Source organism: Salmo salar, chromosome ssa22, assembly GCF_905237065.1.
Source record: "Salmo salar chromosome ssa22, Ssal_v3.1, whole genome shotgun sequence".
In the NCBI taxonomy this organism is placed as follows: Eukaryota; Metazoa; Chordata; class Actinopteri; order Salmoniformes; family Salmonidae; genus Salmo; species Salmo salar.
In genome coordinates this window covers 42247896-42392074 of record NC_059463.1, presented here as the reverse complement: position 1 = coordinate 42392074, position 144179 = coordinate 42247896, and the positions used below count along the sequence as shown (strand labels likewise).

The following is a 144179-nucleotide window of genomic DNA, read 5'->3' as shown; positions in this document are numbered from 1 at the left end:
TGTCTAACTTAATCTCCTATCACATTTATAGGCTTATTATCATCCTTGACATTTTTTGCTTCCTATATCTGATCTTGTTTTCAATACAAACATAGTGTTTAATTGACTGGTTTGCTGACGTCACGAAAACGATGCGCACATTTCAAAGGGGCATAAGGCCATGTCTTGTTATGGTTCTGAATGGCCAGATAGCTTGCAACAAAGAAACTGCCATGGTGTGAATCGTAAGTGGCACGTTTCAGTTGGTTTGAGCTTGTTCTTGATACCATGTCTTGTTTTGAGGTGTTTTGACTGATGTCACGTCTATGCTAATATGGAAAAATGTGTGTTGGTTTTGTTGCTAAACAACCAACCCATCTATACACATGTGTAGATGAATAGAAGATGTACTGTATGTACAGTAGCAATCAAAAGTTTGGACACACCTACTCATTCAAGTGTTTTTCTTTATTTGTACTATTTTATACATTTTAGAATAATAGTGAAGACATCAAATCTATGAAGTAACACATAGAATCATGTAGTAACCAGTGTTAAACCACTGTTAAACAAATCCAAATATATTTGAGATTTGAGATTCTTTAAAGTAGCCACCCTTTGCCTTGATGACTGCTTTGTACACTCTTGGCATTCTGTCAACCAGCTTCATGTCATAGTCACCTGGAATGCATTTCCATTAACAGGTGTGCCTTGTTAAAAATTGCAGGCCAAGTAAATGCTTCACAGACACATCTCAACATCAACTGTTCAGAGAAGACTGCATGAATTAGGCTTTCATGGTCGAATTGCTGCAAAGTAACCACTACTATAGGACACCAATAAATAGAAGAGACTTGCTTGGGCCAAGAAACTTGAGCAATGGACATTAGACCGGTGGAAATCTGTCTTTGGTCTGATGAGTCCAAATTTGAGATTTTTGGTTCCAACCGCCATGTCTTTGTGAGACACAGAGTAGATGATCTCAGATGATCTCCGCATGTGTGGTTCCGACCATGAAGCATGGAGGAGGAGGTGCTATGGTGTGGGGGTGCTTTGCTGGTGACACTGTCTGTGATTTATTTAGAATTCAAGGCACACTTAACCAGCATGGATACCACAGCATTCTGCAGTGATGTTCCATCCCATCTTGTTTGCGCTTAGTGGGACTATCATTTGTTTTTCAACAGGACAATGACCCAACACACCTCCAGGCTGTGTAAGGGCTATTTGACCAAGAAGGAGAGTGATGGAATTATGCATCAGATGACCAGGCCACAATTACCTGACCTCAACCCAATTGAGATGGTTTGGGATGAGTTGGACCGCAGAGTGAAAGAAAAGGAGCCAACAAGGGCTCAGCATATGTGGAAACTCCTTCAAGACTGTTGGGAAAGCATTCCAGGTGAAGCTGGTTGAGAGAATGCCAAGAGTGTGCAAAGCTGTCATCAAGGCAAAGGGTGACTACTTTGAAGAATATAAAATCCCAATTATATTTAGATTTGTTAAACATTTTTTGGTTACTACATGATTCCATATGGGTTCCGGGATTCTTCCGATGGCATTGCAGAGTACACCACATCAGTCACTGGCTGGCTTTATCAATGAGTGCATCTATGATGTTGTCCCCACAGTGACTGTACGTACATACCCCAACCAGAAGCCATGGATTACAGGCAACATCCGCACTGAGCTAGAGGGTAGAGCTGCCGCTTTCAAGGAGTGGGACTTTAACCCGGAAGCTTATAAGAAATCCCACTATGCCCTCCAACGAACCATCAAACAGGCAAAGCATCAATACAGGACTAAGATTGAATCGTACTACACCAGCTCCGGTGCTCGTCGGATGTGGCAGGGCTTGCAAACCATTACAGACTACAAAGGGAAGCACAGCCACGAGCTGCCCAGTGACACGAGCCTACCAGATGAGCTAAATGACTTCTATGCTCCCTTCGAGCCAAGTAATACTGAAACATGCATGAGAGCATCAGCTGTTCCGGACGACTGTGTGATCACGCTCTCCGTACCCGATGTAAGTATGGCCTTTAAACAGGTTAACATTCACAAGGCCGCAGGTCCAGACGGATTACAATGACGTGTGCTCCGAGCATGCGCTGACCAACTGGCAAGTGTCTTCACTGACCCCCCCCCCCCCCCCGAGCTAACGTAGGCTAATGTGATTAGCATGAGGATGTAAGTAACAAAACAAATTCCCAGGACATAGACATATCTGATATGGGCAGAAAGCTTACATTATTTTTAATATATCTGCACTGTCCAATTTACATGAACTATTACAGTGAAATAATACCATGCTATTGTTTGAGGAGAGTGCACAATTATGAACTTGAAAATGTATTAATAAACCAATTAGGCACCTTTGGCCAGTCTTGATACAACATTTTGAACATATATGCAATGGTTCATTGGATCAGTCTAAAACCTTATACATACACTGCTGCCATCTAGTGGCCAAAATCCAAACTGCGCCTGGGCTGGAATAATACATTATGGCCTTTCTCTTGCATTTCAAAGATTATGCACATATTTTTTTCTTTGTATTATTTGTTTTTACCAGATCTAATGTGTTATATTCTCCTACATTAATTTCATTTCCACAAACTTCAAAGTGTTTTCTTTCAAATGGTATCAAGAATATGCATATCCTTGCTTCAGGTCTTGAGCTACAGGCAGTTAGATTTGGGCGGAAATTCATAAAAGATCCATATTTTTTAACACGTATTTTTCTTAAAACTGCATTGTTGGTTAAGGGTTTGTAAGTAAGCATTTCACTGTGAGGTCTACAGTTGTTGTATTCAGTTTGTATGTGACAAAATACAATTTTATTTTATATTGGTATTTCATAGTTTATGTCTTCACTATTATTCTACAATGTATAAAATAGTCTAAATAAATAAAAACCCTTGAATGAGTAGGTGTCCAAACTTTTGATTTCTACTGTATGTGTACCTGTTTCTTCATTTAGAGGTAGATTTATATGTGTACATGTTTCTTCATGTAGAGGTAGATTTATATGTGTACATGTTTCTTCATGTAGAGGTAGATTTATAGAGTATGTATACCTGTTTCTTCATTTAGAGGTAGATTTATATGTGTAATGTTTCTTCATGTAGAGGTAGATTTATATGTGTACATGTTTCTTCATGTAGAGGTAGATTTATAGAGTATGTATACATGTTTCTTCATGTAGAGGTAGATTTATAAGTATTCCTTTTTGTTCATGTAGAGGTAGTTTTATAAGTGTACCTGTTTGTTCATGTAGAGGTAGATTTACAAGTATACCTGTTTGTTCATGTAGAGGTAGATTTATAAGTATACCTGTTTGTTCATGTAGAGGTATATTTATACAGTATGTGTACCTGTTTGTTCATGTAGAGGTAGGTTTATAAGTATACCTGTTTATTTATAAGTATACCTGTTTCTTCATGTAGAGGTAGATTTATACAGTATGTGTACCTGTTTGTTCATGTAGAGGTAGATTTATACAGTATGTGTACCTGTTTGTTCATGTAGAGGTAGATTTATACAGTATGTGTACTTGTTTGTTCATGTAGAGGTAGATTTATACAGTATGTGTACCTGTTTGTTCATGTAGAGGTAGATTTATAAATAAAACTGTTTGTTCATGTAGAGGTAGATTTATACAGTATGAGTACCTGTTTGTTCATGTAGAGGTAAATTTATAAATAAACCTGTTTGTTCATGTAGAGATAGATTTATACAGTATGTGTACCTGTTTGTTCATGTAGAGGTAGATTTATAAGTAGTGTACCTGTTTGTTCATGTAGAGGTAGATTTATAAGAATACATGTTTGTTCATGTAGAGGTAGATTTATAAGTGTACCTGTTTGTTCATGTAGAGGTACATTTATACAGTATGTGTACCTGTTTGTTCATGTAGAGGTAGATTTATAAGTATACATGTTTGTTCATGTAGAGGTAGATTTATAAGTATACCTGTTTATTTATAAGCAGTACCTGTTTGTTCATGTAGAGGTAGATTTATAAGTATACCTGTTTGTTCATATAGAGGTAGATATATCCAGTATGTGTACCTGTTTGTTCATGTAGAGGTAGATTTGTAAGTGTACCTGTTTGTTCATGTAGAGGTAGATTTATAAGTATACCTGTTTGTTCATATAGAGGTAGATTTATAAGTATACCTGTTTGTTCATGTAGAGGTAGATTTATACAGTATGTGTAACTGTTTGTTAATGTAGAGGTAGATTTATAAGTGTACCTGTTTGTTCATGTAGAGGTAGATTTATACAGTATTTGTACCTGTTTGTTCATGTAGAGGTAGATTTATAAGTGTACCTATTTGTTCATGTAGAGGTAGATTTATACAGTATGTGTACCTGTTTGTTCATATAGAGGTAGATTTATAAATAAACCTGTTTGTTCATGTAGAGGTAGATTTATAGGTGTACCTGTTTGTTCATGTAGAGGTAGATTTATAAGTATACCTGTTTGTTAATGTAGAGGTAGATTTATAAGTGTACCTGTTTGTTCATGTAGAGGTAGATTTATACAGTGTGTGTACCTGTTTGTTAATGTAGAGGTAGATTTATAAGTATACCTGTTTGTTCATGTAGAGGTAGATTTGTAAGTATACATGTTTGTTAATGTAGAGGTAGATTTATAAGTATACCTGTTTGTTAATGTAGAGGTAGATTTATAGGTGTACCTGTTTGTTAATGTAGAGGTAGATTTATAGGTGTACCTGTTTGTTCATGTAGAGGTAGATATATCCAGTATGTGTACCTGTTTGTTCATGTAGAGGTAGATTTATAAGTGTACCTGTTTGTTCATGTAGAGGTAGATTTATAAGTGTACATGTTTCTTCATGTAGAGGTAGATTTATAGAGTATGTGTACCTGTTTCTTCATTTAGAGGTAGATTTATATGTGTAATGTTTCTTCATGTAGAGGTAGATTTATATGTGTACATGTTTCTTCATGTAGAGGTAGATTTATAGAGTATGTATACATGTTTCTTCATGTAGAGGTAGATTTATAAGTATTCCTTTTTGTTCATGTAGAGGTAGTTTTATAAGTGTACCTGTTTGTTCATGTAGAGGTAGATTTACAAGTATACCTGTTTGTTCATGTAGAGGTAGATTTATAAGTATACCTGTTTGTTCATGTAGAGGTATATTTATACAGTATGTGTACCTGTTTGTTCATGTAGAGGTAGGTTTATAAGTATACCTGTTTATTTATAAGTATACCTGTTTCTTCATGTAGAGGTAGATTTATACAGTATGTGTACCTGTTTGTTCATGTAGAGGTAGATTTATACAGTATGTGTACCTGTTTGTTCATGTAGAGGTAGATTTATACAGTATGTGTACTTGTTTGTTCATGTAGAGGTAGATTTATACAGTATGTGTACCTGTTTGTTCATGTAGAGGTAGATTTATAAATAAAACTGTTTGTTCATGTAGAGGTAGATTTATACAGTATGAGTACCTGTTTGTTCATGTAGAGGTAGATGTATACAGTGTGTGTACCTGTTTGTTCATGTAGAAGTAGATGTATACAGTATACCTGTTTATTTATAAGTATACCTGTTTTTTCATGTAGAGGTAGATTTATACAGTATGTGTACCTGTTTGTTCATGTAGAGGTAGATTTATAAGAATACATGTTTGTTCATGTAGAGGTAGATTTATAAGTGTACCTGTTTGTTCATGTAGAGGTACATTTATACAGTATGTGTACCTGTTTGTTCATGTAGAGGTAGATTTATAAGTATACATGTTTGTTCATGTAGAGGTAGATTTATAAGTATACCTGTTTATTTATAAGCATACCTGTTTGTTCATGTAGAGGTAGATTTATAAGTATACCTGTTTGTTCATGTAGAGGTAGATTTATAAGTATACCTGTTTGTTCATGTAGAGGTTGATTTATACAGTATGTGTACCTGTTTGTTCATGTAGAGGTAGGTTTATACACTATGTGTACCTGTTTGTTCATGTAGAGGTAGATTTATAAATAAACCTGTTTGTTCATGTAGAGATAGATTTATACAGTATGTGTACCTGTTTGTTCATGTAGAGGTAGATTTATAAGTATACCTGTTTGTTCATATAGAGGTAGATATATCCAGTATGTGTACCTGTTTGTTCATGTAGAGGTAGATTTGTAAGTGTACCTGTTTGTTCATGTAGAGGTAGATTTATAAGTATACCTGTTTGTTCATATAGAGGTAGATTTATAAGTATACCTGTTTATATATAAGTATACCTGTTTGTTCATGTAGAGGTAGATTTATACAGTATGTGTAACTGTTTGTTAATGTAGAGGTAGATTTATAAGTGTACCTGTTTGTTCATGTAGAGGTAGATTTATACAGTATTTGTACCTGTTTGTTCATGTAGAGGTAGATTTATAAGTGTACCTGTTTGTTCATGTAGAGGTAGATTTATACAGTATGTGTACCTGTTTGTTCATGTAGAGGTAGATTTATAAGTATACCTGTTTGTTCATGTAGAGGTAGATTTATAGGTGTACCTGTTTGTTCATGTAGAGGTAGATTTATAAGTATACCTGTTTGTTAATGTAGAGGTAGATTTATAAGTGTACCTGTTTGTTCATGTAGAGGTAGATTTATACAGTATGTGTACCTGTTTGTTAATGTAGAGGTAGATTTATAAGTATACCTGTTTGTTCATGTAGAGGTAGATTTGTAAGTATACATGTTTGTTAATGTAGAGGTAGATTTATAAGTATACCTGTTTGTTAATGTAGAGGTAGATTTATAGGTGTACCTGTTTGTTAATGTAGAGGTAGATTTATAGGTGTACCTGTTTGTTCATGTAGAGGTAGATATATCCAGTATGTGTACCTGTTTGTTCATGTAGAGGTAGATTTATAAGTGTACCTGTTTGTTCATGTAGAGGTAGATTTATAAATAAACCTGTTTGTTCATGTAGAGGTAGATTTATAAGTGTACCTGATTGTTCATATAGAGGTAGATTTATAAGTATACATGTTTGTTAATGTAGAGGTAGATTTATAAGTATACTTGTTTGTTAATGTAGAGGTAGTTTTATAAGTATACCTGTTTGTTAATGTAGAGGTAGTTTTATAAGTGTACCTGTTTGTTCATGTAGAGGTAGATATATCCAGTATGTGTACCTGTTTGTTAATGTAGAGGTAGATTTATAAGTATACCTGTTTGTTCATGTAGAGGTAGATTTATAAGTGTACCTGTTTGTTCATGTAGAGGTAGATTTGTAAGTGTACCTGTTTGTTCATATAGAGGTAGATTTATAAGTATACCTGTTTGTTCATGTAGAGGTTGATTTATAAGTGTACCTGTTTGTTCATGTAGAGGTAGATTTATAAATAAACCTGTTTGTTCATGTAGAGGTAGATTTATACAGTATGTGTAACTGTTTGTTAATGTAGAGGTAGATTTATAAGTATGTGTACCTGATTGTTCATGTAGCGGTAGATTTATAAGTGTACCTGTTTGTTAATGTAGAGGTAGATTTATAAGTATACCTGTTTGTTCATGTAGAGGTAGATATATACAGTATGTGTACCTGTTTGTTCATGTAGAGGTAGATTTATAAGTATACCTGTTTGTTCATGTAGAGGTAGATTTATAAGTAAACCTGTTTGTTCATGTAGAGGTAGATTTATAAGTGTACCTGTTTGTTCATGTAGAGGTAGATTTATAAGTGTACCTGTTTGTTCATGTAGAGGTAGATGAGAGGGTTGTACACGGTGCTGCTCTTGGCCAGGTAGACTGGCACGGTGCCCAGCAGAGGGCTAATGTGGGCATCAGGGTGGGAGACCACCACAAGGGCCAGGGTAGCGTAGGGCAGCCAGCTGATCAGGAAAGTAACCACCATCAGAACCACCATGCGGGCCACCTTAGCTTCCGCCTTGGCTGCTGCACCCCCTTCTATACAGCCCATTGCAGAGACCTGCAACAACAACAACACAGCCAGGTTGTGGAATATTGATAGTACAGTATGTAAGGCTTGCCGAATGCATGGCACAGACAATATGTAGTCATACAGAGAGTATGTCTTGGGCTAGGAGTTTTTCCTGACCATATAACCTGACCAAGAACAACTCCAACCTACAGGCTGAGTTTTTCCGGTTCAGGTCTTGAGATCAGGAAAAACTCCTGATTGGCCCTAATTATGACGCACACTACCGGACTGGCACAGACACTGTCTGAGCAGACACCTTTAGGGCTGTGCATGTAAACTACACATTGAGTGGACCTACCTGTCTTAAAGTGTAAATGAGTTTAGAGTAAGAGGCCACGATGATGAGGAAGGGTACGGCGAAACACAGCAGGAAGTAGCACAGGATATATGACACATTACTGGGGTCCCGGTTGTGCCAGTCCGGGGCGCACGACGTCCCCACGCCCTCCAGCTCGTACCTGTAAGGGAAGTGAAGTTTAGTCATGGTTTACTATTATAATCTGCGTGGTCTCATTACATGATACGTCATCAGTACATGCCAGTGTGGCGGATTAATCTGATGTCATTACAGTACCTTCCCCAGCCGAATAGGGGCGGGGTGTTCCAGATGAGAGACCAAACCCAAGACAAGGTCACACCCACAACCGCATGCTTGGTCTGGAACGAGATTGGTCCTAGCGGCTTGCTCACCACAAACATCCTCTCTATGGCAATCAGAGCTACCGTGCACAGTGACGTGATACCTGCAGTACAGTACAGTACAGTACAGTACAGTACAGTACAGCAGTCATACAGTGCTCCACAGGGCCTCATCGTAAAGGTATTTTGCAAATGATATTGTTGTTGTAATTAAAGGTACAGTAATTACAGATATGTTGCCTGAAGATTGCAACGACTGATTAGTGTGACAGAATCATTACGAGAACTCATTTTAAATTGATTCAGAATTTGTTTAATTACGAGTTTGATTCAAAATAATGATTCAGCTAGATGGCCATAAGAAAATAATCAGCATGGTTCCATATGGTTCCATATTAGAAAATATGTTTTAAAAAAGTTTACAATACAATCGGACTTTTTGAAGCAAATATAGACTTTTAATACAGTACATGTTTTTTCAAATGTATACTTTACAGTAAGGCCATATTTGTAGAGAAGGAATAAATGTCATCAATGTCTATGTGTATGTGAAACAACTTAATAAGTATATCGCAGAGACGGTTCTGGGAGCCACTCACCAAACAGAGCCACAGAGAATCCCTCTATGATACAGCCGGTCCGTCCCAGGGAGAAGTACCCCAGAGCGTTGTTGACCACAGACAGAACCCCACCAGTCAGCGCTGTCCCCAGGTCAGCTACGGCCATGTTGACCAGGGCGTAGTTCAGAGGTTGCCTCAGCTGCTTGTTCATCAGTGACACCACGATCACCGTGGAGTTCAACACGATGGCCGGTACGGTGAACATCGCCATGACGATGGAGAGGGTGATGAAGCCGGCTCGGGGCAGGAGCTCCTCGCCCTCGGGGGACGTTCCCAGGTAGGACGTAGCGTTGGGGAGAGAGGCTAGCAGCTGCATCATGGATATAGAACCACAACAAGCACACACCAAACAGGCTCCCACTCTCTTGGAGGTGGTAAGAACCTCCACACCACACTCCCAACACAAGATCTCTCACACTCCCTTAAGTCTCTCAGAGCCCACACCACTCTGACGGCAGCGAAAGGGTGCACAGACTGAGACACAGAGAGTGGAATATCTGAGATTAGGTGTTCTAAGTCGTGTGATGTAAAGTCCCACAAATCCAGACTTAACAAAGAGTAATTCCCTCAGGTGGTGATCCTTGATCACAATTTACACCTGATTGTAGAGGTGCCAGAACAAGATGTCTCTCACCAATTGCAAGTGCCCTCACAGGAATATGTGTGTTAAATTACTCTAGTCAAGGTGATTGGAATTTTAAACTTCCCAGGATCCCTTTTCATTCCCTGACATCCCTGGCAACAATGAGTGTCACTCAACAGAGGGGCTTTCTAGGAAATGTCTGACTACTTAAGCTTTTTTGCTGTCACACACATGGACATACACAAACTCTCTCACACACACACACACTAACACATGCACACACACAACCTCGCTCTCTCACACACACACACACACACACACACGGTCACACACAGGGTCAGTGAAAGTTGAAAGTGTCAGCCTCTGACTAATAGGTGTGTGAGAGAGGGGCACTCCAGGTCACTATCCTCTCCTGATTGATCTGACCTGTCCAGCCTTCCTTATTTTAACTTACCATGGGCCTACAACAAAGCTGTGTGTGTGTGTGTGTGTGTGTGTGTGTGTGTGTGTGTGTGTGTGTGTGTGTGTGTGTGTGTGTGCGCGCACGAGTCAAGTATCATTAAATACAATTACTATTCAGTGTATTTACTTACTGCAATAATTTTCATAAGATAATGCAATTTTTTTCAATTACTGTTTTGATTCTGTTGTTTTATGATAATCTTGGACGCTCATTTGAATACAGATGAAGAAAATGTTCTTTCCCATTTCAGCCTCCTCCCATCTATTATGTGTTGTTGTGGCTCAGTTTTGCTTATCCAGGTTATTTCTTAACTACAGTAATACCGCCACGTAATGGATTAAATAAACCATTATAAAAATAAACACTGTGTTGTGTTGGTCCTGGCTGGTACACTGTGTTAGCAGCTGCTATATTTAGTCTCTGGCCTCCTCTTGTTCTAAAGAACTTATTATCAAGTCGAAGGAATCCCCACAGAGATCCTTTGAATTACAATTTAAATAGTTACAGTATATATGTAATTCTATGGGAATACCCGTCCTTTCTCCTGACTACTGTATATACAGCCGTGGCCAAATGTTTGGAGAATGACACACATATTAATTTCCACAAAGTCTGCTGCTTCAATGTATTCAGATATTTTTGTCAGATGTTGCTATGGAATACTGAAGTATAATTACAAGCATTTCATAAGTGTCAAAGGCTTTTATTGACAATTACATTAAGTTGATGCAAAGAGTCAATATTTGCAGTGTTGACCCTTCTTTTTCAAGACCTCTGCAATCTGCCATGGCATGCTGTCAATTAACTTCTGGACCACATCCTGACTGATGGCAGCCCATTCTTGCATAATCAATGTTTGGAGTTTGTCAGAATAAGTGGGGTTTTGTTTGTCCACCCGCCTCTTGACGATTGACCACAAGTTCTCAATGGGATTAAGGTCTGGGGAGTTTCCTGGCCATGGATCCAAAATATCGATGTTTTGTTACCCGAGCCACTTAGTTATCACTTTTGCCTCATGGCAAGGTGCTCCATCATGCTGGAAAAGGCATTGTTCGTCACCAAACTGTTCCTGGATGGTTGGGAGAAGTTTCTCTCTGAGGATGTGTTGGTACCATTCTTTATTCATGGCTGTGTTCTTAGGCAAATTGTGAGTGAGCCCACTCCCTTGGCTGAGAAGCAACCCCACAAATGAATGGTGTCAGGATGCTTTACTGTTGGCATGACACAGGACTGATGGTAGGGCTCACCTTGTCTTCTCCGGACAAGCTTTTTTCTGGATGCCCCAAACAATCGGAAAGGGGATTCATCAGAAAAAATTACTTTACCCCAGTCCTCAGCAGTCCAATCCCTGTACCTTTTTGCAGAATATCAGTCTGTCCCTGATGTTTTTCCTGGAGAGAAGGGGCTTCATTGCTGCCCTTCTTGACACCAGGCCATCCTCCAAAAGTCTTCTCCTCACTGTACGTGCTGATGCACTCACACCTGCCTGCTGCCATTCCTGAGCAAGCTCTGTACTGCTGGTGCCCCGAACCCCGAACTTTCTTGGGCACCCTGAAGCCTTCTTCACAACAATTGAACCGCTCTCTTTGAAGTCCTTGAAGTTCGCTCTCCTGTGAAGCCCTTTTTGTGCAAAGCAATGATGACAGCACGTGTTTCCTTGCAGGTAACCATGGTTGACAGAGGAAGAACAATGATTCCAAGCACCACCCTCCTTTTGAAGCTTCCAGTCTGTTATTTGAACTCAATCAGCATGACAGAGTTATCTCCAGCCTTGTCCTCGTCAACACTCACACCTGTGTTAACCAGAGAATCACTGACATGATGTCAGCTGGCCCTTTTGTGGCAGGGCTGAAATGCAATGGAAATGTTTTTTGGGGATAGAGTTCATTTGCATGGCAAAGAGGGACTTGCAATTAATTGCAATTCATCTCATCACAATTCATAACATTCTGGAGTACATGCAAATTGCCATCATACAAACTGAGGCAGCAGACTTTGTGAAAATGTATATTTGTGTCATTCTCAAAACTTTTGGCCACGACTGTACACTACCGGTCAAAAGTTTTAGAACACCTACTTATTCAAAGCTATGAAATAACACATATTTTATATTTGAGATTCTTCAAATAGCCACCCTTTGCCTTGATGACAGCTTTGCACACTCTTGGCATTCTCTCAACCAGCTTCACCTGGAATGCTTTTCCAACAGTCTTGAAGGAGTTCCCACATATGCTGAACACTTGTTGGCTGCTTTTCCTTCACTCTGCGGTCTGACTCATCCCAAACCATCTCAAATTGGTTGAGGCCAGGTTATCTGATGCAGCACTCCATCACTCTCCTTCTTGGTCAAATAGCTCTTACACAGCTTGGAGGTCATTGTCCTGTTGAAAAACAAATGATAGTCCCACTAAGGGCAAACCAGATGGGCTGGCAATTCACTGCAGAATGCTGTGGTAGACATGCTGGTTAAGTGTGCCTTGAATTCTAAATAAATCACAGACAGTGTCACCAGCAAAGCACACCCACACCATAACACCTCCTTCTCCATGCTTCACGGTGGGAAATACACATGCGGAGATCATATGTTCACCCACACTGCGTCTCACAAAGACACGGCAGTTGGAAACAAAAATCTCCAATTTGGACTCCAGACCAAAGGACAAATTTCCACCGGTCTAATGTCCATTGCTCATGTTTCTTGGCCCAAGCAAGTCTCTTCTTCTTATTGGTGTCCTTTAGTTGTGTTTTCTTTGCAGCAATTCGACCATGAAGTCCTGATTCACGCAGTCTCCTCTGAAGAGTTGATGTTGAGATGTGTCTTTTACTTGAACTCTGTGAAGCATTTATTTTTGCCTGCAATTTCTGAGGCTGGTAACTCTAATGAACTTATCCTCTGCAGCAGAGGTAACTCTGGGGCTTCCATTCCTGTGCCGGTCCTCATGAGAGCCAGTTTCATCATAGCAATTGATGGTTTTTGTGACTGCACTTGAAGAAATGTTCAACGTTTTTGAAATGTTCCGTATTAAGTACAGTTGACGTCGTCACAAATTCTTGTTCACAAACTATAGTTTTGGCAAGTCGGTTAGGACATCTACTTTGTGCATGACACAAGTAATTTTTCCAACAATTGTTTACAGACAGATTATTTCACTTATAATTCACTGTATCACAATTCCAGCGGGTCAGAAGTTTACATACACTAAGTTGACTGTGTCTTTAAACAGCTTGGAAAATTCCAGAAAATTATGTCATGGCTTTAGATGCTTCTGTTAGGCTAATTGACATCATTTGAATCAATTGGAGGTGTACCTGTGGATGTATTTCAAGGCATACCTTCAAACTCAGTGCCTCTTTGCTTGACATCATTGGAAAATCAAAAGAAATCAGCCAAGACCCCAAAAGAAAAATTGTAGACTTACACAAGTCTGATTCATCCTTGGGAGCAATTTCCAAACGCCTGAAGGTACCACGTTCATCTGTACAAACAATAGTACGCAAGTATAAACACCATGGGACCACGCAGCCGTCATACCACTCAGGAAGAAGATGTGTTCTGTCTCCTAGAGATGAATGTACTTTGGCGCGAAAAGTGCAAATCAATCCCAGAACAACAGCAAAGGACCTTGTGAAGATGCTGGAGGAAACAGGTACAAAAGTATCTATATCCACAGTAAAACGAGTCCTATATCGACATAACCTGAAAGGCCGCTCAGCAAGGAAGAAACCACTGCTCCAAAACCGCCATAAAAAAGCCAGACTACTGTTTGCAACTGCACATGGGGACAAAGATCGTACTTTTTGGAGAAATGTCCTCTGGTCTGATGAAACAAAAATATTACTGTTTTGCCATAATGACCATCGTTATGTTTGGAGGGAAAAGGGGGAGGCTTGCAAGCCAAAGAACACCATCCCAACCGTGAAGCATGGGGGTGGCAGCATCATGTTGTGGGGGTGCTTTGCTGCAGGAGAGACTGGTGCACTTCACAAAATAGATGGCATGATGAGGCAGGAAAATTATGTGGATATATTGAAGCAACATCTCAAGACATCAGTAAGGAAGTTAAAGCTTGGTCGCAAGTGGGTCTTCCAAATGGACAATGACCCCAAGCATACTTCCAAAGTTGTGGGAAAATGGCTTAAGGACAACAAAGTCAAGGTATTGGAGTGGCCATCACAAAGACCTGACCTCAATCCTATAGACATTTTGTGGGCAGAACTGAAAAAGCACGTGCGAGCAAGGAGGCTTACAAACCTGACTCAGTTACACCAGCTCTGTTAGGAGGAATGGGACAAAATTCACCCAACTTATTGTAGGAAGCTTGTGGAAGGCTCCCCAAAACGTTTGACCCAAGTTAAACAATTTAAAGGCAATGCTACCAAATATTAATTGAGTGTATGTAAAATTCTGACCCACTGGGAATGTGAATAAAGAAATAAAAGCTGAAATAAATGATTCTTTCTACTATTATTCTGACATTTCACATTCTTAAAATAAAGTGGTGATCCTAACTGACCTAAGACAGGGAAGTATTACTAGGATTAAATCTCAGGAATTGTGAAAAACTGAGTTTAAATGTATTTGGCTAAGGTGTATGTAAACTTCTGACCTCAACTGTAGGTGTTCTAAAACTTTTGACCGGTAGTGTATAGTCTATAATACAGTACATATAGAGTCACTTTGATAATGAAGTCAGGGGTAATCCTGTTTATTTAAACCGTAGAGAATATAGAGGTTGAATGGGTACATGCCACTAATCGGGATGATGGAATTCCCACTGAAATGATTGGCCCTGCCTCATGTCATACTCTACATATTTGTCCTAAACAAATGTTTATCATCAAACAATGGGAATTGTTCTAACAATTACAGTAGCTTTAGCATACAGGGATTCAGATGTTGACCTGAAATACAGGAGTTATTCCATTATAAAATGACATGAGAAAGCACCAATCACATAAGACTATTCACAATTGGACACAACTGACTGTGGGGCAGTTTGCACAGTGATACAACATTCTTACTAGAGAGCCGGAGAAAGTTATACTGTGCCAGGTGAGAGGGTGACTGACAGGTGGCTAGATTGGAGTTAAGCTCCATGGAGTTAACAGGCCAGACAGCACAGTAAGTTGTCAGTCCAGTACATAACCTTCTAAGAGGTTTAACTTTAATTAAGTCAAGACAGAGATTACGAGTGTTTGGGGGTCCTGAATTCAAATCTAGCAATGAGGATTAAAAACCGCTTTCATCGCAGTACTTGGTAAACCTGTTTAATCTCGGCCAATCATTCTAAATCTGAGTGGGTGAAAAGATATTGTTTGTGAAATGTAGTTGGCATGATGAGTTGATTGTTACTTGACACACACTGGGAATTCAGTAGGCTGGTATAAGTTTAGTACATTTATTTCGATGTTGGGTGCATAAACTTCCCCGCTTCGTACAGACAGGCGCGAAAATCAGCACCGTGGACAGTGCCTCGTGCAACTACAGTGAAATCAGAACCGCGGACAGTTCTTCATTTCTACATGGGTTTACTCTAAATTCTTGAAATATAAAATGGGGAGAATTAATCAAGAGAACTTCAATACTCTGTTCTTATTTAAGTTTAACGGGCTATATCTACCCTGTCTGTTGCCAATAGTGGAGATCATTGGAATGAAATCCCTCTCACTGCAATATACCTATCTCATATCAAATCAAATTGTATTTGTCACATGCGCTGAATACAACTGGTGTAGAACTTACAGTGAAATCCTTACTTACAAGCACTTATCTGGCGCCGGTCTTGAGTGCTACTCAGAGAAAGTGTAGCGGATTCGGAATGCGAAGCTAAGCTTTTATTTGGAGTCAGTTAATTTAAAGCAGTGACCCTCCTTGCGATAGATGTGATTGGGACCTGGACAGACAAAAGGCTGTGATATTGTCCATGATCATGCGCCTTATTGGCACGTTTCCCAGCCTGGCAGAGGCTCCATGCGCCTTTGATGTACGATGTAATTATCCAGCTAATAATGGCCTCGCGCCGAAACGCGGCGTGCATGGCGGGAAATCCATCAGCCCATACACCGCCTTGACATTATTATCACACGCTAATCAGCGTTTCGAAAGAGGACCTCTGAAAGGAGAAGGGTCTGTTTGTAACAAAAAGTGGCCAATGACATACAGTGGCTTGCGAAAGTTTTCACCCCCCTTGGCATTTTTCCTATGTTGTTGCCTTACAACCTGGAAGTAAAATTTATTTTGGGTTGGTTTGTATAATTTGATTTACACAACACTTTGAAGTTGCAAAATATTTTTGCTTGTGAAACAAACAAAAAAACAGAAAACTCGAGTGTGCATAACTATTCACCCCCCCCAAAGTCAATACTTTGTAGAGCCACCTTTTGCAGCAATTACAGCTGCAAGTCTCTTGGGGTATGTCTCTATAAGCTTGGCACATCTCGCCACTGGGATTTCTGTCCATTCTTCAAGGCAAAACTGCTCCAGCTCCTTCAAGTTGGATGGGTTCCGCTGATATACAGCAATCTTTAAGTCATACCAAAGATTCTCAATTCGATTGAGGTCTGGGCTTGGACTAGGCCATTCCAAGACATTTAAATGTTTCCCCTTAAACCACTCAAGTGTTGCTTTAGCAGTATACTTAGGGTCATTGTCCTGCTGGAAGGTGAACCTCTGTCCCAGTTTCAAATCTCTAGAAGATTGAAACAGGTTTCCCTCAAGAATTTCCCTGAATTTAGCGCCATCCATCATTGCTTCAATTCTGACCAGTTTCCCAGTCCCTGTCGATGAAAAACATCCCCACAGCATGATGCTGCCACCACCATGCTTCACTGTGGGGATGGGGTTCTTGGGGTGATGAGAGGTGTTGGGTTTGCGCCAGAAATAGCGTTTTTCTTGATGGACAAAAAGCTACATTTTAGTCTCATCTGAGCAGAGTACCTTCTTCTTCAACCCTGATCTGTACTTCTCCACAACTTTGTCCCTGACCTGTTTGGAGAGCTCATTGGTCTTCATAGTGCTGCTTGCTTGGTGGTGCCCCTTGCGTAGTGGTGTTGCAGACTCTGTGGCCTTTCAGAACAGGTGTATATATACTGAGATCATGTGACAGATCATGTGACACTTAGATTGCACAAAAGATTAACTTTATTTAACTAATTATGTGACTTCTGAAGGTAATTGGTTGCACCAGATCTTATTTAGGGGCTTCATAGCAAAAGTGTTGAATACATATGCAATCACCACTTGTCTTATTTTTTTAAAATATTTTTTTTAAACAAGTTTTTTTTTTCATTTCACTTCACCAATTTGGACTATTTTGTGTATGTCCATTATATGAAATCCAAATAAAAATAAATTTAAATTCCAGGTTGTAATGCAACAAAATAGGAAAAACGCCAAGGGGGATGAATACTTTTGCAAGGCACTGTAACTGTCACACCAGACAGCGCAAACTGAGTTTTTATAACACTTTTGGACATTGTGGCGATGGGGGGTAGGGCATCCTCACAGAGGAGAGTTTGGGTACTGACCAGCTCAAGAATAGGCTATAATATATTCTTCCATATTATCGGCTTGCCTACTCCCAACATTAACTCTAACATACATTTAGTCTTAATGACTCAAATGATTTGTAATGGCAATTAATGTATGCAGTGCAGTAGCCTAGTTCATGGCACTGTGGCTATAGCCTACCCATCAAATAAAACATGCACTTAATGCTGAGTCTCTTTGGTAATCTGTAAGTATTCAGAATGTATGAAAATGTCATGAAGTCTAATATAAAAAATACAATGTAAAATGTAGAGCCTGTGCACTAGGCCTAATCTCTGTCGGTTCCGCTGTGGATCCGTTGTGTAGATGGCAACACACTTGGGATCTTTAAGTAAAGTCAAGTTAAGTGCTGGAATTTAAACTGTCTTAAAGAGCGGACTGCATCAAGGCTAGCTTATACCACATGTCCAGCATGTGCACATGCGTTTTGCCGTATGTTGTTTGCCAGATGTCTAGCCCGCATTTTCTGAACAATGATGCACATGTGTTTCGCAAGGCTACAGAATGGAATGCAGCCTGGAGAAGATCATGTTCACCCTGTTCGACCAAAGCTAATAATTAGAACAGGTGAAAGTTATTCTCCTATCGACCTACTAGTATCATAGGCTGGCAGAGCTACCAACAGACTGGCGTGCACAAGGGCGCTTTATAACAATTATGTCACTTATCTCTAGCAACATCAATAAATTGAACTGTTTGTTCACATATAGAGTACTGATTTCAAATCACTAACTTGTACTGCATGATGGCATGCTAAATTACACACAGAACCGTTCTGTGCATATTCATTTTGAATGACATTCTGTTGGCTGGTTTCCTGAAAACTACCCAAGTCTAGTAATGATGAATTGTCCCAGAGTCATTCTTACCAAAGACACATTTCCAGTCATTCAGCCGATTATATTCTTGTCTCTAACTACACAATAGTCCTCATCATTTGGCCTATGTATGGTGCCACCCCCGCCATGGAACTTTTATGAACTTCTGTTTGTACCACCGCACGGTAATGCAACGCACGAGTTGAAAATATTGAACGCATGCAATATACAGAACGCAGCGCAGCCTAGTGCGGCATCCCAAACATAGCGTTGCGGACTGCTCCATTGACAATGAATTACTTCTGCCGGAATGCTGAGTTTGACACATCTTGTGGACATGAAGCTTTACGCCTTGATAAAGCCGATAATGTTTTTGCGCAAAATAGTATGCCGCATCATCTGGATATGTATGCAACAAGAGTTCAACATTCCCCTTCTGCTATAATTTCTGTCAAGCCGTCTACGCATACAGTTTGACGCATACTTTCATAAATCCAAAGTATGCACCACAACAAACGCACCGCAACTGCCTCTGAAACGCAATGCTGCAAGGCAAACGCAGCGTTTCATTGGAAATGAATATAATTCTGGTGTCCCAAAATGTGAAGACGCTGTGTGATCGAGGTGTTAGAATGACAAAACTTGATATCCGTGTGATCGAGGCGTTAGACTACCAAAGGCTTAGAATGACAAACGTTGATCTTTGATTAGCATAATAAACACTTAATCAGTGTTAATGTTGCGACAGTTCTTTTCTGGTAACAGAACAAAATAGTCAGCTCATGGTAACTTCTGATTTAGCGGTACTTTAATCAATGCAAACACGTGCGTGGTATATGTGTGGTTCGTATATATACGGTCTCGCTGTTTTGCCTCGCAGGGTAAAACAGAGAAGAGAGCGACACATCCTATTGTTCTCGCTTTTATACTCTGACAGAGATAGTTCCTGCTCAATGCTGGCCTGTCAGAGGGAGGAGGAGCGTGGTTTAAACTTGCTCCTCCTATCGTTGGCGTGCAGGCTGGTCTCAGCCTATTGACGCACTTCCTGTCGCCGGTTGTAGTTCTTCTTGTCTTCAACAGTTGATTTATCCGTAGTTCATATACTTAATATTGTAGCATAGCGTCCCCAGTATATTATATAAGTTATGCATACAAATAGCCAGTTCAACCCTAACATCAGTCATCTCGATTTGATGTCAGGTGTGCATATTGCATTGGTCTACCGTTTCATCCACCACCGACTTGAAAGACAACGAGCAGGTCAGACGGTGCAATCTGCCTCAAATAACAATGAATTGTCTAAAACACTGCAAAAAGCAAGTCAACGCTATTTTGAGTCAGTCATGTGTGGATGTCTGTAGGAAGAAAAGGCAATATAGGAATAGCAGAAACTCATGCTGACTTTGGAATGTCCGCGCCATAGGAATGGAGTGAAAGTCTCCAGCGAAAGTTTCGCATTTTACATTTCCACCTTTTCACGCTCTTTCTGGGGTTCTCACAAAGTGATGCAGGATACCCCACACAAACGTTGGTGCTCTTTGCTCCCTCTCTCTCGCACCCTGCATCAGGCTCTTTGCTCTACTGGCAACTCCTTATCTCTCCTCATTGTTCCTTCCCTGTGAAAGCAGCTGGGGTGTTTTTTTTATTTGGGGCAAAAGGCTGAGATCCACAAATCTCAAGAAAATCCCCAGGAGAGAAAATAACAATTTGCTTCTCAGACGATAACAGCAATTGCAATGTTATCATACATGGATGCCTGAATTTAGTGTCTCTCTCTAGCTCTCTCTCAATTCACTTTCAATTTAAGGGACTTTATTGGCATGGGAAACATATATTAACATTGCCAAAGCAAGTGAAGTAGATAATAAACAAAAGTGAAATAAACAATAAATAAAAAAACATTACACTCGCTAAAGTTCCAAAAGAATAAAGACATTTCAAATGTCATATTATGTCTATTTACAGTGTTGTAATGATGTGCAAATAGTTAAAGTACAAAAGGGAAAATAAATAAATATAGGTTGTATTAACAATGGTGTTTGTTCTTCACTGGTTGCCCTTTTCTTGTGGCAACAGGTCACAAATCTTGCTGCTGTGATGGAACACTAGTATTTCACCTAATAGATATGGGAGTTTATAATACATTTATTCGTAATTTCTTTGTGGATCTGTGTAATCCGAGGGAAATATGTGTCTATAATATGGTCATACATTTGGCAGGAGGTTATGAAGTGCAGCTCAGTTTCCACCTTATTTTGTGGGCAGTGCACATAGCCTTTCTTCTCTTGAGAGTCAGGTCTCTTTCTCAACAGCAAGGCTATGCTCACTGAGTTTGTACATAATCAAAGATTTCCTTTATTTTGGGTCAGTCACAGCGGTCAGGTATTCTGCCACTATGTACTCTCTGTTTTAGGGCCAAATTGCATTCTAGTTTGCTCTGTTTTTTTTGTAAATTTTTTCCAATGTGTCAAGTAATTACCTTTTTGTTTTCACATGATTTGGTTGGCGTTAAGATAATGGGTATAATGCCAACCCATAGATGGTGCTAGTGGGGCACCTTTCTAGGATATACAGTTGAAGTCGGAAGTTTACATACACTTAGGTTGGAGTCATTAAAACTCGTTTTTCAACCACTCCACAAATTTCTTGTTCACAAACTCTAGTTTTGGCAAGTCAGTTAGGACATCTACTTTGTGCATGACAAAAGTAATTTTTCCAACAATTGTTTACAGACAGAATATTTCACTTATAATTCACTGTATCACAATTCCAGTGGGTCAGAAGTTTGCATACACTGAATTGACTGTGCCTTTAAACAGCTTAGAAAATTCCAGAAAATGATGTCATGGCGTTTGAAGCTTCTGATAGGCTAATTGACATAATTTGAGTCAATTGGAGATGTACCTGTGGATGTATTTCAAGGCCTACCTTCAAACTCAGTGCCTCTTTGCTTGACATCATGTTAAAATAAAAATAAATCAGCCAGACCTCAGAAGAAAAATGTATGACCTTCACAAGTCTGGTTCATCCTTGGGAGCAATTTCCAAACGCCTGAAGGTACCACGTTCATCTGTACAAACAATAGCACGCAAGTATAAACACCATGGGACCACGCAGCCGTCATACCGCTCAATAAGGTGATGCGTTCTGTCTCCTAGAGATGAACGTACTTTGGTGCGAAAAGTGCAAATCAATCCCAGAACAACAGCAAAGGACCTTGTGAAGATGCTGGAGGAAACAAGTACAAAAGTATCTATATCCACAGTAAAACGAGTCCTATGTCAACATAACCTGAAAGGCCGCTCAGCAAGGAAGAAACCACTGCTCCAAAACCGCCATAAAAAAGCCAGACTATGGTTTGCAACTGCACATGGGGACAAAGATTTTACTTTTTGGTGAAATGTCCTCTGGTCTGATGAAACAAAAATAGAACTGTTTGGCCATAATGACCATCGTTATGTTTGGAGGAAAAAGGGGGAGGCTTGCAAGCCGAAGAACACCATCCCAACCGTGAAGCACGGGGGTGGCAGAATCATGTTGTGGGGGTGCTTTGCTGCAGGAGAGACTGGTGCACTTCACAAAATATATGGCATCATGAGGTAGGAAAATTATGTGGATATATTGAAGCAACATCTCAAGACATCAGTCAGGAAGTTAAAGCTTGGTCGCAAGTGGGTCTTCCAAATGGACAATGACCCCAAGCATACTTCCAAAGTTGTGGGAAAATGGCATAAGGACAACAAAGTCAAGGTATTGGAGTGGCCATCACAAAGCCCTGACCTCAATCCTATAGACATTTTGTGGGCAGAACTGAAAAAGAGTGTGCGAGCAAGGATGCCTACAAACCTGACTCAGTTACTTGTGGAAGGCTACCTGAAACGTTTGACCCAAGTTAAACAATTTAAAGGCAATGCTACCAAATACGAATTGATTATATGTAAACTTCTACCCACTGGGAATGTGATATAAAATAAATAAAAGCTGAAATAAATCATTCTCTCTAATATTATTCTGACATTTCACATTCTTAAAATAAAGTGGTGATCCGTACTGACCTAAGACAGGGAATTTTTACTAGAATTAAATGTCAGAAATTGTGAAAAACTGACTTCAAATGTATTTGGCTAAGGTGTATGTAAACTTCCGACTTCAACAGTATGAACAGGTGCATTATGAGTGTCTGATTAGAATGTCGTGACCTGTAACATGTATCACCTGAGTAAAGGATTATGCTTGAACTTTACCAAACTCTCCAATGTGAGTTATTCACATACACATAATTACATGGTGTCAGAGAAATGAACCCAAAGCCAAGCGCTACAGAAAAGAGGACAAGGCATGTGGACAATATAATCGCTGTCGGATAAATGCAAACAAGTGGAACAAATGAGCAAGTACGATGAGCCTTCAATGTCTCTCAGGCAAATTCCGCAGCATAGCGCCATGGACATGAAAGGCGATTTGTATCATAACTGATTGTTTTTTAGTGATCAGTGGGAGAGTTATGAAATCGCTACGGTCTTAGATAAAAATGACCTGCACGTGCGAGTGGCAACACTGCTTAGTTTTATTGAGAGTGCCATATGCTTCCTATATCTGGGTAGTGTTGCCAACTCCTCAGTAAGGAAAGTAGCTATTGGCTGTCCTAAAAGTTGCTAAATGACGTCATCGCCTAATTTGCATAATTGGCCATGTGCATGTAATTGTGATGGACGCTGTAGGAGAGAGGAATAACATCGTGGGAGAGACAAAAAGTGAGTAAAAAACACCCTAAATATGTTTAGAACTACAAATGAACTTTTTTCTGTCGATTCTTGTTTTTTTTTATGTCACAATTCCAACCCTCCTCCTTTATCCGGGCTTGGGACCGGCAAAAGTGACCCAAAAGAGACACTCTGGCGGAGTTACTCAATTTTTTATGAATTTTTTTGTTTTGTTTTTTAGTTAAGTTTTCTTAATTTGGTTTGGTTTTTACCTTATGGTCCACTTAGGAGCCTACAACAAGTCACTGTAAAACATGAACATTTTTAACCATAACATTTTTTATTTTTTTTTGTATACAATCTACATTAACAATCTAAATGGACCAAAAAGAGACAATAGAAAAAACTGTCAATGGCAATGTGAGAAAATTATGGTAACTAGTCTGGCCCTAATTCAGGTTAATCAGGGGGGGGGTTTCCAGACCCCCCCTCCACACACACACATAGGCTGTGCTGGCTCACAGAAAGAGTGGGTCATCGTCATTTTGGTCAAGGCTCTCTATGTCAGGTTCAGCAACTGAGGGAGCTGACTTAAATGAGTAAGCAGCTGATGTGCCAAAAAGCTGCAAAACATTATCAGGCAGCTGGTGCTCATAGCAAGCCTCACCAGACAGCTTCAGTCCATATCCAATGTACAGGATGGAGTTAAGGGTCTGCAAGGACATCTGATTTCTAAGTTTGCTTTTTACCACACTCATCTGGCTGAATACTCTCTCGACTTCAGCATTCGAATGTGGCAAGGACAACACAGACACAGCAGCCATGGCAAGTTCTTGAAACGGGTTGATATCAGCTGCATCCCTGAATTTCCAAATCTCACTCCAGAAGCCCAGTGTGTTTTTTGTCTCATTCCATTTACTAAGATGGATGGCACGCCATTGCTGGACAATCTTGTCTATCTCTGCAGGGGAGTGGCCAAGGAGCTTGGCTATTTTTTCTATTTCTCCAGAGCTCTTATTGTGCTTTAGAGTTTCCTCCACATTGAAAACTGACATGTACTGCAATGCTTCGATGTTGTCCGGCAGTCTCACCCTCAACTCATTAGTGAGGGAGATGGTGAAGGCTACACACCGCTTTCAGACATTGTTTTCATCCTCAGGTGCAAGGTGGAGTTCAGCTGCCTTTGACTCAAAAAGGTAACCAAGGTACAGTTTGGGACTGATGTATCCCTCTATTGGCCCTTTGAGTACATCAATATTTGCCAGTGGATTCAGCACCCTGCTGCTCACAGACTTGATCAGGCTAACCAAGCTGTCAACTTGCTCTCCCTCAAAAGCCTTGATGGCCAACTGTACCTCACCCAGCACTGACTTCAAAAAAGTCAGATACAATATGTTTTGAGGATCACTGTACATGGAGTATAAAACCTCAGCCATGTAGCAGTGTTCACTGGATTTGGTGACTGCGAAATGCAGCCTAAGCTCCTCCCACTGGTCCAAAATGCGTGAAACCGCGGGTTCAATGGAGAGCCAACGAGTGGCACACACCCTGGTTATCTGTAAAGGTTTCTCCCCACAGTTGATGGTCTCATATATGGCCTTTTAGGCCTCCCTGCGCTTTGGAGACACTGAAAACCAGTTATAAGTCTCTCATACCAAGTACTCCACGCTACGGGGATGGTGTCATTGGAAGCATGACTTACAGCAAGCTGCAGAGAGTGGCACACACAGCGAATAGGAACCAGATATTTGAGGCCATACTCCTCCGTCAGCACTTTATGGACCCCATTGTTAATCCCCGTCATAACAGAGGCATTGTCAGTCCCTATCCCCAGGAGTTTCTCTTTTTTAAAACAACACTTCTTGAGGAAAGTCACAACAGCTCGGGCTATAGATTTGGCATCTCCTCCCTCCAACTCAACAAGCCCCAGAAATGTTGATACAATTGTCTGCTTGGTGTCACTAAAGTACCTTATCACAACCCCCAGGTACTTAGAAACACTTACATCCGTGGACTCATTGAGGAGGAGGCTGAAACGCTGGTCACCCACATCTGCGACCAACTTTTTCAGAAAGTATGGTGCTAGAACACCATTAATCATTTCTGTGCACTTTGTCCTGTGCATTTTGAAGTGGGTAGCAGCAGTGGAGTCTTGAGAAAGCAGCTCTACATGCTTCTCCAATGTGATCACATGCCAGCATGGAACAGTGTTCAGTGATAGCTAATGCCATGGTGGCCTCAGCCTTTTTGAACCATAAATGGCAGCTTGTTTTGGGTGGAACTGTAATAAGGCTTTGCCTTTTGAGTATGGTTTTGAGTTGGCATGTGTTTTTTTACATCACTAAGTTTGGCGTAGAAATCAGCCTTACAATACAGGCAGTATGCCTGTGTATCATCTCCAATAAACGGCTTCAACCAGCCTTTGAATTCAGGGTTTGATTCCCACTCCTTTCTGTATTTTTGAGTGTACAGTTTAGACTGAGACATGATGAGCTAGACAGCTAGATGTTTAGCTTATGTCACAGAGAGGCACACACACAGTGGACAAGGTGAGTAAGTGACTGAGGCTGTGTGAGTCAAATGCAGTGATTTATTTTAAATAAAGAACATTTTACATTTACATCCCGCCCTGAATGTAAGCCAGGGTGGGATCAGCCAGCTGTGGCTTCCCGCATGCGCGATTCATTTGCAGTCTGGACGTGGAGGGGTGAACATTTCCTGCTCTGACTGCAGCTGGGAGGGACTGCTGTGCGAGGACTGGGCCGCCTGTGAGTGCTTTGGGACGGGGGTGGGGCCCACGGCAGCACCCGCTGCTCATTGAGAAGAGTAAGAACCATACGTGCTTTCACGTCAGTCTCCAAAAGTCTCCAATAACACCAGAAAAAGTCGCTAGATTTGTCGCTAGATTTGTCGCTAGCCGATTTTTTTTTTAAATGTGTCGCTAGAGGGGTCTGAATACTCGCTAAATATAACGACAAAGTCGCTAAGTTGGCAACACTGTATCTGGGTGAAGAGGATAGGAACAATTCAAAGAAAATCCTTGACGTTTTACAAAGACACTTGCTCATTTGTCCTTGCACTATCAAATGCCAGCTAGCCAGTTGCTCAACTGTTAATATACTCAGTTACAGAGACTTTATGCAAATAATGCAGAATGGAGATGCAAAGCCACAACCAAGCAAGGCAAGGCTAAGGCTGTACGATGGCTTGGTTATTACACCAGTGAACTACAAGACAATCATGATGAGGAAACATATGTGCTAAAGTTCCAAGTGGTGAAAACCTTGCAGCAGCCTCTCATTTCAGCAGAAACGTGTGAAAAGCTTACATTGCTACAGCTCAACCGCCAAAATGCCGTTCATCATGTCAATACTAAAGAAAAACAAAAGGTCCCATCAGACTTTTACACATCAGAGGCAATACTGAAAGAGTTTGAGGATGTTTTTGAAGGGATGGGGGCTCTGGTAGGTGAGCTTCACCTGGTGGTGGATGAGTCTGTTAGACCAGTTCAACAGCTTCCCCGCAGAACCCCCCCATTCCACTGAAGGAAAAGATACTAAAGGCTGTTGATTCAATGGAGGAACAGGGTGTCATTACGAAGGTCACCAAACCTACTACGTGGATAAACAACATGGTTGTGGTGGAAAAGCCTGGCAAAATAAGAGTCTGCCTCCATTCAAGTGCCCTGAACAAAGCCTTATGTAGGGCACATTACCAAATGCCTACCATTGAAGAGGTACTGCCAAGCCTGGCAAAAGTGAAAATATTTTCCGTTATGGATGCAAAAAATGGGTACTGGCAGGTACGTTTGGATGAAGAGAGTAGTTACCTCACTACATTTTGGACCTCCAATGGTAGGTACCGGTGGACGAGGTTACCTTTTGGAGTGAAACCAGCTGCAGAGGAATATCAGCGAAGGCAACATGATGCGCTTCAGGGACTGCCAGGAATAAGCGTCATCGCTGATGACATCCTGGTATACGGCTGTGGTGCTACAAAGGAAGAAACAGTGCAGGACCATGACCACCACCTGACTCGGCTCTTACAAAGAGCAAGGGAGATGAATCTAAAGCTGAATTAAGACAAAGTTAAGCTCAGGCTCACAAGTATTACATACATGGGCCATGTTTTGACAGCTGAAGGCCTGAAGCCAGAAGGTGGAGGCAGAACAGCAAATGCCAACACCTACAGTCACAAAAGCAGAACAGCGACTGCTTGGTTTTGTAAATGACTTAGCCAAATTCTTACCTCATCTGTCTGACATGAGCCATTGCGTCAGCTGACCAATAAAGATGTGCTGTGGGAATGGCTTCCTCAGCCAGTACCAACCAATACTGAGGTACTATGACCTCTGAGGAAGTGACCCTACAATGTGACGCAAGTGACAAAGGCCTAGGGGCAGCGCTCTTGCAGAAGGGGCAGCCCATTGCATTTGCTTCAAGGACACTGACAAGCAAGGATATGCCCAAATTGAAAAGGAGTGCCTAGCCATAGTGTTCGTCTGTGACTGTTTTGATCAATGCCTTCATGGTAGGGACATTATCACGGTGCATACTGACCACAAGCTGCTTGAGGTTATCTTTAAAAACCTCTTCTGTCTGCCCTGAAGTGACTTCAAAGGATGATGCTAAAGCTTCAGCGTTATCAACTACAGGTAGTATACAGGCTAAGTTTGAAGATGTGAACCATGCTACTGATCAAAACATCTCCCCGCAGACACGGGATGCTAGCAAAGCTCGTTCAGCAGAGGACAAGACTTCTCTTTTATCCTAAGAGGCTGGCCGGACACAAGAAAGAGTACGTCCATCCTGGTGAGTGACTACTGGACATACAGAGACAAACTCACAATGCAGGAAGCGGTTGTCTACAAAAGCGACAGGGTGGTAGTGCCAGAAACTCTACGCCCGATGATTCTCTCTCGTACCCATGCAGGGCACTCAGGGGTCGAAGCCAGTTTCAGGAAAGCCAGAGACTCAGTATTCTGGACCAACATGAACCAAGAAATGAAACACTTTGTGGCTGTGTGCAGCATATGTAATGCTAATCTACCTAAGCAGCAAAGGAAACACTGCACCCACATGACGTACCAGCACATCCTTGGTCTAAAGTGGGAATGGATCTGCTCACAATAAAGAACGTTCCTTTTTGATTTATAGTGGACTACTATTCAGATTTTTGGGAGGTGGAGAAATGGATTGACACAACAGCCACTTGAATCAATGACTGTTGTAAGCTGCATTTTAGCAGATATGTTAGTGGTGTAGCAATGGATAATGGGCCCCAGTTCATGAGTGAAGACTTTGCTTTGTTTGTAAAAGCCTTGGAGTTCCATCATGTGACCTCCTCACCCTACCACAGTCAGAGTAATGGTAAGGCAGAGTCAGCAGTGAAAATAGCAAAGACTCTTATCACAAATACTATGCACGAAGGCAAAGATGTGTGGCAAGCCATTTTGGCGCGGAGAAATACTCCCACAGAGGGCTTCGGCAGCAGTCCTGTACAGCGCTTAATGTCTAGATGCACCCGCTCTCTGTTGCCAACAGCTCTCAAGCTCCTCGCACCAAAGGTCATTAGAGATGTTCAGGCACACAAACGTGCACGTCAGGACAAGTCAAAACATTACCATAACCAGCATGCAAAAAAATCTGCCTGTAATAAAACAAGGCCAAGCTGTCAGAGTGCTCCTGTCACCTCACGCCAGGGATGCCATATGGAGTCTTGGCACATGCATAGGGCACATCAGCGCAAGGTCATATGAAGTGGAAGTAAAGGGCTGAAAGTATGGAAGGAACCGGAAGGACATACCCCCAGTTCAGGAAAGCATTGGGCACAGGAGGGACACATGGGAAGACTGGGAATATCCTCTGGATGGTGCGGGCAGGACACATAATGAGGAGACGACAAGACCCCACCAGGGCAGTTATCTCTGCTGTTTGTGCCTCCACAATTTGGGGCTCCCGAACTGCACAGCAGTCTAAGGCACTGCATCTAGAGGTCTCACTACAGACTCTGGTTCGATTCCAGGCTGTCTCATAACCAGCCATGATTGGGAGTCCCATAGGGCGGCGCGCAATTGGCCCAGCGTCGTCCAGGTTTGGTCGGGGTAGGCCGTCATTGTAAATAAGAATTTGTTCATAACTGACTTGCCAAGTTAAATAAAGGTTAAATAAAAATAAAATAAATAAAAATTTCAGGAGGCTGTGGAAGAGGAAGGAGAGGCCCTGAGGATCCCAGAGGTGCCCAACGTTCCAGAGGTGCCCAACGTCCCAGAGGTGCCCGACGTCCCAGAGGTGCCCGACGTCCCAGAGGTGCCCAACGTCCCAGAGGTGCCCAACGTCCCAGAGGTGCCCAACGTCCCAGAGGTGCCCAACGTCCCAGAGGTGCCCGACGTCCCAGAGGTGCCCGACGTCCCAGAGGTGCCCGACGTCCCAGAGGTGCCCGACGTCCCAGAGGTGCCCGACGTCCCAGAGGTGCCCGACGTCCCAGAGGTGCCCAACGTCCCAGAGGTGCCCAACGTCCCAGAGGTACCCAACGTCCCAGAGGTGCCCAACGTCCCAGAGGTGCCCAACGTCCCAGAGGTGCCCAACGTCCCAGAGGTGCCCAACGTCCCAGAGGTGCCCAACGTCCCAGAGGTACCCAACGTCCCAGAGGTGCCCAACGTCCCAGAGGTACCCAACGTCCCAGAGGTGCCCAACGTCCCAGAGGTGCCCAACGTCCCAGAGGTACCCAACGTCCCAGAGGTGCCCAACGTCCCAGAGGTGCCCAACGTCCCAGAGGTGCCCAACGTCCCAGAGGTACCCAACGTCCCAGAGGTGCCCAACGTCCCAGAGGTGCCCAACGTCCCAGAGGTGCCCAACATCACAAAGGTACCCAACGTCCCAGAGGTGCCCAACGTCCCAGAGGTGCCCAACGTCCCAGAGGTGACCCAACGTCCCAGAGGTGCCCAACGTCCCAGAGGTGCCCAACGTCCCAGAGGTGCCCAACGTCCCAAAGGTACCCAAAATATGCTACCAGTGTGACACACTAGGACATGGGCTAACATGTTATGGGGACTATGTCCCTTAAGAGGTGGACAATGACATTTCTTTTTTTATAAAAAATTCAAAACATATTAAAAAAAATGATAATGTACATAGGTATTTTCACTCTGGTATTAAAATGGTATGAAGTGATCGAGCTAATTATATATGAAAAGGAAGATGTTAAGATAAAGGGCATAATGCCAACCCAGAGATGGCACTAGTGGGGCACCTATCTAGGATATATAAACAGGTGCATTATGAATGTCTGATTAGAATGTGGTGACCTGTAACATGTTATACCTGAGTAAAGGATTATGCTTGTATTTTACCTAACTCTCCAATGTGAGTTATTCACATACACAATAACTGTTGGGTCTAATAGTGTTGATGTCCTGGGGCTCTGTGGGGTGTGTTTGTGTTTGTGAACAGAGCCCCAGGACCAGCTTGCTTAGGGGACTCTTCTCCAGGTTCATTTCTCTGTAGGTGATGGCTTTTTAATGGAAGGTTTGGGAATCGCTTCCTCTCAGGTGGTTGTAGAATGTAACAGCTCTTTTTTTTTTATTTAGATCATTAGCGGGTATCGGCCTAATTCTACTCTGCATGCATTATCTCTCTCTCTCTCTCTGCCCTCTGGTGGTGAGCGGTTTGTGTCTATGTTCATAGGTCAACGCTCTCTTTCAGCACGCGGGTCCCTTCAGGAGTGACAACTGCCCCCTTGGATGCGGGACTGGCGCGAGGGAGGCACTGATAAATATGTGCCGGTAACAGGGGCTGCCGCTTTTCGCGCTGAGTGCGTTTTCGGGAGTAGAGAGGTACTAGCCATTGTACCAGGATCCGTGGTCGGGAATGCTCGTGAAGATGCTGTGGAATTGGAAGATCCTCGTTTCGCACGTGTGCTGCGCCAGCTTCCTTCTGTTCTGGATTATACTGGGCACGGCAGTGGTGGACGTGATAGGGTCCCAGCAAGGGATTCCTCTCTCAGTGTGAGTGGAGGGTGTCATATCTTAACATTTTAATTACTCAATAGTTACACCACATGTTGTTGAGTTTTTCAGTTAAATTTCCTGAAGTGTGTAAGCAGTAGATTTGTTATAGTAAAAATGATAAACAAGCTGAAAACATCAGCATGTAATAACAATGTAACAACAACTGCATAATACTAATAATAATTAATTGTTGTTATTTATTTATTAGTGTTGGTGTCTAACAAATAATTACCAAAAATAGACTTCTTTACCCTAACCCCAAGTCTGTTGCTGCTATAGATAGATAATATCTGGCATAATAACAGCGTAAGAACAACAAGTCTGTTGCTGCTATAGATAGATAATATCTGGCATAATAACAGCGTAAGAACAACAAATCAATCATATATCATCATATATGACACGGACACACTATTTAAATGTACAGATGTCTTTATCTTAAACTGATTGTTGTCCTTCTTTTAATCAAAATACAGATATGTCCTAAATAACTACTATACAAAACATGACATTAAAACCATGTTCATTAGTCGATGTTAACCCAGAGTGCTGTACTTTGGTCTGCATAGAGACACCACAGTCTACAATGTACAGTTTAAGGAAGACTTTAGCATCATAAACTATCCATTTCTAACACATCATAAACACCAAAGAAACATTAATAAACCGCTACATTGAATGATATCACTTATCTACAATGTAGGTCTAGTGTATTTGACATATTGTTGATGGACACAAATTCAACACATCTCAAAACAATTTATTTCTTATATGAGGGTCTTGTGTTTTTTTAAGAACAGTAGTATCTTCAAGAAAATAGTTTATACTCACACCAGCCATATAACACACAAACAACTTCTAGATTTCCATGGATCTATGATTTCATTTCTTGAGATTTGTTTTGACATTTCTGGTGCAGTTTTTGTATTCTCATTATCTCAGCTGTACATGATTGAAATGTGTGTGTAATGTAACAGAATATCCTGTGTTCATCTGAACTGGTATAATAACAATCTAGAAATGTTCTGTTGGTTTCCAGGGTGAAGTTATGGGCCTCAGCGTTTGGTGGAGAAATTAAATCAATTTCTGCAAAATACTCTGGATCCCAGCTGCTGCAGAAGGTATCTCTTTCTTTCCTCAATCTTAATCTCATTCCTATACATGCACACACAGACACACATACACTGTACGCTGTAATACTGCATTTTCATCTAATGGCTGCTGACACATTTCTGTGTCCCAGCTGAATACTGATGTGTTGTGTATGAAAGGACTCAGGTGTGTGGATCAGAGGCCCATCTCTTCGTGGGGTGGGGGGGGGTGTACTGGACACAGCCCATTAACCACAGCACTGTTTCTTCTCTCATCTCATCTCCAGTTCACTCTCTGGAGTAAAGAGTTTCAACCCCAGGATATAAATGTGACAAGGAGACAAATTGAATAAGAGTGTGTTGAGTGTGATGGGCTGTGATGGGTTGGGATGGGCTGGGATGTGCTGGAGGCAATGGGTGGGGTGCAGAGAGAGAGTGGGGAGAAGAGAGAGAGAAAGAGATGGATTTGCAGAAAAAAGCCCCTAAGTGAAAGTAAATGACCACTTGGCAGCAGACATGTGCTCCCGAGTGTGTACAGAGGTTATGGTTTCAACACTACAGCACATTTCATCCAACTGTATGTTGGGTAGGGTTGCAAAATGTGGAACCTTTCCAAAAATTCCCAGGTTTTCCAGAAATCCTGGTTGGAAGATTCGCAGAATCAGAAGGGAATAAGTAGATAATCTAAACCTAATGCTGGACCCAGAGCACTGGCTAGAGTACTGTAAAAGTACAGAGTTTGTGTTATCTTGGCAATATAGGCATTTTGAAGTTCAAGCACTATTTCTACTGTAGTGAACTCACTGAGCACTAATGTGCGTACTTTATGGGAAAGTCTGAGTTAAGCAGACGGATTGAATTAAAACTTGGCCATATGGCCCTATGTGCTTACACCTGAATGTAGACAGTCATTTTATTCCAACAGATTTTATGATAATTTTCCTTCAATTGAGCTTTAATTAAACACTGCATTTAAAAAATATATATATTATTCCAGACTTGCAGCAGTTTGAAATGAGTTTGATTGAAAACCAGAGATTGTCGATGACCACAGATAGAGGAAAACATGGGTCATATTCATTAGTGCACACCGTAATAAACTGTAGCAAAACATTTTGCAACAAAAAACATTTTGCTATGAAAATGAGAGTTTGTTATTTGGACAAGTTCAGGTAGTCCCTCCCTGTTTCAGTCCGTTTGGTTTGTAGTGAATACGACCCTCATATCTTCCATTCATACAGTAAGTGGTCTGTTGTGTAATGTGATTGAGTGTGAAGTCACTGGTGATGAGGAGATACATATCCCCATTTAGCTCTGTTCATCAGCCTCTCATCTGATTATAATGTGGAGCTTAGCTCAGCACCAGGCTGCTGCTGCAATACTCTAACATCCAACACTGTAGCAGTATACGGGTAGTGTGTGTGTGCTTGCGTTTATGTGTTGGATGGGAGTGTCTGCCTACCTTTTGACTGTCTAACGTCCCCAGCTGATCTTGTGTGAGAACAGAACACTCAGAGGTAAAATGTCCCCAGCAGTTGTTTTTCTTTCTGTGTATGTAAGCACTTTCCTCATGTTCCCGTTCACAGATGCATGACTGGTGTAGGACACCTTTCATCCAATCAGCAGACCTCTCCCACTCTGAGGGGCCAGTGAGGCGAGGTGGAGAGAGAGGCACGGCTGGATGGTTTTAGGGCTGATCATTAAGGATGATCATTAGGTGCTCTATTATGGGAAATTAGTAGATTTCCACACAGAGCTGAGCTGCTGTAGGGGCAACAGAACAGCAGTACGGATACAGACAGGAGGCTGTGTGTGACTCCTCCTCAGGCTTGGGTTCGGTCAGGCCTCATCTACACATCAGTCATTACCTTAATCAATAAACATCATCAGTTCTGTTGATGGATGGGGTTTAACCTCTCCCTGATGACTGGGGAGGGGCGGGGGGAGGAGGGGAGGACAGGCGTGAAATGAACTGTTCCGAGCCACTGCCGGCCCACACTCTTCCTTTCCCTGGGTCTAATTTCACCCCATGTACTGGGATTTGTGTATGTATGTGTGTGTTCTGCTCATCCATTCTCATTTCGACACTAAACCCACCACTGGTGTGCGTGGCCAAAGAGCTCTGTTTTCATATCAACTGACCAAGGCACCGGTTCCAATCCAAGTGCAAATGCCATTTAACAAACTCCAGACATTTCTATCTGTTGGATGACATGAAAACAGAGGTCTTTGGCCACACACACCAGTGGTGGGTTTAGTGTCGAAATGAGAATGGATGAGCAGAAAAGAACCCCATACCTACTGTAAAATATGGTGCTGGATCTTTGATGTTATGGGGTTACTTTGCTTCCATTGGTCCAAGGGGATGCAATTAAGGTCAACAGCATCATGAACTTTACCCAGTGGCCAAAACGCTGGCTGCCTCTGTCAGGAGGTTGAAACTTGGCTGCAAGTGGATCTTCCACCAAGACAATAACCCCAAGCATACATCAAAATCCACAAATCAACTCTCCGAGTATTCTCGTCAGGTATCCCACACGCCAGCCTCTGTAGCGCCGTCTCCTCCTCCTTCGGGGATTTGGGCCTGGTCCAGGATAATCAATGTCTTTCGCCTCTGACTAATTGAAGTAGAAGTCCTCGTCCAAATCAAGGTTAGTGATAGCTGTTCTGATTTCCAGAAGCTCTTTTCGTCATAGGAAACGATGGCGGAAAAATGATGTACGAAACAAGTTAAGATCAGCACAAATAAATACACAAAATAGCACCATCCCTCCAGCACCATTCTCTCACACAGGATGGTGCCAACTGCCAGTGACCATAGCAACAAAATAAACAAACATTATTGACATGCAAAAAAATGATCACTTTCACACCATATGCATGCATAAAAATGTATTTACATGCAACAGAAATTATTTATCAAAAAATCGATTAGAAAACAATTCTTTTTAATTGTTAGACGTGACTCTGTAAACTGATGGTGTTAGCCAGCTACCTAGAGTGGGCAAATTGGACATTCTTGCTGAAGTACCACCACGTAGGCCACGTTTTCAACTATGATTGGTCAACAACTACAGCGCCGCTTGAAAAATAGAGCAGAATTATATTTTATACGGCTCGGTTTAACGGCTTCCACAGGCACGAACACCGCCGACCCCTCCGTCTGGGAAGAATTTCACCCCCCCTCGGCTTCATCGGAAATGAATGGGCCACCCCGGTATTGAAAAGTATTTAAAACAGGGCTGTCAATACTTTTTCACCCATACCTTTTTGAGAAAAACAATTATTATTTGTTAAACCAAAACTCTCTCTGAGCAATTGTATTAGTATGAAATAATATAATTTCCCTATTTTTTAGCATACATTTATTTAGCATACATTTATTTAGCATACATTGCTAGGTATTTGAATTATTTATTTTATACAGTCATTTTTGCACATCTTTATCAAGGGTATAAATAATTACGAACCCCAGTGTGTGTCTGCATGCGTGTGCGCATGTGTGTGTGCGTGTGTGTGTGCGTGTGCGTGTGTGTGTGTGTGTGTGTGAGGGACGTGAGAGACATGCAGGTTATATTCGGATTATTATTTTGTGTGACTGTGTGTTTTTTGTTGTTGTGTATGTTATGTTCTATTCTCTTTGTGTGTTCTGTTGGGCTTTGTTCTGTCAGTGCAGGTGCAGTGTATCCTGCAGGCTCAGCATTATGTGAAGTGTAGTTCATTATCCAGAAGCGCCCATGCCTGACACGTTATTATCTTTCTCCCATGCTTTGACTGCATTTCAATTACCCTCCAACCGTGCGTGGCATTCACTTCCAGGCCCGCCCACAGCCCACCCAGCAGCCAATCAGAGCCAGAGCCACAGCTTGTCAGCCAAGATAAAGCCTATCAATCATATAATAAAACAGGATACGTTTTATCAGCCAATCATCTGAGGGTTGTCAGCCCTTCTCAGATACATGGGAGGGAGTGTTACATTGGACTCTGCTGGTTCCAGAGGTGCAGGGCTATGAAAGCTAATGGATTTTTCTGTGTGTGTGTGTGTGTGTGTGTGTGTGTGTGTGTGTGTGTGTGTGTGTGTGTGTGTGTGTGTGTGTGTGTGTGTGTGTGTGTGTGTGTGTGTGTGTGTGTGTGTGTGTGTGTGTGGAATTAACAGATAGAACAAAGGTTCACCTTCTCTGTTACTAAAACACAGAGCTCATTGACTTAACCCACCCAATAAAACCCATTGACATGAGATGTGTATTCGAAGTGTTCATGTGATCCTCTGTGACACACTCACTCTGAATTTCTCAAACACCAGCTGATGATTAATTCAGCATCAAACTATTAGAGAGTTACAACGTATTTTCTCTTCCATTTACAGAAATATAAAGAATTGGAAAAGTCTGTCCGAGTGGAAGAAATTGATGGCATGAAAGTGGTCAAAAATCTATCGAAGAAGATGGAGGAGATGTTCCGTAAGAAAAAGGAGGCCATTCGGGTACATTTACCGCCGTATCTTTCCTTTTATCTCCCCTTCATTAGGCTGTGATTTCTGGAAGTAGGCCTCATTTAGACTGCTGACAAGAGGAGACTTTAAATATCTAAAAATGATCAACAAAATATCTAGATGTAGTATTATAATTAGTATTATCACATTTAGGAGCATCTTTAGCATTTTAATTAGGCCTATCCATGACCATGAATGAAGCTGTTATAACCAATTGTAAGCTGGTGGCCATATATATCAACGGTTAGAAATGTATATTTCGATTTTATTCCTCAAGCTTTCTGCTTGGTGGGCATTGTCGCATTTTATCCAGCAGCGGTATGCTATTTAATACAATCCCTCTCCTGTGACGGCATTCTCATGAGACAAATATAGCCGTTGGACATTTGTATTTGGCCTGAGAGGAGAGGTGCAAGTAGCCTATTTTAATAGTTAAGCTGGTGTGAGATGATAGCGTTTATCTCGCACCGCCAGATCTCACTGCGCTGTACGGTATTACCTGCGTGGTTGTAATTCTACAGTGTGGGCCCATTTGCTTTTATCATTCTCTATTTATTAGGCAGTATTTTAATGTATATTATTACAGTGCTGTAAATTGGAAAAATGGTTTCGATGTGAACAAACTAAAATGATTTGAAAGCACAGCATTGCCGAGGTCGATTTCGACAGATGCAAATGATAAAAATCACATTCGTTGACTTCTTTTGTTATTGCTTAGGCTGAAGGAAATAACTGATATCTCTCAATTGGCAACAATTAAATTGACATATCCAATTAACGAAATTCCGATTGTCACCAATGACATTAGGCTATAGGCTACCAGTGCCGTGGGGTAGGCCTATTGGAAATGAAAATGAATATAAAACAATTACAATGTAGCCTAATTCGTGTTTATGATATTGATCTAGTCCTTCTGAGCCTTGAATATTTTTAGAGTGGTATGGCTACCTGTTTTGAAATTCACTTTCGTTAATAATACTTATTTGACATGGTTTGAAATACCTTCCCAGCAAATGTTGGCTTCTTCTTCCCCCCAAAAAAGAAATAGCCCTAGAGAAAAAGCCTTTGAGCGCCTCCTTGTTACAATAGCCTATGTCTATTGTTAACGACAGCATCTAAGACTGAAACGCCAAACGTATGAACATAAATTAAGTTTAAATCTCACACAAGCGTTTGCTGTTTGAGTTGCAGCTATTTTTTGACATGCTCGACAGTTATTAATTACCTGTTCCAGAATGGTGATGATGACTGAAGAAGCCTAGGTGTTAAGGCGGCATTTCTTCCACAACACGCAGGCAAGCACATTTCAGAGGGGAATATTGTAGAGGTTATTGCGTGTGGTGGGTTACAGTTCTACACTGGGCCAAGCTAATCAATCATTTCACTCACTGCACTCGCATATTTCTGTGCGTGGCCTTGCTAGGCAGAACTATAGGCCTACAGTAACCTATGTGATGAGAATGTTTTACCACATTATTGTTGTATGCCTATTGGTATGATTTTCATGTTTTTTTCGAGGCAAGAGCATCCTTTGTTGGAGGCAGGTAATTGATAGGCTGAGCACAGTGCTTAGTGCTAAATACTAAATAACATAAAATCCTTTAACAGTTGATGTATAACTCTATCATTATTCGTTTTGGAAAATATCATTTAAGTGTGGAAACATTGATTGAATACTGTAAGATGTCAAAGGTCCTTGACTAGACATTCTGTCCATCCCAGCTACCATTTACATTACTTGGCTTGGGCTGTTCTGTGGCCAGAGCACCAGGAGTAGAGCAAGCTCATGTCTCTGTGCTCCACACAGCTATGCAGGTAGGCAGGCAGGGCCATTCCTCAGCCCTCATGTCTCTGGTTCTCTGTTACAGCAGATTGACTGCCTCCCTGCAGCAGGCTAGCTGGAACTATAGGAGCCACTGAGATGCTCTGACATTGTGTCAGGTCTTAAAACACCCTTGATCATGGGGGATGGGTTGGAGTTGAGCTAGTGTGTTGATGCTTCCCCTCTGTCCTTCCCCCTCCCTATCTCATCCCCCCTTATGTCCCCCTCCCCCCCATATCCCCCTCCCCTTTCTCCCCCCCCTTCAGAGGCTGGTGGAGGCAGCAGAAGAGGCACATCTACAGCACGAGGAAAACCCGGAGCTGCAGGTGAGAGGGGCTGGGGAGGGACGGGGGAGGGGGAGGGGGGGGCAAGATAAGATGGTGTGTAGATGACAGAGACAGTAAGTAGCATAATATCCAGAAGAGAAAGTGAGAGATATAAAATAAGGGATAGTCTATGACAAGGTGATAGAAGGGGTAGTCTATGACAAGGTGATAGTGATAGAAGGGGTAGTCTATGACAAGGTGATAGAAGGGGTAGTCTATGACAAGGTGATAGAAGGGGTAGTCTATGACAAGGTGATATAAGGGGTAGTCTATGACAAGGTGATAGTGATAGAAGCGGTAGTCTATGACAAGGTGATAGAAGGGGTAGTCTATGACAAGGTGATAGAAGGGGTAGTCTATGTCAAGGTGATATAAGGGGTAGTCTATGACAAGGTGATAGAAGGGATAGTCTATGACAAGGTGATAGAAGGGGTAGTCTATGACAAGGTGATAGAAGGGATAGTCTATGACAAGGTGATAGAAGGGGTAGTCTATGACAAGGTGATAGAAGGGATAGTCTATGACAAGGTGATAGAAGGGGTAGTCTATGACAAGGTGATAGAAGGGGTAGTCTATGACAAGGTGATAGAAGGGGTAGTCTATGACAAGGTGATAGTGATAGAAGGGGTAGTCTATGACAAGGTGATAGTGATAGAAGGGGTAGTCTATGACAAGGTGATAGAAGGGGTAGTCTATGACAAGGTGATAGAAGGGATAGTCTATGACAAGGTGATAGAAGGGGTAGTCTATGACAAGGTGATAGAAGGGGTAGTCTATGACAAGGTGATAGTGATAGAAGGGGTAGTCTATGACAAGGGAGTGATAGAAGGGGTAGTCTATGACAAGGTGATAGAAGGGATAGTCTATGACAAGGTGATATAAGGGATAGTCTATGACAAGGTGATAGAAGGGGTAGTCTATGACAAGGTGATAGAAGGGATAGTCTATGACAAGGTGATAGAAGGGGTAGTCTATGACAAGGTGATAGAAGGGGTAGTCTATGTCAAGGTGATATAAGGGGTAGTCTATGACAAGGTGATAGAAGGGATAGTCTATGACAAGGTGATAGAAGGGGTAGTCTATGACAAGGTGATAGAAGGGATAGTCTATGACAAGGTGATAGAAGGGGTAGTCTATGACAAGGTGATAGAAGGGATAGTCTATGACAAGGTGATAGAAGGGGTAGTCTATGACAAGGTGATAGAAGGGGTAGTCTATGACAAGGTGATAGAAGGGGTAGTCTATGACAAGGTGATAGTGATAGAAGGGGTAGTCTATGACAAGGTGATAGTGATAGAAGGGGTAGTCTATGACAAGGTGATAGAAGGGGTAGTCTATGACAAGGTGATAGAAGGGATAGTCTATGACAAGGTGATAGAAGGGGTAGTCTATGACAAGGTGATAGAAGGGGTAGTCTATGACAAGGTGATAGTGATAGAAGGGGTAGTCTATGACAAGGTGATAGAAGGGGTAGTCTATGACAAGGTGATATAAGGGATAGTCTATGACAAGGTGATAGAAGGGATAGTCTATGACAAGGTGATAGAAGGGGTAGTCTATGACAAGGTGATAGAAGGGGTAGTCTATGACAAGGTGATATAAGGGGTAGTCTATGACAAGGTGATAGTGATAGAAGCGGTAGTCTATGACAAGGTGATAGAAGGGATAGTCTATGACAAGGTGATATAAGGGATAGTCTATGACAAGGTGATAGAAGGGATAGTCTATGACAAGGTGATAGAAGGGATAGTCTATGACAAGGTGATAGAAGGGGTAGTCTATGACAAGGTGATAGAAGGGGTAGTCTATGACAAGGTGATATAAGGGATAGTCTATGACAAGGTGATAGAAGGGGTAGTCTATGACAAGGTGATAGAAGGGGTAGTCTATGACAAGGTGATAGAAGGGGTAGTCTATGACAAGGTGATAGAAGGGGTAGTCTATGACAAGGTGATAGAAGGGGTAGTCTATGACAAGGTGATAGAAGGGGTAGTCTATGACAAGGTGATAGAAGGGATAGTCTATGACAAGGTGATAGAAGGGGTAGTCTATGACAAGGTGATAGAAGGGATAGTCTATGACAAGGTGATAGAAGGGGTAGTCTATGACAAGGTGATAGAAGGGGTAGTCTATGACAAGGTGATAGAAGGGGTAGTCTATGACAAGGTGATAGAAGGGGTAGTCTATGACAAGGTGATAGAAGGGGTAGTCTATGACAAGGTGATAGAAGGGGTAGTCTATGACAAGGTGATAGAAGGGGTAGTCTATGACAAGGTGATAGAAGGGGTAGTCTATGACAAGGTGATAGAAGGGGTAGTCTATGACAAGGTGATAGAAGGGATAGTCTATGACAAGGTGATAGAAGGGGTAGTCTATGACAAGGTGATAGAAGGGGTAGTCTATGACAAGGTGATAGAAGGGGTAGTCTATGACAAGGTGATAGAAGGGATTACGGACAGTATAGTGGCTGTTGGCATTGGCAGTGTCCTTCATGTTAATACCCTGTCACAGTGGTGATACATAATGCCTCTTTAATAAGCAACGCTGTATAGAACGCCATACCATGCTGCGGCTGGTAACTCACACTGATTGTTTTAAAGCGTAAGCATCATTCACAAGTAGCCTGCGAACCTGACACTGTTGAAGAGGGAGTGGCTTCAATTTCAGTAAACTGCCATTGGAAAGAACACGATCCAAGTGTAAATTCAGCACCATGGTCAGCGCCCACTGACAACCACACTGGAATCAGATTATATTACAATGCACTTATACCATTACATATCTGCACCATTAACAATAATGAGGTACTTTTTCTTTTCCTGAATGCAATCTCGCACCCAAGGAATGCTGGTGTTATCTTCTAACACATCACCAAGCATAGTGCTATAAATAGTACACTGATATGAAGAGTAATACAACACAGCAAAATGATTGGATGTCATGCAACAACAATCAGCTTTGTCTTTGTTTTATTTCAACTTCATACATGAAAAATTCATCCATCCTCATACTTTATAAAATATAAGAGAATATAATATTCCCACTGTGTGTGCTGCGGTAGGTGTTCAGGTGTTGTTCCCATGCCCGTGTGTGTTACAACCCAGCCCAGCGCACAGCCACTGTGCTCAATCTTTAAAGGACATTATACAGCTGTTATTGCTGGATTCTTTTTCCTTTTCTTTGGTGCAGTGAGCCTCCTCTTCCTATGCAGTGGAATTGCAGTAATTCTGTCACACTGAGAATGTACAGGACCTTCTCCCCTCCCTCCTTCCTTCTTTCATTCCTTCTCTCTCTTTTTCACTCTTTCTCTTCCTTCCTTCCTCCCTCCCTCCCTCATTTTTTTCTCTCTCCCTCTTTCCCTCTTTCTCCCTCCCTCACTCCTTTTCTGTCTCTTTCTCTATTCCTCTCTCCTGCTTTCTTTCTTTCTTTCTCTCTCTCTCTCTCCATTTCTCCCTCCCTCTTTCCAGTAGACAAAGATAAATGGAACTCTTATGCACAGTGCATTGTTCCACTTTTCTTCTTGAAGATTGGAAACTCACTCGGGCAACAAATCACTTGTCGCCACCCAGTTAATAGCTGCACTTACATCATATGAATACATTGTGATCACCCCATAGTTTGCAGGTTTCTCTGGTGATTATATTAACACATTGGAAGAAGGTGGATAAGGTCATTATTACCATTATAGGACAGAATTTTGGTCTCAATATTTCAATGTTGTTATCCTTCATTACTCTGCACTTATTTTTATTTATTTATTTCACCTTTATTTAACCAGGTAGGCAAGTTGAGAACAAGTTCCCATTTACAACTGCGACCTGGCCAATTTAACAATCAACTACAGAATCACTGTGACCAGATGATTATGTATGTTCATTTCTCTGGTGATATTCATCTTCTTTATAACAATGCCATTATGTATCCCACAACACATTATTGTATTGTTGTATGATTTAAGAGCATATTGTCATTGAGCAAATGGTTTCCTGTTTTTTGGGAGTGTTATATTTAGATCTACTGTAAGCTACACATTTACAGTATAGGCCTACACGTTTACACTATATGCTAAACATGCATAATAAGCTTTATAACTCATTTTCACAGTTTTGAAGGCTATTACTGTGATTGTTAGATATTTTAGTGCATACATAACAGGGTTACTATTTTAGAGAATAATTATTTACTAATATTTAAAATGGTGACCAAATTCATCAATTTTTAATAGCTATACAGTAGCCTAAGCCGAATAATGTGCATCGATAAAAACACAATATTTCGTTCTTTCCTTTAGGCTCTATTCAGACTAGTTATTTTACAGTGAACTTGCTAAAACTTAATGCCCGCATTTTCATTGTAAAATCCTAACGCCTATTCTTTATTGTAAAAATGTAGGGTAGGCCTACTTCGCAGCCCCCCGTCTCTCTAGAAAACTGTTAAAATATTTGCAGAATTGCTCATCTTTAATACAAAAATTCTACAGTATACCATATTTTTTTCTTCGATGCTCAATGTTGTCACTATGACGTGCAAAAAGGGACTCTGATATAGGCTATGCTTATCAGCAAATGTAGCCAGACTTTTAAATAGTAAACTATTCTGCTGCTTACAAAACACGGTTCTCCTCTTTAACAATAAAACTTCAATTGCGGAGACCCATCGATTATAGAATAAACTTCAATACGACAGTGAAAATACATTATTATTTGAGCATATTTTGCGGGATCTGTTATCGATAGTATATGAGCGGAAACAGAGAGAGTTCACCTTGCGGTATACCACGCTGTCACACACATCACCTGTACGCCCTTGAACCCTGTATAGCCCAACACTGGTTAATGTAAAACACAGCACCGTCTTAAAATGAGACAGAGACTAGATAAGAGAGAACCCACCGTATCACGTCGAAGTCTTGGCCCGGGAAATGGTGCGTGAAAAATGCATGGTGTCAAAACTGCAAGCTGTTATTAAATGATGCGTCAGAGTTTGATGTTATAAAATGATCTGATATCCTCAGGTAGAACTCTAAAGTAGCCGAATTTTCGTCATTTTTAATTTCCACTCGATAAAGTGTATATAGTTTTATGTTGGTTTCAACATAAAAAATACCTAAAGAGAATCAAATTGAAGTCAAATGACTTATAACTGGAAAATAATATTATAGCATGTGCCTGTATAAGTAGTGTAAATACTTGTATTAATCTACAGTAGCTCTCAACAGCTTTCTGTGCGTTCTTTTTTTACCACCAGTATTTGTTCAACGTTTGTGTTAAGTATGTTACTATGCAGACTAGTCTCAGTGATGTCTACAAAGAGTCATTCTGGCTGCCTGAAGGTCAGTCTGAGGATCAAAGGGTCAGTATGGAGAAATTGGGCTGGACTACTCTGTCATAGGTGGTACATTGACCTCCAAAGAGGTCCAGTAAGACCCATTGCAGTTCAAATTTCAAAAGGCACTTGCACATCTGAGCTATCTTTGTTGCAGGTGCATTGTAACAGCTGAATAACATGAGAAAAAAGAAGAAACTCACACACTGCTCTTTAATAAGCTTTACGTAGCAAGCTCAATCAGCCTGGGTTTAAATCAGTTATACCCATTTCACACTACTGAAACAAGCCAAGCCATGCCAAACTGTAGTCTTCCTGACCTTGTTATGCATCCATCCCATAGTTTCTGCATGGAACCGTGCTTGCAAGGACATTGTGAAAAATTCAGGGTTGAGGGTATTAGACCCACAAGCAACTACCTATTCAGCCAGCCCTGGTACGGTAGGCCCCGTCTCGCTGCAGCAGTGGTGTACAGTAACCTACAGTAAGAACCAATGGAGCACCTCGGCCGTGGAGCCGCAGTGTCCCCTGTCTGGCCTGGCCTGCTCTACACTACCGTAATAACCCTGCTGATGGTTAACTGGCCTCTCTCTCTACAGTCCTATCACTTCTGCTGAGCATGCACGTTCCTCTCCTCCCTCCTTCCTCCCCTCCTACCTTCCTCGGCCCGTCAGAGGGGCGCCCACGCGTGGTATGAGCTGTCAGGCCCTGCTTTATGGTGATGCCCGTGTGGCCTCCCCCAAGTACGCCACAGAGTCCATCACACCCCCCCCCCCCTACTCCTCTCCCTCCCTCCCTGCTTCTCCCCAAGCCCTTCACTGGCAAACAGGGCCAGTCAGTCCAGAGCCAGGCTGCTTAGATAGAATGAAAGAGTCTCTCCTTTAAGCTGGTCCAGGGGTTCAGCACTGTGAAGAACAGGCCAATCACAAAGCAGAGTTACACTTCAGAGAAGTCTGATTGTTCTCTTAATTAACCCCATCGTCCAGACAGAGAGCTGAGCAGCACAGCTCACCTCCACTGCTAGACTGCTGCGCTGTAACCTCCACTTCATTTTAAAAATGTTTAGCTTGACTCTAGTTCCGAGTGGCGCAGCGGTCTAAGGCACCTCATCTCCGTGCAAGAGGTGTCACTAGAGTCACCCTGGTTCAGCGGTCTAAGGCACTGCATCTCAGTGTAAGAGGTGTCACTACAGTCCCTGGTTCAAATCCAGGCTGTATCACATCTGGCCGTAATTGGGAGTCCCATAAGGCGGCGCATAATTGGCCCAGGTTTGGCCAGGGTAGGCTGTCATTGTAAATAAGAATTTGTTGTCAACTGACTTGCCTAGTTAAATAAATAAAAAATAGTTAGTGTATAAATACGGTGTCTAAGTGCAGTTGTAATGTATTTTGACCTCATTAATAAGGATATCCCTTTATGTAACACTTTGTGTTTTTCTCATCAGGGTCTGGGTGGTCAAGACAAATACAGTACCACTTGATAGCCACGAGGCTATTGAAACTGATGGTGGAGTTGGATGTTAACTCTCTGTTGTTTTCCTCCACAGTATGAGTACTTCAACACAGTGCTGATTAACAATGTGGATGTTAACTCTCTGTTGTTTTCCTCCCCAGTATGAGTACTTCAACACAGTGCTGATCTGATTGTTGAGTTGGATTTTAACTCTATATACAGTATCTGCACTGTGTCTATTCCTCCCCAGTATGAGTACTTCAACGCAGTGCTGATTAACAATGTGGATGAGGAGGGCAACAACGTGGAGCTGGGAGGAGAGTTTGTCCTCGAACCCAATGAACACTTCAACAACCTGTCAGTCAACCTCAGCCTCAGTGTGGTGCAGGTGCCCACCAACATGTATAACAAAGGTAGGGACACTCAGAGGCCACTGTCAATATAGTGCATAATAGTTGAAGTGGGTGTATATGTGTGCAGATATGGACATGGAAAAGTAGGAGCTGCTCCACGTGAGGTGTCATAAGAGTTCATGGCGACAACTAAATTGTCCTTCCGGGACAATAAAAATCTATTGAATTGTGTGAGAAGCAGATTTGGGCTACATTTCATGTCAATTCAAGAAAATAATTGAATTTCCAAAAGTGAAACGCGCCATCTTTTTGCAGTGGTGGAAAAAGTATCCAATTGTCATACTTGACTTTAGATACCTTAATAGAAAATGAGTCAAGTAAAAGTGAAAGTCACCCAGTAAAATACTACTTGTAGAGGGCGGGGGTAGAGGGCGGAGGTAGAGGGAGGGGGTAGAGGGCGGAGGTAGAGGGAGGGGGTAGAGGGCGGAGGTAGAGGGAGGGGTAGAGGGCGGAGGTAGAGGGAGGGGGTAGAGGGCGGAGGTAGAGGGTGGGGGTAGAGGGCGGGGGTAGAGGGCGGAGGTAGAGGGCGGAGGTAGAGGGCGGAGGTAGAGGGAGGGGGTAGAGGGTAGAGGGCGGAGGTAGAGGGAGGGGGTAGAGGGTAGAGGGCGGAGGTAGAGGGCGGGAGTAGAGGGCGGAGGTAGAGGGCGGGGGTAGAGGGCGGGGGTAGAGGGCGGAGGTAGAGGGCGGAGGTAGAGGGCGGAGGTAGAGGGCGGGGTAGAGGGCGGAGGTAGAGGGCGGGGTAGAGGGCGGGGTAGAGGGCGGAGGTAGAGGGCGGAGGTAGAGGGAGGGGGTAGAGGGTGGAGGTAGAGGGAGGGGGTAGAGGGAGGGGGTAGAGGGTAGAGGGCGGAGGTAGAGGGCGGAGGTAGAGGGAGGGGGTAGAGGGCGGAGGTAGAGGGCAGAGGTAGAGGCGGAGGTAGAGGGCGGGGGTAGAGGGCGGGGGTAGAGGGAGGGGGTAGAGGGCGGAGGTAGAGGGAGGAGGTAGAGGGAGGGGGTAGAGGGCGGAGGTAGAGGGAGGGGGTAGAGGGCGGAGGTAGAGGGCGGAGGTAGAGGGTAGAGGGAGGGGGTAGAGGGCGGAGGTAGAGGGAGGGGGTAGAGGGCGGAGGTAGAGGGCGGAGGTAGAGGGAGGGGGTAGAGGGCGGGGGTAGAGGGAGGGGGTAGAGGGCGGGGCAGAGGGAGGGGTAGAGGGAGGGGTAGAGGGAGGGGTAGAGGGGGGGGAGAGGGGGTAGAGGGGGGGGGGTAGAGGGCGGAGGTAGAGGGAGGGGGAGGGGGTAGAGGTAGAGGGCGGAGGTAGAGGGAGGGGGTAGAGGGAGGGGGAGGGGGTAGAGGGAGGGGGTAGAGGGCGGAGGTAGAGGGAGGGGGTAGAGGGCGGAGGTAGAGGGAGGGGGTAGAGGGCGGAGGTAGAGGGAGGGGGTAGAGGGAGGGAGGTAGAGGGAGGGGGAGGGGGTAGAGGGAGGGGGTAGAGGGCGGAGGTAGAGGGAGGGGGTAGAGGGAGGGGGTAGAGGGAGGGGGTAGAGGGCGGAGGTAGAGGGAGGGGGAGGGGGTAGAGGGAGGGGTAGAGGGCGGAGGTAGAGGGAGGGGGTAGAGGGCGGAGGTAGAGGGAGGGGGAGGGGGTAGAGGGCGGAGGTAGAGGGAGGGGGAGGGGGTAGAGGGCGGAGGTAGAGGGAGGGGGTAGAGGGCGGAGGTAGAGGGAGGGGGTAGAGGGCGGAGGTAGAGGGAGGGGGTAGAGGGCGGAGGTAGAGGGAGGGGGTAGAGGGTGGAAGGGGGGTGGAGATAGAGAAGGGATGCATAATGGCCCAAAGATAGAGAGTGCAGTCACACTACAGGCCTTTCAAAGACAATGGAGTGAGTGAGGAGAAAAGAAGGGATGGGGTTGTCTCTCTTGCAGTGACTTAATGTTCAGCTGTTATTTGTTTTATAGCTCAGTGTGTCACCTGTCTCTGTGTAGCCCTGGGTCTCTTTTGTCTGTCTATAATGGCCTCCTCAGTGCCCCGCACCCCCCCTCTGTTCTCTGCACAATGGGAGGCTATCTGAGAGCCTCAGTGTGTGTGTGTGCGCGTACGCGTGTGTGGAGATCATGCAGCAGAAGGATGGGAGGGAATTATTTAGTCACACTGTTTGTCCCTCCACCAGAGGGGTCAATAAAGGCCAAAGGTCAATGGTCCAGCACTCCTGTGTTCAGTGTTAATGGAGATTATGACCATTATTGCCTTTGTTATTACACTCTTAGAAAAAATGGTGTTATCTAGAACCTTAAAGGGTTCTTCTGCTGTCCCCATATGGGAATCCTTTGAAGAAACCTTTTTAATTGCAGGTAGAACACTTTTGGGTTCCATGTAGAACCCTCTGTAGAAAGGGTTCTATCTGGAACCAAAAATGGTTTTCCTATGGGGACAGCCCGAAGAACCCCTTAGGAACCCTTTTTGGTTCCAGATAGAACCCTTTCTACAGAGGGTCTCTCAATTTCAATTTTAATTTAAGGGGCTTTATTGTGAAATAAACAAAACAATTAACAATGAACATTACACTAACAAAAGTTGCAAAACAAAAAATACATTTCAAATGTCATATTATGTCTATATACAGTGTTGTAATGATGTGCAAATAGGGAAAATAAATAAACATAAATATACTTTGTATTTACAATGGTGTTTGTTCTTCACTGGTTGCCCTTTTCTTGTGGCAACAGGTCACAAATCTTACTGCTGTGATGGCACACTGTTATTTCACCCAGTAGATATGGGAGTTGTTTTCAAATTGTTTGTGGGTCTATGTAATCTGAGAGAAATATGTGTCTCTAATTTGGCAGGATTGTTAGGAAGTGCAGCTCAGTTTCCATCTCATTTTGTGAGCAGTGTATATATAGCCTGTCTTCTCTTGAGAGCCTTCGGCGGCCTTTTTCAATAGCAAGGCTATGCTCACTGAGTCTGTACATAGTCAAAGCTTTCCTTAAGTTTGGTTCAGTCTCAGTGGTCAGGTATTCTGCCACTGTTTACTCTCTGTTTAGGGCCAAGTAGCATTCTAGTTTGCTCTGTTTTTTGTTGTTGTAATTACTTGACACATTAGAAAGAATTTATCTTTTTGTTTTTTCATGATTTGGTTGGGTCTAATAGTGTTGATGTCCTGGGGCTCTGTGGGGTGTGTTTGTGGTTGTGAACAGAGCCCCAGGACCAGCTTGCTTAGGGGCTCTTCTCCATGTTAATCTCTCTGTAGGTGATGGCTTTGTTATGGAGGGTTTGGGAATTGCTTCCTTTTAGGTGGTTGTAGAATTTAAAGGCTCTTTTCTGGATTTTGATCATTAGCTGGTATCGGCCTAAATGGTCTATGTGCATTATTTGGTGTTTTACGTTGTACACGGAGGATATTTTTTGCAGAATTCCGCATGCAGAGTCTAAATTTGGGGTTCTCTCTCTCACACGTTCTCTCTCTTCCCCCCCTCCTTATCTGTTTCTCTCCTCCCCTCTCTCTGTCTCGCTCCCCTCCCTCCTCCCCCTCTATTCAGTTCAATTCAGTGGGCTTTATTGGCATGGGAAACATATGTTAACATTGCCAAAGCAATGTCCTCTCTATTTCTCTCTCTCTCAATTCAATTCAATTTAAGGGGCTTTATTGGCATGGGAAACATGTGTTTACATTGTCAAAGCAAGTGAAATAAACAAAAAACTAACAGTCTCTCTCTCTCTCTCTCTCTCAGATCCTGCCATAGTGAATGGGGTGTATTGGTCAGAGGCCTTGAATAAAGTGTTTGTGGATAACTTTGAAAAAGATCCGTCCCTGATATGGCAGTACTTTGGCAGTGCTAAGGGCTTCTTTAGGCAGTATCCCGGTGAGTTGTGTGTGTGTGTGTGCGCGTGCGTGCTTGTGTGGGGGAGAGTGGGGGAGGGGCAAAACGTACAAAACGTCACTGTACGAAATGGGGGAAAATGAAATGGAATCACTCAAAGGGTGATTTTGCTAATGTTGTAATTTTACAGACCATCAGAGAAATGCATATGACAAATTAATCAGAATGTGAGCGGCAACTGTGAGTCCAGCTCCTGCAGCAGCACACTGCAACACAGTCCAGAGCTAAGGCAGAGCTAAGGGTTCATTAGAGCACCGACAGTGACCGTCAGACGGTAACCGTGCTGACTGCAGTACTATAACACCACAGATACATGTATGGGAAATTACAGGTGATACAGAAAGTGTTATTTCATATATAAAGCCCTTCATTGAATTCCCTTCATTGCAGTCATATAATTTAAAGTCACCCACCACCAATGTGCCCTGCCTGACTGTGTGTGGATAATGTTATGCATTAGTTCCAATGAGACAAGTGTATTGTTAGTGTGTAGGACATATAACGTAGCACTGTGCCCTTCACGGATGTGGCATCATTAGACTCCACTCTCCTCTCAATTTCTATTGAGATACACATAGCAAGGAAAGACAGACCTGCGCATTGAACCCCCATTTCTAAAGACATTTTGTAGTCTGGCTCCGGAATGTCCTTACACTCTGTATGACTCTGTAGCGTAATGCTCTGTGTAGCTAAGTGTCTTTCTCCTCATGGTTCCAGGGGTCAAATGGCATCCAGACGAACACGGGGTCATCGCCTTTGACTGCAGGAACAGGAAATGGTATGCTTTTTCACAATAGGTCAGCGTTAGTTAATGAGGAAACTGATTTTCCTCTTGCTGTGTGGCCTACAATATCATGCTTTACTTGTTTGTGCAGCGTACATTATGGCAAAATCTTGATCCCTGTCGTGTATTTTGTTAGTGTGTTGCTTTAGCTCTGCAATGATTCCAGTCAGTGTTTGCTGCATTGCAGTCCAAGGTTTGGCAACATGTTTTGTGTTGTTATGCCACACTATATACCCCCATTGGATAGATAGAACTGACGTTCTGGTTAGTGTGTGTATACTTGTGTCATACCTCCATGGTCAGGTACATCCAGGCAGCGACGTCTCCTAAAGACGTGGTGATTCTAGTGGACGTGAGTGGCAGTATGAAGGGCCTGAGACTGACCATCGCCAGACAGACTGTCTCCTCTATACTGGACACACTGGGAGACGACGACTTCTTCAACATCATCGCTGTCAGTCTGATTGAACTGATCTCTGTGTGTGTGTTGGAGTGGGGTTGTGTGTGTTGGGGGGGGGGTCTGCTTAATGTATCACCCTTAGCATTTTTAGCTTCTCTGTTTATCTGAGTTTATTTGGGGTTTCTGCTGCTAGTTTTTCTATACCGTGTTTATGATTATCCTACCTCGTATCTAAAACCATGTCTAGAAAATGAATAGGTATGTCTAGAATGTGGGTGTGTCTGTACTCTTATCGTGATATTCCACTCAAAGCTAACCCTCTCCATATGTTTGTTCACAGTACAATCAAGAGATTCACTATGTGGAGCCTTGTCTGAACGGTACACTGGTACGAGCAGACAGAAACAATAAAGCTGTAAGTTCCTCACTCAAAAACACACATAATTGTATGTAGATCATATCAGAGGGAATTTGTTTGATTATCACTCAAATCATACTGTATGTTTACCTCTTTCCTGTTAGCATTTTAGAGAACATCTGGACAAGCTGTTTGCCAAAGGGATTGGTCTGCTGGGTGATGCTCTTACCGAAGCATTCACCATTCTAAATGATGTAAGTTCAGCCTCGGGCTTTAACCCCCCTGAATTAATTCATTCATTCATTCAACACAGATATTGCACAGACTAATATACAGTAGTTCCATTTACTGCATCTGTGTATCCATATCACATACTAGAGCAGAGACCAAATGAAACGCACAACTTTAAACAAAAATTGGTTCTCAATTGTTTCTCAGACTTTGGTTTAATTCCAGAATTACTTTTTACATGATTGAACAACAAATACATAAACACACTTGGATCCATGCCAGAGAAGTTAGAGCAGAAAGGCAATTAGTTCAGGCACAGTAGTTTTCACTTCCCAACCTAATTGAGTGATTTAAACAGAGCAGCATCAGTACACTCCAGCAAGGTGTACATACTTATTCTCAAGCTCTGAGTATAGCACGTCTCTTCCCTGTCTACCGTTCAAAACTCTTCACCGCAATCCCTGCTGTCCCCCATTCCACCCTGCAAACACAGGCACATCTATTCTGAAGGATGATTAATGGCTGTAATTAACAGTACTGATTAATAAGGAGGATGATCGGAACACAAAGCCGGTGGAGATAAAAGGAGAGGCTCCTGGTCTTATCTCTGTTTTCAGGCTAGCGGTCTGTCGCACCGCTCCGCACCGGGAGCACGGCTTCATCGTCTGCATTTGTCTGATTAATTAAATCTAGTGCAATGAATATGGTAATCAGGCGGCCAATAGGCTGAGTGTGAAATACATTGCTACTCTAGGCTAGGCTACCACCTTGGTGAATGGACGGGATGGATTCTAACTGGGCTAGGGCCATTTTATTCTCTATACTATCTCTTAGCAGAGCAGATCGAAGGTAGAAAACAAGTGGCTAGTGGTGTATCAAGACTAGGGTTGCCTGGAGGTGTTTGTGTGTTTCTCTGCTAGAAGCAGCACTGTGGTCTGATCAAAAACACACCTTGACCATAATACTGATCATCACGTGTTCCCATCATCTCCACATTTGTCAGAACTCAAATCCTACCATGGTATCATGTGTTCTACCCTGAATCTGTTTAGACATTATATTCTATCTGGGTGGTATATCTTTATTTTTCTGTGTAGTTCACTGTGGTGGACAGGCTTTCAATGCTGTTATTTTGATCCAATGCTGCCTTACAGTTCTCTGCCTCTGACAAACCTGCCTAGCTCTAAAACTGCTCTTAGCATTCACCATATTGCTGACAAAATACATTTAAATCATTTGCTCCATATGCTGTGTTTATATTGGTCTCTTTGACATATCTACAGTAACTCTTTAGCTTTAAGGGATGCTCTGAGCAAGGTCAATGTGGTAATCTGCAGTGTGTGTGGAGACCACTGTGCATGCATGTGTGAGGGATGTGTGTGTGTCAAGAGAGACAGTCCGTGTGTTATTGTAATCCTGTGTGTGTGTGTGTGTCTGTCTCACACACACACTCTTACAAACGCTGCTGCAGGTGTGTTTTGGGAGCAGAGCCATGCTCAGCTCAGCAGCTTTTAGACAGCGATAATGGTGCTCACTCCACAAAGCTCTATTTCTCCACATTCCCTCTGTCACAGGTCAATAAGCTATTTAATTACCACCATGCATCTTCTGCCATCAGATTAATGTGGGCTGCACTTCCCAGTTTATTTACAAAGAGATTATCTGTGTTTTAGTCCCTGATGGGACGCCAGTATCGGACATCATCAGACATCAGCAACGAAAACAAACATTACAGGCATGGCCAAGGGCAGAGGTGACAGGCAGCTGAGTCTCAAAGCGGACCTGGGTTCAAATACTATTTGAAATCTTTAGCATTTGCTTTAGCCTGCCTGGAGTGCCAAATGGGCAGGGTTTTTATTTCGTATGACTATTATATTGCTTCCATTGTGTCATGCAAGCTCAAGCCCAGGATTTGAAATGATTTCAAATAGTATATGAATCCAGGTCTGTCTCAGAGTTAGCCCAGGCCTCAAAGACAGAGATGGGATAGGATTAGAGGACAGATGAACATGCCCCGTGAATAAATGTTGCTCGTTTTTGAAGATAGTCAGCTGGATGTCGTGAAGACCATGTAGTCCAAGGCAATCCACACACACACACAAAAAAAAGGCGGCGGCATTCAGTGACCCAGGAAACAAAAATGCAAAATTCAACATCTTAATAGATGATTTTATGAATATAAACACTGTCATTCAAAACTTGTAAAAAAGTTGCACATTAATTAAATATTATAAATCAAAGGTACGATTTGAAATCATAGCACATTTTTCATCATTTCTCCTCGCAACATTATGAGGTTACCATGTTACATCTTGGTTACAGTTTTTACACAAGTTCCGTTGTACATGCTTGCAGAAAGAAACGCATGTACCGGACCGGAGGAATCCCAAAATAATATGAAATAAGAAGCTGTTGAAACATGCAAAATAGATTTCTCAGATGGCAGAACAGCGCTTTATTTATCTGTCGGGACCTTTCTTGTTTTGCGAGCGGTGTTAGCTAGCAAACGTTATGCTGTCTTTAGTTTTGCTAGTAGGTAAGAGCAACAATGGCCCCTCAACTTAATAGAGCTCGCCAGCTGGTAGTCCTAAAACCCTTGTAGTCCTAAATGAGTTAAGTCTGGTTCGTACAGCCATCCCTAGGGGGGATATTAAATGGGGAAAGAATAGGGTTTTAGGATAAACGCCAAAAATAAGGTCAGAGGTTAACACACACTTACGAGATCTGATACGTTTTGTTCTATGGGAGGTAATACCAGTCAGTTAACATGACCTTTATGAATTATGAGGCCTTGGTGGGTTTTAATGACAAATGCTTCAGAATTCACAAAAATGTACGTTAGCTGATAAAGACTATCTCATAGATCAAAACATATACGATCTCCTAAACCTGTGTTTACCGCAGAACTTGTTTTCAGCATTTATCCAGAAACACCATTCATTTCCACATCATTTGTCCAACGAACCATGGTGCTGTAACGATGTACGCTGAGAGTCAGGAAGCAAGTTCAGGGAATGAATACATTTAATCAATAACTGACGAAAACACAAACAGCGCACCGACCTGAAACAATGACAACTGGGGAAGAAACCAAAGGGAGTGACATATAAAGGGCAGGTAATCAAGGAGGTGACGGAGTCCAGGTGAGTGTCATTATGCGCGTATCGCTGGTGACAGGTGTGCGCCATAGACAAGCAGCCTGGTGACCTAGAGGCCGAGAGGGAGCACACGTGACAGATGGAGTCAGTGCCTACAAAAAGACGACATTACTATTGCTCTCTATACAGCTGCCAAAAATGTCTTCACACTGTACGTGGTTAAAACATTTTCTCATTTCGGGGTTAATCTGGCTCAATGAAGGTAACACGTGTTGCTTGAGCTGATGCATGGACGAACACAGAATAGTTCTGTGCGCCAGTGTGCAAAAAAAGTAACGAAGGTGAAACGTCGGAACGTTGCTAGGGAAATTACCCAAGACGTTCTGTGATTTCAAAGCTAAATGTGCAATTTCAAGTTTTTAAATCACACCGTATTCATGTTCATAACATTATCTACAAACTGTTGCTGAAATTTTACACTGCCATTTTTGGGTCACAGAACAAGACATTTTGGTGGGTGGCCCTCTGAATAATGGTGCAAAAGCTGTTATCGTTTTCTCCTGATGGAGATCTGGTTCAACTCAATGAGGTTTCTTATTAGAAATGTTTTAAATAATCTAGTCGATATATATATATATATAAAAATCTGAACTTCAATTAACTAAAATATGCATATAACTATAGTCAAGTCACGAGCCTGTATTTTTGCAACTGAAGTGCAACACAGTCCCAGACTCAAATCTCAACTCTTTTCCTGAATGGTGTGTGTGTGTGTGTGTGTGTATCTGTAGTTTAACCAGACTGGGCATGGCAGTGTGTGTAGCCAGGCCATCATGCTTGTGACTGACGGGGCCACACAGATGTACGATGATGTTTTCGCCAAGTTCAACTGGCCAGACAGAAAGGTGAGAAATTGATCTCTCGAAAACATTACTCACAAAAATTCCAAAAGAATAAAGACAGTTCAAATATTATATATACCGTGTTGTAATGATGTGCAAATAGTTAAAGTACAAATGGGAAAATAAATATATGTTCTATTTACAATGGTGTTTGTTCTTCACTGGTTTCCCTTTTCTTGTGGCAACAGGTCACAAATCTTGCTGTTGTGATTGCACAGAGTGGTATTTCACCCAATAGATATGGGAATTCATCAAAATTGGATCTGAGGGAAATAGGTCTCTCTAGTATGGTCATACATTTGGCAGGAGGTTATGAAGTGCAGCTCAGTTGTCACCATTTTATAGGTAGTGTGCAAATCAAACTTTGTCACATGCGCTGAATACAACAGGTTTAGACCTTTCCGTGAAATGCTTACTTACAAGTCCTTAACCAACAATGCAGTTCAAGAAAGAATTAAGAAAATATTTACCAAATAAATGTAAGTAAAAAAAAAAGAAGTAATAAAAGTAACAAAATAATAACGAGGCTATATACAGGAGGAACCGGTACCGAGTCAATGTGAGGGGGGTACAGGTTAGTCGAGGAAAGTTGTACATGTAGGTAGAGGTAAAGTGACTATGCATTAATAAACAGCAAGTAGCAGCAGTGTAAAAAACAAAAAGGTGGTGGGGGGGGGGGCATTTGATTAATTGTTCAGCATTCTTATGGCTTGGGGGTAGAAGCTGTTAAGGAGCCTGTTGGTCCTAGACTTGGCGCTCCGGTACCGCTTACCTTGCGGTAGCAGAGAGAACAGTCTATGACTTGGGTGACTGGAGTCTGACAATTTTATGGGCTTTCCTTTGACAGCGCCTAGTATAGAGGCCCTGAATGGCAAGAAGTTTGGCCCCAGTGATGTACTGGGCCGTACGCACTATCCTCTAGCGCCTTACGGTCAGATGCCGAGCAGTTGCCATATCAGGCGATGTAGGATGCTCTCAATGGTGCAGCTGTAGAACTTTGAGGACCCATGGCAAATCTTTTCAGTGTCCTGAGGGGGAAAAGGTGTTGTTGTGCCCGCTTCACGACTGTGTTGGTTTGATTGGACCATGATAGTTTGTTGGTGATGTGGACACCAAGGAACTTGAAACTCTCAACCTGATCCACTACAGCCCCGTCAATGTTATTGGGAGCCTGTTCGGCCCGCCTTTTCCTGTAGTCCACGATCAGCTCCTTTGTCTTACTCACATTGAGGAAGAGGTTGTTGTCCTGGCACGATCCTGCCAGGTCTCTGACCTCCTCCCTATAGGCTGTCTCATCATTGTCGGTAATCAGGCCTACCACTGTTGGGTCATCAGCAAACTTAATGATGGTGTTGAAGTCATGTTTGGCCACGCAGTTGTGGGTGAACAAGGAGTACAGGAGGGGACTAAGCATAGACCCCTGTGGAGCCCCGATGTTGAGGATCAGTGTGGCGGATGTTGTTACCTACCCTTACCACCTGGGGGCAGCCCGTCAGGAAGTCCAGTTGCAGGGGAGTTGTTTAGTCCCAGGGTCCTTAGCTTAGTTATGAACTTTGTGGGCATTATGATGTTGAATGCAGAGCTGTAGTAAATGAACAGCATTCTCACATAGGTGTTCCTTTTGTCCAGGTGGGAAAGGGCAGTGTGGAGTGCGATTGAGATTGCATCATCTGTGGATCTGTTGGGGCGGTATGCAAATTGGAGTGGATCTAGGGTATCCGGGATGATGTTGATGTGAGCCATGACCACTCTTTCCAAGCACTTCATGGCTACCAACGTGAGTGCTACAGGCAGTAATCATTTTAGGCAGGTTATCTTCACTTCCTTGGGCACAGGGACTATGGTGATCTGCTTAAAACATGTAGGTATTACAGACTCTGTCAGGGAGAGGTTGAAAATGCCAGTGAAGACACTTGCCAGTTGGTCCGCGCATGCTTTGAGTACACGTCCTGGTAATCCGTCTGGCCCCACGGCTTTGTGAATGTTGACTTGTTTTAAAGGTCTTTCTCACATTGTCTACCAAGAGCGTTATCACAGTCATCCGGAACTGCTGGAGCTCTCATGCGTGCTTCAATGTTGCTTGCCTCAAAGGCATTTAGCTCGTCTGGTAGGCTAGCGTCACTGGGCAGCTCGCGTCTGGGTTTCCCTTTGTAGTCCGTAATAGTTTTCAAACCCTGCCACATCCGACGAGCATCAGAACCGGTGTAGTAGGATTCAATCTTAATCCTGTATTGACACCGTTTGATGGTTCGTCTGAAGGCATAGCGGGATTTCTTATAAGTGTCCGGGTTAGTGTCCCACTCCTTGAAAGTGGCAGCTCTAGCCTTTAGCTCGATGCGGATGTTGCCTGTAATCCATGGCTTCTGGTTGGGATATGTACGACGTCATCGATACACTTATTGATGAAACCGCTGACTGTCTGTGCTAGAAAAACAGTCCTGTAGCTTAGCATCCGTGTCATCTGACCACTTCTGTATAAAGCGAGTCACTGGTACTTCCTGCTTCAGTGTTTGCTTGTAAGCAGGAATCAGGATGATAGAATTATGGTCAGATTTGCCAAATGGAGGGCAAGGGAGAGCTTTGTATGCGTCTCTGTGTGTGGAGTAAAGGTGGTCTAGTTTTTTTCCCCACTGGTTGCACATGTGACATGCTGGTAGAAATGTGGTAAAACGGATTTAAGTTTGCCTGCATTAAAGTCCCCGGCCACTAGGCGCGCCACTTCTGGATGAGCATTTTCTTGTTTGCTTATGACCTTATACAGCTGGTTGAGTGTGGTCTTAGTGTCAGCATTGGTTTGTGGTGGGAATTAGACTGCTATGAATAATATAGATGAGAACTCTTGGTAGATAGTGTGGTCTACATTTTATCATAGGTACTCTACCTCAGGCGAGCAATACCTCGAGACTTAGACATCGCGCACTAGCTGTTATTGACAAAGACACACCCCCGCCCCTCATCTTACCAAACATAGCTTGTCTGTCCTGATGATGCATGGAAAATCCCACCAGCTCTATATTATCCATGTCTTCATTCAGCCACAAGCCAGTGAAACATAAGATATTTCTGTTTTTAAATGTCCCATTGGTAGGATAGTCTTGAAAGTATACCATCCATTTTTTTTCGAATGATTGCACGTTGGCCAATAGAACAGATGGTAGTGGAGGTTCTCAATTGCCTACAAAATTTCACGCAAATGACAGGGATTTTGGCCAGTTCCCGAGAAAGCAGTATATCCTTCGTGTCACTCGTTAATAAAGAAAAAAAATCTTTATCATGTTCGAGGTGAGTAATTGCTGTTCTGATGTCCAGAAGTTATTTTCGGTCAGAGATGGTAGCAGCAATTATGTACAAAATAAATTATTTTTATTAGTTACCAACGCAAAACGAACAAAATAGCACAGTTGGTTAAGAGCCCATAAAACGGCAGCCATCCCCTCCAGCGCCATTCAATCAAGGCATGGGGGTGGGTAGAAGGGGCATAGGTCTGATATGGGGGGGGCCTATGAGTGTGGCCAGGGTTTTCTTGGGGTAGTCTTAGCTGGTTGGGGTGTGGCTGGTGATCCTGTGGTCTGGGTGTAGGTCCTCTTGGTGTGGGTTCTCTCGGTGCAGGTCCTTCGGGGGGCATCTTGCAGGTCTGGGAGGATGTCAGGGTGGCGTGTCCGTTGCTCCTGTGTGAAGTGCTGGGGCTACGGTTGAGGGTGACGTCCTTCATGGTCCTGGCAAAAGTTGGGATTGCTGCCTTGTAGAGGTGGACCTGGTCATTAAGGCTATTCAAGTCCAGGGTGGAGTGGTGGGCCAAGTATACTTCAGGTTTTGAGGCACAATCTCACGAATGCTTGCATTCACCCGCTGTATGGTGGCAGGGTGAAAGTATTTTCATGGTAGCAGGGCGGAGATGACCACTTGTGCATTTGGGAAAGTGGAAGAAGCTTTTTCAGTCACTCCCTTGAGTGCTGTTGCTACCCTTTCCTGCTGGGCCCTCCGGTCATTTGTGCATGTGTGAATTATGATGTGGCTGGGGGACCCTAGTCTGTCCTTTGACAACAGCTCCAGGGCATACCTAGTATTTGGGCACCAGAGTTTAGCCACTTTGTAAAAAGTTTATCCTCCTGAACCCCAACCCCGGCCAACAGCTCCGCACCCCCCTCCAGCTACTTGCCCAAGCCTCCCCAGCTTCTCCTTCACCCAAATCCAGATAGTAGATGTTCTTAAAGAGCTGCAAAACCTAGACCCGTACAAATCAGCTTGGCTAAACAATCTGGACCCTCTATTTCTAAAATTATCCACCGCCATTGTTGCAACCCCTATTACTAGTCTGTACAACCTCTTTCGTATTGTCCAAGATTCCTAAAGATTGGAAAGCTGCCGTGGTCATCCCCCTCTTCAAAGGGGGTGACACTAGACCCAAACTGTTACAGACCTATATCCATCCTGCAGTCAAACATATCCTTGTAAAGCGGTCTATCCTACCGATCCTCAACGATGTAATTTACCAAATACCCTCCAACACTACTTAGCAAACTGGATGCAGTCTGTCACAGTGCCATCCATTTTGTCACCAAAGCCCCATATACTACCCACCACTGCGACCTGTATGCTCTCGTCGGCTGCCCCTCGCTACATATTCGTTGATGTTGAAGAATCAGTCAAAGTTTTAAGTTACGCCGGGGCTGGATATTTCAACAAGACAACGACCCAAAACACTGCTCAAAATCTACCCGGGCATTTATGCAGAGGAACAAGTGCAATGTTCTGGAATGGCCATCCCAGTCCCCAGACCTGAATATCATTGAGAATCTGTGGGATGATTTGAAGCGGGCTGTCCATGCTCGGCAACCATCAAACCTAACTGAACTGGAGATGTTTTGTAAGGAGGAATGGTCCAAAATGCTACGGGTGGGTGATATGGTGAGCAAGATAAGGCGGAGCTTTACCTAGCAAAGACTTATCAATGACCTTTGCTAGGTAAAGCTCCGCCTTATCTTGCTCACCATATCACCCACCCATAGCACGCACTCCAGCAGGTATATCTCACTGGTCATCCCCAAAGCCAACACCTCCTAATATGTCAGTAGTGAAATGAGGTGTATTGGATTAACAGAAAAATGTGCAATATGCATCAAAACAAAATTAGACAGGTGCATAAATTTGGGCACCCCAATAGAAAAATCACATCAATATTTAGTAGAGCCTCCTTTTGCTAAAATAACAGCCTCTAGACGCTTCCTATAGCCGCTAATGAGTGTCTGGATTCTGGATGAAGGCATTTTGGACCATTCCTCCTTACAAAACATCTCCAGTTCAGTTAGGTTTGATGGTTGCCGAGCATGGACAGCCCGCTTCAAATCATCCCACAGATTCTCAATGATATTCAGGTGTGGGGACTGGGATGGCCATTCCAGAACATTGTACTTGTTCCTCTGCATAAATGCCCGGGTAGATTTTGAGCAGTGTTTTGGGTCGTTGTCTTGTTGAAATATCCAGCCCCGGCGTAACTTAAAACTTTGACTGATTCTTCAACATTATTCCCAAGAATCTGCTGATATTGAGTGGAATCCATGCGACCCTCAACTTTAACAAGATTCCCAGCACCGGCACTGGCCACACAGCCCCACAGCATGATGGAACCCCCACCAATTTTTACTGTGGGTAGCAAGTGTTTCTTGGAATGCTGTGTTCTTTTGCCGCCATGCATAACGTCCATTGTTATGACCAAATAACTCCATCTTTGTTTCATCAGTCCACAGCACCTTATTCCAAAATGAAGCTGGCTTGTCCAAATGTGCGTTTGCATACCTCAAGCGACTCTGTTTGTGGCGTGTGTGCAGAAAAGGCTTCTTCCGCATCACTCTCCCATACAGCTTCTCCTTGTGCAAAGTGTGCTGAATTGTTGAACGATGCAGTGACACCATCTGCAGCAAGATGATGTTGTAGGTTTTTGGAGGTTGTCTGTGGGCTGTTTTTGACCGTTCTCACTATCCTTCGCCTTTGCCTCTCCGATATTTTACTTGGCCTGCCACTTCTGGCCTTAACAAGAACTGTGCCTGTGGTCTTCCATTTCCACACTATGTTCCTCACAGTGGACCTGACAGCTTACATCTCTGCGATAGCTTTTTGTAGCCTTCCTCTAAACCATAATGTTGAACAATCTTTGTTTTCAGGTCATTTGAGAGTTGTTTTGAGGCCCCCATGTTGCCATTCTTCAGAGGAGAGTCAAAGAGAACAACAACTTGCAATTGGCCACCTTAAATACCTTTTCTCATGATTGGATGCACTTGTCTATGAAGTTCAAGGCTTAATGAGCTCACCAAACCAATTGTTTGTTCCAATTAATCAGTGCTAAGTAGTTACAGGTATTCAAATCAACAGAATGACAAGGGTTCCCAAATTTTTGCATAGCCTATTTTTCACATCTGATTTAATTTCAAACAACTTAATATTGCTACACTAAAAATCTTTGTCTGGACAATACCCCAGTACTAAGCTTTTATTAGAAAATGAATGGCATGCCACTGTGATCATTTTCTGTGACGACAGAGTAAATTATTATGCAGCCTCAGAGGGATGCCCAAACTTTTTCATACAACTGTAGAACATATTGCTTCTTTGGAAAAGTGTAATGTGGATTTCAGCTAACAGTCACATCAAACTAACAAGCTCCCTTTTAATTTGTTTTAGCCATTTTACATTCACATCCATGCTAATGATGCTGCTGCATGATTTCAGCTAGTCAGAAAAATGGCTAGCCGACACGTGAACTCTACGGCAGGGGAGAGACCGGATTCATATTTTGCAACATTGCTGCTGAGGTCAGAGTGGCAAACAGCAAGGTTCATACAAACTTGTGCTGTTGCTAACTAAATGCTAGCTAGAAGCAAGAGGAAATAATGTATTTAATAAAAGGGGTTCTATATAGAACCTTCTGGTCAATTCAAATTTTGACTGCCATTCTGATTCAAAAACCAACTGCCATTCCAGCATGAAGATGCAAGAGGACATGGTTGAACTTATAAATAGCCTACCTATAAGCACATTGAAAGATAATTGATGAAGGTAAGCAAAGTTGCTTATTTAATTCAAATATATGTAGCCAAAGTCATGATAAACTACAGCTAGGCTAGATAAATAAAGTTGGATTAGCTTACAAATGGTGCTCAAATTCTATCTCGTTAGCTAGCCAGGAAAAGTTAGCCACTTTACAAGCTAACTCTTACAAATAACCATTATTTTGGGATATGCCAAATAGCGCTACAGACCCAGCATGAAATGATTAATTAGCTAATTGATACTTTTATTTCAGCATTTTAGTGTGGAGTCAGATGATGTGACTGTTTCATGAAGCCATTAGAAGACTGTTGCTGACCTTTGATGAATGCAGGTGATGGGCAGTGGGCTGACTAAGAGGAAGTATGGAATCTAAATGATTTGTAATAAATGTTGGATAATAAGTCTTTGTGATTTAATAGCCTAGTTAATCATTACATGACTTTTAACACACCATCTATTTTTTGCTCAGACTGGCAGTAACCCAATTAGAGGCAGATGATCTCTCCTTCGGCTGCTTCTGATGACAACAACTGCATGTAAGTTGTTCTTCTACATCAACATAATTATATGTCTGCATAGCATTTTGCCTTCATTTTGGAAGATTAACTCCAGTTTTTGCTCTTTTTTTCTTCTCAGGAACCAGCCAGGTTAAAAAATAAATCAGCCAGATGTGTACCAAGATTGACGTGGGGCATCATTCAAACAAAGACATGCCTCCATGGCCACCAGTGCATATTTCCAAATGATATTTGCATGTAATGACAATAAAATCTAAAAACTATGCTGGTATTCTTTTGTCCATTATTTAATTTTTTATTACATTATATTCTTTGTTAACATTATTACTATTTATTAGTAGTAGCCATAATTCATAAATGGCACCATACAGGGTTCTATATGAAACAAATTTTAGTTCAGTGAAGAATAACCCTTGGGGTTCTGATCAAAGAACCCTATAAAAGGGTTCTAAATAGAACTTTTAGTGGTTCCATATATGAAGCAAGCGATAGAACCAAAAAGGGTTCTATAAGGAACATTTTTTCTATGATTGTATAGCCCAGGGCTCTCCAAGCCTGTTCCTGTAGAGCTACCGTCCTGTAGGTTTTCGCTCCAACCCTAATCAAGTGCACCTGATTCTAGTAATTACCTGGTTGATGAGCTGAATCCGATTAGTAAGAGTTGGGGTTAGAGCGAAAAAGCTACAGTAGAGTAGCTATTCAAGAACAGGGTTGGCGAGCCCTCGTATAGCCTATTGTGCACAGGAACCACTTGGAGAGAGGTTAGAGATATGTAGCCGGAGTAAGAAGCTAAATATTAGCTAGATATTAGGCTGTGAACTGCAGTGAAGGGTGGAAGGTAGCCTAGCGTTTAAGAGCTTTGGACCAGTAACGGAAAGGTCGCTGATTCGAATCCTCAAGCCGGCAAGGTAGAAAAATCTGCCATTCTGCCCTTGAGCAAGCCAGTTAGCCCACGACAACTGCTCTCCAGGCACCGATGACGTCGATTAAGTCAGCCACCCACACCTCTCTGATCCAGAGGTTGGGTTAAATGTGGAAGACGCATTTCAGTTGAATGCATTCAGTTGTGCAACTGACTAGGTAACCCCCTTTCTCTAATTTGAATAAACCGCTCAAACGGCCTGCTTTGAATGCTTCATGACAAAACAAATGCATACAGCCTAGGCCTGATTATCCAACCATTTGGATCAGATATGGGTCTATTCTCAACATAGTACAAGGACCAGAAAGGTACATTAGCAGGCTACTCAGGTGTATTTTGATCACACACTCTCTACTTTCAAACTTCTCTATTTTACATTCAGCAAGCAAGAGCAAGCTGGAATCTCTCCTCGATAGGCTAGTAGTAGTAAATAAAATGCTTGAATTAAGTGTACAAGCTATTGTAGTTTTACATTCCTGGGACTCCAAGGCCTAAGAGGAATAGCTGTAGCTGAGAGGCCAGGTGCATAATTACGCAATGAGAAATGTGAAGACAGACTAGAGATGTGTAGCCTAAGTTAGAAGCGTATGCAACCCATCATTCATTAGCTAAATATTAGGCCTAATACTTCTAATTATTTTTGGTACAAAAGAGTAAATAATTCCAGCTGTTTGTCATGGATCATTATTCTCCCAAGTCGTCCTATAATTAATGTGGCCACCAATATGCTTACACAAGCCCAGTTATTCAGGCAAGTTTACCATGCGCTCTGCCTTTGTCACGATTCCCACCCACGGTGGCGCCCCCTCCTGCTCGGGTGGCGCTCGTCGGTCGTCGTCACCAGCCTATTAGCTACCACTGATTCCCTTTTTGGTTTTCCCTTCTTTTTGGTTTTGTGCACCTGTGTTAGTTTGGTTAATTAACGGGGCTATTTATGTTAGCTGGTCCGCTTCCGTGTTGTGCGGGATTATTTCTATTGTGACGGCTCATGTTCGTGTCGGCGCTATTTTACGCCGTGTGTATTTTCTCCCCTGTGTTTGGGAGTATTTGTTTGATGAGTGAGTGTAAATTAAATACGCCACTACCCTGTGCTCGCTGCTTCCTGTGCCTCATTCCTTCACCACGACTGCCAACCCGTTACAGCCTTCTCTCCTCTGAGCAGCCTCGCACACCTAGAACACTTCAATAGAACGCGTTTTTCAATGTTTTATCAGAGGGACAGGGTAAAAATAATAATCATCACTCTGAAAGTGATCCAAACGATAGCTCTCGTTATCGTTCTCCAAACAAGCTTCAATGCCATACAACACTCCTTCCGTGGCCTCCAACTGCTCTTAAATGCTAGTAAAACCAAATGCATGCTTTTCAACCGTTCGCTGCCTGAACCCGCCTGCCCGACTAGCATCACTACTCTGGACGGTTCTGACCTAGAATATGTGGACAACTACAAATACCTAGGTGTCTGGCTAGACTGTAAACTCTCCTTCCAGACTCATTAAACATCTCCAATCCAAAATCAAATCTAGAATCGTCTTTCTATTTCGCAAAAAAAGCCTCCTTCACTCACGCCACCAAACATACCCTCGTAAAACTGACTATGCTACCGATACTCGACTTCGGCGATGTCATCTACAAAATAGCTTCCAATACTCTACTCAACAAACTGGATGCAGTCTATCACATTGCCATCCGTTTTGTTACCAAAGCCCCTTATACCACCCACCACTGCAACCTGTATGCTCTCGTCGGCTGGCCCTCGCTACATATTCGTCGCCAGACCCACTGGCTCCAGGTCATCTATAAGTCTATGCTAGGTAAATCCCAGTCTTATCTCAGCTCATTGGTCACGATAGCAACACCCACCCGTAGCACGCGCTCCAGCAGGTATATCTCAATGGTCATCCCCAAAGCCAACACCGCCTTTGGCCGTCTTTCCATCCAGTTCTCTGCTGCCAATGACTGGAACAAATTGCGGGAAAAAAATAAAAATAAAAAAAAGTCAATTAAAATCGCAGACGGAGAATTATCTCCCTCACTTCAAGCATCAGCTATCTGAGCAGCTAACCGATCGCTGCAGCTGTATATAGTCCATCTGTAAATAGCCCACCAAATCTACCTACCTCATCCTGTCACGGGCGGATAGAACAGTTTAAGGATGAGTCAAGCGCAGGAGACTGAGGTCCGTTGGAACAAACGAGATTTAATAAATCCAAGGGCAAAATCCATATAAGGCTGGGAGCACAACAGTCAAAAGACTAGAGGAAGCTCCACTCGAAAAGACAGACGGGGCGCAGCCCGGCAACCCTAATGCCTAGACAATAAGTAGTAAACCAACTACGTATAAACAATACAACCCCTACCACACGTAACAATGAACAATCCCGCACGAATCCTAACTAAACACAGACAAACTAAATACCCCCCCACTAATGACAAACACGAAACAGGTGCAATCAAAAAACAGACATAACTAACAGACACTGAAACATAGATCGGTGGCAGCTAGTAGGCTGGCGACGACGACCGCCGAGCACCGCCCGACCGAGGAGAGGCGCCACCTTCTGTGGACGTTGTGACACATCCCCATATTGTTTTTATTTACTTTTCTGCTCTTTTGCACACCAGTATCACTACTTGCACATCACCATCTGCTCATCTATCACTCCAGTGTTAATTTGCTAAATTGTAATTACTTCGCTACTGTGGCCTATTTATTGCCTTACCTCCTCACGCCATTTGCATTCACTGTATATTGACTTTTTTTCCTATTGTGTCATTGACTGTACGCTTGTTTATTCCATGTGTAACTCTGTTGTTTGTGTCTCACTGCTTTATCTTGGCCAGGTCGCAGTTGTAAATGAGAACTTGTTCTCAACTAGCTTACCTGGTTAAATAAAGGTGAAAAAAAATCGTTCTCCATTCATTTTGTAGTTATCGTTGTGTGAACGCTCCTGTTCAAATATTTTTTATCGTTATTGTTCTTCGTATGGACGGTCCTTTGAAGCTAAAATGATCTCCTAACCTGCTATGAAAAGGCACTTCCGGTCATAGCTGCACTTCCTCTAGTCACAACCTTGTGATTTGTTGAGTCACTGTCACGTTCGTTGGAATGATTGGACCAAATTGCAGCGTGAGTAGCGTTCCACATAATTTATTAATAGTGAAACTTCAGTGTTAACAGGCAACTAAACATAAATAATGTCCCATAACCCACAAGTGGAAAACAAGCTACTTAAGTATGATCCCCAATTAGAGACAATGATTACCAGCTGCCTCTAATTGGGAATCATTCACAATCACCAACAGAAAAACAAACCTAGAACACCACATAGAAATAATAAACTAGACTAGCCCCCCAGTCACGCCCTGACCAACTCTACCATAGAAAATTAAAGCTTTCTATGGTCAGGACGTGACAGTCACCTCAACTAACATTACAAAAAAATGTATTTCATTATATAAGCCACAATAGTTAGTATCATTTCAATGAATATTCTACATTACCATGGCAGTCCACCATCAGTTGATAGAACTTTCCAAAATACCATGAAAATTATTGCATCACAATACCAGGCAGCCATTGCAAGTGTACCATTTTAAAATCATGGATATTATATGGCAGTTTGATTTTCCTTTTTAATGTTTGGAGAAAAATGTAGTTCTTATTATTCAGTTACAGCTTTTAGCACAGTAAATCTACAATTAACTGCAACATACAAGCTTTCGTAAAGTCTACATTGATGACATAAATAGTCATAATGGAGGGACTTTTCAGCCATCCTTTAGAGGAAAGTGAGGAGAGGAATCTCATCAGGTGTTCAGTGGCATCTGTCTGTCTGACCTCCATCCACCTTAACAGATTGGCCTGGCTCAATCAGCCACTCATGCAGACAGTGAACTCTGCTCCTGCATGTGCTTTGCTAGAGGAAGAGGACTGGATGTACTCTAGAGTCTAGAGCCTCTCTCCTCCGGTCTTCTCTACTTATACTGCCCCAGGCTGGTTATCTGTGCTCTAGAGCCCCTCCCGTATCCACAGCCTTCTCCCTGCCTCTACTACAATCAAAATTGTTAAGTTTAAAAAAAAAAACAATTCTAATAAACGCAACAGTTGAATTTTTGTAATCCATCAGATATTGACTGAATTGTAGCACATGAAACACTTCTGGCACAGCCAAATAATGAATGGAGTTCAGGGCTTGGTGGGAATTCAGGTATTACATTTATTGTAAAAAAAAATATATATATTCTTAAAATCCACTCATATTCTTATTGTCACAGGTATTTTTTTAAATATTTTGTTAAAATGAATAAAAGTATGTGCCTCATTTGCATAATTACACCTGCACTGCCTAGATGGCTTTATTAATTACTGTTGTCACGTTGTCTCGCATAATTTAACAAATGTCAATAGCAGAATACCCTCGGATTCAAAAAAACCAACACCTTTGATTCTGGATTACACCTACCTAAACATACTTTACTTTGATCTCACAAACAATGTATCGCTATAATCAGTGTTCATTTTCAGAAGTTGCTTTCATTTCAGCGCATCTAATTTGTAAACATTTGAACTTTATTAAATGATGACCTCTTACTTATGATGTGTCGAAGCGGTGCGTTAAATCCCCAACAAAGCTTTAGCGTTCATAGATTCAATGGAAAGATATTAGCGGTGTTTGAATACTCATACTAACCTCACTATTTTTTACATAAATTGAGTATAGAGTATGCTTATTGGTCATAGTATGTCAAAAGTTCCTGGATGTTGTACTACAGTCGCCAAAATACAAAGTATACACAGTGGACACCATTTCCGTACTTATAGGGCCCATAATGCAATTCTTCAGGAAATGGGCATGGCTTCACAACGTTTTCAGATTTGAAGAAAATATGTAACGAGAGCAGATACAAATTCATTGCTTTAACTAATTATGACAAATGTTAAGAAAATGTTGAGCAATGTAATAAAGTAAACTTCGGCAAAAATGCATAATTAAATTGTTGCAAGCAGCACATATACAATCACCATCGCTCTGGATAACATGAAAACTGTTTAACCAGCTCTGCTAGGGTGAGTAAAATGGTCAGAGTGAGGTGTTCTCTCATTTGTGTCTGGAAGTAGCTAGCAAGTTAGCCAGTTAGCTTGGGTGCTTGACTGCCGTTGTAAGGTCAGAACGCTCGAGTCACCCTACTCCTTGGCCAGAGCATCCAGTGTGCGCTCTGAACGCTCCCAGAGCGAAACGCTCTGAATTTACAAATGCCCAGAGTGCACTCTCACTTGGCTTCCCTGGCTAAAGCAACAGACTCCCCACATGCAAAAATACTACAGTTTACAATAGAAGACTAATGTACTTCTAGAATTCTGTACTATACTCCACACTGTAGTATCCCTTGATCATGTGTAGTTGTTACTATAGAATTTTGTAGTATGCTATACTACACAATGTAGTGTCCCTTGATCATGTAGTGTCCCTTGATCATGTAGTGCTTACTATATACTTTTGTAGTATATTGTAGATACTAAACTCCACACTGTAGTATCCCTCGATCATGTGTAGTACTTACTATATAATTTCATAGTGTACTGTAGAATACAACAGTATTATCCGCAAAAAACTAATACTACACTAGTCAGCAAAATCACTACAGTGTCCACTGTCTGCAAAAACACTAGTTTAACTATAGTAATACGACAGTATTTAAGTTGCATATATACCCCATCCATTCCCCTCTCCATATCCCAATTTGTGTGCCACCCATGATCAACTTACATGCCATGTATAGACCATATATTGTGTTCCTTACAGGCCTACAGGTTATAGAAAATCTATCCGTTTAGACTCCAGTTCCTACCTACAGGTTATGAAAAATGTGCTATTTTTGTAATTGTCCAGTAGGTTTTGTCAAGGAGAAAGCTCCCACTTCTAAAGATAAAGCACTACTCAATACTACAAGTAATGTCCACAAAACACTACAGTAAATACTATAGTATAGACTATGGTTTAGCTATAGTAATACTACAGTATTTATACTATAGTAAAGTATAAATACTACAGCATATTACTGTCTTGGCTGCAAAAACACTACAGTAAAGTCAGCAAAAACACTAGTGAATTCTATGAAGTATATAAATGTAGTAATACTACAGTGTTTATACCATAGTATTTTTTCATGTGGTTCTGGCTGATACTAGGCTGTTACTTGTCCCCCCTAATCCATGCAAGCTTAAAATTGACACATTTTGTACTTATTTTGTCCTGTAGACCAGTGAGGAAAACATGTAAAAAATGTCTAATTTGAAAACAATCCCAGTGTCGGACATTGATCTAGTGGGGGGGACAAGGAGCAGCAAGCTCCAGCATCTCTCCATTCAAATCCATATCTGGGCCATAGGACGCAACACCATGCATTTTCCCGTATTCGACCAAGCGTCATAATCATTGATAACGCACCAACAACTGCATCATAATTAAGTCCATATCAAAGGATGAATTGTTTATCTGCAACTTAATCTAAGTATCAGATAGTATAGAGCCGGTATTCCCCAGGGGTACGCGCAATGCCGTCGGGGTACGGCAAATAAAAATGTGATTCACATTTTCTTTTAACATTTTTTTCCCCTTCACATTTTCAAACAGTTAATTTATATTTTCCATACATTTGGGTGAGGTTTCCCCCGCTGGTTGACTTAACTAAACATACAAGATGAACTGGCACAGAGAGACAGGAAACACAGGGATAAATACACTGGGGAAAACAAGCGACACCTGGAGGGGGTGGAGACAATCACAGGAACAGGTGAAACAGATCAGGGTGTGTCAACAAACCAACATTGCAGAGTTATGTGCATCATTTCAAGCATAACCTTCTCATTAACCTGTGGTGAGTTATTCACAATTTTTGATGAACAAATAAGGTTTGTACAGAGACTTCAGAAAGTTTTCAAACCCTTTGACTTTTTCCACAATTTGTTGTGGCACAGCCTGAATTTAAAGTGGATTAAATGTAGATGTTTTGTAACTGGCATACACACGTTACCCCATAATGTCAAAGTGGAATTATTTTTTTTCGAAATGTGTACAAATTAATAAAAAAGGAAAAGTTGAAATGTCTTGAGAAATCAGTAATCTACTCCTTTGTTATGGCAAGCTTAAATTAGTTCACAATTAAAAATGTGCTTAACAAGTCACATAATAAGTTGCATGGACTCACTCTGTGTGCAATAATAGTGTTTAACATGATTTTTGAATGACTACTTCATCTCTGCACCCCATCCGTACAATTATTTGCAAGGTCCTTCAGTCGAGCAATGAATGTCAAACAGATTCAGCCACAAAGACCAGGGAGGTTTTCCAATACCTCGCAAAGAAGGGCACCTATTGTTAGATGGGTAAAAATACGAAAAAGCAGACATTGAATATACCTTTAACCATGGTGAAGTTATTAATTACACTTTAGATGGTGTATCAATACACCCAGTCACTACAAATATACAGGTGTCCTTTCTAACTCAGTTGCCTGAGAGGAAGGGAACCGCTCTGGGATTTCACCATGTGTCACGACTTCCACTGAAGGTGGCTCCTCTTCCTGTTCGGGCGGTGCTCGGCGGTCGTCGTCGCCAGCCTACTAGCTGCCACCGATCCATTTTTCCTTTTCGTTTGTGTCTGTCTGTTTTTTCACACCTGTGTTCATTTAGTTGATTTTGGTGGGTTTATCTACACCCCGCTGCCTGCTAGGCTTTGTGCAGGATTATTTGTATGTCTTTCATGTTAGTGGTGCGTGTCTGCACCACAGGGTTTTCGATATTGTTTTGGTAGTGTTACCCCCCCCCCCGCCACTAGGAGGCATTGTAACACCATGAGGCCAATTGTCACGGTTATCGTTGGTGAAGGAGGACCAAAATGCAGCAGGACTGTGTTTGTTCATTTTGAACATTTATTAAATCAAAATGAACACAAAAACAACAAAACGAACTCACGATATACCGACAGTCTTCTCAGGCTCATACATGCTAGACAAGAAACAGTGCCCAAAAACCCCGGAATACTAAATCAAATGCCCTTTTTAGAAAAACACCACCCCGAGCCACATAAAACAAATACCCTCTGCCACGTCCTGACCAAACTACAATAATAATTAACCCTTATACTGGCCAGGACGTGACACCAATGGAGACTTTAAAACAGTTACAGAGTTGAATGGCTGTGATAGCAGAAAACTACACCATTGCAGTTACTCTACAATACTAACCTAATTGACAGAATGAAAAGAAGGAACCCTGTATAGAATACAAATATTCTAAAACATGCATCCTGTTTGCAACAAGACACTAAAGTACTGTAAAAAAGTATGGCAAAGCAATTCACTTTTTGTCCTGAATACAAAAGCAGTCAAGCACCCAAGCTAGCTAGCTTGCTAGCTACATCCAGACATAAATGAGCCCAGTACATCACTGGGGCCAAGCTTCCTGCCATCCAGGACCTATATAACAGGCTGTGTCAGAGGAAAGCCAATAAAATTGTCAGAGACTCCAGTCACCCAAGTCATAGACTGTTTCCTCTGCTACCGTACGGCAAGCTGTACCGGAGCGCCAAGTCTAGGACCAAAAGGCTCCATAACAGCTTCTACCCCCAAGCCATAAGACTGCTGAACAATTAATTAAATGGCCACCGATTATTTACATTGACCCCCCACATTTGTTTTGTACGCTGCTGCTACTCATTGTTTATTATCTATGCATAGTCACTTCACCCCTACCTACATGTACAAATTACCTCGACTAACCTGTACCCCCGCACACTGACTCGTCACCGGTACCCCCTGTATATAGCCTCGTTATTGTTATTTTATTGTGTTACTTTTTATTATTTTTTACTTTATTTGGTAAATATTTTCTTAACTCTTCTTGGACTGCACTGCTGGTTGAGGGCTTGTAAGCAAGAGTTTGAAAGAGTTGCGTTAGTAAAAGGAAAGCAATCAATCCAATGAGATTTAAGTGACAGGTGGATTTTGCACTATTCAGACACAGGAAGTAGATGGCTGAAAAAGACAGATCCAGGGTGGGGCATGCGCGTTGCTAATCTATACTGCCCGAGGCGGTCTCTCCATATGGTAGATCTCCTCTTTCCTCATGTATCTATCCTCAGCCTTTCCTCTGCCTCTGCCCCAGACTGACTACATAAGGACTAGAGTCCCTCTCCTCCTCATAGTACCAACATAGTCTTCTCCCTGCTTCTGCCTCTCTGTCTCTGCCTCTGTCACCCCAGGCTGGCTCTCTATTGGAGGGTCATTCTGGCAGGAGGCCACACTGTGACAAACGACTTGGTGAAAACGTTAAACAAATGCAACTGAAATGAAATGGGCTGCTGTACTATTCACAGTGCAATAAAAGCAACACCTTGGGGCCCTTTTGTCCAGTCCTATCAAGCATGTGTGTGTCGGCAGACTCGGCACAAAGGGGCAGTATCTGGCAGTGTAACCTCCATCCCCCCACATACCCAGAGGGGCAGTATTTGGCAGCCGTTCACTCTGAGCAGTGGTTGGCGGATGCCACAGAGAAAATTCTAACTGTCTCTTGTTTCTCTGTGCTGTCAACCTTGGTTTATACATACATACAGATGTAATGAAGTGCAGACATGCAGATAATGTGGATGAGCAAGAAAGAGAGCAAGAGGAAGGAAACATAATGAAAATGAGAAGGGGATGCAGGAGAGGAGAGCAGAGATGAAAGGAAAAGCAAGGAAAAGAAGAAAGAGAGAGCTATACTGAGTGCTGGGTCTTTCATTGTGAGGCACAAATAGTACTGTAGTAGTCCATACATCCACCCTCTCCTCTCCTCTCCTCTCCTCTCCTCTCTTCAGTGGTAGACTATACATCCCCCCTCCTCTCCACTCCTCTCCTCTAATTTCTGTTCAATAGTAGATTATACATCCACCCTCCTCTCCACTCCTCTCCTCTAATTTCTGTTCAATAGTAGATTATACATCCACCCTCCTCTCCACTCCTCTCCTCTAATTTCTGTTCAATAGTAGATTATACATCCACCCTCCTCTCCACTCCTCTCCTCTAATTTCTGTTCAATAGTAGATTAAACATCCACCCTCCTCTCCACTCCTCTCCTCTAATTTCTGTTCAGTAGTAGATTATACATCCACCCTCCTCTCCACTCCTCTCCTCTAATTTCTGTTCAGTAGTAGATTATACATCCACCCTCCTCTCATCTCCTCTCCTCTACTTTCCTTTCCTCTCCTCTCATCTCCACTCCTCTCCTCTCTTCGGTGGTAGACTATACATCCTCTCCTCTTCTCTCCACTCCTCTCCTCTCTTCAGTGGTAGACTATACATCCTCTCCTCTCCTCTCCTCTCCTCTAATTTCCGTTCGGTAGTAGACTATACATCCACCCTCATCTCATATCCACTCCTCTCCTCTCTTTGGTAGTAGACTATACATCCACCCTCCTCTCATCTCCACTCCTCTCCTCTCTTTGGTAGTAGACTATACATCCACCCTCATCTCCACTCCTCTCCTCTCTTCGGTAGTAGACTATACATCTATCCACCCTCCTCTCATCTCCACTCCTCTCCTCTCTTCAGTAGTAGACTATACATCCACCCTCCTCTCATCTCCACTCCTCTCCTTTCCTTTCCTCTCATCTCATCTCCTTTCCTCTCCTCTCCTCTCCTTTCCTTTCCTCTCATCTCCTTTCCTCTCCTCTCATCTCCACTCCTCTCCTTTCCTTTCCTCTCATCTCATCTCCTTTCCTCTCATCTCCTTTCCTCTCTCCAGACAGATTGAATCAGAGCAGGAAAATGGAGCACGATGTGATTCCATCACTGCACATGTTTATGTATTCTCTATTTAAATCACCACACTGTAAATGACTGATGTCCCTTTCCTCTTCAAATAGGTGCGCATATTCCCTTACCTGATTGGCCGAGAGTCTGCCTTTGCTGATAACATGAAATGGATGGCCTGTGCTAATAAAGGTTTGTCTTTTCTTAAAAATTGTATAATGACCAAATACACTATGTACCAAATACACTATGTACCACGACCACTATGTACCACATACACTATGTACCACATACACTACACAGCACATGTATACTATTAATGGGATGGTATGTTGGCTGTGTGTGAATGTGTGGGCGTGAGTGTGTGTTGGGTAGATTGGCTGTGTGTGAATGTGTGGGCGTGAGTGTGTGTTGGGTAGATTGGCTGCGTGTGAATGTGTGGGCGTGAGTGTGTGTTGGGTAGATTGGCTGTGTGTGAATGTGTGGGCGTGAGTGTGTGTTGGGTAGATTGGCTGTGTGTGAATGTGTGGGCGTGAGTGTGTGTTGGGTAGATTGGCTGTGTGTGAATGTGTGGGCGTGAGTGTGTGTTGGGTAGATTGGCTGTGTGTGAATGTGTGGGTGTGAGTGTGTGTTGGGTAGATTGGCTGTGTGTGAATGTGTGGGCGTGAGTGTGTGTTGGGTAGATTGGCTGTGTGTGAATGTGTGGGCGTGAGTGTGTGTTGGGTTGATTGGCTGTGTGTGAATGTGTGGGCGTGAGTGTGTGTTGGGTAGATTGGCTGTGTGTGAATGTGTGGGCGTGAGTGTGTGTTGGGTAGGTTGGCTGCGTGTGAATGTGTGGGCGTGAGTGTGTGTTGGCTAGATTGGCTGTGTGTGAATGTGTGGGCGTGAGTGTGTGTTGGGTAGATTGGCTGTGTGTGAATGTGTGGGCGTGAGTGTGTGTTGGGTAGATTGGCTGTGTGTGAATGTGTGGGTGTGAGTGTGTGTTGGGTAGATTGGCTGTGTGTCAATGTGTGGGTATGAGTGTGTGTTGGGTAGATTGTCTCTGTGTGAGTGTGTGGGCGTGAGTGTGTGTTGGGTAGATTGGCTGTGTGTGAATGTGTGGGCGTGAGTGTGTGTTGGGTAGATTGTCTCTGTGTGAGTGTGTGGGCGTGAGTGTGTGTTGGGTAGATTGGCTGTGTGTGAATGTGTGGGCGTGAGTGTGTGTTGGGTTGATTGGCTGTGTGTGAATGTGTGGGCGTGAGTGTGTGTTGGGTAGATTGGCTGTGTGTGAATGTGTGGGCGTGAGTGTGTGTTGGGTAGGTTGGCTGTGTGTGAATGTGTGGGCGTGAGTGTGTGTTGGGTAGATTGGCTGTGTGTGAATGTGTGGGCGTGAGTGTGTGTTGGGTAGATTGGCTGTGTGTGAATGTGTGGGCGTGAGTGTGTGTTGGGTAGATTGGCTGTGCTGATGTGTGCAGAATGGAGTGTTAGTGGAGACACAGGGCTCAGGGGCCATCTCTGCCTAATCCCTCTTTCTGTCAGAGACTTTCCCCCTGGCCACCTGCTGCTGATGGCTATCGTGTGCCCACGCTCCAGATGAGAGGTGAATGCTCTGGACTGGGAAAGTCACAGTCAGGAAAAGTGATCACTGTGGGATTAAACAGCCCAGCTACTCTAACTTTATTCTGACACTCACAGTAACACACACTTACTGGGAAATACCCCTAGTTTGATACATTGTGTGTGCACGTGGACGCGTGTGTGTTTGTGTGTGTGTCTGTGTGTGCGTGCTTGTGTGTGTTGCCACAGGGTATTTCAGTCAGATCTCTACACTGGCTGATGTACAGGAGAATGTGATGAGGTATCTTCATGTGATGAGTCGTCCTAAAGTCATCGATCATGAACATGACACGGTCTGGACAGAGGCCTACATGGACAGCACTGGGAGTATCATAGTGAGTAGAAAAAGGCATGGGAGTGTGTGTGTACATTATGTACTGTATGTATGCGCATGGGTGTGTGTGCGTGTGCGTTTGTGTGTGTCCATGTGTGTGTGTCCTCTCTGATCAGTCCTCTTCATGCTACGTTTGTCTGTCTGTCTGTCTGTCTGTCTGTCTGTCTGTCTGTCTGTCTGTCTGTCTGTCTGTCTGTCTGTCTGTCTGAGTGAGTGAGCATCTGTTTGTCTGTCAATCCTCATATGTCGTTTTTCTGTCTCCTGCAGCTCTCCCAGGCACACAAGGTAAAGCCTTTCTCTCTCTCAGTTCAATTTCAATGTAAGGGCTTTATTGGCATGGGAAACATATTGCCATGGCTAGTGAAATAGATAATCAACAAAAGTGAAATAAACAATAAACAATTAACAGTAAACATTACACTTACAAAAGTTCCAAAAGAATAAAAACATTACAAATGTCATATTATGTCTATATACAGTGTTGTAATGATGTGCAAATAGTTAAAGTACAAAAGGGAAAATAAATAAACATATAGGTTGTATTTACAATGGTGTTTGTTCTTCACTGGTTGCCCTTTTCTTGTGGCAACAGGTCACAAATCTTGCTGTTGTGATTGCACACTAGTATTTCACCCAATAGATACGGGAGTTTATCAAAATGTTATTTGATTTCGAATTCTTTGTGGGTCTATGTAATCTGAGGGAAATATGTGTCTCTAATATGGTCATACATTTGGCAGGAGGTTAGGAAGTGCATTCAGTTTCCACCTCATTTTGTGAGCAGTGTATACATAGCCTGTCTTCTCTTGAGAGCCTTCGGCGGCCTTTCTCAATAGCAAGGCTATGCTCACTGAGTCTGTACATAGTCAAAGATTTCCTTAATTTTGGGTCGGTCACAGTGGTCAGGTATTCTGCCACTGTGTACTCTCTGTTTAGGGCCAAATAGCATTCTAGTTTGCTCTGTTTTTTGTAAATTCTTTCCAATGTGTCAAGTAATTATCTTTTTGTTTTCTCATGATTTGGTTGGGTCTAATTGTGTTGCTGTCCTGGGGCTCTGTGGGGTGTGTTTGTGTTTGTGAACGGAGCCCCAGGACCAGCTTGCTTAGCGGCTCTTCTCCAGGTTAATCTCTCTGTAGGTGATGGCTTTGTTATGGAGGGTTTGGGAATCTCTTCCTTTTAGGTGGTTGTAGAATTTAACAGCTCTTTTCTGGGTTTTGATAATTAACGGGTATCAGCCTAATTCTGCTCTGCATGCATTATTTGGTGTTTTACGTTGTACACAGAGGATATTTTTGCAGAATTCTGCATGCAGAGTCTCAATTTGGTATTTGTCCCATTTTGTGAATTCTTGATTGGTGAGCGGACCCCAGACCTCACAACCATAACGGTTAATGGGTTCAATAACTGATTAAATTATTTTTTGCCAGATCCTAATTGGTATGTCAAATTTTATGTTCCTTTTGATGCCATGGAAGGCCCTTCTTGCCTTGTCTCTCAGACTATTCACAGCTTTGTGGAAGTTACCTGTGGTGCTGATGTTTAGCCCGAGTTATGTATACATTTCTGTGTGCTCTAGAGCAACGGTGTCTAGATGGAATTTGTATTCGGTGTCCTAGTAACTGGCCCTTTTTTGGAACACCATTTTGTTGTCTTTACTGAGATTTACTGTCAGGGCCCAAGTCTGACAGAATCTGTGCAGAAGATCTAGGTGCTGCTGTAGGCCCTCCTTGGTTGGGGACAGAAGCACCAGATCATCAGCAAACAGTAGACATAAGACTTCAGATTGTAGTAGGGTGCTGCAGACTGTTCTAGTGCCCTCGCCAATTTGTTTGTATATATGTTGAAGAGTGTGAGGCTTAAGCTGCATCCCTGTCTCACCCCCCAGCTCTATGGAAAGAAATGTGTGTGTTTTTTGCCAATTTTAACCGCACACTTGTTGTTTATGTACATGGATTTTATAATGTATGTTTTTCTCCCAACACCACTTTCCATCAATTTGTATAGCAGACCCTCATGCCAAATTGAGTTGACAGCTTTTTTGAAATCAACAAATAATGAGAAGACTTTGCCTTTGTTTTGATTTGTTTGTTTGTCAATTAGGGGGTGTGCAGGGTGAATATGTGGTCTGTCTTACCGTAATTTGGTAAAAAGCCAATTTGACATTTGCTCAGTACATTGTTTTCGCTGAGGAAAAATCTGCTGTTAATGATAATGCAGAGGATTTTCCCAAGGTTGCTGTTGATGCATAACCCCCGGTAGTTATTGGGGTCAAATTTGTCTCCACTTTTGTGGATTGGGGTGATCAGTCCTTAGTACCAAAAACCAGGGAAGATGCCAGAGTTGAGGATTATGTTAAAGGGTTTTAGTATAGCCAATTGGAATTTGTGGTCTGTATATTTTATAATTTCATTTAGGATACCATCAACCCCACAGGCCTTTTTGGGTTGGAGGGTTTGTATTTTGTCCTGTGGTTCATTCAATGTAATTGGAGAATCCAATGGGTTCTGGTAGTCTTTAATAGTTGATTCTAAGATTTGTATTTGATCATGTATATGTTTTTGCTGTTTGTTCATTGTTATAGAGCCAAAAAGATTGGAGAAGTGGTTTACCCATACATCTCCATTATGGACAGATAACTCTTCGTGTTGTTGTTTGTTTAGTTTTCCAATTTTTTCAGAAGTTGTTAGATTCTATGGATTCTTCAATTACATTGAGCTGATTTCTGATGTGCTACAACTTATTTTTCCGTAGTGTACAGTATTTCTGTTTTGTTTTAGTGATTCACCATAGTGAAAGCGTAGGCTCAGGTTTTCTGGGTCTCGATATTTTTGGTTGGATAGGTTTCTTCATTTCTTTCTTAGGTTTTTGCATTCTTCATCAAACCATTTGTTATTGTTGTCAATTTTCTTAGGTTGTCTGTTTGACATTTTTAGATTTGATAGGGAAGCTGAGAGGTCAAATATACTGTTTAGGTTTTCTACTGCCAAGTTTACACCTTCACTTTTACAGTGAAACCTTTTGTCCAGAAAAGTGTCTAGAATGGATTGAATTTATTGTTGCCTAACTGTTTTTTGGTAGATTTCCACACAATTTTCCTTCCATATTAAGCACTTCTTAATATTTTTCAGTTCCTTTGGGTTTGATGCCTCATGATTGAGTATTGCTCTGTTCAAGTAGACTGTGATTTTGCTGTGATCTGATAGGGGTGTCAGTGGACTGACTGTGAATGCTCTGAGAGACTCTGGGTTGAGGTCAGTGATAAAGTAGTCTACAGTACTACTGCCAAGTGATGAGTTATAGTTGTACCTACCATAGGAGTCCCCTCGAAGCCTACCATTGACTATGTATGTACCCAGCATCTGACAGAGCTGCAGGAGTTGTGATCCGTTTTTGTTGGTTATGTTGTCATAGTTGTGTCTAGGGAGGCATATGGGGGAGGGAATGCTGTCACCTCCAGGTAGATGTTTGTCCCCCTGTGTGCTGAGGGGGTTGGGTTCTTGTATTTAGGTCGCCACAGACTAGTACATGTCCCTGGGCCTGGAAATTGTTGATCTCACCCACTAGGATGGAGAAGCTGTCATCATTAAAGTATGGGGATTCTATTGGGGGGATATAGGTAGCTCACATGAGGACATTTTTCTCTGTTGAGATAATTTCCTTATTAATTTCTAGCCAGATGTAAAATGTTCCTGTTTTGACTTATTTAATAGAGTGGGTTAAGGCTGCTCTATACCAAATTAGCATACCCCCTGAGTCTCTTCCCTGTTTCACACCTGGTAGTTTGGTGGATGGGACTACCAGCTCTAAGTAACCTAGAGGGCAACCAGTGAGGGCAAACTTTGTACCATGTTTCTTGTAGAATGACAATGTTTGTATTTCCAATTTCTTCGATGAAGTATGGGTCCCTGTTCTTTAGGCCAAAGGCAGATGACCTCAGACCTTGTATATTCCAGGATGAGATAGTAAAATCTTTGTGTTCCATAGTGTCTAGTGTTGTTTTTGTGTGGTTTAGGCCAGGACCATCACAGTAGGTGTTGAGTATCTAATACATACCTCTTAGGTGGCAGGATGGGGCTTGGGTGGGTGTAATGGTGGGGGTTGGGCCTGTTGCTCTGCTCACGACCTGGGAGTATGTCCTGCTGTCATGTTGAGGTCCTTGCCGCAGGGGCGGGGAGAATGGGGTGGTTTGGGGGGGCCTATATAGGGTGTGGCCAGGGTTTGCTTGGGGTGGTCTTAGCTGTGGGTGTGGCTGGTGATGCTGTGGTCTGGGTGTAGGTCCTCTTGGCGTGGGTTCTCTCGGTGCAGGTCCTTCAGGAGGGGGTCTTGCAGGTCTGGGAGGGTGTCTCGCTGGTCTGAGCGGAGTGTCTGTTGGTCTGTTGCTCCTGTGTGATGTGCTGGGGCTACGGTTGTGGGTGACGTCCTTCAGGGTCCTGGAAAAAGTTGGGATTGCTGCCTTGTAGAGGGGGTCTGACCTGGTCGAAAAGGCTTTTCAAGTCCAGGGTGGAGTGGTGGGCCAAGTATACTTCAGGTTTTGAGGCACATCCTCGTGAATGCTTGCATTCACCCGCTGTATGGTGGCAGGGTGAAAGTATTTTGATGAGGAGCACAATCTCTGGCTTTTGTGTGTCCTCAGTGGATGTGTGGGGGTTGTCAGGAGGTCTATCGAGGGAGCTGACGGGGGCTGCTAGGAGGAGGTGGGGTCTGTTGTGTTGGTGGGTCCTGTGTTGTCTGTCTCATTGTGGTGTTGAGGTTGTGGTCCGGGTCTGAGGTGGGCTGTTCTGCTGGCTTCTCTGGGGGAGTGTCCTGCTCTCAGTCACACCTCAGCTTTCTCACCTCATCCATCAGTGCCATGTGTGCCTCTCCACCTCTTTAAGGAATACCTGGGATAGGATTAAGTAATCCCCCCCCTTCCCCCTAAAAAGATATAGATGTACTATTGTAAAGTGGTTGTTCCACTGGATATCATAAGGTGAATGCACCAATTTGTAAGTCGCTCTGGATAAGAGCGTCTGCTAAATGACGTAAATGTAAAATGATGTAAATGTCTCTCTCCAGCTCTGTGAATGTAACCCTCTCAATGATGGATGAGCGGTGCAGGTGTGGGACCTGGGTGTGTTCAGTGCTGGGGGGGTGACTATCCTCGTCTGCAGGACAGTTTGAAGAGGTGTGGTCAGACTCACTCAGGATGGGGGAGTCATCACAGAGAGACAGCTTTTCCTGCTGTGTTCTCTATTTGATCTCGTAAAAGTCCTGCTGGAACTGCATGAGGATGCCCTGCACCATTACTGTCCCAGACTTGTACACATTTGACAGAGGTTGTTTACATTTTCTCAATGTCGTGTATTCTGTGTTTCTACCCTGGGCCAATACTCTCTCTCTTGACATAGGGGTAGTGTGCTGTTGTAGCACTGTGCCATGCCAGGGGATGGTCTGGTTAATATAGCACTGTGCCATGCCAGGGGATGGTCTGGTTAATATAGCACTGTGCCATGCCAGGGGATGGTGTGGTTAATATAGCACTGTGTCATGCCAGGGGATGGTCTGGTTAATGTAGCACTGTGCCATGCCAGGGGATGGTCTGGTTAATATAGCACTGTGTCATGCCAGGGGATGGTCTGGTTAATGTAGCACTGTGTCATGCCAGGGGATGGTCTGGTTAATGTAGCACTGTGTCATGCCAGGGGATGGTCTGGTTAATGTAGCACTGTGTCATGCCAGGGGATGGTCTGGTTAATATAGCACTGTGTCATGCCAGGGGATGGTCTGGTTAATATAGCACTGTACCATGCCAGGGGATGGTCTGGTTAATATAGCACTGTGTCATGCCAGGGATGGTCTGGTTAATATAGCACTGTGCCATGCCAGGGGATGGTCTGGTTAATATAGCACTGTGCCATGCCAGGGGATGGTGTGGTTAATATAGCACTGTGCCATGCCAGGGGATGGTCTGGTTAATATAGCACTGTGCCATGCCAGGGGATGGTCTGGTTAATATAGCACTGTGCCATGCCAGGGGATGGTCTGGTTAATATAGCACTGTGCCATGCCAGGGGATGGTCTGGTTAATATAGCAATGTGCCATGCCAGGGGATGGTGTGGTTAATATAGCACTGTGTCATGCCAGGGGATGGTCTGGTTAATATAGCACTGTGCCATGCCAGGGGATGGTCTGGTTAATATAGCACTGTACCATGCCAGGGGATGGTCTGGTTAATGTAGCACTGTGCCATGCCAGGGGATGGTCTGGTTAATATAGCACTGTGCCATGCCAGGGGATGGTCTGGTTAATATAGCACTGTGCCATGCCAGGGGATGGTGTGGTTAATATAGCACTGTGCCATGCCAGGGGATGGTCTGGTTAATATAGCACTGTGCCATGCCAGGGGGTGGTCTGGTTAATATAGCACTGTGCCATGCCAGGGGATGGTCTGGTTAATATAGCACTGTGCCATGCCAGGGGATGGTCTGGTTAATATAGCACTGTGTCATGCCAGGGGATGGTCTGGTTAATGTAGCACTGTGTCATGCCAGGGGATGGTCTGGTTAATATAGCACTGTGTCATGCCAGGGGATGGTGTGGTTAATATAGCACTGTGCCATGCCAGGGGATGGTCTGGTTAATATAGCACTGTGCCATGCCAGGGGATGGTCTGGTTAATATAGCACTGTGCCATTACAGGGGATGGTCTGGTTAATATAGCACTGTGCCATGCCAGGGGATGGTCTGGTTAATATAGCACTGTGCCATGCCAGGGGATGGTCTGGTTAATATAGCACTGTGTCATGCCAGGGGATGGTCTGGTTAATATAGCACTGTGTCATGCCAGGGGATGGTGTGGTTAATATAGCACTGTGTCATGCCAGGGATGGTCTGGTTAATATAGCACTGTGTCATGCCAGGGGATGGTCTGGTTAATATAGCACTGTGCCATGCCAGGGGATGGTCTGGTTAATATAGCACTGTGCCATGCCAGGGGATGGTCTGGTTAATATAGCACTGTGCCATGCCAGGGGATGGTCTGGTTAATGTAGCACTGTGCCATGCCAGGGGATGGTGTGGTTAATATAGCACTGTGTCATGCCAGGGATGGTCTGGTTAATATAGCACTGTGCCATGCCAGGGGATGGTCTGGTTAATGTAGCACTGTGCCATGCCAGGGGATGGTGTGGTTAATATAGCACTGTGTCATGCCAGGGATGGTCTGGTTAATATAGCACTGTGCCATGCCAGGGGATGGTCTGGTTAATGTAGCACTGTGCCATGCCAGGGGATGGTCTGGTTAATATAGCACTGTGCCATGCCAGGGGATGGTCTGGTTAATATAGCACTGTGCCATGCCAGGGGATGGTGTGGTTAATATAGCACTGTGCCATGCCAGGGGATGGTGTGGTTAATATAGCACTGTGCCATGCCAGGTGATGGTCTGGTTAATATAGCACTGTACCATGCCAGGGGATGGTCTGGTTAATATAGCACTGTGTCATGCCAGGGGATGGTCTGGTTAATACAGCACTGTGCCATGCCATGGGATGGTCTGGTTAATATAGCACTGTGTCATGCCAGGGGATGGTCTGGTTAATATAGCACTGTGTCATGCCAGGGGATGGTCTGGTTAATATAGCACTGTGCCATGCCAGGGGATGGTCTGGTTAATATAGCACTGTGTCATGCCAGGGGATGGTCTGGTTAATATAGCACTGTGCCATGCCAGGGGATGGTCTGGTTAATATAGCACTGTACCATGCCAGGGGATGGTCTGGTTAATATAGCACTGTACCATGCCAGGGGATGGTGTGGTTAATATAGCACTGTACCATGCCAGGGGATGGTGTGGTTAATATAGCACTGTGTCATGCCAGGGGATGGTCTGGTTAATATAGCACTGTACCATGCCAGGGGATGGTGTGGTTAATATAGCACTGTACCATGCCAGGGGATGGTCTGGTTAATATAGCACTGTGTCATGCCAGGGGATGGTCTGGTTAATATAGCACTGTGCCATGCCAGGGGATGGTGTGGTTAATATAGCACTGTGTCATGCCAGGGGATGGTCTGGTTAATATAGCACTGTGTCATGCCAGGGGATGGTGTGGTTAATATAGCACTGTGTCATGCCAGGGGATGGTCTGGTTAATATAGCACTGTGCCATGCCAGGGGATGGTCTGGTTAATATAGCACTGTGTCATGCCAGGGGATGGTGTGGTTAATATAGCACTGTGTCATGCCAGGGGATGGTCTGGTTAATATAGCACTGTGTCATGCCAGGGGATGGTGTGGTTAATATAGCACTGTGCCATGCCAGGGGATGGTGTGGTTAATATAGCACTGTGTCATGCCAGGGGATGGTCTGGTTAATATAGCACTGTGCCATGCCAGGGGATGGTCTGGTTAATATAGCACTGTGTCATGCCAGGGGATGGTGTGGTTAATATAGCACTGTACCATGCCAGGGGATGGTCTGGTTAATATAGCACTGTGTCATGCCAGGGGATGGTCTGGTTAATATAGCACTGTGTCATGCCAGGGGATGGTCTGGTTAATATAGCAATGTGTCATGCCAGGGGATGGTCTGGTTAATATAGCACTGTGCCATGCCAGGGGATGGTCTGGTTAATATAGCACTGTGCCAGGGGATGGTCTGGTTAATATAGCACTGTGCCATGCCAGGGGATGGTCTGGTTAATATAGCACTGTGTCATGCCAGGGGATGGTGTGGTTAATATAGCACTGTGTCATGCCAGGGGATGGTCTGGTTAATATAGCACTGTGTCATGCCAGGGGATGGTCTGGTTAATATAGCACTGTGTCATGCCAGGGGATGGTCTGGTTAATATAGCAATGTGTCATGCCAGGGGATGGTCTGGTTAATATAGCACTGTGCCATGCCAGGGGATGGTCTGGTTAATATAGCAATGTGTCATGCCAGGGGATGGTGTGGTTAATATAGCACTGTACCATGCCAGGGGATGGTCTGGTTAATATAGCACTGTGTCATGCCAGGGGATGGTCTGGTTAATATAGCACTGTGTCATGCCAGGGGATGGTCTGGTTAATATAGCACTGTGTCATGCCAGGGGATGGTGTGGTTAATATAGCACTGTGTCATGCCAGGGGATGGTCTGGTTAATATAGCACTGTACCATGCCAGGGGATGGTGTGGTTAATATAGCACTGTGTCATGCCAGGGGATGGTGTGGTTAATATAGCACTGTACCATGCCAGGGGATGGTGTGGTTAATATAGCACTGTGCCATGCCAGGGGATGGTGTGGTTAATATAGTACTGTGTCATGCCAGGGGATGGTGTGGAACATGAAGTTGCTTACGTTCTCTTCTTCGTACCAGTCAGTGGTGAAACTCATGCCATTGAAGGTGCCACCAGGTTTGTTCTGTTCTAGCAACTCGGTAGCGTAGTATACTTATTTACTTAGCTTTATATAACAACATTACCTGGAGATTATTGTATTTTACTTTTTGTCTTGTGATGTAGCTTCAGGCTAAATATTACTCACTCAGTGTTGTGTTGGACGGTATTTCCAGGTTCCGCTGTGTTTCTTCTGCAGGTTTTGGTTTGTTAGAAGTTTTTTCTTGATAGTCCTTGGTAGTAATAGTCCATTCAGGTCATTTTGTCCAAAATCAAGGTTTTAGGTCAGGAATTTAGATTTGGATTGAAGGTTTTACTGCTTAGCTTACTATCCTGTATGTCCTTCTGAAAAAATTCAAGTTTATCTACATTTATCCAACTCTAATTCTATCTTTTTTTTTCAGAAGAACTCTCTCTCTCTTCTCTCTCTCTCTTCTCTCTATCTCCCCTCTCTCTCCTCTCTCTCCTCTCTCTCTCTATTCTCTCTCTTCTCTCCTCTCTTCTCTCTCCTGTCTTCTCTCTCCTCTCTTCTCTCTCTCTCCTCTCTTCAATCTCTCTTCTCTCTCTCTCTCTCTCTCTCTCTCTCTCTCTCTCTCTCTCTCTCTCTCTCACTTTCTTTCTCTTCTCTCTCTCTCTCTCTCTTTCTCTAGATCACACACACACACACACACACACACACACACACACACACACACACACACACACACACACACGGTGGTGACAGAGGTGAGGGTTGGGTTGGTAGGGGGATTGTCCTCTGGAGTGTGTTCTGCTGTATCTCAGCCACAGAGACACACCATTCATCATGCTGTGGATCATTGCCTTTTATCTCCTAAAGCCTGTAATAAAACTGACATTGGAGCAGAGAGAGACAGAGAAAGAAGGAGAGGGGACAGGGGGCGGGGGACAGCGGACGGGGGGCAGCGGGATATCACAAGGTCATTCCCAGAAAGATCTTGTGTCTAGCATCTGCTGACTGCTGCAGAATATTCCCAGTGTGTCTGTACTAAACCCTTCTATTCCCAGTGTGTCTGTAGTAAGCCCTTCTATTCCCAGTGTGTCTGTAGTAAGCCCTTCTATTCCCAGTGTGTCTGTAGTAAGCCCTTCTATTCCCAGTGTGTCTGTAGTAAGCCCTTCTATTCCCAGTGTGTCTGTATTAAGCCCTTCTATTCCCAGTATGTCTGTAGTAAGCCCTTCTATTCCCAGTGTGTCTGTAGTAAGCCCTTCTATTCCCAGTGTGTCTGTAGTAAGCCCTTCTTTTCCCAGTGTGTCTGTAGTAAGCCCTTCTTTTCCCAGTGTGTCTGTAGTAAGCCCTTCTATTCCCAGTGTGTCTGTAGTAAGCCCTTCTATTCCCAGTGTGTCTGTACTAAACCCTTCTATTCCCAGTGTGTCTGTAGTAAGCCCTTCTATTCCCAGTATGTCTGTAGTAAGCCCTTCTATTCCCAGTATGTCTGTAGTAAGCCCTTCTATTCCCAGTGTGTCTGTAGTAAGCCCTTCTATTCCCAGTGTGTCTGTATTAAGCCCTTCTATTCCCAGTATGTCTGTAGTAAGCCCTTCTATTCCCAGTGTGTCTGTAGTAAGCCCTTCTATTCCCAGTGTGTCTGTAGTAAGCCCTTCTATTCCCAGTGTGTCTGTAGTAAGCCTTTCTATTCCCAGTGTGTCTGTAGTAAGCCCTTCTATTCCCAGTGTGTCTGTAGTAAGCCCTTCTATTCCCAGTATGTCTGTATTAAGCCCTTCTATTCCCAGTATGTCTGTAGTAAGCCCTTCTATTCCCAGTGTGTCTGTAGTAAGCCTTTCTATTCCCAGTGTGTCTGTAGTAAGCCTTTCTATTCCCAGTATGTCTGTAGTAAGCCCTTCTATTCCCAGTGTGTCTGTCCTGAACCCTTCTATTCCCAGTGTGTCTGTCCTGAACCCTTCTATTCCCAGTGTGTCTGTAGTAAGCCCTTCTATTCCCAGTGTGTCTGTCCTGAACCCTTCTATTCCCAGTGTGTCTGTAGTAAGCCCTTCTATTCCCAGTGTGTCTGTAGTAAGCCCTTCTATTCCCAGTGTGTCTGTCCTGAACCCTTCTATTCCCAGTGTGTCTGTAGTAAGCCCTTCTATTCCCAGTGTGTCTGTAGTAAGCCCTTCTATTCCCAGTGTGTCTGTATTAAGCCCTTCTATTCCCAGTGTGTCTGTAGTAAGCCCTTCTATTCCCAGTGTGTCTGTAGTAAGCCCTTCTATTCCCAGTGTGTCTGTATTAAGCCCTTCTATTCCCAGTGTGTCTGTAGTAAGCCCTTCTATTCCCAGTATGTTTGTAGTAAGCCCTTCTATTCCCAGTATGTTTGTAGTAAGCCCTTCTATTCCCAGTGTGTCTGTAGTAAGCCCTTCTATTCCCAGTGTGTCTGTCCTGAACCCTTCTATTCCCAGTGTGTCTGTAGTAAGCCCTTCTATTCCCAGTATGTCTGTAGTAAGCCTTTCTATTCCCAGTGTGTCTGTAGTAAGCCCTTCTATTCCCAGTGTGTCTGTATTAAGCCCTTCTATTCCCAGTGTGTCTGTAGTAAGCCCTTCTATTCCCAGTATGTTTGTAGTAAGCCCTTCTATTCCCAGTGTGTCTGTAGTAAGCCCTTCTATTCCCAGTGTGTCTGTATTAAGCCCTTCTATTCCCAGTGTGTCTGTAGTAAGCCCTTCTATTCCCAGTATGTCTGTAGTAAGCCCTTCTATTCCCAGTGTGTCTGTATTAAGCCCTTCTATTCCCAGTGTGTCTGTAGTAAGCCCTTCTATTCCCAGTGTGTCTGTAGTAAGCCCTTCTATTCCCAGTGTGTCTGTAGTAAGCCTTTCTATTCCCAGTGTGTCTGTAGTAAGCCCTTCTATTCCCAGTGTGTCTGTAGTAAGCCCTTCTATTCCCAGTGTGTCTGTAGTAAGCCCTTCTATTCCCAGTGTGTCTGTAGTAAGCCCTTCTATTCCCAGTATGTCTGTAGTAAGCCCTTCTATTCCCAGTGTGTCTGTAGTAAGCCCTTCTATTCCCAGTGTGTCTGTAGTAAGCCCTTCTATTCCCAGTGTGTCTGTATTAAGCCCTTCTATTCCCAGTGTGTCTGTAGTAAGCCCTTCTATTCCCAGTGTGTCTGTAGTAAGCCCTTCTATTCCCAGTATGTCTGTAGTAAGCCCTTCTATTCCCAGTGTGTCTGTAGTAAGCCCTTCTATTCCCAGTATGTCTGTAGTAAGCCCTTCTATTCCCAGTGTGTCTGTATTAAGCCCTTCTATTCCCAGTGTGTCTGTAGTAAGCCCTTCTGATGGGCAGGAGCTTGGAGTCTACCAAGGTCTACCTGCACAGGTGAGACTGGGCTGGAGGGGCTGCTGCTCTGGGAGGGAGAGGGTGGTCGATGGTGAAACATTAGTACCCTAGTCCCCTAGTACCATACAGAGATTACCTTAGTACCCTAGTACCCTAGTACTTTAGCCTCTTTATGGTACTGGGGTACTAAAGTACTAGGGTACAAAGGTACCAAGGTGCTAGGGTACTAAGATAATACACCAGTACCATTCAGAGGCTATCTTTGTACCCTAGCACCTTGGTACCTTGTACCCTAGTACCATACAGAGACTACTTTAGTACCCTAGTACCTTAGTACCCTAATACCCTAGCACCTTTGTACCCTAGTACCATACAGAGACTACCTTAATACTTATATACACAGTACACGCACACGCACACACTCACACAGCCACATACACACACACTCCCACGCACAAACAGCCACATGCACACACACACTCCCACACACAAACAGCCACATGCACACACACACTCCCACGCACAAACAGCCACATACATATACATAGTACACGCACACACACACACACACACTCCCACACACACACAGCCACATACATATACATAGTACACGCACACACACACACTCCCACACACACACAGCCACATACATATACACAGTACACGCACACACACACTCCGACACACAAACAGCCACATACATTTACACAGTACACGCACACACACACTCACTCCCACACACAAACAGCCACATACATATACACAGTACACACACACACACACACTCCAACTCTCTTTTATGCAAACACACACTCACTCCCACACACAAACAGCCACACAATCACCCCCAGTACACACAGTCACAGCTGTGTCTATGAGCCTGTGAGGTGAGGGAATAGCAGACCTAGTTTCAGTGAGCTCATGTCACGATCCCTCCGGAACTTTCATTACGCACACCTGTCCCCTATTCCCACTGATTAGTATTTGTATATATGTGCCCTTTGGTTTCCATTGGGCTGTCCATTATTGTTACAATGTCTGTTGGCAGTGTGGGTAGCTGTGCTGTGTCTTTTGGCTTTCATGCCATGGTGGATTGTGCAGATGATTACAGGTCTCGTCCCGTGGGTTAATCATTGTGTGCATGAGTTATTTATTCGAGGTACTCCTCGCTCTTCTGTTTGGGTTTCTACCCTGTGTTTTGTTACGTGTTTGTTTGGTCTTCGTCCCCGTGCCTTTACACGGCACGCCGTAATTTGGGCTTAATAAAAAACCCTATTATGCATTCCTGCGTCTGTCTCCCAATCCTTCATGCCAACGTGACAGCTCATGTGTTTAATCAAGTCACTTCTCATTCTGCTGAGCATAGCCCCGCTCTCAGCCAAACAAGAAACACTGGGGATTGCTCTAAACCAGAGCTTCACTATAAATGTACTGTAAAGCCACAAACTAAGAGCAACATTAACCATAGTTTTATTCTCCAGACTGCAGTGCTGCCAACTTTTGAAGAAAACTTGGAGTGAGATGTAATATGATAATTCCATTGCTCCCTGGCACAACCCCTAGATGGGGGATTGTAAAATGGTACTGTTGTAAAGCTAATTTCCTGCAATTCTATTTATTTTGACATGGATTTAGTTAGGGCTATGACCTGGGTGGAACATTAAAAACAAATAAACCACAGGTCAGGTCTATTCAGGATACTTTGAACATTAAATGAACACTCAAAATGTGATGACTTTGTTACTTTGAGATTTTTTAGGTGGTTTGACACTTCATTCAGACAGTAATGAGATGGGGAGACACAGTGGGAAGGTAGGAAGCAGGGATTGATCCCTGTTCTCAGGTTGAAAGTTAAATGCAACATGTGCGGAGGAGTTTTACCATTACACCAAGGCTCTGTACAGGAAATGTTTATATTAATGTTTGATGGCAGTGGGTAAGCAAATCATAGATTGCAGTCTCCTTGTCCATAGATTCTTTTCTAGGTAAGCACACAAAGATTTTGTAAGTTGGGTGAACTTTTTAAAATAGGACTGGAAGAAACTTTCCCAAGTACTGGGTGTTATTGTTATAATGTATTTGTTATAACAATTCATTTCTCAAAATCATCCAACCTTCAAGAAAAATGTAATGAATATCAATATTCAGGTAGTTTAAGTCTACTAGATGAAGATCCTTGCCATCATCTTCCTCTCCATAGACATTATGTGATGTGTTTATGAATTGTGAGTCCCCCTTCCATCTCTGCCTAGCATGTGCACAATAGTAAAATGTCCAGAATTATACTTGAGGCCTGGAGCATTCAATATCCAATGCTTTTTTGTAGGACTTATTCAAACTGTCCATGAATGGATGCAAAAATACATAGCCCCATATTATCAATTTTCAAAACACAAGTAGGCTTATCAGATCACACTGGCAACATTTAGAAGAAGTGGAATAATAAAATAATTCTGGGGAATAACAGTAGTGCTTCTACTGACATGCACACTAATTACCCTTGATGTTAGCCCATTGTTAAGAATAAGAGTTGTTCCACTGATCAGACTAAATAAAGTAAATATATAATAAAATCTACTGAAGACAAAATTACATGAATCTGCCCCCACATCATAGCCAAATGATTTTAATATTTATTGTCCCTCCTCTAGAATGAAACGTACACTTTTGGGTTCACAATATGTTTGACAAAATGATTTTCATAGTTACAAATCAGGTCACCCTACTAAACTTCCTTGCTAAAACATACTGTCATTTTGTTGACAACAGCGCATATAAAACTGCTACCATGCTGTTTTTTTTACAGTTTGATAAACTCAGCTGAGAACGTTCTCTCTCTCCATTCAGCTCCACTCTCCTAATCTTGAGGGGCGTTTCTTTAAAAACGCGCATCCAATTCCCCTGATCCCTTACATAAATTGACCAATCATATGCTTCAATATGAGGCGGTTCACAGTGCTGTGGTAAAACAGGACAATGATAGAGGTTCTGCTCGAGATGTTAAGTTGCAGGTGCAAATGCTACCATTTCAAAACGATTTGGAGTACAGTTGAAAAGTTAGCACACTGACTATACGATGGACTAATTAGAAAATAAATACAGTACTTTTCACTGCGTGAGATATAAGAGATGTGGTGGGTGACAAGAGGGTCAAATACATGTCTCACAGCCAATGCATGAGAGTTGGGAGCTCTGAGACAGTCCTCTATTTTATTTCTTTTTATTTTACCAGGCATGTCAGTTAAGAACAAATTCTTATTTTCAATGACAGCCTAGGAACAGTGGGTTTAACTGCCTTGTTCAGGGGCAGAACGACAGATGTTTTACCTCGGGGATTTGATCTTGCAACCTTTTGGTTACTAGTCCAACGTTCTAACCACTAGGCTACCTGCCGCCCGCCAGACATGTTTATTTTGTATAAACATGTCTGTTTGGTGAAATCTATTTTGGTGAAAACTTGGCACGGATGGACATTGTTGCGTATATTCCTCTGTTGACTCAGATTAGCATTTAGCATCAGTCAGAAAGGGAATACTGTAGCCACAGCCTATGATAGCTAAAACAAGGAATCTCAGTAGACACGGACTCTGTCATTGTGTTCTGTCTTAGTCCAGAAACAAGAAGGGCCCCAGCCTGATGACCACTGTGGCCATGCCTGTGTTCAGCACCAAGAACGAGACGGTAAGTGTGTGTGTCTTTGTGTGTGTCTGTCTGTCAGTCTGTATTTTTCTTTCTTTCTGTCCATCTGATTGTCTGTGTAATACTCATTGAGTCTTGTCTGTTTCTGCTCTCCTCTCTCCTTACAGAAGAACCAGGGTATTCTCCTAGGGGTAGTGGGCACAGACATTCCCCTACAGGAACTCATGAAGATCATCCCTAAACACCTGGTACAGTGTCTAATAACCCAAAGTTATGATGCATTGTCATTTACTGTTCTCCTACACTCTACTTCATGTAATCAATTATCTCTATTTGTGTGCCTTCAGCTGGGTATCCACGGTTACGCGTTTGCCATCACTAACAACGGCTACATCCTGACCCATCCAGACCTGAGGCCACTGGTAATACACTGTCTCCTAAACACACTTGTCCCCTAACCTTAACTGTAACCTTGCCACAACATTGCATTAACCCTAACCTGCACCTACACCTTGGACTATATAGAAAGCAGGAGAGCGGTTCATTGAATAGTTAATACATATAATGCCGCCAATGAATACGAGTGTTTTGAAAACCAGTTTGAGTGAGTGAGCCTCCCAACTTGCTCGGTAGCGATCTATAATCCTCACCTTTTCCTTTGATATATGCATGCAGGGAGGGATACAGACCATTGATACTACTGTAGGGCTGGCTGGCCCTGGCTAAATAAGCTAACAGTAACCCTGAGGTAACCCTCCTGCACCATAGACACTCACCTGTAACTGTAGACTAGAATATAGACACTCTCTGGGATCCTGCTTGGGTTCCCACTGGAAACATGTTCTAGTGGATCTGTAACAGTGTGTAATATTAGCGCCCCTATGTGGGTTTCTCTGTGTCGTAGACTGTGATGTGACTGTGGGAGTGTATTCCTAACCAGACTCTATTGGACTTGATGTTTCTATGTTATTGGTTGTTGATTGAACTGATCAATTAGGCGTTATTGAACTGGGGAGTTCTAACCTGGTGGAACCAGCCTGATGGCACTATAGCTCAACATTCTGTTTGAGCGGTCAACATTCTGTTTGAGCGGTCAACATTCTGTTTGAGCGGTCAACATTCTGTTTGAGCGGTCAACATTCTGATTGAGCGGTCAACATTCTGTTTGAGCGGTCAACATTCTGTTTGAGCGGTCAACATTCTGTTTGAGCGGTCAACATTCTGTTTGAGCGGTCAACATTCTGATTGAGCGGTCAACATTCTGATTGAGCGGTCAACATTCTGACTGAGCGGTCAACATTCTGTTTGAGCGATCAACATTCTGTTTGAGCGGTCAACATTCTGTTTGAGCGGTCAACATTCTGTTTGAGCGGTCAACGTTCTGTTTGAGCGGTCAACGTTCTGACTGAGCGGTCAACGTTCTGACTGAGCGGTCAACGTTCTGACTGAGCGGTCAACATTATGTTTGAGCGGTCAACATTCTGACTGAGCGGTCAACATTCTGTTTGAGCGGTCAACATTCTGACTGAGCGGTCAACATTCTGACTGAGCGGTCAACATTATGTTTGAGCGGTCAACATTATGTTTGAGCGGTCAACATTATGTGTGAGCGGTCAACATTCTGTTTGAGCGGTCAACACTCTGTTTGAGCGGTCAACATTATGTTTGAGCGGTCAACATTCTGTTTGAGCGGTCAACACTCTGTTTGAGCGGTCAACATTCTGTTTGAGCTGTCAACGTTCTGTTTGAGCTGTCAACGTTCTGTTTGAGCGGTCAACGTTCTGTTTGAGCGGTCAACGTTCTGTTTGAGCGGTCAACGTTCTGTTTGAGCGGTCAACGTTCTGACTGAGCGGTCAACGTTCTGACTGAGCGGTCAACATTCTGACTGAGCGGTCAACATTATGTTTGAGCGGTCAACATTCTGACTGAGCGGTCAACATTCTGACTGAGCGGTCAACATTCTGACTGAGCGGTCAACATTATGTTTGAGCGGTCAACATTATGTTTGAGCGGTCAACATTCTGTTTGAGCGGTCAACATTATGTTTGAGCGGTCAACACTCTGTTTGAGCGGTCAACATTATGTTTGAGCGGTCAAAACTCTGTTTGAGCGGTCAACACTCTGTTTGAGCGGTCAACATTCTGACTGAGCGGTCAACATTATGTTTGAGCGGTCAACATTCTGACTGAGCGGTCAACATTATGTTTGAGCGGTCAACACTCTGTTTGAGCGGTCAACATTATGTTTGAGCGGTCAACACTCTGTTTGAGCGGTCAACATTCTGTTTGAGCGGTCAACATTCTGCGCAGTGAGTCAGTCTGCTTGATCAGGCTAGGAGTGTTCTGGTTTTGAGCAAGACGGTGTTAGTGAGGCCTTATAAAAGGTTCACTCTGAAATGTGTTTCATTTTTATTTTTATTTTTTTACTTTTACCCCTTTTTCTCCCCAATTTTGTGGTATCCAATTGGTAGTTACAGTCTTGTCTCATCGCTGCAACTCCCGTACGGACTCGGGAGAGGCGACGGTCGAGAGCCATGTGTCCTCCGAAACGCGACTCAACCAAGCCGCACTGCTTCTTGACACAATGCCCACTTAACCCGGAAGCCAGCCGCACCAATGTGTCGGAGGAAACGCCATACACCTGGTGACCGTGTCAGTGTGCATGTGCCCAGGCCCGCCACAGGAGTTGATAGTGCGTGATGGGACAAGGACATCCCTGCCGGCCAAACCCTCCTCTAACCCGGACGACGTTGGGACATTTGTGCGCCGCCCCTTCGGTCTCCCGGTCGCGGCCGGCTGCGACAGAGCCTGGACTCTCGGGAGGCCTGAAATGTGCTGTTTACACAGAACATCCACAGTGCAACCAAAATCTGAAACTGTTTCTATCAAATGTGTGTTCCTCTGTGCCTCAGTACCAGAAGGGCCAGAAGAGGAGGAAACCCAACTACAGCAGTGTGGACCTGTCTGAGGTGGAGTGGGAGGACAAGGATGACTTTGTACGTCTACACCCTGACATAACAAACACTATACACACATCTGATTCCTAATACAGACAGACTGGTTTCATTTGAAATAATAATACTATTGACAGTATTCAATCCAAGGTGTGTTATATAGTAGCACACTGGACAGCCAACAAGGTGCCTTTTAAAGGCAATGTCCCAGACATTCGTGGAGATCACATTCATGGTAAATGCTGTCTGCTCAAGCGTAAATGACCTTTAAAAGGAGCATTATCGGCTGTCCAGTGTGTTACTCTGTTACTCTGATTGAATGCCGGACTGATCGAACTGAACAAATATAACACCTCCTGGTGTCTAATAATGGTGACACCAGAACTGTTTTTCTGTTTCAGCTGCGTAATGCCATGGTCAACAGGAAGACTGGGACTTTCTCCATGGAAGTGAAGAAGACAGTGGACAAAGGGGTGAGACGGGAGGAGGATGACTCTTACAGTTACTGTATATCAAAGACTGTGGACTGTAATGAAATCAATGGATGAGTCCTCATGCTTCATGCTTTCCACTGTGCTATCAGAAACGTCTCCTGAAGATGCACAATGACTACTACTACACTGAAGTCAAGGGAACGCCCTTCAGGTGTGTGCAGTTTCCTATTTATCTTGATACATTCTCTAATGTTTAATGTACAGTGCATTCGGAAAGTATTCAGACCCCTTGACTTTTTCCACATTCTGACCCTTTGCTATGAGACTAAATTGAGCTCAGGTGCTTCCTGTTTCCATTGAGCATCCTTTAGATCAGTGCTTCCCAAACTTTTTGGAGTCCCGTACCCCTTCAAACATTCAACCTCCAGCTGCGTACCCCCTCTAGCACCAGGGTCAGCGCACTCTCAAATGTTGTTTTTTGCCATCATTGTAAGCCTGCCACACTATATGATACATTTATTAAACATAAGAATGAGTTTGAGTTTTTGTCACAACCCGGCTCGTGGGAAGTGACAAAGAGCTCTTATTGGACCAGGGCACAAATAATAATATAATAATAATCAATCATTTTGCTCTTTATTTAGCCATCTTACATATAAAACCTTATTTGTTCATCAGAAATTGTGAATATCTCACCACAGGTTAATGAGGTGGGTGTGCTTAAAAGGATGCACAATGTTGGGTTGTATTGGAGAGAGTCTCAGTCTTAAATCATTTTCCACACACAGTCTGTGCCTGTATTTAGTTTTCATGCTAGTGAAGGCCGAGAATCCACTCTCACATAGGTACATGGTTGCAAAGACATCAGTGTCTTAACAGCGTGATTTGCCAAGGCAAGAAACTCTGAGCACAGCCCTATCCAGAAATCTGGCAGTGGCTTCTGATTAAATTCAATTTTCACATAACCGCTTGTTGCAATTTCGATGAGACTCTCTTGTTCAGATATCGTTAAATGGACTGGAGGCAGGGCATGAAAGGGATAACGAATCCAGTTGTTTGTGTAGTACATTTCGGGAAAGTAATTGCATAATTGCGCACCCAGCTCACTCAGGTGCTTCGCTATATCACATTTGACATTTTCCGTAAGCTTGAGTTCATTTGCACACAAAAAATCATACAATGATGGAAAAACCTGTGTGTTGTCCTTGTTAATGCAGACAGAGAAGAGCTCCAACTTCTTAATCATAGACTCAATTTTGTCCCACACATTGAATATAGTTGTGGAGAGTCCCTGTAATCCTAGATTCAGATCATTTGGCTGCGGAAAAACACAATCCCAGATAGGCCAGTCGTATGAGAAACTCGTCATCATGCAAGCGGTCAGACAAGTGAAAATGATGGTCAGTGAAGAAAACTTTAAGCTTGTCTCTCAATTTAAAAAAACATGTCAATACTTTGCCCTTTGATAACCAGTAAAGGGCAACGCGTTGTAAATGCGTTATGTGGTCGCTGCCCATATCATTGCATAATGCTGAAAATACACGAGAGTTTAGGGGCCTTGCTTTAACAAAGTTAACCAATTTCACTGAAGTGTCCAAAACGTCTTTCAAGCTGTCAGGCATTCCCTTGGCAGCAAGAGCCTCTCAGTGGATGCTGCAGTGGACCCAAGTGTTGTTGGAAGCAACTGCTTGCTATGTCTCCCTGTCATGGCTTTTCCACCATCAGTACCGATACCAGCACATCTTGACCACCAAAGTCCATTTGATGTCACAATGATGTCCAGTACTTTAAACATATCCTCTCATGTTGTCCTGGTTTCCAGTGGTTTGAGGAAGAGGATGTCTTCCTTAATTAACCCCCATAAACCTTAACGGACATATACCAGGAGTTGTGCCAGGCCCGCCACGTCTGTTGACTCATCCAGCTGTAACACATAGAATTCACTGGCTTGCATGTGAAGCAGAAATTGTTTCAAAAAATCTCCTGCCATGTCACTGATGCATCGTGAAACAGTGTTGTTTGATGGAGTCATTGTCTGTATAGTTTTTGGGCCTTTTCCCCCAGCATTGTCCCAGCCATATCCACGGCAGCAGGAAGAATTAAGTCCCCCACAATAGTATGGGGCTTGCCTGTCCTAGCCACTCGGTAGCTCACCATATAAGACGCTTCTAGCCCCTTGTTATTAATGGTATCTGTTGCTTTTATACATGTCTTATTACTCGAAAGTCATCTTTATTCTTGCTCAAAAAAGTCCTGTGGTTTATTTTTCAAATGGTTATGTTTAGTATCTAAATGTCTTTACAAGAGTGAAGGTTGCCCACGACAGAGTAATGGTTAATGTGATTGTATGATAATTATTTGACTAGGCTACCTGTATTTGACATTGTGTTGTTATTAAGCTGAACACTAGACGGTTGAATTTTATTTTTGGCTGTGAAACAAGGCTACTCAGGTGACAAAAAAAACTCACCCAAATGTTTAGCCCTGTTGGAAAATATAAAGGTACTGCTTGAAAATGTTTGTTTTTTTGTATTTTTTTTAATGTGAATCACATTTGTATTTGGCGTACCCCTGATGGCATTGGGAATACCTGCTTTAGATGGTTATACAACTTGAATGGAGTCCACCTGTGGGAAATTCAATTGATTGGACCTGATTTGGAAAAGCACACCTGTCTATATAAAGTCCCACAGCTGACAGTGCATGTCAGAGCTAAAACCAAGACATGAGCTTGAATGAATTGTCTGTAGAGCTCTGAGACAAGGTTATGTCGAGGCACAGATCTGGGGAAGGGTACCAAAAACTGTCTGCAGCATTGAAGGTCCCCAAGAAAACAGTGGCTTCCATCATTCTTAATCATTCTTAAATAGAAGAAGTTTGGAACCACCAAGACTCTCCCTAGAGCTGGCCGCCCCGCGCCAAACAAGCAATCAGGGGAGAAGAGCCTTGGTCAGGGAGGTGACCAAGAACCCGATGGTCATTCTGACAGAGCTCTAGATTTCCTTTGTAGAGATGGGGGAACCTTCCAGAAGGACAACCATCTCTGCAGCACTCCACCAATCAGGCCTTTATGGTAGAGTGGCCAGACGGAAGCCACTCCTCAGTAAAAGGCACATGAGTTTGCCAAAAGGACAAAAAGGACTCTCAGACCATGAGAAACTATTTGGCCTGAATGCCAAGTATCACATCTGGAGGAAACCTGGCACCATCCCTACGGTTAAGCATGGTGGTGGCAGCATCATGCTGTGGTGATGTTTTTCAGCGGCAGGGACTGGGAGACTAGTCAGGATCGAGGGAAAGATGAACGGAGCAAAGTACTGCAAGATCCTTGATGAAAACCTGCTCCATAGCTCACAGGACCTCAGACTGGGGCCAAGGGTCAGCTTCCAATAGGACAACGACCCTAAGCACACAACCAAGACAACGCAGTTGTGGCTTTGGGACAAGTCTCTGAATGTCTTTGAGTGGCCCAGCCAGAGCCTGGACTTGAACCCAATCAAACATCTCTGGAGAGACCTGAAAATAGCTGTGCAGCGACGCTCCCCATCCAACCTGGCAGAGCTTGAGAGGATCTGCAGAGAAGAATGGGAGAAACTCCCCAAATACAGGTGTGCTAAGCTTGTAGCGTCATACCCAAGAAGACTCAAGGCTGTAATCACTGCCAAAGGTGCTTCAACAAAGTACTGAGTAAGGGTCTGAATACTTATGTAAATGTGATATTTCTGTTTTTTATTTTTAGTAAATTTGCAATAATTTCAAAAAAACAGTTTTTTCTTTGTTATTACTTGGTATTGTGTGTAGATTGATGAGGGAAAAATTGAATGAATTTTAGAATGAGGCTGTAACGTAACAAAATGTGGAAAAAGTCAAGGTGTCTGAATACTTTCCGTATGCACTATATGTGTGTTCCTGTGAATGTAAATGTTGAGCATCTCTGACAGTCCTTAACTATGCTGGGTTCAGGTGAGTGGCGCTGTCATTCATGTTGAGCAGAGGAGAGTAGGGTGCACTACACTTCTTTAGCTTTTCAGTACATTTATTCATTTATCTTGATCAATTCTCTTGATGTTCTTCTGCAAGTTGACATGATGGGCTGGTTCAGTGAGGTGAATGTAACTGTTGACTATCTCGTGTGTGTGTGTGTGTGTGTGTGTGTGTGTGTGTGTGTGTGTGTGTGTGTGTGTGTTTATATTATTTCTGTGTTCAGTGTCGGTGTGGCTTTGTCCAGAGGCCATGGCAAATTCTTCTTCAGGGGAAACGTCTCCGTAGAAGCAGGTAAGTGTCACTCTACTCTTGTCATTCACTCTTCCACTCCTTCTATCCTACACTCAATCAACAAACTACCAGAGCGTCATCCGTTTCACATAGAGTCTGTGTATTCTGTACCCGTGGTCTGCCTTTTCATAAGGCCATATATCAGCCCACTGAGCCTGACCCTGCTGGAGCGTCACTGATCTGATGTTCATGTGTTTTTCAGGGCTTCATGACCTGGAACAGCCAGATGTTGCGCTGGCAGACGAATGGTAATGCAGGGGGTTATGGGTAATGTAGAGGGTTAAAGGCTTGAGCTTGGTCAGTCAAGCATTATATACAGTGGGTATCATAAGTATTCACCTCCCTTGGATTTCTTCACATTATATTGTGTTACAAAGTGGGATTAAAATGGATTTAATTATATTTTTTTTGTCAGTGATCAACACATAATTCTCTATAAGTGGAAGAATTTGTATTTATTTTTATATCAATTAAAAATAAAACACCGATATACCTTGATTTGATAACTATTCACCCCCTGAGTCAATGCATATTACAGTTGTGAGTCTTCTTGGGTAAGTCTCTAAGAGCTATTCACACCTGGATTGTGTAATATTCACCCATTGTTCTTTTCAAAATTCTTCAAGCTTTGTCAAGGTGTTGGTGATCATAGCGAGACAGCAATGTTCAAGTCTTGCTATAGATTTTCAAGTAGATTTCAGTCAAAACTGTAACTTGGCCACTTAGGAACATTCACTGTCTTCTTGGTAAGCAACTTCAGTGTAGATTTGGCCTGCTGTTACAGGTTATTGCTGAAAGGTGAATTTCTCTCCCAGTGTCTGGTGTAAAGCAGACTGAAGCAGGTTTTCCTCTAGTATTTTACCTGTGCTTAGTTCCATCCTGTTTCTTTTTATCCTGAAAAACTCCCCTGTCTTTGTCGATGTCAAGCATACCCATACCATGATGCAGTCACCACCATGCTTATGCCAGAAAGTGTATTCTTTGCCGTGTTTTCTTCTCTCCAGGATGACTTTAGTGGCTTGTCACATACAGGATGAATGTTTTGGAATATTTCTATTCTTCTTTTCACTCTGTCACTTAGGTCATTATTGTGGAGTCACTAAAATGTTGTTGCCTCAGTTTTCTACCATCACAGCCTTTGAGCCATTGTTTTAAAATCGCTAATGGCCTCATGGTGACATCCCTGAGCGGTTTCCTTCCTGTCCTGCAGCTCAGTTAATTTCAGGAGAACTACTCTATATGTGTCTGGGGGTTTTAATACATCATCCACAGGCTCAGCATAATTATTAACTTGACCATGCATAAAGAGATATTAAATGTCTGTTCCCCATCTACCAATCACCGCCCTTCTTTGTGAGGCTTTTGAAAAGCTCCCTGGTCTTTGTAGTTGAATCTGTGCTTGAAATGCAATACTTGACTGAGAGACCTTACAGATGGATGTATGGGGGACAGAGGAAGGGTGAGTCATTCTGAAATCATGTCAACTCCTATTATTTCAGTCCATGTAACTTATTATGTGATTTGTTAAGTCAAATTTTACATTGAACTAATTTAAGCTTGCCTAAACAAAGGGAGTGATTACTTATAAAATGACTGTATTTTAGTTATTACATTTTTTTTCATTTGTAAAAATGTATAGAATTTTCTTTTCACTTTCACATTATGGAGTATCTATGACCAAAAAAAAATCACAATTAAATATATTTCCATCCCACTTTGTAACACAACAAAATGTGAAAAAATCCAAGGAGGGTTACTGCTCTCTGTAAATCTCAGTAGGCATGTTATGTTGAGTCATGTGACATAACAGCATGTGTGTCTGTTATGGCCGAAATGTTGGTTATTTTCATTAAGTGGTTGGTAGTATTTACAGTGTATGACTTTCTTCAGTATACATTTTTGGGGTGTGTTTCTACCTATTCATTTGACAGGACGTACTGCAACACAGACGAGCACTATGAGCACCGTTCTCTCTCCCAGATCCAGGCTATTAAACTCTACCTGACCGGACGTAAACCACTCATCAAATGTGAGCCACACCTCACTGGGATCTATAGGCCTACTAACTATAACCCTAACCCTTAACCCTATACCCGAACCCTCAGCCTTAACCCTATACCCTCAGCCTTAACCCTCAGCCTTAACCCTATACCCTCAGCCTTAACCCTCAGCCTTAAACCCTCAGCCTTAACCCTATACCCTCAAGCCTTAACCCTATTTATTTAACTAGGCAAGTCAGTTAAGAACAAATTCTTATTTACAATGGCGGCCTAGGAACAGTGGGTTAACTGCGTTGTTCAGGGGCAGAACGACAGATTTTTACCTTGTCAGCTCGGGGATTCGATCTTGCAACCTTTCGGTTACAAGTCCAACACTCTAGGCTACCTGCCACCCTATACCCTAACCCTCAGCCTTAACCCTATACCCTAACCCTCAGCTATACCCTAACCCTCAGCCTTAACCTTATACCCTAACCCTCAGCCTTAACCCTATACCCTAACCCTCAGCCTTAACCCTATACCCCAACCCTCAGCCTTAACCCTATACCCTAACCCTAACCCTCAGCCTTAACCCTATACCCTAACCCTCAGCCTTAACCCTATACCCTAACCCTCAGCTATACCCTAACCCTCAGCCTTAACCTTATACCCTAACCCTCAGCCTTAACCCTATACCCTAACCCTTAGGCTTAACCCTAGCCTTAACCCTAACCCTATACCCTGTCTGTAGAGGACTTGGTCATGTGTTTCCTGGACTGAATATCCCATCTGCTTCAGAGGACAGGAATTAATTATTATGATGTGGTTAGTCAAAATAGAATGTACTATTATCTAGTCATAATTGATAGTGGGGGATGACTCAGTCCTGTCTGTATAGGTTCCTGTAGTGAACCTGAACAACTCCTTTCTGTTGCAGGTGACAGAGAGCTGATCCAGGAGGTTCTGTTTGATGCTGTGGTCACAGCCCCACTGGAGGCCTACTGGACAGGCCTGGCCCTCAACAAGTCAGAGTGAGTCTAACTGACTAACTCCTAAACTGAACTAACTTCTTCTCAACTGATGTTGCCACTGCCCTGCCCCTGTTGTATTAGCACAGGTACAGTATGTAGCAAAGTGTCTCTCTCCGGTTATCGCCAGCGTACTGTCCTCTGTATTCTGTGATATCATGACTAATATGCAGATTATCTCCCCCTATTATATTCTTACTGTACACTTGTTTGCTTCCATCATGTCTACAGGAATTCAGATAAAGGTGTGGAGATTGCTTACCTGGGCACACGCACTGGTCTCTCTAGAACCAACCTGTTTGTTGTCCCAGAGGATCTATCCAATCAGTGAGTACTATACTGAGCATCTGATGAATTAGTGAAATTAACACTGACACAAAGCATTACAGCAATGACTTGTAGTTTCAGCAGTGACTTGTAGTGTGTGGTAGTTTTACGCGTAGTTTCAGCAGTGACTTTTGACTTGCGGTTTGACTTGTAGTTTCAGCAGTGACTTGTAGTTTCTCCTCTGACTCCTTCATGACTTCCTACGTTCCATCAGAGACTTCCTGACAGCGGAGGATAAGGAGGGAGTGTTTAATGCTGACCACTTCCCTCTGTGGTATAAGAGAGCAGCAGAGCAGGTCCCTGGCACCTTTGTCTACTCCATCCCCTTTGGAGGTAAGGAGACACTGACACTAAATGTACCTTTACTACATCCGGAAATCCCACACCCACTAAATACACCTTTACTCGACCTCAAAGTTTAACAAACATTTTTATACGGCTTCATCCATCGCTTGCTCTGTGTTTCCATTGTGTGGTTGTTGTTGCCTTTAAAATACTATTTTGTGTGTTGTGTAGTTTTATTAAGTTGACCTTTTAATCAATCTTCAGTTTCTCTGATATACAGTAGCTCACTCTCCCAACACTGTAATGCAATACTGTCTGTGGTGCATTCTCCCACTCAATAGTTATTTTTAGTTAACCTTGTTGTATGTACCTCTGCATTTCTGTGGGGATTCTGTGTCTCTGATAGGTTTATCATGGAGACTGTGTATCTGTGTTTCTGATAGGGTTACTGTACAGCTTACCTCTCTAACTCCTGTGTGTAATTAATGTGCCTCACTTTCCCCCCACTGACAGCAAGAGAGGAGAGGTAGAATCAGATCACAATCATACTGTTCCCTGTTTACCTGCTCTACCTGTTTTTATCTGTCTGTCTGTCTCTCTCTCCTCTCTCCTCTCTCCTCTCTCTTCTCTCTCTCCTCTCTCTCCTCTCTTCTCTCTATCTCTCCTCTCTCTCTCTCTCTCTCTTCTCTTCTCTTCTCTCTCCTGTCTTCTCTCTCTCCTCTCTTCTCTCGCTCCTCTCTTCTCTCTCTCTCCTCTCTTTTCTCTCTCTCCTCTCTTCAATCTATCTCTCTTCTCTCTCTCCTCTCTCTCCTCTCTTCTCTCTCCTCTCTTCTCTCTATCTCCTCTCTCTTCTCTCTCCTCTCTCTTTTCTCTTCTCTCTCTTCTTTCTCTTCTCTCTCTCCTCTCTCTCCTCTCTTCTCTCTATCTCCTCTCTCTTCTCTCTCTCTTCTCTCTCTCTCCTCTCTCTTTTCTCTTCTCTCTCTTCTTTCTCCTCTCTTCTCTTCTCTCTCTCTCCTCTCTCTCCTCTCTCCCTCTCTTCTCTCTCTCTCTCTCTCTTCTCTCTCTTCTCTCCTCTCTCGCTCTCTCAAGGGGCTTTGTATTACCTGGCTGAGCTCTATTGATGTCATTCTACTGTATAACTGTACAGAGTGGAGTAGTGGAGTAGTGGGTTGCTCCTGTTGAGCCTGCTGTTTGAAAGCTGTGGGTATGGCGCCATCTTCAAGCTAGATAATGTGTATCACTCATATTTCTGTGATTTGTTCAAGGGTTGATGGACACTGAGTGTACAAAACATTAGGAACACCTGCTCTTTCCATGATATAGACTGACCAAGTGAAAGCTATGATCGCTTATTGATGTCACTTTGTTAAATCCACTTAAATCAGTGTAGAAGAATGGGAGGATACAGGTTAAAGAAGGATGATTAAGCTTTGAGACAATACGTTATACGTTTTATGCAAAAATATTGATGTAATAATCATCATATTGAAGAACCTGGAGTCACGCTATGCCATGTTGTGTGGTCCTCCCACTACAACTGTCACGGTTGTCGTATGATGAAGGAGCGGGCCAAAGCGCAGCGTGTGTATCGTTCCACATTTTCTTTATTAAACTGTGAAACTATGCAATACATACAAATAAACTAAAGAACAAAAACAACAAACCGTGACGAAGAGGTGCAACATACACTAACTCAAAAACAATCTCCCACAAAACCAGGTGGGAAAAACAACTACTTAAATATGATCTCCAATTAGAGACAACGATGACCAGCTGCCTCTAATTGGAGATCATCCCAAAAAACAACAACATAGAAATACAAAAACTAGAACATAACAACATAGAAAATCTAAACTAGAAAAAAAAAATGTCACGCCCTGACCTACTCTACCATAGAAAATAACAGCTTTCTATGGTCAGGACGTGACAACAACTCACCGGGCTTATTAGGATACTGATTAAATAAATGAGTGGTGAAAGTGCAAGGTGATGAGCTTGATGCTCATTCCCAATAAATATCTAGGGTCTTATTCAGGTGACATTGTCGTCGATGCTTAGCTGCAGTTTGACAAATAAAAATAATCTTGATCTTTTTGTCCATAATCTCACCATGTAGGTTATATATAAACTGAGCACATGTGCCAATACCAGAGTAGGCACATTTGTTTTGTGAGTAAACCATCAGTAGAGTTGAAACTATGATGGAAACCCATTGAACTTGTATTTTGTATTCGGTACATGGGAACTTAACCGCAAAAGGTATTTTTATGTGCACTATGTCATCACGTAAAGTCAATTTGATAATAACAAAAATAATAACATCTTCCTGAATTATTATAATGACATTTTTTTCTGAGTGAATACAATTGCACTAGAATTGTCGTATGTTTTGTAATTATTTAGTTAAATATATATACATACACTACCGGTCAAGAGTCCTCATGAAAGCCAGTTTCATCATAGCGCTTGATTGTTTTTGCGACTACACTTGAAGAAACTTTCAAAGTTCTTGAAATGTTCCGTATTGACTGACCTTCATGTCTTAAAGTAAAGATTGACTGTTGTTTCTCTTTGCTTATTTGAGCTGTTCTTGCCATAATATGGACTCGGTCTTTTACCAAATAGGGCTATCTTCTGTATACTACCCCTACCTTGTCACAACACAACTGATTGGCTGAAACACAATAAGAAGGAAATAAATTCCACAAAATTAACTTTTAAGAAGGCACACCTGTTAATTGAAATGCATTCCAGGTGACTACCTCATGAAGCTGGTTGAGAGAATGCCAAGAGTGTGCAAAGCTGTCATCAAGGCAACGGGTGGCTATTTGAAGAATCTCAAATATGAAATATATTTAGATTTGTTTAACACTTTTTTGGTTACTACATGATTCCATATGTGTTATTTCATAGTTTTGATGTCTTCACTATTATTCTACAATGTAGAAAATAGTAAAAAATAAAGAAAAACCCTGGAATGAGTAGGTGTTTGGACCGGTAGTGTATGTATACAGTGCCTAGCAAAAGTATTCATCCCCCTTGGCGTTTTTCCTATTTCGTTGCGTTACAACCTGTAATTTAAATAGATTTTTATTTGGATTTCATGTAATGAACATACACAAAATAGTCCAAAATGGTGAAGTGAAATGTATAAAAAATTCAAAACAGAAAAGTGGTGCGTGCATATGTATTCACCCCCTTTGCTATGAAGCCCCTAAATAACATCTGGTGCAACCAATTACCTTCAGAAGTCACATAATTAGGTAAATAAAGTCCACCTGTGTGCAATCTAAGTGTCACATGATCTGTCACATGATCTTAGTATATATACACATGTTCTGAAAGGCCCCAGAGTCTGCAACACCACTAATCAAGGGGCACCACCAAGCAAGCGGCACCATGAAGACCAAGGAGCTCTCCAAACAGGTCAGGGACAAAGTTGTGGAGAAGTACAGATCAGGGTTGGGTTATAAAAAAATATCAGAAACTTTGAACATCCCACGGAGCACCATTAAATCCATTATTTAAAAAATGGAAAGAATATGGCACCACAACAACCTGCCAAGAGAGGGCCGCCCACCAAAACTCATGGACCAGCCAAGGCAGGCATTAATCAGAGATGCAACAAAGAGACCAAAGATAACCCTGAAGGAGCTGCAAAGCTCCACAGAGGAGATTGGAGTATCTGTCCATAGGACCACTTTAGGCCGTACACTCCACAGAGCTGGGCTTAGCAGAAGAGTGGCCAGAAAAAAGCCATTGCTTAAAGAAGAAAATAAGCAAACATGTTTGGTCTTCGCCAAAAAGCATGTGGGAGACACCCCAAACATATGGAAGAAGGTACTCTGGTCAGATGAGACTAAAATTGAGCTTTATGGCCATCAAGGAAAACGTTGTGTCTGGCGGCAAACCCAACACCTCTCATCACCCCGAGAACACCATCCCCACAGTGAAGCATGATGGTGGCAGCATCATGTTGTGGGGATGTTTTTCATCAGCAGGGACTGGGAAACTGGTCAGAATTGAAGGAATGATGGCGCTAAATACAGGAAAATTCTTGAGGGAAACCTATTTCAGTCTTCCAGAGATTTGAGACTGGGACGGAGGTTCACCTTCCAACAGGACAATGACCCTAAGCATACTGCTAAAGCAACACTCGAGTGGTTTAAGGAGAAACATTTAAATGTCTTGGAATGGCCTAGTCAAAGCCCAAACCTCAAACCTATATCAGTCTTCCAGAGATTTGAGACTGGGACGGAGGTTCACTTTTAGCGTACTGCTAAAGCAACACTTGAGTGGTTTAAGGAGAAACATTTAAATGTCTTGGAATGGCCTAGTCAAAGCCCAAACCTCAATCCATTTGAGAATCTGTGGTATGACTTAAAGATTGCTGTACACCAGCAGAACCCATCCAACTTTTTAAAATATTTACCAGGCAAGTCAGTTAAGAACAAATTCTTATTTTGAATGATGGCCTAGGAACAATGGGTTAACTGCCTTGTTCAGGGGCAGAATGACAGATTTGTATCTTGTCAGATTGGGGATTCGATCTTGCAACCTTTCGGTTACTAGTCCAACACTCTAACCACTAGGCTACACTGCCGCCCCAACTTGAAGGAGCTGGAGTAGTTTTGCCTTGAAGGATGGGCAAAAATCCCAGTGGCTAGATGTGCCAAGCTTATAGAGACGTACTCATTCCAGGTTGGTGAAGGGGGTGAATACTTTATATATATATTATATATATATATATATATTAATGTGAATATTAGAGATTGGAGTATCTGTCCATCGCTATGTATTTTCTTGTTTAAACCTGTGTTTTGTTAGACATGTTTGATGTAGGGATGTAAGTTGTTGATCATTTTGTATAATAATTTATTTATTTTTAATTAATTTTTTTTCAATTTGATAGAAACACATCTCTGGTGGGAAAATGCGCATGTTGTTTTTAATGCAGATTTTAGAATATTCACATTAAAATCTGTCGCCAATTGGATGGAACCTAGCTACTGAAAAATATTTTTTGGTCAATTTTTATGCCATTTGTTCTGTTAAATGTCTGCTAATGTCTGTGTTCTTCTGTGTTCCTGTTTCTCCTCAGGAAATGAGAATAAGAGTGTGGTTTTGGCCAGCACCGCCATACAGCTGCTGGATGACAGGAAGTCACCCATTGTTGCATGTAAATTCACTAATCCCTAATTTAGAGTACTGTAAGGTTTTCCTGTCATAAACTTTTAACTGTCATATTTTCTATATGAATGCCCATTGAAGACATTTCAAGAGACCCCTTTATCAGAATCATCTTTATTCACCAAGTACATGTACACGTAACAGGAATTAGACCTGGTGAAATAGTGTTGACCACAATAAACAGAATGTACAGACAGAATATACAGACAAAGAATTGACACAATTCACATAAATGCTTACTTCCTCTACTAGATGTACAGTGTGCTGACAGTTCTGTTTTTCTCAAATCCACTATAGCCGTTGGGATTCAAATGAACTTGGATTTCTTTCAGAGGAAGTTCTGGACTGCTAGCAGACAGGTAGACACACAAAACACACACACACACACACCTAAATTCACTCATTCAAACTCCAGTGACATGATGTATTTATTATTGAATGAAATGATTCATCATATTGATTTGATACAGTGTGCTGCTCTGGATGGGAAGTGCACCATCAGCTGTGATAATGAGGTAAGAACAGAACAGTCCCTGTCTGAAACTCTCCTCATTCTACTTCCGGTTTCTGGGCCTCTCTCTTCCTGTCTTATCTTTCCCACTTCCTGTCTTTACGGTCTCTGACCTTTCTCTGTTCCCACACGCTATTGAACTGCTACATTATGTCCTGCGCTGATGATGTGTATCTTCCTATCGTCTCTTCTCAGGACATCAAGTGTTACCTCATAGACAACAACGGCTTTATTCTGGTCACAGAAGACTACTCTCAGGTACCACTTACATACACAAGACACGTATGTCTGTCCTGTGGCCTGTTGCTCTCCTAGGTCTTAGTATTTGCCTTGAAATAAACCATATTTTCTTCCTCAGACGGGGGAGTTCTTTGGCGAGGTGGAGGCTGCTGTTATGACCAAGCTGCTCCTCATTGGCTCCTTCAAGAGGTTAGAGAAGCAATAATATTACAATCATCATACCCACAATGTCTCTGTCCTACACAGTCGAACACACACCGCCGTGGCCTATACACATTGGTGCGCACACATACACACACTAATGTCCTGTTGTCTCGTCCCTGTAGGATCAATCTGTATGACTACCAGGCTCTCTGTAGAGAGTATGCTGGCAGCAGTGACAGTGGACAATGTTTATCACATGTAAGTTCCACCCCTAAATGATTCACTGGCCTTACATCCAGTCAATGTTAAATCCATTTAATGCAAATTGTTGAATTGATTCTCTTCCAGCCCTTCTCCATTGTGAAATGGCTCCTGACTGAACTAGTAATGTGAGAATAATACAATCACCTTGATATAATAAAATGATTAAAGATCCACTGATTATCAACCACATATAAATGTTTTGTTATATAAATGTATATTTTGAATGTGTATGTTTGTGTCTTCCTCGTCAGTTTCCTGCTGGAATTCAACCTGTACAGCTGGTGGCATGTTGACCTCTCTGTCAAAGGTCAGTATGTGCATAAATATTCCTTGAGATGTGTGTGTGTGTGTGTGTGTGACACATGTGTTTTTAGTATGTTAACATTTACATGTCTCATTTGTAGCCCAAAACTCGAGGGGAAAGACCATGTTGGTGCCATGTGATACTGAGTACCCTGCCTTTGTCTCTGAGCGTACCATCAAAGAGACCACAGGCAACATTGACTGTGAGGGCTGTGTCAGGTACTGGGAATACAGTTACCTTTGTATTAAGCACTTATAAACTCACTTAACCTGTGTTGATAGTGTTTACAGGATCATGCCTTAGTGGGATAATATTAAAAGCAGCAACTGAATCGACTCGTCTGTCTGTCTGTCTGTCTGTCTGTCTGTCTGTCTGTCTGTCTGTCTGTCTGTCTGTCTGTCTGTCTGTCTGTCTGTCTGTCTGTGTTTCCCTCTCCCTTCCTCCCTCCCTCCTCAGATCTTTTGTTATTCAGCAGATTCCCAGCAGTAACCTCTTCATGGTTGTCGTGGACAACAAGTGTGACTGTAGCTCCACCCTTCCAGTTTCCATGGACCCCATTGAGATTATGTATATCCTTGTGAAGTTTGGGAATATTAAGTGTGTTTTTTAGTTTAAAAAAAGTTTGAGTGTGTTTTTACTAGGAAGGGTTTTTGAGTGAGCTTTTGTAAGTGAACTCGAACATTTGTTTTCTGAGAACATCAACAGCTTCGGAGGTACTTCATAGTCAGAGGTATTAATACATTTTTCATACATGTAGGTATTTTTGAAGCGTGCAATATGGTTTGTGTTTCTCATCAAGCTACAATGATGTTGCAGAAATGGTCACCACAGTGTCAGTTAAACGCAAATCTGAGGTTTGTTTCATCCCTATTTCCTTCCTTAACCCCTCTGAACACAACGAATCTCTGAAATGTGATAGGCTGAAGTTTCAGAAGGACAGGAAGCGGCCAGAATCATGTCATCCTTTCCACCCTGAGGTACGCAGTATGTATTTGCTCTGTGATGACATGAAAATGTACATGAACACCTGTTTTTGATTGAGTAATAATGTGACAGTTAGCACATATGTGACCATCTGTATATTGTCTGAACCATATAGATATATAGATACATAGTGTATATATGAATTCTAGTATCTCTATGTTTTGATGCCCCCTGTGTCTGCTGCAGGAGAATGCCATGGAGTGTGGAGGAGCAGCAGGCCTGTCTGCCCCCCTCACAGCAGCACTGCTCCCCCTGCTGGCCACTCTCTTCACCAGATGACCATACCGCCCCCGAAGCCCACCACACTGGACCTAACACTGGACCCAACACTGGAGAGACTGATAGACCGGCTTTAACACACCATCAAACGCTGACAAAGCGCAGGGAGCCTCGCCAACCAGAAGAACTTGCTCATAACTAACTGAGTTGCTTATCGCTAACCAGCAGAGAAATAATGAATAAGAAGACATTGTTCAAGATAAATAGAACACTGTTCCGAGAGGGAAGCCATATGGACATCAGACTGAGAAATAAACTATGAGAAAGCATTGTGATGCAATGATGACATTCTGAGAGCATTACAGACCCCTGTGTGGATGCCAGAGCAAAGAAATCAATATCCCTGTGTACTTTACCTGCACTGTAGAAAGTAAGACCTTCTATGTCAAGGTAGTTATGAAAGAACTAGAAAAAATGTCACCTTTAAAAAAGAGTGCTCTATCTTTACAATTGAAAGGAAACTGCTAAAAACGATAACATAGATCCGCAATTGTTTTATTTTTTTAGCTAAATATACGTAGCATTATCTTGGAGAATCTAATTCTGTATTTTGGGATATGACAGGGATCATGTGAAGTAAGAGATTACAGGATGGTTGAAGTCAATTTATTTTGCCTGCTTTTCATTTTTACAGCAGTGAACATTTCATACAGAGTAAAAAGATGCATGTGAAGGATAAAAACAAAAATACTTAAGTTCCATGAAAGGAATAAAGTTCAGAGCTCTGGCTGCAAACTGAAAATTTGAACATTTGCCTGTCTTAAGAATGTTATTGTTACCTTGACTATAACCCCTAATGCTGACCCCTACCCTTGAACCCAAACCCCCTTCCTTTAAGAAGGCTGCTAAAATCTAAATAAACACAGACCTATTTTCCATCATCTGTCTTTCAGCTTTATTTATTTAACAGTAACTTTTTGAAGTGTATTATATGTGTGTGTTTTCCTCATCAGTTTCTTGCTGGAGTACAGCTGGTGGCATGTTGACCTCTGACAAAGGTCAATGTGTGCATGAATATACCTTAAGGTGTGTGTGCGTGCGTGCACTTCTGATCGTGTGCATATGTGTCTCTGTCTGCGTGAGTCGTGTGTTTTTAATATGTTAACATTTACATGTCCCATTTCCAGCCCAAAGCTTGAGGGGAAAGACCATTGATGGTACAATGTGACACGGAGTACCTACCCTGCCCTCGTCTCTGAGTGTACCATCAAAGAGACCGCAGGCAACATCGTCTGTGAGGGCTGTGTCAGGTACTTGGAACACAGTTACCTAGGTGTTAGGCACTGATAGACACGCATCATTTACATACAGGGTAATGTCGTATTGGTGGAGTAGCATTACTTAACCTTCAAGCATCAAACTGAATTGAATTGACCTCTCTCACTCACTTTCACTCTTTCTCTTTCTCTTTCTTTCTCTCTCTTCAGCAGATTCCCATCAGCAACCTCATGGTCGTCGGTGTGTTTTTTTGTAAAAAGGTTTGTGCGTGTTTTAAGTAGCATCATTTTTTTGTGAGTAGATGGGTTTTGTAAGTGAACGTTTGTTTTCTGAGGTACTTCATAGTCAGAGGTATTAATACATTTTTCATACATGTAGGTATTTTTGAAGCGTGCAATATGGTTTGTGTTTCTCATCAAGCTACAATGATGTTGCAGAAATGGTCACCACAGTGTCAGTTAAATGTATATCTGAGGTTTGGTTCATCAGTATTAATATCCTTAACCACTCGGAAGTAGCCAGAATCATGCCATCCTTTCCACCCCAAGGTAAGCAGTATATTTGTGTGTGAGGGTGTGTACGTGCGTGCCTGTATCAGAATTCTGTGATTACACTAACATTTACATGAAGACCTGTCTTTGAGTCTGTAATGTGACAGTAAGCATGTATGTGACCATTTGTATATTGTCTGAGCCTCGCCAACTAGAATAACTTCCTCAAAACTAACTGACTTGCTTATTATTTTAATTTTATAAATAAATAAAACCTAATGGACATACTCACTTGCAGTTGTACTTTCTGGGGTGTCAAAAGGCAAAGTAGAAATAACAATGGAACCTGGTGGAAAGTGATAATAAATCATATTTGATTCATTCTGTTAAAATTACATTTGCATGAATATGGCTGTTAGATGATTCCATAATGTGCAAATATCTAATGATTTGTTCTGTTATTGAGGAACTAATACTATCGTGAAACAAGGTGTAGCTCCTTTAAAATGGTGTAGGCTGCCTGCTGGGCTGGGTGTCTGTATAGTTGTTGGATCACTGATGTGAACTCCCACTCAATCGAAGAGTATTTAGGATTAAGAATGTGGTTTGTAGTTAGTGGGTTAGAATGAATACAGGGTAAAGAGAGGATATGATCATGTCAGATTACTGAGACCTGTGACACATAGATATGTACAGATTATGAGTTTAGTGACTTGCCTGTAAACCTGTCCCCATCACTACGTGGAGAGAGAGAGTTTGGTCCTGAGCTCACTCTGTAGTCACAGCTCACCTCCTTACTCCTCATTGACTGTAGATGTCTGATCAGATTGTCTTCGGTCACAGAGAATATACAGTACCATTGTTTGAATGCCAACATTTCTTCTTCCAGATCTGTGTTGTCAAGCATGGCTGACTCTCTTCTCCAACAAACAGGTTACAGGTGGTGTTAACACTGGCAGATCCAGGAATCCACATCAAGGCTGGTACTGATCTTTGGTTTCTGAACGTTTTCGAAGAGGACAGACACTTAGGGATGATTTCCCAGACACAGATTAAGGCTAGTCCTCTGTGTCCTGGAAAGCGTCCCTTAATGACATACAAGACACACTTTTTTTGCATTTTAAATTATTTGAAGTTTACATTTTCCAATTATAATTCTCAAAAGTTCAAATTATGTTTATAAATATTGCAGGGTTGGATGTTTTTTTACCTGTGATGATGTATCCATCACTGTGTGGAGAGAGAGTTTGTGATCCTGTGTTCTCTCTGTAGTCACAGCTCACATTTCTCCTCTCCTGTAGATGCCTGAACAGATCATTCTTAGTCCCTCTGACTAGGGTAGTGCAAACAGCCCAGTACTGGGGCCAAGCTCCCTGCCATCCAGGACCTCTATACCAGGCGGTGTCAGAGGAAGGTCCTGAAAATTGTCAGAGACTCCAGCCACCCCAGTCATAGACTGTTCTCTCTGCTACCGCACGTCAAGCTGTACCGGAGTGCCAAGTCTAGGTCAAGAAGCTTCTAAACAGCTTCTACCCCCAAGCCATAAGACTCCTGAACATCTAGTCAAATGGCTACCCAGACTATTCACATTGCCCCCCTCCCCTCTCCACACCACTGCCACTTTCTGTTGTCATCTATGCATAGTCACTTTAATAACTCTACCTGCATGTACATACTAGAGAGCCAGAGAGAGCGTTCTCTCCTGCTCAAATTTACCACCGGGTGTGTGGAGGTGTCAAAACCACCACCAACCCCCCCCCCCCCCACCCCCCCACCCTTTGCGGGTGGGTCTGGGGATTGCCAGCCATTGCCAAGCTGATCTGACCCATTGTGATCCTCACGTGTAGTCATGACACAATGTAAACATTTTTAAAGCCAAAAAATATTATTTTGTAGGTTGTAGTAATGTGTGTAGGAAATATACTGTAAATATCAATGCTTTTGCTGTAAGATCAGAGTTTTGGGGTTTGCCAACTTTGTCTTTGCAAAAGCAGTAAAAGCCTTAATTACATTTTCAGACTTTTTCCCAAGCTTTTTTCGTGTATCTAGCTAATACGCAACAGTAAAGAAAATGGATCAGCAACATTGGATGCATACTGTTGAATATAGTTGATGTAAAAAAGCATGAGGATATTTTATTTTCAAAGATTCTACTGTTTTGGCTTAATTTTTATTTATTTAATCTAATCTCAGCTTTATGTGTGAATATGGGAGACATTTATTGACGGAAGTGTGATTTTAAGGTGTCTGTTTTTATCGATTTTGACTCCACAGATATTTTATTTTGCATTATGGAAGGAGTGAAGTGACACAAATTAGTTTATAGCACAGGTGACAGAATAGAAGAAAGTACAGTCAATTATTTTAGTAATAGAGTGATTGTCTTTTCCAAAAGAAATGTTCAATTTAGCATTTAGTGGGGAAAAGACGCAAAAAGCTAAAAGGGAAGTATGGCCCCGGATCCCTGCGTAGAGAAAGGCTTGTGTTTCTAGCTCCAAGAGTAAAGTAATATCTAACAATTCACAACAATACACACTCATCTAAAAGTAAAATAATGTAATTAAGAAATATATAATTAGCAATGTTGGAGTGGCATTAACTAAAATACAGTACAATAGATTACAGTATATACATATGAGATGAGTAAAGCAGTATGTAAACACTATTCAAACATTATTAAAGTGACTAGTGTTCCATGTTTAAAGTGGCCAGTGACTCCAAGTATATGTATATAGGGCAGCAGCCTCTAAGGTGCAGGGTTGCGTAACCGGGTGGAAGCCAATTAGTGATGGCTATTTACAGTTTTTTACAATCCCTTTGGCACTAATTTCAGAATCTTGTGGTCATTTTTCAAAACTCTAGACATAAAACTCAAAACGGTCATCACTTGTAACACAGGCTGTCCAATGTTCAAAAAGATGGATTGTGCCTTCATATCTTTAAAGAAACCTTGCATTGGTTCAAATAACGATTATCATGAAATACCATAGGAACATTCATTTAGATCACCCACACACAAGATGCCGATAGTTTCACTGTGTAGTTGTTCATACAATCATAAAATATTGTAGTACAAAATATGTGATACGTGTTTCATTATGGTACTACACGTAAATACTTCACTGTAAAAGGACTAGTAGAGAGAATACTACAGACACAGTGGAATCATTGAACAAAATCTGAAATTTATTGATGAAATACAATAAAATCACAACATAGGTTTCCTTGAATCAAAGCAAAAATAATTAGCTACAAAAAAGAAAAACACTACAGTAAAATGTCAACTGGCTTACTGTAAAAAGCAAAACAAAGTATTGATTACTGTACTTCTATATTTCCATCAATTGTGGATTTGGCCACAGGTTCGTATCCACATCACAATGGATGTTTTCATTGGCCAAGCATCTTGGGAAGAATCTTCGGGCATGGTGAATCCAGGCCTGACACTGGTCTGCCGTGATGTCATTGCATGTGTCATCCATGGCCTGGAGAAGGGTGGCTTGTTCGTGAGGGCGCCTATCATATACCTTCCGCCTCCATGTGGAGAAAAATTCCTCAATCGGGTTAAGGAAAGGAGAGTATGGGGGTAAGTACAGGGTGGTAAATTGTGGATGGGCCTGAAACCATGCTTGCACCATTTGAGCATGGTGGAACCTGACATTGTCCCACGCAATGACATAGGTCACGCCATCATCTCTACAGACCTGATTTAGCTCATCAAGAAGGTTACACAAGGAGAGCTGCATTATATGAGCCAATGCGAGGTCTGTGTCCCACCACACCATCTTCCGATATAGCCGCACACATGGTGATGTTGGCCCCACGTTGTCCAGGTACTTGGATGGTTGCCCTCTGGCCAATGAAATTCCTCCTTGTCTTGGCCAGGTTGAAGCCTGCCTCATCCAAAAAGAGGAATTTGTGAAGGTTTTCATCAGCATCCAGATCCATCACCCTCTAAAAATACATTTGGGAAAGATAATTACTGATTACAATGATGTAGAACTTTTGGGGAATTTTTCACAACAGGAATCTTGAAACTGAACATACTCAGTCCTCAGTTGCTTCACTCTGTCTGCATTTCTTTCAAAAGGCACACGGCATAGCTGTTTTAGAGACGCCTGGTGCCTTTTCAGCATGCGTGCAATAGTCTGCAAACTTATGGCTTCCACATTGTTGAACATGTCATCATAGTCCATGATGTTCTGCCGAATTTCTGTAAGGCGATTATAATTTCTGGCCCGAACTAAATTGACCACAGCCCGCTCTTGTTGGTCAGTCAGAATTTTGCCTCTGCGTCCACTATTTGGCCAAGTCTCAATTCTGCAGGGAAAATTACAGTAAGAACACATTTAGTCACATCACCTACTCTGTGGCCTGCAGTATACAGTCATTTGACAATTGAGAGTAGCCTAATGTTTAGTGCATGCTGAAGACTTACCAGTTCTCATTGTGGAAAGTTCTCATGATTGAGGCCACGATTGATCTTCTGAGGTTTGGTGGAATCATTGTAGCTGCCTCAGTCATTGTTTTGCCATGATTTACCACATGGTCTACAACTATTGCTCGGATTTCATTGGACACTCTTTGCTTTTGCTGCAGATGTCTTGGTCCCTGGTCTTGTCCTCTACCATGTTCCCTCACACCTCTCAAACGAGGCCCACGACCACCTCTCAGAAGCGGTGCTTGTCCCCTGCCATTCCTTTGACCACTACGTCTTCCTCGTCTTCCTCCTCCCACTGCTTGACCTCTATTGTGACCTGGATCACCTGCTGGCCCCATGTTATCGCTATGTTGTTGTAGGTGGATACCACTCATTTCACTATATACTCAGACCACAATGTGAAATCAATCATCAGTAACGAGTTGTCAGTATTGGGAAAACAATTACAAGGGCCTGCATACATACACACACTGGCCACTTTATTAGGTACACCTGCATGTTAATGCAAATAGCCTGCTCCTTCGAACAGCGAATCATGTGGCTGCCTGCAACTCAACATATAGAGTAGAGAGCTTTAGTTGTTGTTCGACCAAACATTAGAATGGGCAAGATGCGTAATCTCAGCAACTTTGACCGTGGTATGTTTGTTGGTGCCACACATGGTGGTTCCAGCATCTCAGAAACAGCTGCCCTCCTGGGATTTTTACACACTAGTCTCTAGAGTTTACAGAGAATGGTGCGATAAACAAAACACATTCAGCGAGCGGCAGTTCTGTGGGCAAAAACACCTTGTTAATGAGAAAGGTCAGAGGAGAGTGTCCAGACTCATTCAAGCTAACAGAAAGGCCACAAATGCCCAAATTACAGCCATTTAAAACAGTGGTGTGGAGAAGGGCATCTCCTAATGTACAACACCGTGAATAACTCGGGCTGTTGTGGAGGCAAAAGGGAGTCCTACCCGGTACTAGATTGGTGTACCTAATAACGTGGCCGGTGAGTGTACAGTAATGTCAAACCTGAAAACATGGTCTGGAAAAGTGGTAAAAGGACCATAGAACAGTGTCCGATAAAGAATGATGATGAAATATTACATCCATAGATAATGTAGTCCAATTGGTTCATGATCCACGGTAATTGGTGTCAATGGATCTCGTTATCCTGAAACTTTCATGATCTAAACATGGAATATTGTTCGTCAGTTTCCATAAAACTATGCATTAAGAGTAATGCAACATTTACTTATCATTTTGAGCAGTTGTATCAATTGATAGTTAGATCATTGTAATGAAATGAATAGACAGTCATCTCAGATGTAATGTGTGAATTGCATTTTGAAATGGTAATACTTTGATGTTAAGTTGTGTCATTTTGAACAGGTGATTTTAGTTCAATGAACAAATTATCTTAGCTTTATGTGTATTGTATCCAAGCAATTGGAAAAAGTGTTAGAGTTTTGAATAATGTGCATTTTGATCATCGGTTGTGAGTTTTGTGTCTCGAGTTTTGAAAAATGACATCAAGGTTCTGAAATGAGTGCCATACAATTATTTAGACAAAGTAATATAATTATATTTGTTGTACTTACATCTTAATTTGCAGATCCCTGTGTATCCACACCAACAGGTCCTGTACATCACAGAGAGACAATGCCATGATTAAGAAGTTGTGACTGCTGGTCGGGTCATGTGTGTTACTTTACCAAGTTTTGCCCCAGTGCATTAGTAACAGCAGAACAGAAGAAGTGAAAGCATGATGTTTTAATGTCACTTCACACTTCTCCTCCTGACTCAAACCACCCTGTAGACTTACAGTTCTGTTCTCACGCTACCCAGATGCTCTGACTAACACATCATTTTCTGTTTAAAGTTAGTAAAATGTAGATGGTACAGAGGTGCTCAGAGAATACATCCCAGCATCCCCAGAATCCACCATCCACCACTGTTCACAGCTCCAATCACCAAGTTATCTACAACAGAAACACAATGAAAAGATAATTACAATATTTGTTTGTACATGCGTGTAGTTGTGTTAGTAGTGTGGTGGTGTTGATAAGGTCTTACTGGCTGTGGGTCTATGAAAAGAGAACCACAAAAAGGTTCTGGTAAGACCTTGTCATGACAACACAGAACTAAAGGTTGAGATAGAAAATGCATCCTAAAATATCCACATGGGGAATTCTTACCTCTGAGAATTGTTTTTCTCTGAAAAACAAAATAGGCTAAATGAATTATATTGAATATAGCCTGCTGTATATAATATGACCAAAAGGAGTTGATAGATAATCACATGTCAAAGACACTTAAATTAATATGAGAAAAGTAAATGTTTGCAAGTGACTAGGAACACTCCAGAAGCCACACCCACTGCTGCCTGCCAAGCCTGCCCCAGGGTCTAGGGTTTCCATCATCCCGGAAACCTTAGACCCCCTTCAATTCACATATACAACGTGATCAGGGTGAACTAGCCCCCCAATGGCAACCGCAGACTTTTGTCCTTCTAGGACACCTTCGGCCTGGACTGCCAGTCCTTCGTGTCTGACCAGAGGGAAGGGGACCAATACTGACAATTCATAGGAACCATGTGCGGCCTTGCCCCTACCCAACCTTCAGGCCGCACCCAGATGCAACTCTCCCCCCAACTAGCCAATCAAACAATGTTCAGCTGAACCAGGCCCCTAGGCCGGACTGGCACAACTACACATGGTACCCAGTCAGGCGCACTGCTGTTCCTCTGGACAGAGAAGAGGCTGCTGCTCCCCCAGCGGTTCGACCTGACTCATGTCATCCTCTCCATCCTGCTGTGTGTGCACATCTACACTGATGCACCTGTTTGTGTGGATAAGGGGCAGCATACAGTCCATGTACCGGTATGTGACCTGTAGACTGTCTGACTGCTGCAGGAGAATGCAGGCCTCTCTGCCCCCCTCACAGTAGCACTGACTACAACACAGAACCTGGATACAAGAGCAAAAATATCAATGTCCGTGACTACCTGTAGTCAATAACACCCAGTGTTGCCAAAGGTTGAAGTCCATTTATTCTGCTTGGTTTTTCTTTTTACCGAAGAGAGCATTTCATACAGAGCAAAAAAAAGCATAGGACTTTGTATTTACTGTACCTCAAGGGTTTTATAGAGGAGGGGCTTATAAAAGAGGGGGAGCCACCCCCCTCCTTCATATCCTGATCCACCATCCTGACCGCTGAGCTCTCATGTGCAGCGAAACAGAATGTAAACTGGCAAGACCAGAATGGTCGAATGAGGCTAATCCCCCTCCCCATTTTAGTTTGAAAATAAATTGTCATCAAAGTTATGGCACCCACACCATTTACATCTTAACTGCTCAGAGGTCACTGAACTAAAAAGCTAGAATGTGTCTACAACACTGCACATTGAAGAGAAGGCTGAGTAAGTTTAATTTAAACTGGGAACTTAAATAACAGGTAAATGTGGGCAGATGGGGATATTTCAGTACCATTTAGGAAATCTATATTTTCCATTTTTATGATCTGTTGCCAACAACGTAATTTTTTTAAGTTGAAATATATTTTGTAGCTTGAAGCAACATGTATGGGCAATATAAATATGAATTCTCCCGCTATAAGAAGGGTTTGGGGTTTGTCTTTGCAAAAAGAGGAAAAGTCTATTACATTTTCAGACTTTTTCCCAAGCTTTTTTGGTGCATCTAGCATCTAGCTAATAAGCATCTTTTAATGTTAGGGGCAAGATTCATTTCACGAAGTAAAATGTAATATTGTTGTACATTGGTGAATTTGTGTTCTTTTTCTTTAAGATACTACTCTTTTGATCTTAACTTAATTTCAATGAATGTTGCTTAATTTACTATTTGCGTTGTTGCATGGTAGCATTGTGTTAATATGCTATACATTTATTGATATCATCTTGAAATGTCCGTATTTGTTGATTTTGATCTGACCGTTATGGAATGACACAGCTGAAAGAATAGATACACAGTAGATTGTGTTTACTACGAGAACAAAATCAGAAAAATACTCAGGAGTATGCCACCAGACCCCTCCAAAATCAAACTACTAACATAGTAACAGATGTTATGGATACACATGCTCAGTAAATTGATATGTAATAAACAAAGCACATCATGGGACAAAGAGGGTATTTGTGTGAGACATAGCTACAGCCAGCCAGTGGTGTAGTTTCAGTGTGCCTGTAGAAGACTGTACAACCCATCCGGCTGGGCTGAGTTTGCTAGTTTGCTAGTTTGCTAGTTTGTCAGGGATTGAGCTGTATATGTGGTACGTATCAGTCTAGAGAAAAGAAACAGTTTCACTTTAGACCTTTAAATCTACCGTGCTGTAAAACTAATCCTCTGGGAATAGGCATATTTTATGGATGTAACACCAATCTGAAACGGAAAGTCACACACATAACACAGTTGGTGATTCTGAACTTCCTGTGTAGTTTTCAGATGACTGTCCATCCTCTTCAATAGGGCCTGTACAACACAGAGAGAGCCTGAGTGAGAATGTGTGTGCGTGCCTCCAGTTGTTGTTGTGGTTGTGTTTCTTTGCTGTGCTTAATGTCAATTTACACTTTGCCTCCAGAGTCAAACCACCCTGAAGACTTACAGCTCTGTTTCAAACACTTTCAAGATGCTCAGACTTAACACATGTTCTGTTGTATGTATAACTTATAATACAAGCTTACTGATATGACTACATCCAGAACTAAATCCAGGCAAAAAAAACTTTTGGTCCTATAAAAAGCAGTATATATTATGAATCCAATGATTTGGTATTGGGACCAACCTGAAGGTATCGATGTGCGTGGTGCAGTGATCAGGCTATAGATCCCTGCATTCCCTGAATCGACCTGGAGGACAGAGATCCTAATTATCCCTCTCTGTCTGTCTGTGTAAACAAGCATGTATCTATATCCAATGTGATTATCTGTGCTGTACTTACATCTTCATGTGCAGATACATGCACAGGACCTTCACATCACAGACAGATAAAACCACAAGTAAGAGGTTGTGTGTATGCACAACTGTGGGAAGAGGAGCATGGGTTTATACAAGGGTGGGGAGAGGAGCATGGGTTTATACACGGGTGGGATGAGGAGCATGGGTTTATACAAGGGTGGGGAGAGGAGCATGGGTTTATACACAGGTGGGGAGAGGAGCATGGGTTTATACAAAGGTGGGGAGAGGAGCATGGGTTTATACACGGGTGGGGAGAGGAGCATGGGTTTATACAAGGGTGGGGAGAGGAGCATGAGTTTATACAAAGGTGGGGAGCGGAGCATGGGTTTATACAAGGGTGGGGAGAGGAGCATGGGTTTATACACGGGTGGGGAGAGGAGCATGGGTTTATACACGGGTGGGGAGAGGAGCATGGGTTTATACAAGGGTGGGGAGAGGAGCATGGGTTTATACACGGGTGGGGAGAGGAGCATGGGTTTATACAAGGGTGGGGAGAGGAGCATGGGTTTATACAAAGGTGGGGAGAGGAGCATGGGTTTATACAAGGGTGGGGAGAGGAGCATGGGTTTATACACAGGTGGGGAGAGGAGCATGGGTTTATACAAGGGTGGGGAGAGGAGCATGGGTTTATACACGGGTGGGGAGAGGAGCATGGGTTTATACAAGGATGGGGAGAGGGGCATGGGTTTATACAAGGGTGGGGAGAGGAGCATGGGTTTATACACGGGTGGGGAGAGGAGCATGGGTTTATACAAAGGTGGGGAGAGGAGCATGGGTTTATACAAGGGTGGGGAGAGGAGCATGGGTTTATACACGGGTGGAGAGAGAAGCATGGGTTTATACAAGGATGGGGAGAGGAGCATGGCTTTATACACGGGTGGGGAGAGGAGCATGGGTTTATACACGGGTGGGGAGAGGAGCATGGGTTTATACAAGGATGGGGAGAGGAGCATGGCTTTATACACGGGTGGGGAGAGGAGCATGGGTTTATACACGGGTGGGGAGAGGAGCATGGGTTTATACAAGGATGGGGAGAGGAGCATGGGTTTATACACGGGTGCGTGGGGGGAGGGGGTATTGTGTTCATGTGTACATTGCATGTGTGTTACTTTGCCAAATTTGCCCCAGTGCATTAGTAACAGCAGAACAGAAGTGAAAGTAACATGTAATAATGTCACTTCACACTTCTCCTCCTGACTCAAACCATCCTGTAGACCAGGGGTTCCAATCTCATTCCATGGAGGGCCTAGTGTCTGAGGATTTTTGTTTTTGCCTTTAAATGAAGACCTAAACAACCAGGTGAGGGGACCTTACTAATTAGTGACCTTAATTCATCCGTTATGTGAAGGGAGAAGCGAAAACCTGCAGACACCCGGCCCTCCGTGGAATGACTTTGACACCTGTGACTTACAGCTCTTTCCCAGATGCTCTGACTGACACATTATTTTCTGCTTTAAGTTAACACAGTTGACATTGAGTGTGGTCATTCTGAGGATGCCGAAATCACATCTCAGGTCGGGAAGATAGGGACAGAAGACATTTTGTTATGAACAGAACGGACTCACCTGAGGGCAAAAACGTGGACGGTACAGAGGGGATCAGACTGTATATCCCAGCATCCCCAGAATCCACCATGGCTGCACTGCTCATGGCTCCCAACACCAAATCATCTACAACAGAAACAAAATGAAAATGTAATTACAATGTGTTTGTACATGCATGTGTGTAGTTGTGTTAATAGTGTGGTGGTGTTTTATGTATTGTGTTTGGAACATACATTGGTTGTCATCATCCTGTCTGGCTGTAGGTCTAGAGGAAAAGAAAAGGACCACAAAAAGGTTGTGGTAAGTCCTCGTCATGACAACACACAACTAAAGGTTGATAGAAACTGCATCATACTGTAAAATATACAAAACAAGGGGAATACTTACCTCTGAGAATTGTTTTTCTCTGAAAAACAAATCAGGCTTAATTCCTTATATTGAATATAGCCTGATCTATACAATATGACCAAAAGGAGTTGATAGATTACCTATGTCAAATGCACTTACGTTAATGTGAGGAAGGTAAATGTGTTAATTATTTGTTATTTAGAATCAGAAGTACTTACTGGTGCTCCTGCAGAGACAGAAAGCGGTCAATCCCACCAGGAACACGCCCACTCCAGAAACCACACCCACTGCTGCCTGCCAAACCTGCCCCACTGTTTGGGAACAGTAGGAGAGGTCATTAGCCAGGGTCAGTACATCAAGACTAGGTTTTAAAGACCACGTCATTATTTGTCTGATACATTTTTTGGTTTTCAAATGTATTTCAAAAGAAAGGTAGTCAGCTAGAGAAGGATACATATGCAGAATACTTTCTGTGGAGCCTTTTCCTGTGCACATGCAAGAGAGAGAGAGCATTCAAATACGTGATTTTCCTGGGTTGTATATACATATACAGTATTTCCACACTGAGGTTGGAATAATACTATGAAATTGTGAAAAATGTGGATAATGCACTTTTAGTGTAGGAGCTGTTTGAAAAGACTGCCTCAAATTTCAGCTTGTTTAGCTAGGTGGGTTTTTGTGTAAATTTAATAGATTAATAAAAAGGAGTTTGCCCTCTCCCTGCCAATAAGAGCTCCCCTCTCAGACCACTCCCAGACAGTCCTAGCAAAATTCTTACTTGGGAAATTTTGCTATGAAGCTATTTTGGTTTATTTTTGACAATTTTAATATAAAAAAATTCAGCAAGGTACATAATTGTTACCCAGAAATTATTTGAGATTGAGATAAAAAAACTAAAAAAAACTGCTGAATTGGACCTTAAATGCTTAACACTCAACACAATTCAGTATAGAGTCTTAATGTGACAAATTTTTGGAGAAAAGTTAAACCACTAAACAAAAATATAGTGGCCATACTCACATTCAGTTGGACTCAGTGGGGTATCAGTAGTCAAAGTTGAATGAACAGTCGAACCTGGCGCAATGCAAAGTCAATGGATCTGATTATACAAGAATAAAGGTAGCTAACAGGGATGATTTAATCAATCAAATCAATCTCTTTTTGTAATGAGGCAAATTTGTGATGGAAAAAAAGCTAGTCTATTTGTTTCAGTTCTATCTACTACCTGGATAAAGATGTCCAACACACCTGATGTAGGATTCACTGCTGTGCTGGGGGTCAAAGGAGAGGTCAAACCTGGGGAGAAGAGAGAAGTCATATTACACAAGCAGCTATTAATATATTTATTACTCTAGTAAACCAGATGGAGTTTTATTGAAATAATGTGTACAAAAGTATTGTAATTGAAAACTAAGCTAAACTTTGGGCCTCCTTACTGGTAGTTGGACTCACTGTGATGTCAGGGGTCAAAGTAGAAGCAACAGTTGAACATGCTGGGAAGCAATATGATTACACAATGATAAAGGTATTGTAACGTCTTGTCTGTGGTGTGGCGGAAAGAAGCGCAGGAAGCAGCGAACACTGTGTGGTAATTTTAATTAAGAACCACCCGTACAAAATAAGAGGTCTCCCAACAACAGGGAAAAATACAATGGACAAGCACAGTCAACAAACGCAGTTGACATACAGAAAAACAATCCCGCACAATAGGGTGCGGGCCAGCTGAACTAAATAGCCCTCTTAATTACCTAACTCAGGGCAGGTGAGAAAACATAAAAAAAGGGAAAAAACAAAAAGGGAATCGGTGGTAGCTAATAGGCCGGTGACGACGACCGCCGAGCGCCACCCGAGCAGGAGGGGGCGCCACCGTCGGTAGGAATCGTGACAGTACCCCCCTCCTGACGCGCGGCCCCTGCAGCGCGCCGACACCGGCCTCGAGGCCGACCCGGAGGACGAGGCGCAGGGCGATCCGGACGGAGGCGGTGGAACTCCTTCAACATGGATGGGTCCAAGACGTCCTCCGCCGGCACCCAGCACCTCTCCTCCGGACCGTACCCCTCCCAGTCCACAAGGTACTGCAGGCCCCCCGCCCGGCGTCTCGAGTCCAGAATGGCCCTTACGCTGTACGCCGGGGACCCCCCGGGACCTCCGGCACCTCATCTTCTTGTAGGGGACCAGCCACCACCGGCCTGAGGAGAGACACATGAAACGAGGGGTTAATACGGTAATAGGAAGGGAGTTGCAACCGATAACACACCTCGTTTATCCTCCTCAGGACTTTGAAGGGCCCCACACACTGCGGCCCCAGCTTCCGGCAGGGCACGCGGAGAGACAGGTTCCGGGTCGAGAGCCAGACCCTGTCACCCGGTGCGAACACCGGCGCCTCACTGCGGTGGCGGTCAGCACTCCTTTTCTGCCTAGCACTGGCCTCCTTCAGTGAGTCCTGTACTGCTTTCCAGGTCTCCTTGGAGTGCTGAACCCAGTCCTCCACCGCAGGAGCCTCGGTCTGGCTCTGGTGCCATGGGGCCAGGACCGGCTGGTACCCTAGCACACACTGGAAGGGTGACATGTTAGTAGAGGAGTGGCGAAGTGAGTTCTGGGCTAACTCTGCCCAAGGAATATACCTCGCCCACTCCCCTGGCCGGCAATACGACCTCAGGAACCTGCCCACCTCCTGGTTCACCCTCTCCGCCTGCCCATTGCTCTCGGGGTGATAACCGGAGGTTAAACTGACCGAGACCCCCAGCCGCTCCATAAACGCCTTCCAGACCCTGGATGTGAACTGGGAACCCCGATCAGAGACAATATCCTCCGGCACCCCGTTGTGCCGGAAGACGTGGGTAAATAGGGCCTCCGCAGTCTGCAGGGCCGTAGGGAGACCGGGCAAGGGGAGGAGACGGCAGCACTTAGAAAACCGATCCACAACCACCAGAATCGCAGTGTTCCCCTGAGAGGGGGTAAGATCTGTCAGGAAGTCGATAGACAGGTGCGACCATGGCCGTTGCGGAACGGGGAACCCGGTCTATATGAGATGGTAAACCTAAACCGGGCGAAGAACATGGCCCACCTTGCCTGACGTGGATTCAGTCTCCTCGCTGCCCGGATGTACTCCAGGTTTCGGTGGTCGGTCCAGATGAGAAAGGGGTGCTTAGCCCCCTCAAGCCAGTGTCGCCACACCCTCAAGGCTTTGACTACCGCTAGCAACTCCCTGTCCCCCACATCGTAGTTACGCTCCGCCGAACTGAGCTTCCCTGAGAAGAAAGCGCAGGGGCGGAGTTTCGGTGGCGCACCCGAGCGCTGTGATAGCACGGCACCCACCCCAGCCTCGGATGCGTCCACCTCTACTACGAACGCTAAAGATGGGTCCGGGTGCGCCAACACGGGCGCGTCGGTGAACAGGGTCTTCAACTTCTTGAAGGCTCCGTCCGCCTCCGTCGACCATCTCAAACGCGCCGGCCCCCCTTCAGCAGTGAGGTAATGGGAGCCGCTACCTGGCCAAACCCCGGATAAACCTCCGGTAGTAGTTGGCAAAGCCCAAGAACCGCTGCACTTCCTTCACCGTGGTTGGAGTCGGCCAATTACGCACGGCCTTAACGCGGTCACACTCCATCACCACCCCCGTGGTGGAAATGCGATAACCCAGAAAGGAGACGGCTCGTTTGAAAAACTCACACTTCTCAGCCTTAACGTATAGGTCATGCTCCAGCAGTCTACCAAGCACCCTGCGCACCAGGGACACATGCGCGGAGCGGGTGGCGGAATATATCAGAATGTCATCGATATAGACAATCACGCCCTGCCCGTGCAGGTCCCTGAGAATCTCGTCAACAAAGGATTGAAAGACGGCTGGAGCATTTTTCAACCCATACGGCATGACGAGGTACTCATAATGGCCTGATGTGGTACTAAAGGCGGTTTTCCACTCGTCTCCCTTCTTGATACGCACCAGATTATACGCGCTCCTGAGATCCAATTTTGTGAAGAACTGTGCTCCGTGAAATGATTCCACCGCCGTAGCGATAAGAGGTAGTGGGTAACTAAACCCCACCGTGATCGCGTTTAGACCTCTATAATCAATGCACGGACGCAGACCTCCCTCCTTTTTCTTCACAAAAAGAAACTCGAGGAAGCGGGTGAGATGGAGGGCCGAATGTACCCCTGTCCCAAGGATTCCGTGACGTATGTCTCCATAGCCGCCGTCTCCTCTTGTGACAAGGGGTACACGTGACTCCTGGGAAGCGCAGCGTTAACCTGGAGATCTATCGCACAATCCCCTTGTCGATGAGGTGGTAATTTAGTCACTCTCTTTTTACAAAAAGCGATCGCCAAATCGGCGTATTCAGGGGGAATGCGCACGGTGGACACCTGGTCTGGACTCTCCACCGACGTGGCACCTATGGAAACTCCTAGACATTTCCCTGAACACTCCTCCGACCACCCCTGGAGAACCCCCTGTTTCCATGAAATGAGGGGATTGTGACCAGCCAGCCAGGGGACCCCCAGCACCACTGGAAACGCAGGTGAATCAATAAGGAAAAAGTTAATGCTTTCCCTATGATTCCCCAGCGTTACCATGTCCAGCGGCACCGTAGACTCCCTGACTAGCCCTGACCCTAATGGTCGGCTATCTAAGGAGTGCACGGGGAAGGGGGAATCTATCGGCACCCGTGGAATGCCCAGCTTAATGGCAAGTCCACGGTCCATAAAGTTCCCAGCTGCGCCTGAATCGACTAGCGCCCTATGCTGGGAAGAGGGAAAAAATTTAGAAAATGAAACAGGCAAAAACACATGACCAACAGGGGGTTCTGGGCGAATCTGGTGCTGACTCACCTGAGGTGACCGAGAAGTGTTCTGCCTGCCTTCTCGACTCCCAGACTGGCTCCTCCAGCACCGGTCGGCCGTGTGTCCTCTCCGACCACAGCTGGTGCAGGAGGAGCCACCTCCTCCGGTGCCCCTTGGCACGGCCCCCCTACCTCCATAGGGGTAGGGGCGGGGTGCACGGGGGTGGAACGGGCAGGACCCTCTCCGAACGCCCGCGGGCAGCCAGCAAATTGTCCAACCGTATGGACATGTCAATGAGTTCGTCCAGGGATAGATTGGTGTCCCTACAGGCCAGCTCCCTGGCCGCACAATAGGGTGCGGGCCAGCACAATAGGGTGCGGGCCAGCTGAACTAAATAGCCCTCTTAATTACCTAACTCAGGGCAGGTGAGAAAACATAAAAAAAGGGAAAAAACAAAAAGGGAATCGGTGGTAGCTAATAGGCCGGTGACGACGACCGCCGAGCGCCACCCGAGCAGGAGGGGGCGCCACCGTCGGTAGGAATCGTGACAGGTATTCATGATTTATTTTAATAAACAACAAAACTCAGTCAGTAGAGAGAAACCGTGGATAGATGGCAGCATTCACGCAAAACTGAAAGCACGAACCACCGCATTTAACCATGGCAAGGTGACTGGGAATACGGCAGAATACAAACAGTGTGGTTATGCCCTCCGCAAGGCAATCAAACAGGCAAAACGTCAGTATAGAGACAAAGTGGAGTCGCAATTCAACAGCTCAGACACGGGGCGATGGGGCAGGGTCTACAGACAATCAAGGACTACAAAAGGAAAACCAGCCACGTCTTGCTTCCAGACAAGCTAAACATCTTCTTCGCCTGCTTTGAGGAGAACACAGTACCACCGATGTGGCCCGCTACCAAGGACTGTGGGTTCTCCTTCTCCGTGGCCGACGTGAGTAAGATGTTTAAGCGTGTTAACCCTCGCAAGGCTGCCGGCCCAGACGTCCTCAGAGCATGCGCAGACCAGCTGGCTGGTGTGTTTAAGGACATATTAAATCTCTCCCTATCCCAGTCTGCTGTCCCCACATGCTTCAAGATGGCCACCATTGTTCCTGTACCCAAGAAAGCAAAGGTAACTGAACTAAATGACTATCGCCCCATAGCACTCACTTCTGTTAAAATGACGTGCTTTGAGAGACTAGTCAAGGATCATATCACCTCTACCTTACCTAACACACTAGACCCACTACAATTTGCTTACCGCCCCAAGTAGGCTTGATTACCAACAATGATGAGAAAGCCTACAGGGAGGAGGTGAGGGCTCTGGGAGTGTGGTGACAGGAAAATAACCTTTCACTCAACGTCAAACAAACAAACAAGAACCCCCCTATCACATTCCCAGTGGGTCAGAAGTTTACATACAGTCAATTAGTATTTGGGAGCATTGCCTTTAAATTGTTTAACCTGGGTCAAACGTTTTGGGAAGCCTTCCACAAGCTTCCCACAATAAGTTGGGTGAATTTTGGCCCATTCCTGCTGACAGAGCTGGTGTAACTGAGTCAGGTTTGTAGGCCTCCTTGCTCGCACACGCTTTATAAATTCTGACCACAAATCTTCTATAGGATTGAGGTCAGGGCTTTGTGATGGCCACTCCAATACCTTGACTTTGTTGTCCTTAAGCCATTGTGCCACAACTTTGGAAGTATGCTTGAGGTCGTTGTCCATTTGGAAGACCCATTTGCAACCAAGCTTTAACTTCCTGACTGATGTCTTGAGATGTTGCTTCAAAATATCCACATCATTTTCCTCCCTCATGATGCCATCTATTTTGTGAAGTGCACCAGTCCCTCCTGCAGCAAAGTACCCCCACAACATGATGCTAACACCCCCGTGCTTCACGGTTTGGATGGTGTTGTTCGGCTTGCAAGCCTCCCCCTTTTTCCTCCAAACATAACGATTATGTTATTATGGCCAATAGTTCTATTTTTGTTTCATCAGACCAGAGGACATTTCACCAAAAAATACAATTATTGTCTCCATGTGCAGTTGAAAACCATAGTCTGGCTTTTTTATGGCGGTTTTGGAGCAGTGGCTTCTTCCTTGCTGAGCGGCCTTTCAGGTTATGTCGATATAAGACCCGTTTTACTGTGGACATAGATACTTTTGTACCTGTTTCCTCCAGCATCTTCACAAGGTCCTTTGCTGTTCTGGGATTGATTTGCACTTTTTCGCACCAAAGTACGTTCATCTCTAGGAGACAGAGCGCGTCTCCTTCCTGAGCGGTATGATGGCTGCGTGGTCCCATGGTGTTTATACTTGCGTACTATTGTTTGTACAGATGAATGTGGTACCTTCAGGCGTTTGGAAATTGCTCCCAAGGATGAACCAGATTTGTGGAGGTCTACAATTCTTTCTGAGGTCTTGGCTGATATCTTTTGATTTTCCCATGATGCCAAGCAAAGAGGCACTGAGTTTGAAGGTAGGCCTTGAAATAAATCCACAGGTACACCTCCAATTGACTCAAATGATGTCAATTAGCCTATCAGAAGCTTCTTAAGCCATGTCATAATTTTCTGGAATTTTCCAAGCTGGTTAAAGGCACAGCCAACTTAGTGTATGTAAACTTCTGACCCACTGGAATTGTGATACAGTGAATTAGAAGTGAAATAATCTATCAACAATAGTTGGAAAATTACTTGTGTCATGCACAAAGTAGATGTCCTAACCGACTTGCCAAAACTATAGTTTGTGAACAAGAAATTTGTGGAGTGGTTGAAAAACGAGTTTTAAACTTCAGACTTCAACTGTAAGTATTCAGACCCTTTACTTTGTTGAAACACATTTGGCAGTGATTACAGCATTGAGTCTTCTTGGGTATGACGCGAAAAGCTTGGCACACCTCTATTTGGGGAGTTTCTCCCCTTCTTTTCTGCAGATCATCTCAAGCTTTGTTAGGTTGGATGGGGAACATTGCTGCACATCTATTTTCAGGTCTCTCAAGAGATGTTCGATTGTGTTCAAGTCCGGGCTCTGGCTGTGCCACTCAAAGACATTCAGAGACTTGTCCCAAACCCCACTCCTGTGTTGTCTTGGCTGTGTGCTTAGGGTCGTTGTCCGGTTGGAAGGTGAACCATCGCCCCAGTCTGAGTGCTCTGGAGCAGGTTTTCATCAAGAATCTCTCTATACTTTGCTCCTTTTATCTTTGCCTCGATCCTGAATAGTATCCCAGTCCCTGTCGCTGATAAACATCCCCACAGCATGATGCTGCCATCACCATGCCTCACCTTATGGATGATGCCAGGTTTCCTTCAGACGTGAAGCATTCAGGCCAAAGAATTCAATCTTGGTTTCATCAGACCAGAGGGATCTTGTTTCTCATGGTCTGAGAGTGTTTAGGAGCCTTTTGGCAAACTCCAAGTGGGCTGTCATGTGCATTTTACTAAGGAGTGGCTTCCGTCTGGCCACTCTACCATAAAGGCCTGATTGGTGGAGTGTTGCAGAGATAGTTGTCCTTCTGAAAGGTTCTCCCATCGCTACAGAGGAACTCTGGAGCTCTGTCAGAGTGACCATCGGATTCTTGGTCACGTCCCTGACCAAGGCCCTTCTCCCCCGATTGCTCAATTTGGCCCGACGGCCAGCTCTAGGAAGAGTCTTGGTGATTCCAAACTTCTTCCATTTAAGAATGATGGAGGTCACTGTGTTTTTGGGGACATTCAATGCTGCAGACATTTGTTGGTACCCTTCCCCAGATGTGTGCCGACACAATCCTGTCTCGGAGCTCTACGGACAATTCCTTCAACCTCAAGGCTTGGTTTTTGCTCTGACATGCACTGTCAACTGTTTTATTTCACCTTTATTTAGCCAGGTAGGCCAGTTGAGAACAAGTTCTCAGTTACAACTGCGACCTGGCCAAGATAAAGCAAAGCAGTGCGACAATAACAACAACACAGAGTTACACATAAACAAATGTACAGTCAATAACACAATAGAAAAATCTATGTACAATGTGTGAAAATGTAGAAAAGTAGGGAAGTAAGGCAATAAATAGGCCATAGAGGGAAAAATAATTACAATTTAGCATTAACACTGGAGTGACAGATGTGCAGAAGATGATGTGCAAGTACAGATACTGGGGTGCAAAAGAGCAAGAGGATAAGTAACAACATGGGGATGAGGTAGTGGGTGTGCTATTTACAGATTGGCTGTGTACAGGTGCTATGGGTGTGTGTTGCTATGGTGACCAGTGAGCTGAGATAAGGCAGGGCTTTACCTAGCATAGACTTATAGATGATCTGGAGCCAGTGGGTTTGGCAACGAATATGTAGTGAGGGCCAGCCAACGAGAGCATACAGGTCGCAGTGGTGGGTAGTATATGGGGCTTTGGTGACAAAACGGATGGCACTGTGATAGACTACATCCAATTTGCTGAGTAGAGTGTTGGAGGCTATTTTGTAAATGACATCGCCGAAGTCAAGGATCGGTAAGATGGTCAGTTTTACGAGGGTATGTTTGGCAGCATGAGTGAAGGAGGCTTTGTTGCGAAATAGGAAGCCGATTCTAGATTTAATTTTGGATTGGAGATGCTTAATGTGAGTCTGGAAGGAGAGTTTACAGTCTAACCAGACACCTAGGTATTTGTAATTGTCCACATATTCTAAGTCAGAACGATCCAGAGTAGTGATGCTAGTCGGGCGGGAGGGTGCGAGGCAGTCATTTGAGAAGCCAAGGCTATTGAGTCTGCCGATAAGAATACGCTGATTGACAGAGTCGAAAGCCTTGGCCAGGTTGATGAAGACGGCTGCACAGTACTGTCTTTTATCGATGGCACTTATGATATCATTTAGGACCTTGAGCGTGGCTGAGGTGCACCCATGACCAGCTCGGAAACCAGATTGCATAGTGGAGAAGTTATGGTGGGATTTGAAATGGTCAGTGATCTGTTTGTTAACTTGGCTTTCGAAGATTTTAGAAAGGCAGGGCAGGATGGATATAGGTCTATAATAGTTTGAGTCTAGAGTGTCTCCCCCTTTGAAGAGGGGATGACCGCGGCAGCTTTCCAATATTTGGGGATCTCAGATGATACGAAAGAGAGGTTGAATAGGCTAGTAATAGGGGTTGCAACAATTTCAGCAGATCATTTTATAAAGAGAGGGTCCAGATTGTCTAGCCCAGCTAATTTGTAGGGATCCAGATTTTGCAGCTCTTTCAAAACATCAGCTGTCTGGATTTGGGTGAAGGAGAAGCATGGGGGGCTTGGGCAAGTTGCTGCAGTGGGTGCTGAGATGTTAGCCGGGGTAGGGGTAGCCAGGTGGAAAGCATGGCCAGCCGTAGAAAAAAGCTTATTGAAATGATTGATTATCGTAGATTTATTGGTGGTGATAATGTTTCCTATCCTCAGTGCAGTGGGCAGCTGGGAGGAGGTGCTCTTATTCTCCATGGACTTTACAGTGGCCCAAACATTTTTGGAGTTAGTGCTACAGGATGCAAATTTCTGTTTGAAAAAGCTAGCCTTAGTGCCACGTCCTGACCAGTAAAGGGGTCATTTGTCATTGTAGTATGGTCAGGGCGTGGCAGGGGGTGTTGTTTTTGTGTGTTTTGGGGTTGGTTTATTTAGAGGGGATTTGTTCTAGTTTTCATTTTCCATATTCGTTTTCTATGTGTGGCCGAGTATGGTTTCCAATCAGAGGCAGGTGTCTTTTGTTGTCTCTGATTGGAAACCATACTTAGGCAGCCCTTTTTTCCTTTGGGTTTGTGGGTGGTTGTTTTCTGTATAGCCTGTGTACCTTACGGAACTGTTTCGTCGTTTGTTTATTTTGTTTGAGTGTTCTCTCTAAATAAAGAAGGAAGTTGAGCACTATACCCTCTGCGCCTTGGTCTGTCCCTTACGACGCCTATGACAGAACCACCCACCAAAGAAGGACCAAGCAGCGGAAGAAGGAGCAGCAGGAGGAATGGACATGGGAGCAGATATTGGACGGCAAGGGATCCTGGACATGGGAGGAGATCCAGAAGGGATGGAATTGCCGTCCATGGGAAGAAGTGGAGGCAGCAAGAGCAGAGCGGCGACGAGAGGAGGCTCTAAATGCACCTAAAGGCAAGACGGAGAGGCAGCTCCCCCCAAAAAAATTGGGGGGGGCACAAGTGGAGTTGGGCAGGGTCAGGATGGAGTCCTGAGACAACTTCCCGGGCTTACTATGAGGAGCAAGTAATGGAGCAGACACCGTATTTTGCGGTGACGCGCACTGTGTCGTCAGGGCGCATACAAAGGCCGGTGCGAACTGTGCCCGCACCCCGCAGTGATCGAGCGGAGTTGAGTATCCAGCCAGGGCGGGTTGTGCAGGCCGTGCGCTCCAGACCTCCAGTGTACCTCCAAGACCCAGTGGACCCTGTGCCTGCTCTGCACACTCTACCTCCAGTGCGCCACCAGAGCCCAGTACGCCCTGTTCCTGCTCCCCGCACTGGCCCGAAGGTATGTGGTACTAGCCTGGCGCCTCCTATGCCAGTCCCACGTAGCAGACCTCCAGTGCATCACCAGAGCCCAGTTCGTCCTGTTCCTGCTCCCTGCACTAGCCTGAAGGTGTGTGTGACTAGCGTGGCGCCTCCTATGCCAGCCCGGAGCCTCCAGCGACGCTCCTCAGCCCGGAGCCTCCAGTGACGCTCCTCAGCCCGGAGCCTCCAGCAACGCTCCTCAGCCCGGAGCCTCCAGCGACGCTCCTCAGCCCGGAGTCTCCAGCGACGCTCCCCAGTCAGGAGCCTCCAGCAACGCTCCTCAGCCTGGAGCCTCCAGTGACGCTCCTCAGCCCGTAGAGCCTCCAGCAACGCTCCTCAGCCCAGAGCCTTCAGCGACGCTCCCCAGTCAGGAGCCTCCCGCGATGCTTCTCAGCCCGGAGCCTCCAGCGACGCTCCTCAGCCCGGAGCCTCCCGCGACGCTCCTCAGCACGGAGCCTCCAGCAACGCCTCTCAGCCCGGGCCTCCAGCGACACCCCTCAGCCCGGGGCCTCCAGCGACACCTCTCAGTCCGGGGCCTCCAGCGACGGTCTGCAGCCAAGAGCCTTCAGCAGGGGTCTGCAGCCAAGAGCCTTCAGCGGTGGTCTGCAGCCAAGGGCCTTCAGCGGTGGTCTGCAGCCAAGAGCCTTCAGTGGTGGTCTGCAGCCCAGAGTCTTCAGAACGGGAGCTACGCCCAGAACCAGAGCCACCTCCGTAGTGGGAGGATTGGCGAAGGGGGGGTGTAGCACAGGAACCGTTGTTGATGGTGGCCACCCTCCCTTCCCTCCCTTTAGGTTTTGGGGTTGTTTTGTGAGGTTTTTTGTTTTGAGGTGCAGTCGAGGTCTACACCTTTAGGGGGGGGGGTACTGTCACGTCCTGACCAGTAAAGGGGTCATTTGTCATTGTAGTATGGTCAGGGCGTGGCAGGGGGTGTTGTTTTTGTGTGTTTTGGGGTTGGTTTATTTAGAGGGGATTTGTTCTAGTGTTCATTTTCTATGTTCGTTTTCTATGTGTGGCCGAGTATGGTTTCCAATGAGAGGCAGGTGTCTTTTGTTGTCTCTGATTGGAAGCCATACTTAGGCAGCCCTTTTTTCCTTTGGGTTTGTGGGTGGTTGTTTTCTGTATAGCCTGTGTACCTTACGGAACTGTTTCGTCGTTTGTTTATTTTGTTTGAGTGTTCTCTCTAAATAAAGAAGGAAGATGAGCACTATACCCTCTGCGCCTTGGTCTGTCCCTTACGACGCCTATGACACTTAGATTTCCTAACTGACTGAGTATATTGGTTCCTGACTTCCCTGAAAAGTTGCATATCGCGGGGGCTATTTGATGCTAATGCAGAACGCCATAGGATGTTTTTTGTGCTGGTCAAGGGCAGTCAAGTCTGGGGTGAACCAAGGGCTATATCTGTTCTTAGTTCTACATTTTTTGAATGGGGAATGCTTATTAAAGATGGTGAGGAAAGCACTTTTAAAGAGCAACTAGGCATCCTTCACTGACGGGATAAGGTCAATATCCTTCCAGGATACCTGGGCCAGGTCGATTAGAAAGGCCTGCTCGCTGAAGTGTTTTAGGCAGCGTGTGACAGTGATGAGGGGTGGTCGTTTGACCGCGAACCCATTACGCACGCAATGAGGCAGTGATCGCTGAGATCCTGGTTGAAGACAGCAGAGGTGTATTTAGAGGGCAAGTTGGCCAGGATGATATCTAAGAGGTTGCCCATGGTTACGGATTTAGGGTTGTACCTGGTAGGTTTCTTGATAATTTGTGTGAGATTGAGGGCATCTAGCTTAGATTGTAGGACGGCCGGGGTGTTAAGCATGTCCCAGTTTAGGTCACCTAACAGCACGAACTCTGAAGATAGATGGGGGGCAATCAATTAACATATGTGTACAGGGCACAGCTGGGGGCTGAAGGGGGTCTATAACAAGCGGCAACGGTGAGAGACTTGTTTCTGGAAAGGTGGATTTTTAAAAGTAGAATCTCGAATTGTTTGGGCACAGACCTGGATAGTATGACAGAACTCTGCAGGCTATCTCTGCAGTAGATTGCAACTCCGCCACTTTTGGCAGTTCTATCTTGTCAGAAAATGTTATAGTTAGGGATGGAAATGTCAGGATTTTTGGTGGCCTTCCTAAGCCAGGATTCAGACACGGCTAGGACATCCGGGTTGGCGGAGTGTGCTAAAGCAGTGAATAAAACAAACTTAGGGAGGAGAGTTCTAATGTTAACATGCATTGAACCAAGGCTTTTACGCTTACAGAAGTCAACAAATGAGAGCGCCTGGGGAATGGGAGTGGAGCTAGGGGCTGCAGGGCCTGGGTTAACTTCTACATCACCAGAGGAACAGAGGAGGAGTAGGATAAGGGTACGGCTAAAGGCTATAAGAACTGGTCGTCTAGTGCGTTCGGAACAGAGAGTAAAAGGAGCAGATTTCTGGGCACGGAAGAATAGATTCAAGGTATAATGGGTATGGGTATGGGTATGGTAGGATGTGAATACAGTGGAGGTTAACTGGCGCTTGCTTCAGGACAGAGACGTTAGCCAGGAGTAGCCACTCGGATAGCAGCTAGCTAGCTGTGATGATCTGGTGTAAAGGTTAAGAGCTTGTGGTAGGAATCCGGAGATGTGGTAGAGAAAAAGCAGTCCGATATGCTCTGGGTTGATATCGCGCTGTGCAGACTGGCAGGAATTGACCGGGCTGAGGCTGACTGATGTCCGAGTTAACGGTGATGACTGCTAGCAGTGGCTAACTGACTACTAGCTAGTAGCTTGTTAGCTGGCATGCTTCTGATGGGGGTTCCGGTTCTAATGTGTAAAAAATAGCAGATCCGTACCACATTGGGTGAGGCGGGTTGCAGGAGAGTATGTTCAGTCCGTAGATGGAAATTGAGATTAAAAATATTTTAAAAACTGTCACGCCCTGACCATAGAGAGCCCTCGGGGTTCTCTATGGTGTAATAGGTCAGAGCATGACTAGGGGGGTTTCTAGATAGTATATTTCTATGTTGGTGTATGTGTATGGTTCCCAATTGGAGGCAGCTGATAATCGTTGCCTCTAATTGGGGATCATACTTAGTGTGTTCCTTTTCCCACCTGAGATGTGGGATATTGTTTTATTTTGTATGTGTGCTTATGTGTGCTACGTATTTCACATCGTTATATCTTTGTTATTTTGAGAAGTTTAACTATTATTAAAATGTGGAACTCTACTCACGCTGCGCCTTGGTCCAATTATTTATATGATGATTGTGACAGAATATCCCACCAAGTCAGGACCAAGCAGCGTGCCCAGGAGGTGAAGGAGAGTTGGTCATGGGAAGAGATACTAGGTGGATGCGAGACTCTTCCTTGGCGGGAGTCGCCGAGGAGTAAAGGAGGACAGCAATGATGCCTGGGTCCGCGACCACAAACAACCCAAGGGCAACCCCAAGATTGGGGTTGCGGTCGGCCGAGCCGAGGAGAGAGCCAGAGATGGTCTGGGAGTCGATGGAGCAGTTTGAGGAGGGATATCGGAGAGAGATGTTGGCTAGGAGTATGCTGCAGCGCAGGCGTTTTGAGGAGCGTGTCATCAGTCCGGTTCAACCTGTGCCGGCTCCACGCACCAGGCCTCCAGTGCGCCTTCCCAGCCCGGTACGTCCAGCGACGGTTCACAGTTCAGAGCCTCCAGTGACGGTCCACGGTCCGGAGACTCCAGTGATGGTCTACAGCCTGGAACCTCCAGCGACAGTTCACAGTCCAGAGCTTCCAGCGACGGTTCACAGTTCAGAGCCTCCAGTGACGGTACACGGTCCGGAGACTCCTGTAACGGTCCACGGCCCGGAACTTCCAGTGACGGTCCACGGCCTGGAGCTTCCTGCGCCGGTGCTATGGCCGGAGCCTTCCACTGCGCCGATGCCCAGTCCAGGCACGGTGTCCAGTCCCGCTCCATGGCCGGAGCCTTGCTCTGCGCCGGTGCCCAGTCCAGGCACGGCATCCAGTCCTGCTCCATGGCCGGAGCCTTCCTCTGCGCCGGTGCCCAGTGCAGGCACGGCGTCCAGTCCCGCTCCATGGCCGGAGCCTTCCTCTGCACCGGAGCCGCCACCGGTGCTAGTTGCCCACCGTAACCCTCCCCATCTAGTTTCAGGTTTCACGGTCAGAGTCAGCACCTTTGGGGGGGGGGGTACTGTCACGCCCTGACCATAGAGAGCCCTCGGGGTTCTCTATGGTGTAATAGGTCAGAGCGTGACTAGGGTTTCTAGATTGTGTATGGTTCCCAATTGGAGGCAGCTGATAATTGTTGCCTCTAATTGGGGATCATACTTAGCGTGTTCCTTTTCCCACCTGCGATGTGGGATATTGTTTTGTTTGTGTGCTTATGTGCGCTACGTACTTCACATCGTTATATCTTTGTTGTTTTGAGAAGTTTCACTATTATTAAAATGTGGAACTCTACTCATGCTGTGCCTTGGTCCAATTATTTATATGACGATCGTGACAAAAACGGTGGGATCTTATCATCAAATCATTTCCAATCAATTGAATTTACCACATGTGGACTCCAATCAAGTTGTAGAAACATCTCAAGGATGATCAATGGAAACAGGATGCACCTGAGCTCAATTTTGAGTCTCATAGCAAAGGGTCTGAATACTTACGTAAATACTATATTTAAATGTTTTATTTATTATAAATTTACAAAAAAATCCAAAAATCTGTTTGCTTTATAATTATGGGGTATTGTGTGTAGATCACTGAGGATTTAAAAAAAAATGTAATCCATTTTAGAATACGGTTGTAACGTAAGAAAATGTGGAAAAAGTCAAGGGGACTGAATACTTACCGAAGGCACTAATGTGGCTAGCTAGCTAGCCAACCTTATCAATGGTGTGTGTGTGTGTGTGTGTGTGTGTGTGTGAGTGTGTGAGTGTGTGTGAGAGAGAGAGAGAAATATAATAGAAATGATGCTAGTTACTAGCCTTGATCATTTGGCCAAATATCTGTGTTTGTGTGAGAGAGTGTGTGTGTGTGTGTGTGTGTGTGTGTGTGTGTGTGTGTGATAAATATAAATAATGGTAGATACAGTACTACCCGTAATCATTTGGTCAGATAACTGTGTGTGTGTGTCTTACAGTAGGTGACAAGTCCATGTTAGCTATCTAATAACTATAGCTATGCTAGGTGATGGTTTGGCTTATCATGTTCTTGTCTATGTAGAAGAAGACTGTAGGAGGAAGTGGAGAGGACTCAGGGACAGGTATTAGAGAGAGAAGGTTAGAGAAGTAGAGGTCTGGGTCAGCAACTTCAGGCCAGCGGCCTTGGAGCTTCTACCACATTCTTTCTTTTCTGGAACCATTCATTGTGCCTAGGGCAACGAGTGGCAATTTTACAGCCAGACCCTGTACTTCATTCACAAGTGCGGGCGCCACTGGTGCATCAAGACCCTCTACGTCATCCACAAGTGTGACCATCGCCTCCACCAGTGCAGTGAGACCCTCTACGTCATCCACAAGTGTGACCATCGCCTCCACCAGTGCATCAAGACCCTCTACGTCATCCACAAGTGTGACCATCGCCTCCACCAGTGCATCAAGACCCTCTACGTCATCCACAAGTGCGACCACCACCAGCACCGGTGCAGTGAGACCCTCTGAGACGTCTATGTCATCCACAAGTATGACCACCACCGGTGCAGCCATGGAAGATGCTGAAATTGAGGAAGGTCCCCTGGATCTAGGACCCGGTGAGATTATTATGAACCTCACGGAAGTGACCACTGAGGACCTCTTTGAACAGGATGTGGCCGTGGAGACGGAGAGAAACGAAAAGGAAGAACATCCCACAAGGCGTCAGCGGAGGTACCAGCCCCCAGATCCACTCAACTCATTTCAGCAGAGGCTCCTCCAAGCCATCGAGAGGGATGCAGCCCAACCTGATGCTCACAGGAAGGAGGATGCAGAGACCATCTTTGCCATGAGCCTAGTGCCAACCCTGAAGAGGCTGCATCAGCAAAAAAAAGCAGCAGTCAAGGTTAACATTCATCATCTGCTTTTCGAAGCTGAGTTCAATGGTACGTTTTTTTTTAATCAACAACACAGGTAGTGTCATAAGTATTTCGACAGTGAAGTAAAGTGGGTCATTTTTACAGTATACTCATGTAGGCTAATTGGTATTACAGATCAAAGGATTAATATGAGGCAAATATATAGCTGTTGTTTCTGGGTTACAAAATACCCTGAAACAACAGTTTGCTGTCTAAATATTTGCCTGTCATATTCATAATTTGATCTGAAATACAAATTCCATGAGTAACTATAACTATACATTCATGTACATACTACCTCAATTGGGCCGACCAACCAGTGCTCCCGCACATTGGCTAACCGGGCTATCTGCATTGTCCCGCCACCTGCCAACCCCTCTTTTACTCTACTGCTTCTCTCTGTTCATCATATATGCATAGTCACTTTAACCATATCTACATGTACATACTACCTCAATCAGCCTGACTAACCGGTGTCTGTATGTAGCCTCACTACTTGTATAGCCTCGCTACTGTATAGCCTGTCTTTTTACTGTTGTTTTATTTCTTACCTATTGTTCACCTAATACCTTTTTTGCACTATTGGTTAGAGCCTGTAAGTAAGCGTTTCACTGTAAGGTCTACACCTGTTGTATTCAGCGCACGTGACAAATAAACGTTGATTTGATTTGAAACAGCAAGAATTAGCAACTTTACCACACTGTTCCAATATTTATGGCACTATCTACACTATATAAGTAGTATTTACAGTTGTTAACATAAATCTCACCTTCTATGGTGTTATATTATGTAATGCGTGTTGTTTTTCTCTTCCCTTCCAGAGATGGAGTCAAATTAGCCGACCAGCTCACAGGAAGGACAGGAAGAGGAGAGGAGTTGTCTGGTTGTTGTTTTGTCCTCCCTCATTGTACCTTTCCTTTCACACACGTGTCAATTTTGTTTAAATTCAGTCAATTCATAAAGTAAATTGTTACTAAGTTCTTAGGATAGCATTCATTACTAGTGTTACAAAGACTTCTGAATTGACTGAATTGAAACTCACACACTGGAGAATTCACAGATGCTCTTGTTGGTCTCTTACAAGACTAAAGGTGAATATATTTATTTCATTTAAAACCACCTGAAAACCAGGGTGTTGAAACTTTTTGTGAAGCTATGTTCCATCGACTGGTCCATGACGTCCAGGGGCCATTTACTTGTTTAGCTGTGTTATGGCTACAAATTATTTTTTTTTTTCCAGAGACAGAGACACAAACACACTCTGTTCTTCTCCTCGAGGCAACTCACATGTCCAGTGCCCCGCCCTTGTATCTCCCTCTGCCTGAGGAGGCTGTCGAGATG

At 43.6% G+C, this 144179-nt stretch overlaps 2 protein-coding genes and 2 long non-coding RNA genes across 6 annotated transcripts in view; 2 read left to right on the top strand and 2 right to left on the bottom strand.

Moving 5' to 3' along the window:
• LOC106583380 (parapinopsin) overlaps positions 1–9669 on the bottom strand; it is a 10151-nt gene extending 482 nt beyond the window's left edge. Inside the window, exons 1-4 of the mRNA XM_014167507.1 lie at positions 9190–9669; positions 8526–8694; positions 8250–8409; positions 7697–7939 (exon numbers count right to left, since the gene is read on the bottom strand). Coding sequence (XP_014022982.1) covers positions 7697–7939; positions 8250–8409; positions 8526–8694; positions 9190–9529 — 912 coding nt within the window. The 5' untranslated portion in view covers positions 9530–9669. The remainder of the gene's footprint in view (positions 1–7696; positions 7940–8249; positions 8410–8525; positions 8695–9189) is intronic.
• A 21301-nt stretch (positions 9670–30970) lies between these two features.
• Positions 30971–113433, top strand: LOC106583452 (voltage-dependent calcium channel subunit alpha-2/delta-3). 2 transcript variants are annotated; one of them, XM_014167636.2, is made up of 38 exons: positions 30971–31331; positions 32374–32455; positions 36792–36908; positions 39006–39065; positions 46093–46255; positions 49947–50078; positions 50814–50874; positions 51184–51334; positions 51621–51695; positions 51803–51892; positions 55759–55872; positions 75264–75342; positions 76936–77081; positions 77348–77365; positions 93326–93397; positions 93523–93603; positions 93703–93777; positions 96267–96350; positions 96710–96781; positions 96892–96953; positions 100950–101017; positions 101220–101265; positions 102949–103046; positions 103934–104027; positions 104256–104351; positions 104566–104684; positions 109738–109815; positions 110124–110185; positions 110297–110341; positions 110533–110595; positions 110696–110766; positions 110904–110979; positions 111070–111110; positions 111237–111292; positions 111390–111507; positions 111746–111858; positions 112184–112266; positions 112460–113433. In XM_014167636.2, exons 1-38 carry the CDS (start codon positions 31195–31197, stop codon positions 112550–112552), a joined length of 3291 nt encoding a protein of 1096 aa, XP_014023111.1. In that variant the 5' UTR covers positions 30971–31194; the 3' UTR covers positions 112553–113433. The 2 variants fall into 2 exon arrangements, with proteins under 2 accessions (XP_014023111.1, XP_014023112.1); XM_014167637.2 differs by lacking the exon at positions 77348–77365.
• On the top strand, positions 62812–63697 carry LOC106583453 (uncharacterized). The gene is made up of 4 exons (XR_001323524.1): positions 62812–62922; positions 63170–63247; positions 63386–63452; positions 63553–63697. It is a non-coding gene; the product is annotated as an uncharacterized lncRNA (long non-coding RNA).
• Positions 113434–117807: 4374 nt separating the features above from the next.
• Positions 117808–120989, bottom strand: LOC106583381 (uncharacterized). Of its 2 annotated transcripts, XR_006761424.1 has the most exons (6): positions 120885–120989; positions 120512–120668; positions 120288–120328; positions 118700–119876; positions 118309–118581; positions 117808–118215 (listed from the first exon to the last, which is right to left on the bottom strand). It is a non-coding gene; the product is annotated as an uncharacterized lncRNA (long non-coding RNA). The 2 variants fall into 2 exon arrangements; XR_001323491.2 differs by lacking the exons at positions 120512–120668; positions 120885–120989 and having other exon boundaries at positions 117813–118215; positions 120288–120473.
• Between the last annotated feature and the right edge of the window lie 23190 nt (positions 120990–144179).

Coding starts and splice junctions, on each gene's coding strand:
- LOC106583452 (XM_014167636.2), top strand. CDS start 31,195: ATGCTCGTGAAGATGCTGTGGAATTGGAAGATCCTCGTTTCGCACGTG. Junction 51,696..51,802: donor CAGACAGAAACAATAAAGCT/GTAAGTTCCTCA, acceptor CTTTCCTGTTAG/CATTTTAGAGAACATCTGGA. Junction 111,111..111,236: donor CTCCTGACTGAACTAGTAAT/GTGAGAATAATA, acceptor CTTCCTCGTCAG/TTTCCTGCTGGAATTCAACC.